The sequence below is a fragment of the Sturnira hondurensis genome, unplaced genomic scaffold, assembly GCF_014824575.4.
Source record: "Sturnira hondurensis isolate 20B ecotype Veracruz unplaced genomic scaffold, ASM1482457v3 Scaffold0016433, whole genome shotgun sequence".
Lineage (NCBI taxonomy): Eukaryota > Metazoa > Chordata > Mammalia > Chiroptera > Phyllostomidae > Sturnira > Sturnira hondurensis.
This window is the reverse complement of record NW_028089064.1, coordinates 3,028,239-3,172,417: the sequence shown is the minus strand read 5'-3', so window position 1 is coordinate 3,172,417 and position 144,179 is coordinate 3,028,239.

Below are 144,179 nucleotides of genomic sequence, written 5' to 3'. Positions count from 1 at the left end.
CTATGAAAAATAAATGTTCTTGAAATTGACTTTAGTGCAAACATCCAAATAATATGTTATATGCCACCAATCAAGTAAAAGCTGTTTTCAAAATTTACATTTTATATTTACTTATTTAGTTGGTAAAAATTATTATGCACCTTAGGTAGGTCTTTGCATTCTATTAACTGAAAAGCATTTTTCACATCTTATTCAACCTAATGAATCATATATTTGTGATTTTTTAAAAAGATTTTATTTATTTATCTTCAGAGGGGAAGGGAAGGAGAGAAATGTCAATGTATGGTTGCTTCTCATGTGTCCCCTGCTGGGGACTGGCCTGCAACCCAGGCATGTGCCCTGACTGGGAATCGAACCGCAATACTCTGGTTCACAGGCCCACGCTCAATCCACTGAGCTACACCAGCCAGGGCTTTTTGTGCTTTTATCTACATGCTTGCATATTACACTACTGAAGAAAACCTTCCTTTCATATGTATTTGGTGCAATTCTACAGCAGATAACTCGTTCTCCAAAAATAAAAATATTCTCAATTAAGAGTAAATACATTAATGTCAATTTTCTTTTACTTTGTAAAAGATTCCAGTAAAAGTCAAAACTGGATGCTGCTTAACACACAAAGAGAATGAGACTTCTGCCACAGTTTCAGTCAAACTTTTTTTAACTTTATTTTTTTGTTGACACTATTACAAATGTCCCTATTTTCTCCCTCTTTGCCCACCTCCACCCAGCCCCCACCCCCATCTTCTCTCTGGCCACCACCACACTGATTTTTGTGTCTATGGGTTTTGCATATATGGTCTTTGGCTCATCCCTTCACCTTCTTTCATTCAGCCTTCCTCTCCTCTCCTCTCTGACAGTTGTCAGTCTTTTCAGTTTCTATTTTGTTTGTCAGTTATTATGTTCACTAGATTCCACATATAAGTGAGATCAAATGGTGTTTATTTTTCTCTAACTGGCTTAATTTCACTTAGCATAAAACTCTCTAGGTTTATTCATATTATCACAAAAGGTGAGAATTACTTCTTTTTTACTCCTTCATAGTATTTCATTGTGCAAATGTACCACAGCCTTTTTATCCACTCAGCTACTTACTGGCACTTGGGCTGTTTCCAGATCTTGGCTATTGTAAATAATGCTACAATGAACATAGGGGTGCATACAGGCTCTCCAATTGGTGTTTTGAGATTCTTAGGATATATTTGCAGAAGTGAGGTTGCTGGGTCAAAAGACAGTTTCATTTTTACTTTTTTGAGAAAATGCCAAGTGTTTCCCAAAGTTGCTGCACCAGTCTGCATTCCCAACAGTGCACTAGGGTTTCCTTTTCTCCTCATCCTCACCAGCACTTGTAGTTTGTTGATTTACTGATGGTAGCCATCCTAGCATGTGTGAGGTGATATGTTATTGTGGCTTTAATTTGCATCTCTGTGATGATTAGTGATGCTGAGCACTTTTTCATATGTCTATTAACCATCTGTATTTTCTCTTTTGAGAAGTGTCTATTCAGGTCCTTTGCCAAATTTTTACTTGGATTGTTTGTCTTTCTGGTATTGATTGGTTTAAGTTCTTTATATATATTTTATAACTAACCCCTTATCAGATTGATCATTGGCAAATATGTTCTTCCATACACTGGGTTCTATTTTGATTTTGTTGATGGTTTCTTTGGCTGTGCAGAGCTTTTTAGTGTGATGCAGTCCCATTTGTTTACTTTTCATTTGTTCCCCTTGCCCCAGGAAATATACCACAAAAATATTGGTATGAGAGGTATCTGAGATTTTATGCCTATGTTTTCTTCTAGGATTTTTATGGTTGTGTGACTACATTTAAGTCTTTTATCAATTTTGAGTTTAACCTTATGTATGGCATAAGAATGATACAGCATTTGGGTTTATTTTTACTATGGTTTTCACATATGAAAGGTGGTATTGTACCATAATAAAGAACAGTCACATTCTTTATTTGCATAAGAGATTTAAATGTTGAACTCTAGCACAGGAACTATCTCTTGGGGCTTAGCAATATACAAATGTTGAGACAAAATTGCTTTAGGAAATATTTCACAACAGTTTGACTAAACATTTAAACACTTTTTAAGCAGTTATTTCCCAACTGTTTGATTAAACATTTTTAAACATTTTTAACAAGCTCTAGTATTGGAACTTATTTATGAAATAAAACCTAGCTGCTATCATCTGGCCCATGTTCTGAGACCTGATCCAAGGCCTCATTGATGAATCTTTCTGGTTTTGATTTTCTGATTCATTCCTAGAGCCTTGGCCAGAAGCACCATTATCAGATTCACTCTCCGAGCCTTGATCAGACTCCACACTCGGAGAAGCTGGAAGCGAGTGAATATCAGAAACTCATGACTGGCTCTTTTAATTGTATTTTTGCTTAAAACAAAATTCATTTAAAATGTTCAGCAAAATGAAGCACTAAAACCTTTAGTTTAGAGACTTTAGTGAATTACAGTTACTGAAAAGTCTTGCAAACTGGAAGAGCCTAGAACTTATTCATAAAACAGCAAAAAAAAAAATGCATTAAATTGTGCTAGTGCAAATGGATTGTAAAACTTAATTCTGAAAGTTTATATTATTATTTGCAATATCTTGACCTGTGGGGGAAATCTTTTGATGGAGTTTAAATTTTTTAATTGTATATATTTATATTTCTTGCTAAAGCGAAGCAAAATTGAAGTATATGATTTGCATTATTTAAATTTAGGAAAACAAAGTTTTCAGGGTAGAAACAACTTATTTTATGTGTATTTTACTGTAAAATGGTATGTAGCAAAGAAAAATATTTTAAATGGAGGGAGTGTCAATGTTTTGAAAAATATTTAGACTGAAATATTTATACATTTCAATATGAAAAATAGAAAAAATGTGAATATCTTCTTTTTGCTGAATTTTATTTGATCTTATTAGGCACCTCAGCATTTGTAGAGAGCATTTGTAGAGAGCATTTTCTTCATTAAAAGTATTTTAAAATACTATGGTCTAGAGAGAAGAATCATTTGGAGATGCAGACAATTTTAACTTTATTAGCATAAAATACAGCTTTGAAGATAACTTACAAAGAAGGTTTTAAAATTATGTTAAAAACAATTTTTTAACAAAAAGTGCTTAACATTGTAATAGAAAGAGACACATAAGTCACTATAACCTACATTTGTATAAAACCTAAATCTGTATAGAAATCACTCTGCTGATATATTTTTCAAATTTCAGAAAATCAAACCATAAATTTTTTTACTTAAAATACAGACATAATTTTAGAAATATTTTTGAAAATATAATAAAGCAATAAATATCTACTAATATTCTTAAAATGTAAATTACTTTTTAAAATATTCTGGCTTTACCTATTATTAAATTTCAGAACTCCTAGATGACTGTTTATCTGACAGTCATCCAGACCAAGCTTTTCCTCAGTAGATATTTGTAGAGATATATCAACATTTATTGAACTACCATCTATCTATTTAATCTATCTGTCACACTTTCTGGAAAACATCTGTAATTGTAGTCTGTGCTGCCAATTGAAAGGGAGAATATTTATTTGAGTTAGGGAGAGGCAAGCATATTGAGGGAACTGGTGAGAAAAATAAGGATAGATTTCTGAAGAGAATTTTCCAGTCTCTTCAGAATTAGAGGGAGAAAAAATATGTGGCTTTCCCCCCCTAATTTGAAAGGTGGGCATGAAGATACTTGTAGTACCAGGATCAGAGAATAAAGAAACCCTGAGTTTAACTTGAGCAAATCTCCATCTTTCCAATGCCCCTAATTTATCGAGTTAGTCCTCCAAGTGATTTACTGACCCATAGCTACATGTGAAAATGTGGAAATCACCCAGCCTAATTTTTAAAGCTAGGAATCAGGTCAAACACTCATTTTCAAAATGTCATGGTTGAGCTAAATTTCCCACTGAATTTCAGTTAAATTTCTTCTGGTGTATATTTCCCTTCTGGTGTCAGAAGCTCAAAGGCATGAGAGAGATGTTTAAAGAGGAAACTGTTATGTTGATTCTTGAGCATTAATACATACAGCCTTCATATGTATTATGCTTTATTTCTGATTGCGAAGGTAGTTAAACCAGTTTAGAGAAAATTACTTTTCACACTTACCTTGAAATTCATGCATATATTCAATAAATATTTACTGAACTGTTTTATGTTAAAAAGTATGTATTGATGATAGCCATTGATTATTGACAAACAAGAAGTGCTAGCAAAGATGTGGAGAAAGGGCAACACTTCTGCACTGTTGGTGGGAATGCAGACTGGTGCAGTCACTGTGGAAAACAGTATGCGGTTTCCTAAAAAAATTAAAAAAGAATTATTTTTTGACCCAGCTATTCCAATTCTGGGAATTTATCCAAAGAAACTGGAAACACTAATTTGAATGACTATATGCACACCTATGTTCATTGCAGTATTATTTACAATAGCCAAGATATGGAAGAAGTCCAAGTGTCCATCAGTAAATGAGTGAATAAAAAGATGTGGTACATTTACATGATGGATTACTACTCAGTCATAAAAGGAAGAAGATCTTAACTTTTGCAACAATGTATGGAACTGGAGAACATTATGCTAAGTGAAATAAGCCAGTCAGAGGGACATCTGGCCAAGATGGAGGCTTAGGTAGACATAGTGTGCCTCCTCACATGACCAAAATAAGGACAACAATTTAGAAACAAAATAACAACCAGAACTGACAGAAAATTGAACTGTATGTAAGTCCAACAACCAAGTAGTTAAAATAGACACATTTATCCAGTCCAGTAGGAGGTGCAGAGTTGGGTGTCCTGGTGGAGAGGGGTCCCAGCAAATAAAGGGGTGGCACCAGGTGTGCAAGGCAGCAGCTGACAAATCCTGGGTGTATAGGTGGTGGCTGGCACTGCCCAGGTGGAGGGTGGCAGTGGGCATACCCAGCGAGGTGGCGATTGTGAAGTGGGGCACAGCATGCAAGGCAAGGCAGTTCCACATTTGTGCACAGATAAACAAGGCGAAACTGGGGAGCAAGACAGACTGCGCAAACCAGGGTCCCAGCTCAGGGAAATAAAGCCTCAAAACACTGATTGAAAACACCTGTGGGGGTGGAGGTGCAGGAAGAGACTCCCAGCCTCACAGGAGAGTTCATTGGAGAGACCTACAACGTCCTAGAATGCACACAAACCCACCCATGTGGGAACCAGTACCAGAAAGGCCCAATTTGCTTTAAGAAGCAGAGGAAGTGACTGAAATCCCACAGGGAGTGGAGCAAGCGCCATTATTCCCTCTCGGGGGACACATACAACGTCACAACTCAGCAAATGGGCTGACCGGCCCTGGTGAACACCTAAGGCTCTGCCCCTCACTACATAACAGGCACAATAAGACAAAAAAAAAAAAAAATGGCCCAAATGGAAGAACATCAAAACTCCAGAGCAAATACAGCTAAGTGACAAAAAGATAGCCAACTTATCAGATAGCCACAGTTCAAAGCACTGGTGATCAGAATGCTCACAGAACTGGTTGAATGTGGTCACAAATTAGATGAAAAAAATGAAGGTTATGCTAAGTGAAACGAAGGAAAATGCACAGGGAACCAATAGTGATGGGAAGGAAACTGGGAGTGGAAACTCAAATCATTGGAGTGGACCAGAAGGAAGAAATAACCAAACAGAAAAGAATGAGGAAACAGCAATTTAAAAAAATTAGGAAAGGCTTAGGAACCTCCAGGACATCTTTAAACTTTCCAACCTCCAAATTATAGGGGTACCAGAAGGGGAAGAAGAAGAGCAACAAGTGGGAAACTTATCTGAACAAATAATGAAGGAAAACTTCCCAAATCTAGCAAAGGAAATAGACTTCCAGGAAGTCCAGGAGACTCAGAGAGTCCCAAAGAAGTTGGACCCAAGGAGGAACACACCAAGGCACATCATAATTACATTAGCCAAGATTAAAAATAAGAAGAGAATCCTAGAAACATCAAGAGATAAGGAGAGAGTAACCTACAAAGGAGTTCCCATCAGACTGTCAGCGGATTTCTCAAAAGAGACCTTACAGGCAAGAAAGGGCTGGAAAGAAGTATTCGAAGTCATGAAATCCAAAGACCTACATCCAAGATTGCTCTATCCAACAAAGCTTTCATTTAGATTGGAATGGATAGAGCAATTCCAAGGATAGTCCTTAGAGCAATTCCAAGTCATTGCTCTATCCAGAACTTGGCTATTGAGGAAAAGGTGAAGTGATTTGAGTGTTGCAAGGGTTCCATTATTAGATACCTCTGCCTTTAGATTCTAAAAACAATTTAGTGTGGATCATGTTCCTTTTATGATGCCACTAGACCTGCAAAGGAACATCAGATGGTAAAGATGCAAGAGCTGCAGGTGGGCTGGTGTTTTACCCTTTTGATCCCTTTGTCAGCTTATCTGCAGGATGGGAGATACATTATTTAAAGGTAACTCTGAACCTGAAAATTGTCCTCTTCCTGTTGAATTCATTATGTATATATAATTGCTTATCCTGAGACTGTAAATGGCAAAAAATAAGCCATTTCCTGATATTCTCAAAAGTAATGAATATTTTGAAGGATACACATTAGCAAAAATACCATCCTTAAAATGAAATATTTTGTACATTCATGCAGAAACAGAAAAAGAATGAATATTTTATGGCTTTAGAAACAACATTGACTATAAACTAAAGTCTTTAGTATAAGCAATTATAAATAGAGACTTTTTGGATGTTAGTTAATGGAGATTATAGGAAAATAAGTAAATGACAAGAAAATGAAAAGATTAACAACAGGAGGTAGCAACAAATAAGATCAAAGCCAGGGTAAAGATATTTCTGTATTGAGACACTTCCTTCCCTCTCATTAGGCATAGTGAGGGAGATAATACAAGAATCATATTTTATTTGATCTGTATCTATCTATTTCTCATCTATCATGAACTTGAATTATATTATTTCCCACTTAACATGTACAATTTAAAGGTTTTTAATATATATATGTATATATATGCTTGTGACACCATTGCTTCAATGAAACAACAAAACATATTCATCACCCTCAAGACGTCCTCTATGGTACCAGGCAATGACAATTTTCTTTTTGTCATTATTGATTAATTTGTACTTTCTGGGATGTGTGTGTGTATACACATATACATAGTGTGACTATTTTTCTATCTCTCTCTTTTGCTATCTATTATCTATTTATCTGCACAGTGGATGGAAAGATAGAATCGTACATTATGTACTCTTTGGGTATGGCTTCTGTCACTCTTCACAACTTTAGATTCATTTATTTTGCTGCATGTATCAGTAGTTTCAGTTTGTTGTCTAGTATTCACTGTGTGGGTATATATTATTTTATGCAGTAATATATATTATTTACTCGTTCCCCCATTGTTGAACATTTAAGTTGTTTAGCAATTTTTGGAGAGTGTGAATAAAACAGCTATGAGCATTCATGTACAATTCTCTATGTGGACATGTGACAATCTAATAAAAATGATTTGAGTGGACACTTCACAGAAGATACATGAATAAGAAGAATAAAGAAGCTCAATATAATTTATTAATAGGAGAATGCAAGTCAAAACTTCTGTTGGATTATAATATATACCAATTAGAGTGACCAAAGTGTTAATGACTAAAAATATCCAAGTTCTGACAAAATGTAGGGGTGCCAGAATACTCATAAACTGCTAGGGAGAATGTAAAATTGTGCAATCACTTGGAAAATTATGTGAGTTTCTAAAATAACTGAAAATACATCTATTATACAACTCATTTGGATCTCACCTAGGTATTTACTCAAAAGAAATAGTATTTTATGTTAAAAGCAGTATGTTGAGTAGAAATGTGAGCTTTGTTATTCCGACCATGTGACTTTGGCAGGTTGATTAAGCATCTTGAGTTTTCATTTTCTCCCTGTTAAATAATTGGGAATCAATAAGATATTTATAAAGAATTTTGCACTTAGGCCCTGGCTGGTGTAGCTTAATGGATTGAGCGTGGGTCTGTGAACCAAAGGGTCACTGGTTCAATTTCCAGTTAAAGCACATGCTTGGGTTGCAGGCCAGGCCCCCTGTAGGGGGTGCACAAGAGGCAACCACACACTGATGTTTCTCCTCCTCTCTTTCTCCTTCCCTTTCCCCGCTATCTAAATAAATAAAAGAAACCTTAAAAAATAAAAAGAATGTTGTACTAAGAATGCCAATACTCAATACATGCTAGCTACTTCCCTCCATATATTAATTGTTTATCCTTAAAACATTCAACTTGCAGTGTGGATTCATTCTAAATTATTTCATATACTTGTCTAAACTTTAAATTTCTAAAAAAGTTATTGAGCAGAAACATCTGAGCCAAGTGAACATAACCTTGGGAAATAATAAAAATTTATTAGAAATCAGATAAGGTGTTTATCGTGCTGAATGTTGTGCACCTACTACTGTCCTACAAAAACAAGACACAAGGTAGTGAGAGCACTTACAATCTTGCTCAACAGCACATACCATCAGTTGGGCTTAAATAGACTCTTTTTTAAAAGATTTTATTTATTTATTTTTTAGAGGGGAAGGAGAGAGGGAGAGAAACATTAATGTATGGTTGCCTTTCATGCATCCCCTGCTGGGAACTGGCCTGCAGGGAACCCAGGCATGTGACCTGACTGGGAATCAAACCTCGATCCTCTGGTTTGCAGGCCTGTGTTCAATTCACTGAGCTACACCAGCCAGGGTTTAAACTCTTATAACATAAAAGAAAAAGACACCTCGTATGCCCAGGGAGATGGCAAGGACTTCAGCAGGCAGTGGGCAAATGCAGAGGTACTTACCTCATGCTTCTTTCTGATGGACTCTCTTGTGATCTTTGTAAAGTATAACTTTAAAAACAATTGGAACATACTCTCTGCTTTACTTACATTATTCATACCTCAAAATATATATAACTATTCAGATTTTGGGAGAAATATTTCAGTAATTGTTTATTTAACCACTGGATGATTATTGAGTAACAGGGAAGTACTTACAAAGCCGGGCAGTAGGAACAGTAATTAGCTGTGGGACCTCACTCTAACATCAAGGAAATAGGTCAGGATGGTGTGAAACATATTATTAACTAAGAGCAGAGTGTTACGGAAGTTGAGGGTTCAAAGTTACTCTCATTGGGGAAGACATTAATGATAAGGAGGTGTATGAAGACACAGCTGGGCATATCTGACATATGTGTGATAGTGGTTTTATGAGCAAGTGTAGGAAAAAAGGAGTCCTTAAAGTCAGACTAAAACAAAATAGTGCAATCTGGCTGATGTGGAAACTTTACATATTTGAGGAGGGTTCGAGAAGTGTGGCAAGATAAGCAGTGGCCAGAGGGCTAAGGGGATAGCATTTATACTTCAGTTATAAGGAACTGTTGGACATTTTACTTGTAGCTACAGTATGAACAACAATGTGTTTAAGGAAGAATAATCTACAGCAGTTTGAGATAGGTTGAGCATCTGAGGATCTGGAAGGAACAGACACCAGGCAAATATTTAGGTGACTTTTGTGATCATCTGAGATAAATGTTAATCTTTTAACTCAATACTTTTTACTCTATTCCTGCTCTGTGGCCTTTTGTAGTCCCAGCTTTGGAATAATCTTTATTCCCCTGACTTTGCAATGCACTTGACTTACTGTGCAAAAGCTGAATTATCAGAAATGTGAGTTCATATCTGTTCACCTTAAAGAAACATCACAAAATGAAGGACTTGTAGTTTTTTAGAAGGGACGGAATGTGTGACTACAAAGAATTACCAGCAGCTGTCACTGTAGAAGGAAGATTTTCTCTTTGTTGTGTTGAATCCCCTGAGGAACAATGGAAAGCCATGTTATTTAAAGTAGTGATATGTTATAATATTTGTGTCAATTGTCATATCAAACGTTGTCTATTTTGCCTGACACTCTCTTCATTTCCTCTGTTTCTACTCTGTAAATATAGCAGAACATAAACAAACTAATCAATAATAATAAAAATACTGAAGTGTCAAAGACAGATTTGCCAAAATACTGCCATATAATCCTTTGTATGTTTGATTGCATGTGTTAATTTAAAGAGACATATTTATTAGACAATTTTACATCTGTGGTCATTTTATACTTATTTAAAGCAGTCAAGGAGAATAACTCTCATGTAATGTCTTCGTTCTGGAGTTGTTTTACCAAACTGGATTATTCCTGAGAATCATCTAGTTTCTCAAGTGCCCTATATACTTACAAACATTAAAGAAAAGAGTGATAAAGGGAAACTTTTCTTTTAAAAACTGTTCACAGAGATGAAATTGGTTTTCCAGAATAGTTATTCAGTTTAAAGTTTGTGCTGATAACTTACTCATGAGCAATATAGAATTTCCACATATTTAGCTCAGAATAAACTCTTGGAAACACTAGTCTGTCTGAGAGAGTCACACATACAACTACACAAGTGATAGTCACATTTTGAGGTTGCTAAGAACATATCAACGAAGTCTTATTGAGTACTACATTGCTGTGAACCCTCTGCTCTACCAAATTGTCTCAAAGTTTCACTACCACCACCAGCAAAAGTTTCCTAGAAAATTCATTTATAAACTGTGTAATTCCTTTCCTTTGAAGTCCCTAAACCTTTACCAACAATTTAATGGTGGTCTTCTCCTATGGAGTAGCTTTCCCACATAATCTTGACTAGCTTTCTGTCTTTTTCCAGAGAATTCAATCCTGAATAAAATAAACTAACACTGAAATCAAAATCATCCTATAGGGTGAAACCATAGACAATACTTCTATCAACATTTTCTGTTAATCCTTCTTCTTCTTCTTCCTTTCTTGAGGCAGACACTGGCCAGCGGAGTCTGCCTGTTGTGACTGAAGATGAGAATAAATGCACAGGCGACAGCAACCCTGTGGAGAAAAAGTGAGAGGCATAGCTAATTTCTCAAGGACAGAGTGCCTATGGATGCCTTGGCCACTCTCTCAAGAGGAGAGCATGCCAACCCTTGCCTAGACAGACTTTTATTGTTTTCCTTGGGTCTTACATCAGAGACAAATTTATTATCTATTACATAGAATATTATTGTCCATGTTTGAGGTACAATCAAGAAAATGAAAATAACATGCAGAGGGGAATGGCGATGAGCTGATTAGCTGTCCTTGGGAGAACTCATACAGGCTTTGGAAATTACCTTGAAGACAGATAATACACATGTGTTGTTTTAGACCAGGGTGATGGAGTTTTAGCAAGAGCAAGCCATAACAGTCTGTATGCATTTTCTAGGCCTGATTCCCATGGAAAAACTCTGTTTGAAAGTCTGGCTCCTGCCCACCACTTTGCTTCTGTAGGTTTTCCATACAGGGCTAAGTCACATTTGCCAGACAAAAACAAGCTTTTTCCCTCTGGATGGATTCAGCAGCATGCTGAGGAAAGCTATGGACAGGGACTTCCTTTCACTTGCTTCCTAACTGTGGGCTAATATTGACATAAGCCCTCCTATGTTTGATGACTGCTATCACATTAACTTTTGACTAGTGCTATTTCCCAAGAGTACCTGAGTGCCATTTAGCAAACAAATAAAGCAGGAATTTAAGCAAGAGTTTAAAGTTTTCTGGGTATAAAATGGATTTCTGGTTCTACACTTCCCCATCATCAATAATCCTATAAAACTGAGCTACATGCATATAATTTTCTTGAGTTGGACAAGACCATACTTGAGTGAATATATTGGCATGTATTTTCATCACTATGTATTTTCACACCCAAACCCACCTCCCATGCTGACTCTAAGCCCACTGCCTCCCACTTAAACTGGTGGAATTAGCTGATAATTTATAAACCTGGCTTGCTGTCATTATGAAACTGACCTAATTTTTTTTTAATGTAACACATGCCCTGGCTTATGTGGCTTAGTGTATTGAGTGCCAGCCTGCGAATGAAAGGGTCACCAGTTCAATTCCCAGTCAGGGCACATGCCTAGGTTGTGGGCCAGGTCCCCACTCAGGAGCACGTAAGAGGCAACCACACATTGATATTCCTCTCCCTCTCTTTCTAAAAATAAATAAATAAATAAACCTTTAAAAATTTAAAAAAAAATTAATCTAATGCAATTTTACAGTAGTTAAGGAGAAAGGGAAAATTGAATTGCCTCCAACAGGTCTCAGGTATTATCCATTACTGAAAACACAAATGATGTTTATATTGCAAGCATTTTAATTTAACATCTTCATATGTAGTCTAAAATGTTAGATAATAAAATATAAGCTAGTTAATGACAAGTCAGTTACCTAAAATATAAAATAATTCACAATGTTATTTGTTATAGAGAGTTATCACACAATTGTCTTACAGTTTAGAAACTCATACTTTTAAAATTAGTTTTTAAATTAAACCAAGCATAACAGCTGAGTTTCAAATTATAAGATTCACTATGTTAGATTATATTTCCAAAGTTCTTTTTTTGGTCTTTGTTTCAACTCATGCTTTTAATTTCATCAATTGTAATTCCAATTGCCCATTTAAAAGAGGATAAAAGCTTTTCAATAGAATTTACACAGTCTTTAAAAAGACTATTTCAAAATATTTTTATTGAATATTATTGGGCTGACATAGGTTTTACAAACAGGTTTTACAAACAGGCTGACATAGGTTATACACACAGGTTTCAAGTACACAACTCAATAAAACTTCATCTGCACGCTGGATTGTGCTTCTTGCACCCTCAGCAAAGTCTCTTTCTATGCCCATCCTCCCCCTTTGCCCACCTCTACCTACCACCCACCCCCTTTCCCTCTGGCTGTCACTATACTGTTGTCTGTGTCCATGTGTTATGGATAAATGTTTTTGGTTCATCCTTTCACTTTCTTTCATCCAGTCCCCTCAACCAACCTTCCTCCTGACAGCTTTCAGTCTATTTAATAAAATGAGAAAAAGTCTATGTTTCATAAGTGGGTAACTACATGAACAGCACAACCACAAATATATGTTAATTATATCTATATAGAACCTATGCACTCCTATGTTCATAGTGGCACTATTTACAACAGACAAGCACTAGAAACAGCCTATGTGCTCACCAGTAAGTGAGTGTATCAAAAAATTGTAGTACAATTACACAATAGAATACTACACAGCAGAAAGAAAGAAGGGACTACTACCTTTTGTGACAGCGTGGGTAGAAATGGAGAATATTATGCTAAGTGAAATAAGCCAATCAGTGAAAGACAAATACCATATGATCTCACCTATAAGGGGAATCTAATGAATACAGTAAGCTGATGAACAAAATAAAACCACAGGCACGGAAACATAGAGCAGACTGAAAGTGATCAGAGGGGAAGGGGAAGGGGATAATGGCAGAATGAAGTAGAAGGGACTAGACAAAAAACAAGTATGAATGACACACAGACATGGCCAATAGTGTGGAAATGGATTGACTGTGGGAGCAGGAGTTGGGACGGGCAGAGGAGGGCAAAGGAAGAAAAATTGGAACAACTGTAATAGAATAGTCTTAATTGTATATAGATATATTTTATATTATTTTTATTGAATCATAATAAAATGATTCAATAAAAATAATAAAATGATTCAATAAAAATAATAAAAGGATTCAATAAAAATAATATAAAATATACCTATATACAATTATACATCAAAATATTAATAATGGTTACATAAGAGTTGGGATGAAAATATTGGTTATTTTTGTTTTCTATTTTGTAAACTTTTTCATCCCAAAATTTCTACAGTGAGAAATTACTAATAAAGTACAAAGAAAATAACATCTTAATCTTAGGTGAAACCATGAATGTGTCATGTTATCACACAATCTCACACATGGTAGGTATTCAAAAAACAACACATCCCTTCCCTATTCAGAGAGTGTCAAGGAAATGGGTAAAGATATATTTTGTTATCAATCAAAATATATTTAAATTGCTTAGAAAGCAATTGTACTCGAGTATCTCACAGCCTTGGCTAAGAAGAACAGCATAAAACTTAGACACAGGGGTTAGCCCTGGGCATGAGGGCCTTCACAGGAGAAAGTTAAAATGAGTCATTGATGCACTAGAGTCTAATTAAGCAAGTGAAGCATGAGGGTGATATCATCCAAAATTGTTCTAATGGTAGGGAAGCGATTATGGGAACTACTGCAATGGTCAAGTTCACCTATAATGAACACATGAATAAGAAAGTGTACATTAGCCACTGAAAGCAAAGTTTTATCTGGATCATATTTTTTCAATATAATAAGCAAAGTTAATGCTTACTCCAATTTGCTTTGTGGAGAAAAGTGAAAGGTTAAGGTTTTAAATGACCATAAAACTCAAAAAAAATTATTTTGTGTCAGGCAAATACTGTGGTCAAGGCCATACAAACAAATTGAAAGTAAAAATTTTCCTTAGGTAATAATTTTGGCTTCACCTAGAATATATAGATAAACATAATTCTATTTAAGCAAAATAATAATTGCATAATTGTTTTTAACTCTTATACACCTCTCTTCACACATCTGACCTTTGGGGCTTTTCTATTTTCTGTTTAGTCAGGGTTCATCTCACTAAAAATTAATGGAATGCAATAATCAGCTGTAATACCTTTAGCAGAATATCTCTCCACTTACTCATGAGTTTGTTATTCATTTACTTATTAATATACATTTAAAGCATTTTTTTCAAAAAGTTTTTTGAAGTGCTTAGTAGCTGTAAGGTGGTATTCTAATTGATGGAGATAAACAGGAAATTAAGTTAGAAAAGTGTCCATACTCCTAAAACTGATATTCTAAAAGAGAAGAAATAGACAATAAATAGGTAATGCAGTTGGGCTGGGGTGTGCTAGTGCACACTGAACTTGCTCTGTGAGAAAAATGTGTAAGAAAAATACAGTGTGGCCCCTGCAAGGCCGCTTGCTACTCTTCCCCGGCTGCACTCAGTGCTGCTGCTGGGTGTGTGGTTTGTTCCTTGGCTTTAGGTAAGGCTTCTGGTAATTGTGTCATTTTCTCTCAGCTGCCTTAGACTCTCCTCAGGTCTCATTGGTTGTGGACACCAAGCCTCTTTTTCTCTTCTCTACTTCATTCAGGCACCTCGGGGTTACACCAGCCTCTTTATGGGCCAATTTCATTTTTCCACACAGCAGAGGTGTCCAACCCTCAGCCAGTGGGTTGCATGCAGAGTGGCTATGAATGTGGCTCAACACAAAATTGTAAAAAATTTACTCACAACCCTTTTTTTTTGCTCTTCAGTTTTTATTAGTGTTTGTGTATTTAATGTGTGGCCAAAGGCAACTCTTCTTCTTCCAGTGTGGCCCAGGGACAGCAAAAGTTTGGACACTTCCACCTGCAGAACTTCTAATAGACTGCCAGGTTCATACAGGTGCAGAGAGGGGCACAATCAGGATATACCTATGTATGAGTCTTCTTCATCAGACTAGACTATCAAGGTTATTTCGCTATGTCTCAGGGTGGATGGAGATATTGACAGAGAAAACATTAAGAAACCTTAGTTATATTATTGCTATTTGCAAACCAGGAGTCTCAATATAACAAGGCTGTAAAATTTTCTAACATAATCAATAAATTTAAGGGGATCTCAAATAAAAATAAGAGATTTTCTAATTACAAATCTGAATATAAACTTCATGTGAAAAAATAAGCAATCAAGGGTATCCATAATATTTCTGAGAATGAATAATGTTGAGAGACTAGCTTGACAATATTGTAACACATATTATGTAATTATGATTTTTAAAATCCTGTAATGTTGATGCATAGATTAAGATTGTTGTAGAGATAAAACCTATAATTATGTCCAAATATATTTAGAAATTTAATAAAAGATAAAGTTGAAGTTTCATTTTTGTAATAAACAACATTTCAACAATTCTATAGATCCATGAAAAACATAAATTTAAACTCTACTATTGCTCTGGGGGAATTCCATATAGATAAAATATTTAAATATAGAGATGAAAATCATGAAAAATCTAGGAGAAACCATGAAAGAATAATTTTTAAAAATACCTCAAAATGGAGTAGGGTTTTTCATTGAATCCATAAAAATTAAAACAAAGATATGTTTTTAATTTTCATTGTAAAATCATCATAAGCATAGTCAGACAAATATTAATTTGAAAAATATTTGCAACTCATATCACATGGGACTAACATCTTAACACATGAAAAGCTTCTCTAACTAATAAAGAATAAACACTTGGCAAAGTAAGAGCACATAATGAGACAATATTGGGCAAATGTCTTCACAGAAAGTTAATCACAAATATTTAATCCTATAAAAGATGTGCAAAATCCATTTTTAAAAACCATATACATTGTAACTGCCATTATATTTCACATATTTTATTGGTTATAAATATTGGCCAGAATATGGGGAATTATAAACTGTTGTATATTGCACAAAATTTAGCTATTTAAGTTGCATTAATTCTACAGGATTCTTCTGTTTAATCCTGGCACACTGGTTTAAAATGACCCATACTAGGTTTCTTGATTATTTGAGTTTCTTTCTCGTTTTTCTTGACCACTCTCCTTCATGTTAAATCTTTCCTTCTTTTGAACTCTATGAAACATGCATATTATATTCTATTTTTAGATTATATATGTGTCAAACTATACTGTAAACATTAAGAAGTTGAAATTGTATCTTATTTTTTTAGTAAACCCAGTGCCTGAACTTCATATTTGTTAATAATAGAATATTTAATGGTATTAGACACTAAAGTTTTCATAGGTTTCAAATCTTTTCTCACTTGGTACTGTAATTATCTCCAGGGCTGAGTATCTCTATTTATTCTACTAATAAATAATTGAATCAGAACCCACAGCATAGGAGTTTTGCGGTGGAGAGATAGATAACTAGATGGATAGATATCAATCTTGGTACTTCTACTTATTGGCAGGTAATTTAGTTAGGATCTTTACATTTAGTGATTGAGTTAATATCTTTAAGTAGGTATTCTTATCTGTCAATGGAAATATCAATAATACTTACCTCTGGGTTTTTAGATAGAATGAACAAGAAAGTGAAAACAATGCATTTGGGCACATGACTAATCACATAAAAATGCTCAGGTACTATGACTATTACCATTTTTTAACAACAGGGCTTTTGTTTATTTCTCTTTACAATGAGTCCCCTTGTAGGTAATTCAAAATGCTGGTAGTAGATCATTTTGGGTGACAGATTTTGGTGAATTCAATATTTGAAATATATTTAGTGCTTTACCAATGCACTTTTCTCATATGTAATTCAATCAAAGAATCAATAACAATCAGGTAAAATCAGAGTTGGCATTGAGTAACTTCATTATTCATTACTACGCTAACATCAGCTATTCACATATGTTCTTTGTTGCACGTACACAGTACCTGAATGATACTTTGTTTGATTAGCATCTATCCTTTTTTTCTAAGGCTTCATCAAAACATTTGTCCACTATCAATATGGATTTCTCTCTCTTTCTGTTTTTGTATAAAATTCAATCTTGCTCATTCACACAGTTTAATTTTTTTGAATTACCATATCTTTTTGTCAGAAGTCTTAAATCCAAAGAAATAATAGATCATCAATTCCTATTGTGGAGAGACTGGATGTATGAAGTCAGTTTCATTTAGATTTCTATTGACATGAAAGAGAAAGTTTTCCTATCCTTCCTAGCTACTGTGTTATGGTTGGTATATATATACAAATGCAGGCAAAAATATTAAATGTAAAAATTTTGAGGCAAGGATTTTTTATTTCATTAATATTTCCCTTTTAATTATGAATAATGAACACAAAAATATACTATAAACTCAATAATTTTGGCAATAATGTAGTTATAATTTACTATATAATCCTAGTGAAAATGTTTTTCATTTGCAGAATAATTTTCTTCCTAATCTGGAAATGAAAAACAGTAATGTCATGTTCACAATAGCTTATAAATTAGATAGCTTAAACCCCTCTAAGAGAAGAAAACTTAAAAGAAATCTATATTTTAGATAACATAGTGATATTTAACAAAGAGATAAATTTTGCATCTATCTTCCAACACTGATAAATAATTGAATTTCAGTAAGACCAGAAGAAATTAGAAATCTCTAATAGATGCATGTACATTAAAATACATCTTTATAGAAACAACTTCTCTAGGCCCAAAGATGAAGTCCTGAAAGTCTGAGGTATGATGGCAGAACCTGGTTTTTAGTTGTCACAGGACAATGAGATGTATTATTAAATTGAATTATCTGAATATATTTATTCCTTCAATAATTAAAAAAAAAATTTACTCTTCTGGACAGCACTGCCCTAGAAGTAAAGAATACTTTCGTAAAGTGAAGTACCATTTGGTTAAAAAATCTATTCAGATATAAAAAATAGCCAAAGTATTTTATAGCTATATCTTCATAGTTATACTGAATAAACTGTATGAAGTGCTTGATATATTTCAAGCTCTGAATTATGCACATTATTTACGTAAAAATGCCTTGCTGCCCTTAGGTGGGCAGAATTGCCTTACTGATTTAAATGAAAAAAGTGAGGTTTAGAGAGATTAGATAATATGCTCTATTTTAGCAACCCGAGGGAAAAAAAAACCTTACAGTTTGAATCCCAAGTCATTTCCATATGAAATTGTATAAATGCCTCCATTTGCAATAGTTAGTATATAGATGGATAAAGAGAATTGTTATTTGTTGTTATTTTCTGATGAGATGTGAAGTGGTTAGCAGGGCCCATGCTTGAGTACTGCTTTTAAGATTCTCTCCTTATCTTTAATCTTGGCTAATTTAATTATGGTGTTTCTTGATGTGTTTCTCCTTGGATCCAGCTTCTTTGTGGCTCTCTGATCTTCCTGGACTTGCATGTCTAATACTTTTTCCAGACTGGGGAAGTTTTCCTTCATTATTTTTTCAAATAAGGTTTCAATTTCTTGCTCTCCCTCTTCTCCTTGTGGTACCCCTATGATTTTGATGTTATAATGTTTAAAGTTGTCCCAGAGGTACCTAAGCCTCTCCTTATTTTTTTGAATTCTTATTTCTTCATTCTGTTCCCATTGAATATTTATGTATTTCTCTGTTCCAAATTGTTGATTTGAGTCCTGGTTTCCTTCCCTTCACTGTTGGTTCCCTGCATATTTTTCTCTACTTTACTTTGCATAGACTTCATTTCTTCCTTTATTTGCAACTATACTCAATCATTTCAGTGAGCATCCTGATTACCACTGTTTTGAACTCTGCATTTGACAGGCTGGCTATCTCCTCATTGCTTATTTCTTTTTCTGGGGTTTTGATCTGCTTTTTCATTTGAACCATATTTCTTTGTCTTGATGCACCTGTTATATTGTTAGGGGCAGAGCCTTAGGTGTTCGCCAGGGCAGAGCAGCTTGCTTTGATGCTTGTGGTACTGTATGTGGTGGAGGAGTCAGAGAGGGAACAATGCCAGTTGCTTGGCTCTCACCCTGATTTTGGTCACTTCCATGGATTGTGTCATTTCAGATGCTGATTGCTGGGTGAGTGGGTTTGTATGTATTCTAGAATCTTGTGGCACCTCCAACATACTCTCCCGTAAGACTGGGAGTTTCTCCCTCTGCCGGCTACTGCAGCCCCCACAGGTTTTTACAGAGGTTTTGAGGCCTTAGTTTCCCATGCTGGAAACCTGAGTTGTATGGTCTGTTCCTCCCAGTTTATCTGCACATGAATGTGGGATATCCCTGTATGTCAGCTGTCGCCTTGCCAACCAGTTCCACCAGCTACTTTGTGTGCATCCTCAGCTCCCTTTCTCTGCCCCTCCTACCAGTCTGAATGAATGTTTTTTTTAAACTCTTTTGTTGTCGGATTTCCGTACAATATGATTTTCTAGCAGTTCTGCTTGTTTTTTGCTTTTAAATTGGTTGTTATACTTCTTTTGGTTGTATGAGGAAGTGAAGCTTATTTACCTACTAATCCAAATGTCTTAAAGAAATTGAACCTAAGCATGTGTGAAAATTTTACTAACAAGGAACCAACAAGAAGACTAAATCGTGAAATGATTTAGTGGAAAAAGTTTGTGTGGAAAGAACTTAGGGAGCTGTGAAGTAAATTGTTTGCATAAGATTACAAGGATAGTTCCAGGCTGCAGAGTAAAAAAAAATTATCCTAGCCCTGGCCGGCGTGGCTCAGTGGACTGAGTAGCCAGATTGCGATGCAAAGGTTCGATGGTTTGATTCCTAGTCTGGGCACATGCCTGGGTTCCAGGCCAGGTCCCCAGTAGGGGGCGCCTGACAGGCAACCACCCACTGATGTTTCCCTCTCTTTATCCTTCTCTCCCCCTCTCTCTAAAAATAAATGAATAAAATCTTTTAAAAACTATCCTATCTGTACCATCATATGAGTTGACCTAGGTGGTAGGATCCATTGTCTGAGTATGCCAGGTGTGTATCATTAATCAGAAATAATAAACAATGAGCCTGTGGCTTTTCATCAGTTGTAATAAGCAATGAATAATAAGCAATGTAACTGGCTGTTGATCAGACATACTAAGGGAGAAAATTTCATTACTAATAGTCAGGGGCTAATTAGTAGAGATGCCAGTTACAAATTTCTTCCTTTTTTCCCCCAAAGCAATTTTCAAATATAATTAAAAATATTAATTCACATACTTTTGCTTTTTTCAGGTTTGGAAAGATCATTTTAATTTTACTAGTGGACACAAATACAAGTTGGAACATTGATTTCTCTAGGCATCCTGGAATTTACAGAAGTTGTACAATACTGAGCAAAGATGAATAGACAAATAAGGCCCGGTTCCACTTTGTTTGACTATACCCTTAGAGAGACTAAGGACTTAAGTTTTCAGGATGATACCTACATGCATGCTTCCTCACTTTTCATTTCTCCTTATTCCTTATCTTAAATTGAACTCTTTCCTATAAGGACTTGCCTATTTAGAGTTCTTGCTACCAGTTTCTCCAAAGGTCTCAAAAACTTTGTCCACTCTGTGTCTAGAAAATTTTATAAATTTCACAATTATCTCTCATCCACATGGTTTTTGTAGCTCTAGTTATGATGTGGAAAGGTAAACTTCATTTCTGAGGATAGTATCATAGAAAAATTCTGGGGAGGAAAGTATAATAATATCTAATAACATCTCAAACATTTAATTTGCCTCTTTTCTTTGAGCATAAAAAGCTCTTTATATTCTGGTTTTATCTCCAAATACTAGAAGAGCCTGACGACCAAATATACCATTTAATAATCAGATTCATGGGAAACAGATGTTCTGAGAGGTGCAAATAATGTAGATTTTGTTCTAAGCAAGCTGTTTACTAGAATAGAAAGAAAGAAGAAGATGGCTAATTTCTTTCAAGGTGTCTGCTCTTTATATTACTGGGAGCCAGGGGAAATAGAAGTGCATTTTAGCTCTAATCATTTCACTTTGTTGCAACTGAAAAATGTTTTACTCTTTTTCACAAGGCAAGTGTATAATAAATTATTAATTTAAATTATGTATTAACATGTACGGGACACTCTCGGGTTGAAATAGAGACACGGCAAATTTGAATAATTTCTTCAGTGAGGGCAAAAACCTGAGGAGATTTGAAAATTAAATAAAAATCCAAACTGCATAGGTACAATAATATGTGTATTGATATACAAGCTTTATAGTTCTTAGATTTTACTCATAATAAGTAAACTTGTTACAATATGACTTATAATACTGTTTTATTTTATAATAGTTATTGCTACAATGTTAATACTATAATTTAAATTTATAGCTAATATTAATTATAGAACTCATTTTTCTATAATAAATTCATGCTGAATATTTACTACGTGAAATTCAAGTAGATGCTTTGACCATGTGTTCAGAAAAAATAAGAATATTAGGTTTATTACACATTTTGAAATGTCTGTATCAACACATCATAGCACTTTATATCCTTGAAGCTGCCTTTCACACTAAATTTACTGAAGGAAGAATGTGTTAGGTAAGGCTCTTCAAGCAGCCTAGTGATTAAAACTCTGTACGCTGGTGTTAGCAGAGGGTCGAAATACCTGCTCTGTCATTAACTAGCTGTGAACTCTCCCATATGATGTTAACTCTTCTGAGCCTTTGTTTTTGCATATATAAAATGAGAATAATAGTAATATTGCATGTTAACTCTATACTATATCATAGAATTACATGTTCTTCAAATTCTATTTGAAAATAATTTTTATTTTTATTGTTCATTTCATCTTCATATTTTTTGTTTTTCATAGCAATTGGTGTCGTTTTCATAAGCCTCACTGATATAGACATTGTCTCTTAAAATGGTGGTGCCCAGTCGTGAGACTAGTCCCACTGAAATGTCCTGGAATATACAAGATGCCCTCAAAATGTTTCCTCCTCAGATTTCCTCCTTGAAACAATATCTCATATATTTGGAGGAAACTTTGAAAAGAAATATTGAGTGGTGGTGCTGAGTGCTACATACATTTAAGTAACAAGGAAAATGGTGAACAACTTTTAAAGGAGGGTTGTTCATTTTAACTACAGAACTAGAATTTTGGTAAGCAATATTAAGTTTCATACCAATGTTCAGTAGGTAGAAATTGTCAACCCTACTGAAGAAAATTTCAATACCCTTGGGAAAAGATGTTTAAAAAGCGATGAGTTCTGGGGTTAATGCCTGAGAAGGACAGTTGTGAAATAATGAAAGCAATAACAGTAGTAATAAAATAAGTTGTGCCTAATTATTATGACTTATAAAATGAATTTTTAATTATCAGAAAATGTATTTACATTAATTCAACACTACCCATTTCCTTCCCCCCAAATTAATTTTTAAACAATCAACTGTCACTTCATAATGCTCATTTATGTATTCGATTAAGTAGATTTCTGGGAATAAATCTCAAAAGTATATTGACTGGCATAAGGTGAAAACAAAGACAATTCATTAGGTATGGACACCTTTACAGTATTTAGTTTACAATCAAAGGCCACCTATGTCAAAAGAGCATGAAACTGAATTTATTTGGGGAGTAATTTATATTGGGTTGGCCAAAAAGTTCATTCAGTTTTTTCCATATGATGGCTCTGGTAGTGCTTAGTTGTCTTTACTTCTTTTAAAACAATATTGTTAGCTTTCTTTGTGACAGCTGTCATATCAACATGCATTAAAAACAAAAAATCAAAATGAATGATTTTCAGCCATTTTAATATTACATATGGATGAAAAGAAGCAACATTTCAGCATATTATTATTATATGCTGAAAGTATAATTATTATTATACTTTATTATTTCAAGAAAGGTTGAAACACTCAGAAAGATTTTTGCAGTGTATAAAGAAGGTGCTGCGACAATTGAATGTGTCAAAAGTGGTTTGCAAAGTTTCTTGGTACTATTAATATTTTAGCCAAACAACCTTTTTGCTGTGGGGCTGTCTTAAGCAGATTTTTAGTAGCAGAGTTGTGTGTATATTCTACACACAAGATGCTAGTAACAGGAGTCAGATGAAATACTCAAAATATCCAAATCAATAAAGGGATTGGTGAAAATGAAAAATCTATCTTTTATTTTATGGAAAAAAACCTAAATGGACTTTTTGGCCAACCCAATATATACGGTGTTGTAGTAAACATCTTTAATTGTCAAACATCCAGTTTTCTTTTTCCTTTGTAGCACAGACTGATTTTGTTTAGATGTTCTCCACTCTGTTATTAAAACTTAAGTGTAAGTAACCCTGTCTCCAGTTCCAGGGGCAAATCAGATGTGATCTAAGATCATTATGATCTAGTTCTACATGTTTGTAAGTTAAGGGTGAGCATTTGAGCTAGTTCTGATCTACTTGGTCTTTAGAGAAAAGATTCTTCTCCTCATCGAATGAGAAACTAAAGTGTATTTATTTGTTGGTTTTTAACAAATAAAGAATGCCTAGAAGTGCCTGAAGCTATGCCTGAAATCCCTCCAATCACCTTTACCTGAGAAGGGGTAGGGAAAAGCTCAAATGCTGAGGATGGAGGACAGAGAAAAGTGCTAGAAGTGACAGAAAGGAGCAGAGACCTTGGGAAAAACACTGGGCATTTATGGCACCTAGTCTGGAGCCAAGGTCTTACAGACTTTATTTTAGTTGAGATAATACATTTCCTTAGAGTTTAAGCCAGGGTGAGGTGGGTTTTCAATTACACATAACAGATTTCCTAATGGATTCTGATATCCACAGTTTGAAATTACAGTCACTTAATGTGGCTATCATTTAATTTTTTTCTATGACTGTTGTGAAATCATATTTCTGGAACACTGCTGGTAGCATAAATTACTTGAATAAACACACAAAGTGTATAATTTAAAACTTGTTTCAATTAAATCTCAATAGAAAAATAGTGCTGGTGACGGTAAAGCACACACTTTTAAGAAAGAAGACTATGTCCCAAAACTAGTTTTACTACTTTTAATGGATGACTGGCTTCAGTCAAGATTTCTAACTTGGGGGAACTCGGAACTATGTATCTATAAAACAGATGCACAATAATATCTAATTCTTGAGCCCATTAAAAAGGTGAAACAACAATTTATACTTTAATTTTCTAGCACATTGCCTGGCGTGCAGTTTTGCAACAAATGTATTTATATCTCTTATCTTCTTTTGTTCATTTGAATTTTGGTTATTCCATTTAATGCATTTAATCACTTTAGTCAGTTTAATTAGTTTTTAATTTAAAATTGTATTAGTTTGCTTTTATAATTTTAAAAGAATAAGGTAGAACTTGGTAAAAATATCTGAAGAACTTTCATCGTTACATATCTATTAACTGGTATTCTAATATTTTGCCTTCCAACAAATATTACCCTCTATTTTTTTAAGGATGTCACTGAAAGATCATTACTGAGGACAAACATAGCTTTGCTGAAATCAACAAAGTTTGTCTATAAAATTCATCTAATTTACCAGTCTAGCAACTCTATCAAAAAAGAAGTTATTCTTTGTGAGCCCATGCTGGCTCTTAATGATCATTGCTTTTCTCTCAAATTCTCTTTAAAGCATCTGTTTAATAACTTCTAAAATTTCACTAAGCCCTTTCATGCCATGCCAAGGAGTTTGGATTTTATCCTATGTACAAGAGGAGAATGTATGCATTTTTCCATTTTTATATGTTTAATTCTCTTATTAAAATAGGTTTCTTAAACTTAGTGGTTATGCTCATTTATATGGCAGTCTACGTAGAAATGCCTACATCTTAGTACTCAATAAAATATTAAATAAATGAATAAAAAAGTAATAAAAACAAGATTAATATTAACCACTTATTTACAAAAATATTATTTTGAACACATGGAAGATGCAGAATAAAAGGGGATGAAACTCTATTCAGGAAGACCTAGTAAGAGTTCATTAAGAACATTTAGATAAGAAAAGATGGAGACCTGTATTAAGTGATGGTAGAGATTTAAAGAGGGAAAACAGAATGGATAGATAGACCGATGTGTGAGGCACATGGACATGTGTGCCTATATCTATACCATTAATAAATCAGATAGAACTTGGTAAAAAGGTGCAGAGGTCCATAATGACATCCAAGTTTGGGCTTGACTATCTCTAATTTTTAAGGTATTCCAATTTATAGCATCCTTTAAATGATTAATGGTGTAACTAAATAGATTATTTCTTTCTTATAAAATGGAATTATGTGCATCAGCTCTTCAACATGGTCATTCAGGTCCTTCAACTGACAGATATTTTTCAAAGTTACAATTTATAGCAATCAAGTTTGTCTCAATGTTTCTCCCAGTGGAAAGAAAAAAATTGCATGAAGGAGCATTGAGTGGTGGACAAATTGAGGCATTTGTGTAAATAGAACACATTATATTTGTTGGAACTCAGCCCATGGCCACACCTCAAAGCAAGAGAGGCTTAAACATAAACATATATGTTTAACTGTGTTCCAATAATAAGGAGAAGAATATGAATTTAGGTACCTGCCATTAATATGACCATTAAAATGAAAGATGATTTTTACCCAAGAAGGTGTTATAGAGTTATGAATTCATTTTGAGGCAAAAACTTGAGATACTGAACATTATATGGAGAGATACCCATTAGGGGGACAGCAATGCAATGCCTGAGTTCTAGTGAGAGGCTTATTTAGAGTTGAAGATTCAGAAATAGGGTTCATCAGTAACTAAAATTGTGAATAACAGGAGCTCTTCCAATAAGCATATAAAAGACAAATATGTTCTGTAGAGTGCAAACCCTTTTTACTTGGTTGATAGTTTTTTTAGCTATGCAGAAGCTTTCTAGTTTGATGTAGTCCCGTTTGTTTATGTTTCCTTAGTTTCCCTTGCCTTAGGAGACATATTGGCAAAACTATTGCCACACAAGATATCTGAAATATTACTGCCTATGTTTTCTCCTAGGATTTTTACAGTTTTATAACTTACATTTACAGGTAAGTCTTTTACTCATTTTGAGTTCATTCTTTTGTATGGTGTAAGTTGGTGATCTAGATTCTTCTTTTTTGCATGTACCAGTCCAACTTTCCCAACACCATTTATCGAAAAGATTGCTTTCACTCCACTGCATGATCTTGTCTTTTTTGTCAAGTATGAACTGACAATAAGGGAAAGGTGTGGGTTTATTTTGGGGCTCTCTGATCTGCTCGATTGATCTATATGCCTTTTCTTATGCCAGTACCAAGCTGTTTTGAATAAATCCTAAAAATACTAAAACACCAATTCAAAAGAATATATATACCACTATGTTCACAGCAGCATTATTTACAACAGCCAAGATCTGAAAACAGTTCAAGTGCCCATCAGCAGATGAGTGGACAAAAAAGTGGTACACTTAAATAAGGGAATGAGTATAAAAAAAGAAGAAACCCTTACCTTTTGTATCATCGTGGATGGACATGGAGATTATTATTATGCCAAGTGAAACGTACCAGATAGTGGAAGACAAATACCATATGATCTCCTTTATATGTGAAATCTAGTGAACAAAATAACTTATGAATGAAATAGAAACAGAGGCATGGATACATGGAACAGAATGGCAACTGCCAGAGGAGAGGGGGGAGAGGGGATTGAATGAAAGAAGGCGAATGGATTAGCCAAAGAGTATATATGCATAACCCATAGACACAGACAACAGTGTGGTGATCGCCAGAGTCAAGGGGAGAGTTGGGGCTGGGTGGATGTGGGCAAAGTGGAGTGGGTGAAGGAGGAGCATAAATGGAATGACTGAATGAAAAGAGGAAATAAAACAAAGGAAAGAGGAGAAACTTAGACTAGAAACAAATTAAACATGTATAGTGAGACAAGACCTCTGGAAAGGGAAGGAAAATGACATTATGGAGTCAGGAAATGCAGATGATTAAAGTGCAAAAAATGAGAGTGAGCTTCCATCTCAAGTACCATTGGGATAAACATGCATCTCTTGCTTTGGCCATAAGACATTTATGTACTTCAGCAAGTCAATTCCAATGATGTTATGAAGAAAAAGTCAGACTAAAAGCTTAACTAGATAAAGGAAATAGATTGCAGCCAGAAGGATGAGAGAAGGCAAACACTTTTATTTTTAATGTTGTAGTTTAAAATAAAGCATCTTGAGCAACTTTACAAATTGGGGAAAAAAGTAATTGTTAGGGGTGAAATAATTTATACTCAGTGTATGAAATTTCAAGGATGAGTAGAGTTTTCTCATATAGGAAAGTAGGCCTCTCTTTAAATAGTAGGAAAGATTAGTGTGCTGAGATGTCACTTGTTTTTTTTTTTTATTTTTAGCTTGGATTGACTTAAAATAGCTTGAACTGTATTTAAAATCAGTTAGATTTTACAGTTTTACCAATTTTCTATTTTATTCATTTTTCTGCCAATAACCTCAGTCAATAATCATGTATGAAATGCTTGCATGTTAGTAAATAAGCTGTTTTTTCAAAAAGAATTAAAGTAAATAAAAAACACAGAAAATATTTCAATAAAAATTCTATAGGTTTACAGTTTTGAGATGTATACATTGAGCTGTGAGGTAAAGATGAAGTGTGGGAATGTCGTTACTAATGTGGGTTTCATTATTACATTTCACTTAATATTTTTATTTTTAACAAAGTATATATTTATGATGCTTACATTGAATTCAGGTTATTGAATTTTTCAGCCACTCCATACAGCCTGCTTTTATATTTATCCAGTTCATTCAAATCCAATTATACTCACAGTAGTAAAGATAGAAAAGTAGCTAATTGTTGGGTGTGAAACATAGAAGTTCCCACTTTTTATATTTACCTGGGATAAACAACATAATGAGCTTGATTCTCTCCACCCCAGGGTGCATGGACTTAATCCTGCAGAGATAAAAGAATTTTTAGAATCATAATAAGTTGGGTATCTTTATCATCATCTGAGGTTTAGTGACAGAGTTTAAGGTTAAAAAAAGCAAGCAGCTCAGTCTGTTTCTTGACTTCACATCAAGAAACAGAGGCAGGACGTCTTCCTGAGCACAGAGGAACTTTGGAAATGATGCTTTTTTCTCTGTCCCCTTTAGGCAGAATCTGATGGAGATGGAATTGCACTCCTTAAGAAGCCAGTCTCAAAACCTGTGCTCTGAAACTAAAGTGATTGTAAACAGCATGGGACACATAATAATGATCATCATTAAATGATATAATTTCTGCTTCTAGCTTTCTATATTTTAGTACCTTCCCTAAATATACTGACCTTTACTTTCTCTTCACGTATGTTAAAGAACATCACAGTTATACAGACTCTTAGATGCTGAAGCTCCTATAATTCAACTTCTTGCCCCAAACAAGAATTATATCTATAATATTCTTCCAATAAATGGCCATTCAAATGGAACAATGGCCAATCAAAGTTCTTTATTTACTGGCATGCCCTCTAAACACTGTGGCAAAGAACTTATACTGATAGCTAAGAAATATGAGTACCTCAAAAACCAGAAAGAAGAAGTAACTTTTCAAAAATTGTTTTAAAAACAAACAAAAAACAGAACACAGCACTACTAAAGGCAATTGTTCATCTGAGAGTTATGACTACTAAAATAGCTTAAAGTTCTAATGTTCCAGTAAATTTACTGGAATTTTAAGTAAATTTTGATTTCAGGGTTGGTATATTTCTAATATCTTAAGTATTACAATGATCCAAATGGCAGTTTCAATTTTACTAAACCAATTGTTTAGTTTGTAACTGTAAACTAGAATTTACTGACAGCTAAGACAATGCAAATATGCACCCCAGGCGAAGGCAGCAGAGCTCTTCCCTGCCACAGAAACCAATGGCCATGACAGGACAGCACTTATTTAATTATGTTTAAGTGATTCTAAACCTCCAGCCCAAAATGGGATTACCCAGTTTTAGTTATTCACAAAAATATTAATTTCTGATTATACTGAGAATGTTTTTTTTAAACAAAGTATGGTTTAATTTTAGACAATATCAGTATTGGAACTGGTAATTAAATATTAAATTTACTTTTTACAAATAAAATAAATAATCTACAAAGAAACTGCAAAATCTTTGAACTGATATGTGTTCAATAGTTGTGACTGATAGTAAAATAAGAAAATCTAAAATATACAAGCAAAACTATGCATATGGTATCATCATATGTTTAGATATTTTATTTATAATCCACTGATTTATATTCATAGTTAAAATGTGACACATAAAATATTTACTTGTGGATATAGTTATATATTTATGGATGAAATGAAAATAAGTTTCTAGAGTCTACCAAAACACTTTCTCTAATGACTTTAGAACACAGTACGATAAAAAATCTAATGCAAAACTTACAATGTGAGGGATGAATTGTTTTACCCACGTGTTTACTTGCATAAAAAGGAGCACTTTAATCATAATAAGAAAGCAATAGAAACATTGTTTTACTTATTAGCAGTTAATATTAAAAAAACACTGTCTTTGCTTAAAATGAATGTGAAAATGAGCAATTTAAATAGGAAAATAAGTTTTCTTCTTGGTTAATAAAGAAAAATGTATCAAGATATTTACTACACAGATACATAGAAAGTATAAATTTGCATCTATATATACATGTATGGATAGATATATCTATAACATGGTTTATTAATGTATATGTTAAAATATATAATTTTGTTTCTATCTGTATCTACAGATATATACACACATATACACACATATGTATGTATTTATCATATACTTTTTATAATTTGCATATTTCTATCAGACTCATAAAATTTATATTCCTTAAAGCTTCTGTTCCATTTCCCCTCAACCCTCATTGTCCCTTTCACTCTTTCAAGTCTGCCCTCCACCCCCACATTCCCTACTAAGAACTGAGTCTTGAGGAGTCAGAGCTCCTTAGGCTGTCTTACAGAACTAGACAATGCTCTCCGATGTAACCCCTTGCGCATAACTTAGCTTCAAAATATGACATTCTCTGTGCATGTGGAAATCAAGTATCAAAGACACAAAGTAGAAATTATCAATTGATAAAGGTTCCATAAGAGAGTTGTGAAGAAGAGCATAGAGCCAACATAGAATATAAGACAGAACCAGACTGAAGAAAATGTACCATGCCCTGGCTGGTGTAGCTCAGTGGATTGAGCGCGGGCCTGCGAACCAGAGGATCACAGTTCGATTCCCAGTCAGGGCACATGCTTGGGTTGCAGGCCAGTTTCCGGCATGAGCCAGTTCCCTGCAGGGGATGCAGGAGAAGCAACCATACATTGATGTTTCTTTCCTCTCTCCTTCCCTTCCCCTCTAAAAAGATCAATAAATATAATATTAAAGAAAGAAAGAAAGAAAATGTACCAAGATGGTGACGGTTCAAGGCTGTTAAGTTTTGCAAGGTATCCTGGGATAAAGCATATAATAAACTTAAGGAACTTTTAAATTATATCCATAAAAGAAAGAAGGCCTAGGTAGGCTTCCTGGAGTTAGTGACTAGATGATAACAAGTGACAGAGAAGACAAAACCACTCAACTTTCTTTCACTTGTTTTCTCTGTCATTGCGAATGTGTTAGGAACTACAAGAATAGAATGAATGTTGTTGAGAGGGATTTAAGTTCCATGTAGGTGAAAAATTCTAATAGTCTCTGAATAAGTTCAACTCTTCTGGCTCAGATAAAATGTCTCAAAACAATGAAGGAATTTACCCAAAAGACATTCAGACCACTGTAATTGATATTTGAAATTTTACAAAGCCAAAAATGAACTAAAATATTAGTAAATATTTCTCCAACTAATAATAATAATATAATAATAAACAATTTATAAAATAAGAAGAGGAGAGGAAAAGAAATAGGCTGTTTTATAATCAGTGAACTTAATGTTATCTCATGAAATCCAGAAAGAATTTTTATTTTATTCCTATTTATTAATTTGAGAGAGAGAGAGAGAGAGATTCATCCCACTTATTAATGCATTAACTGGTTGATTCTTGAACGTGCACTGACCTGAGATTGAACCTGAACTCTTGGCATATCAGAATGACACTCTAACCAACCTGGCCAGAGTCCAGAACCAATTTTTAAGGACTGTCTAATGGTAAGTAACAACTATGTGGAACCATAATAGTCACTGAGAATAAAATATGACAAAATGACTTTTGTGATCTTTTTTCAGGGCAATGAGTGAGTCTTGATTGAGTGTACCTGACAAAAAATAAGGTGTTTTCTTCTTTAAGTTTTCCCTTTGGTAATCTTGCAAAGCTAAAAATCAGGATGAATTTATGAATACTGTATACCTAAATTTCAGAGAAATTTTTTAGTGAATTTTCATGATGTCTGGGAATAAAAATGAAGCATAAAGTGAGGGATAATGTGGGAAGTGAATTGATTCAGTTGACAGATAATACAAATGGTTTCAGACATTGTTACAACTAATCAAGCCAGACTGTGGTTCGTTTTAAGCCATTCTCAACACACAGAAATGGGAGGAAGACAAGTCCTGAACATGAATGAAAAGCAGCAGAATAGTCTAGAGGCAGAGACCAAGATGCACACAGAACAGCAAATGCTGCCATTGTAGAGTGAGTGCACAGAAACAGAGTTGGTGGGTAAGCTTAGCATAGGGAGAGAATAAGGTTGGTTTACAGCTTGTCTTGAAAACCTCAGATTCTAGATCTAGTGTCTTTTTGTTTTTAGCTGGATTCTCATATGTTTTTAATAAGGTAGGTAAGTGTCTTAAAGGCTTGGTTTTCTAAGGACTCATGACTTCAGGTAGACAAGCAATATGTTACAGTGTCTAGAGACTGTGGCAACCTGTCAACCTGTCATAATATAAGAAACTGTTGATTCTCTCTCAGTCAGTGGGGCTTCTAAAACTAGTGCTGGAAATTACAATTAATGATAATTTTTTTGAATTCAGGAAGCAGCAAAATTTCAATTAATTCCCATAAGAATGTAGCCATTTGGTTGGGAACATGGGTATATCACTTACCAAAAAGGTGCAACCTTAAAGGTGACACTATCCTCAGTTGCACTCCTTATGTAAAAAAAAGAAATGATAGGACTTATTTAACTTTAATTATAAATAAGGTGAAATGTGTTAAAGCACTATAGGGAGCACAAAGAACACATGTTTTTTGCAGGTTAATCTCTAGTACATGATTAATAGCAATTAAAACACTCATCAAATTACAGAGCTCNGGTATATATTATTGAAATGGATGATAGAAAGAACCAAGAAGACTTTAATATTATTAAGTGAATAGTAGTAGCAGTAGCAGAAAAAGTGGGAGTCAAAGTAGGGGAGGCAGCAGGTTAATAGTATCACTACTAATAAGAACCTGGTCTTCTCTCAGGACTTTATACTCAAGAAGAATATTTAGAATCGTAATTAAAGTAACTCTAAAGAGGTGACTCAGGCCGGAAAACTAGTCTTTTGGACTGGGCTGACATGAAGAAAAGTATAATAGGATTTATTAGTTCACCATTTTGAGGTCATCCAGGAATCCAGCTCTCATCCTTACATGCTAGCTCTGAAGCCAGGAAGGAGCCATGGAGATTGTATTATGGACCAAGCAGCTAAGAACTGCATTGTGCTCTCTTGGCCTGTAGGTCTACTTAATTTTACAGTTAGTTAGATGAGAAGAAACTAGGAAAAGAACATAATTATGTACATTGTTTCCATCATTTAGGTTCAAATCATGGGACTGTCCTAAAACCACAGGTTGAGGGGCATCAGTGCTTCTGATGACAATGAAGCTTGGAAGGCTCAGGCAGTTGTAGAAAGGGTTGACTGAGCTCTATCACTTACCAAAAGGTGCAACCTTAAAGGTGACACTATCCTCAGTTGCACTCCTTATGTAAAAAAAAGAAATGATAGGACTTATTTAACTTTAATTATAAATAAGGTGAAATGTGTTAAAGCACTATAGGGAGCACAAAGAACACATGTTTTTTGCAGGTTAATCTCTAGTACATGATTAATAGCAATTAAAACACTCATCAAATTACAGAGCTCTCTCCAAAATTTCTAAAAAAATAGTCACATGATTTTAGAGAATTCATGTTTAAATGTGCAGATGATACATATTTAAGCACTACACTAGGGTTTTGGTGAGGTAGCATTGCATGGCAAGACTAATACTGTGTTTGAAGTGTAAGCAAACACAAAACTAGGTGCTGATCTTTGGGCAGTTTCTGTAACCTTGTGTAGTTTCAGGCCTTTACTTGAAGAGCTTCAAGATGGTTTGGGAGATATAACCTTACTACATCTCTTGATTCTGATATATATATATATATATATATATATATATATATATATATATATACACACACACACACACATACACAAACAAACACAATATTATAACATTATATGTCATACAATACAGTATATACAGTATAAAATTATAGTATATAGTATATATACTATTATAATAAATACTGTATATTGTACAATTATATATTATATTGTATAATATATATACTATGTGGTTTATATGATATATATAATATCTTACACAGTATTCAAATATCACCTACTTGTATTTGTTAATATAACTCAGAATTTGAGAGAAAAAATGTTTCAATGACTTTCTTATTACAATCAACTAAAATCCAATGCTAATTAATATTGATCATGCTAAATTAAACCCTTCTACATCCTATTTATTATGAATTTGCTTGGTTGTTTTGAGGCTTTTATCTACATAGCATCATCATGAATCAATATCTAACACTGAAGACCAATGTCAGTTCTTCCATTGATTTACAACAATGATTTCTGGCATGAAAAAGTCTATGTTTACATGACATTAAATATCATCACGTTGAAATCATCAAAAACACTGAGAAAATTCTGAAAATTTAGAANGTATTTGTTAATATAACTCAGAATTTGAGAGAAAAATGTTTCAATGACTTTCTTATTACAATCAACTAAAATCCAATGCTAATTAATATTGATCATGATAAATTAAACCCTTCTACATCCTATTTATTATGAACTTGCTTGGTTGTTTTGAGGCTTTTATCTACATAGCATCATCATGAATCAATATCTAACACTGAAGACCAATGTCAGTTCTTCCATTGATTTACAACAATGATTTCTGGCATGAAAAAGTCTATGTTTACATGACATTAAATATCATCACGTTGAAATAATCAAAAACACTGAGAAAATTCTGAAAATTTAGAAGCATACTTCTATCTTAATCAGGTAAATCTAAAATATTGATTGGGGAATGTTTCACTTGCCAATAGGTTTTGTTAATTATGTATATTGACTATATTAAATAATAATTAAAAACCCAGAAACATTAAAACTACATTAACGACAGGGCTTGAACTGACAAAGCTAGGTAATTTTAAGCTGACATGGGAATCAATTATTTATATTAGTTGCTAGCCATAAAGAATTCCCTTTGAAATCCTGGTGACATTTTCTGCTTTAAGCACTGTGGAATCGAGACATTCAACAAGTCCTGGTGCGTGTGGAACCTGCAAAGAGGGCAGGTGTTTTATGTCTCTCGTAGCAGTGGATTAATTGAAAGGTGATGTTTCATTATGAATTCAGAATTCTTTAAGCATTCCCACTTTTACAGGCCGTTGTTGGCATTTCTTTCTTTTTTTGTGTGTGTTTTTTTTCAGTACCATTTAGTCCTCTTATACCCCTGACCCCACCCTTGGAAATCACAATACTATTGTTCACGTCCATGAAGACTTCTGCCTTTTTACTGGATTCCTCCACTTCCTAGGCCCCCTTAACTGTCATCCTGTTCTCTCTCTATGAGTCTGTCTTTATTTTGCTTATTATTTGGTTTGTTCATTAGACTCCACATGTGAGTGAAATCATATGGTGTCTGTCTTTCTCTGCCTGGCTCATTTCACTCAGCATAATGTTCTCTAGGTCCATGCATACTATTGCAAAGGGGAAAACTTTCTTCTTTTTCGTGGCTGAGTAGTAGTCCATTGTGTAAATGTCCCACAGTTGTTTTATTACTCACTCATCTACTGATGCACACTTGGGCTGCTTTCATATCTTGGCTGCTATAAACAATGCTGCAATGAGCAAAAGGGTTCTTGTATTCTTTCAAGTAAGTGTTTGGGGTTTCTTCAAATATATTCCCAGAAGTAGGATTGCTGGGTCATAAGGAAGTTTCACTTTTACTTTTTCGAGGTATCTCCATACTGCTTTCCACAGCAGTTGCGCTTGTCTGGATTCCCACCAACAGTGCAAAATGGTTCCCATTTCTTCACATCCTCACCAGCACTTGTTTGGTGATTTATTGATGACAGTCATTCTGACAGGTGTAAGATGATATCTCATTGTGGTTTTGATTTGCATTTCTTTGATGATTAGTCAGTTTGAGCCTCTATTCATATGGCTATTGGCCATCTCTATGTCTTCTTTGGAGAAGTGTTTATTCAGGTCCTTGGCTCATTTTTAAGTGGGTTATTTGGGGTTTTTTTGGAGCTGAGTTTTACAAGTTCTTTATAAATTTTGGATATTAACACCTTATCAGCTATGCCAGCAAATATATTCTCCCATTCCATGGCTTGTCTTTTTATTTTGGATGGCTTTCTTTGCTGTGCAAAAACTTTTTAGTTTTATGTCCATTAGTTTATTTTTTTCTTTTGTTTTCCTTGCCTGGCGAGATATATCTGATAAACTATTGCTACAAGCTATGTCCAAGATTTTGCTGCCTAGTGTTCTTCTAGGATTTTATGGTTTTGGGTCTAATATTTATGTCTTAAATCCATTTTGAATTTGTTTTTTGTGCGTTATAAGAAGGTAGTCTAGTTTTCTTTTTTTTCATGTATCTGTTCAATTTTCCCAACACCATTTATTGAATAAAATCCAGCACCCATTTGTGATATAAACTCTCAGCAAAGTGGGAATTGGGTTTTCCTAAACCCAATAAAGGCCACATATGACAAACCGATGGTCAGCACCAAACTTGGCTGGTGAAAACTACAAATGTTTTCCTTAAGATTGGGAACAAGACAGCAATGCCTACTTTCATTTTCCATATTCAATATAGTACTGAAAGTCCTACTCATAGCAATAAGGGAAGAAGAAAAAATAAAAGGCATCCAATCTGAAAAGAAGAAAACTGTCTTCATTTGTAGATGCCACGGTACTGTGCATAGAGAATCCCAAAGATTCCACCAAGGAATTACTGGAACTGATAAATGAATTCAGCAAATTAGCAGGATACAAAATGAATATCAGAAATCAGTAGTATTTTATATGCCAATAACAAATTAACAGAAAAGGGAATTAAGAAAATGATGCTCTTTATAATTGCTTCAAAAAGAATAAAATACCTAGGGATAAACCTAACCAAGGATATAAAAGACCTGTATTCAGGAAATTATAAGACACTGAAGAAAGAAATTGAAGAAAATGTAAATTAGTCAAAGGGCAGTTCTGTTAGAGAGAAATTCACCTTTAAAAGTGAAGTCCTTCATAAACTGCTTGCCTACAGTCTCTGTCCTCCAGTCTGTCCCAACTCCCTCTACAACCCATCTCTTCCTTGACTCAGCCACTTTAAGGTTCCCATTGCAGTGAAGGTTGCAGTTAATCTTCATGAAATTATGTTAAGCAATTTTGAATATCTGATCAGAAAAAATAGTAACAATAACTCAAAAATAATTACTCTTGGAAAAGAAGTTTAGCTATAAAGATTTATTAATGTTTATAATAATTGTACACAAGTATTATAAACATTAGTAGTAACTTATATTGAGTGATTGCTTTGTTTGAAGCTTGTGGTTGAGTGGTTTGCAACCTTTCTCCTATTATATGAGGGATCCTATGTCAAATGTATACCATTGTAACTCACCTACAGCTTTCTTTTGCTGCATATTAAATTAATATAATTTTTTAAAGATTTTATTTATTTACCTTTACCTTTAGAGGGGAAGGGAAGGAAAGAGAACTATCAATGTATGGTTGCCTCTTGTGCATCCCCTGCTGGGAACTGGCCTGCAACCCAGGCATGTGCCCTGACTGGGAATCAAACCATGATCCTTTGGTTCACAGGCCCGTGCTCAATCCACTGAGCTACACAAGCCAGGGCTAAATTAATATAATTTTTTAAACACATGCATGGATATTTTATTATGGTATATATCAGGTACCTCTTCTAGTTTAGTAGATTGACTAGGTGCAGTATAAATGAGTTTACTAATTGGTTAGAAAAGATAAGCTAATTAAATAATTTAAAAAGTAGTTCCTAAATTAAAATGTAGTTGATGATTTTTTTGTTAAATGGAAAAATAGTGGTTGTTTTATGTCTAAAAAGTTAGAGAAGTAAATCTGAGATAAATCAGACTGCTTGGCTGACTATGCAGTGGTATACACTTCATACCTGAAACAAATTGTTTGGGAGAATTTTGATATATCTCTATTGTCTTTGCAGACCTGGATTAAAAATTCTTAGTAGCATTTATAGAGCCATCATATCTGCAGCTGATCATATTATTCATATTTAAGAATACCAATTTTCAGCACACTCATTTATGATGACAAATAAGTGATTCCCTGGCAGGAGATAGTTGGAACTCACAAAGAGTAAGGAAACAGAATCATTGTCAGACTTGCCAATGTAATCAAAATTATTTTAATTGGCATATGTGTGGAAGGAAGAAAAATATTTTATGTTCTCCTACTAAGCCACACATGCACATATACACACAGTTATTTACATTCATAGATAAAGAAATATAATATTGTAGGTATAACCAGTATTTCTTAGGAGTAAGTAAAAGATAAGAAGGTTTCAGCCCTGGTTGCATAGCTCAGTTGGTTAGAGCATGGTCCCAAAACACCAAGCCTGTGGGTTCATTCCCTGGTAGGACACATACAGGAATCAACCAGTAGCTCAGTGTGGCTGAGTTGGTTGGAGCACCATCCTGTAAACCAAAAGTTTGTGTATTCAATTCCTGGTCAGGGCATATGCCTAGGTTGTGGGTTTGGCTCCCATGTGTGGTGTGTATGGGAGGCAAGTAATTAATGTTTCACATTGATGTTTCTTTCTCCCTTTCTCTCTGGAATAAAAAAATGTATTAAAAAAGAATCAATCAATGAATGCAGAAGTACATGGAACAACAAATTGATGTTTCTCTCTTTCTCCTCTCTCTCTCTCTAAAATTAATGAATAAAAACATTTTGAAAAAGAGGGCTTCAAATTATATTATGACAACATACCTATATAGCATTTTAAAGTTCATATAACATTAAGTAAGCTCAAGATTTTAACACAGTTTACTTTCATAAACATTAACAAGACTTGACTGAGCAGATCAATGGAAAAAAGTAATGGATATTTTTACAGACCAAGTGTTTATGCCTTCCTAAAATGTATATGTTGAAAACCTAATCTCCAGTGTTTGGAGATGTGGCCTTGGAGAGAAAATGAGGTATAGATAATATCATGGGGGTGAGGGTCTAATAATAGAGTAAGTTCCCTTGTAGCAAGAGCCACCAGAGGCCTTGCTCCCTCTCAACCGTTATGAGGACACAGTGAGGAGATGGTTGTCTGCCAAGCAGGAAGGATGCTCTCATTCTTGCACCTTGATCTCAGACCAGATTTTCAGTCTCTCACACTGTAAGAAAATAAATATCTAGTGTCTAAGCCACCAGTCAGTGTTATTTTCTTCTGGCAGCTGAGATGACTACTATGATACTCAAAAGAAAAAACAACAGAGCATGGACATAGAAGAACATTTATGATTTTGTGCCTTGTTTTTATATACATTGTTAATGGAAAAAGACATTCTATGAGAAGTAATCTCACATAAATCCCTAACTTGGCAGGTCATGGTGTGTGGTCATGCCCCAAGCATATAACTTTTTAGTAAAAGGTTTTATCTTTTCCTTTAAGTCAGCTCGGCCCATTTGTCTTGTGCATCTAGGTTGACACATCTTTGAAACGCCATAAGTAATACCCCTGAAAGGGGGTATTAATCTGTAAGGGAGCAAATAAACTTGTTAACTATCTTGCAGTCAAATCCTCACCTTGTTTTCTCCCTCCTCTATGTAATCTTACTTACGTTCCCTCCTTAATTTCAAATGCATAAAGCAGATGCAAAACTGTTATTCTCCAGAGAATTTGAGATCTTCCTCCCTGGCATATATTTAGCTCAAATACTGTTATAAAAATTCTCTACATGTTTAGACATTTTTTACATCAACAACATAGTCTCTGAAGCAAAGTAGAGAGTCTATAAGTAAAGGTAAAATGAGGAAATATGCAATATTAATATAATTATGGCTTAATATCCTGCCAAAATCTGGCTTCTAGGAAGTACAACATAAATACAAAGTAAATTTGTTTTGAAAGAATAATTCGGATATATATATTCAAATTAAATGAATATTATGGAGAAAAATTCATCAGAGATTTCCAAATTAACACAAAACCATCTGTATGAAAATAATGAAAGACTTAAACTCTCAGTACATCTGCTAGAAATCTAATTCTACTAAAAGGATGCCATCTAATAAATTTGTTATTTACCTTACTGACAACCTCATCTTACATGAGAAAGTAAACAGGCAATTGTTGGATGTCATTCAGATGAGGCAAGAAAATTGGCTGGGGATGTGAGTGTGATGGAAACTTTTCAATTAAAGTGGCTGTGCCTATTTAGAATTTAGAATGGTGAAGAAGAGAATTGCTCAAGAGATTCAAAGATATACCCTTGAATTTAGGAAAGCTTAAAAAGGTAAATGCAAATCTGTGATCTTACCTGTAACTCTGAAGAGTACATATGTTGAGAGTGTTGAAATGCTCTGAAATAAATTCTAATGGTACATTTCTGCATAACAGTAATGTAGAAGAAAAGTAGGAAACGGCACACGGATCCTCTATGACAGTTTGGGAAAATCTGCAATAAGCTTAAGTCTACAAATATTTTTCAAAGATTAAAGTACACAAAACCTGCTAAAAAGCAAGAGGAAACCAAGAAATTCTAACAATGAAATTATAGTACTAAAATCAAGAAATAAGTTGAGTTATTGAGGAAGATGCCAGAATTAAAGTAGAAGTTAATGAGGTAGCTGTTGTTCTCTAGAGAAAGTTATGTTCTTTTTCCATGGGAGAAGAAAGGTTAACCACTCATTACCCAATACTTCCTTGTTCTCTAAAGGAGTCGGTCTTAACCAATTCTCTCCTAATAATCTTTTTTACACATGAATAATTTAAAATAAACATTATGAGTTGTTTAGATTTCCTTAAGTTATTTGAAGCAAACACTGCAAAGGATAGTCATATGCAAAACTGATTTTTAAAGAATGTTCCCAGTGGAGATAGGAGGGAATAGAAAGTGCTATAGAAAAGGGAGGTTTTACTTTCCAAGGGTAGCTATAACAAAGTACCACAGACTGGTGGCTTAAACACTAGAAATGTATTGTCTCACAGTTTTGGGGAGTAGATATCTGAAAGCGAAGTGTTATTAGGGTTGCTGCTTTCTGAGAACAATTAGAGAGAATGACTTTAATGGCTTTCTCCTAGTGTCTTGTTCTGTGATGGCAATCTTTGATTTTCCTTGTGATGAGTAGACAGCTAGGCATGCACAGAACAGGAATGATAGGCTAGGTATGGACTGTTACTGGGGGAAAGTGCCAGGAATGTAGTAATGAACAAAACTGGAAAAACAATTTTATAAGCTAAAACTCTACCCCCAAGGTGACCTTTCTTCCCCAGCATGTCTTCAGTCACTCGGTTTAGATCTCCTCAGGGGAGGAACAAGGGGCCAGAGAATAGCCTCCTGTGATTTCCAAATAAGCCCTTGCATGCCCATTCCCTAAAGCATTAAGCTCTCAGGACAATGAGCTTCTGATCAACCATCAAATAATCTTAGGAACAAAGCCTCAGGTCTGTTGACCACAGAGACAGAGTTTTGGTCAAACTAGAGGTGATAGTTGTATTTCAGCACCCAGCCCCCGCAAAACAACAAAATCAGACAAAATGACACCTTGGCCGACATCAAGACCAGACACAATGATTAATGACCCCCTGCCATAGTGACCAACAGTAGAGACCACAACTCTGAAAGGACACACCTGAAAACTGATGAATATTTTATTGAAATCCTCTTCTGAGACTCCTCTAAAATTCCTGCATTTAGAAAACAGACAAAATCCTTAAACCCTTAAGGCAAGGGACCTAGCACATTCTCTCTCTCTCTCTCTCTCATGCCTATACCTTTCCACAACTTCTTGCCCTCTGGCATGTTCCTTGGATCTTTTAACTCCTAAGATCCAAAGGCCCTTACTTTGCCTCTAACTTGCTTCCTGAGTCCACACAACCCAGCTGTCTCACTTCTACCTCTGTGACTTTCTAAATAAACTTGCATTAGAGTTCTTGGCTCTGAATTTTTCTTAATTAATCTCAAAAACTGAGGTCTGACTTTGCCGCCAGTACTTGGCTTACTGATGCATAACCTCATTTATGCCTTCATCTTCAAATTGCATTCTCTCTATATGTGTTCCTGTTTCTAAATTCCCTCTTCTTATTAGGGCACCAGTCATATTGGAATAAGGCCACACTAATGACCTAATTTTTAAAAAATCCTCACCTGAGGACATGTTTACTGATTTGAGAGAGAGAGAGAGAGAGAGAGAGAGAGAGAGAGAGAGAGAGAGAGATGTAAGAGAGAAACATTTATGGGTTGCCTCCCCAACTAGAATTGACCCCATAACCTAAGTTTGATCTGAAATCAAACCCACATCCTTTTGACATGTGGAATGACACTTCATCCAAATGATTCATCTGGCCAGGGACTTATTGGCTTCATTTTAACTTACCTTATAAAGAACTTATTTCAAAATAAGGTCACATTCTGAGGTAATGGGGGTCAGAAATTCAAAGGGTTTTTTTTGAAGGACACAAGTCAACTCATAACAGGTTAGGAGTTCAAGCAAGGATATGAAAACAGAAATGGTATTTATTCAAAAAATTAACCAAGTAAATGTGAAGATCTAACTGGCTTTAGTTAAATGATTCATGAATTAGACAGCATCCCATGTAGCAACCAGATGGACAGTCTGAGGAGTTGTACAATATGGAAAGTTTTTATAGGAAGAAAGAGGGTGACACTAAGTTAAAACTTTTGAATGAATTACTCAGACAATGTCACCTTACTTAGAGAAGGCAGGGAGTTTTATCAGGGAAGTTTTTATTTTTTAACAGTATGCCAGGTGGGACAAGGGAACTATGAGAGAAAGAAAAAAAGGGATCATTTTGGGGCCAGAGAGCAGAGTGCTTCTTCTTTTGGGAGAAGAAAACAGGAAAGGTTATTATCCTGCATTTGCTTTCTTTCTAATGGGGGATGGAAAGGACCCAAGTGATATATTACCTTGCTGGTGCTCGGGCAGCAAGTTCCAGGCTGGTTGATTATGCTTCTGTGACAGGCTGAAACTGCAATTACATCAGATATTAAATCTAGGTTTGGTATCATGGGTTTTCAACATGAATAAAGCCATGTGGGGCCTGTGGTTTTCTGTTTAACATGTTCTTGTAGTTGTCTACATTAATCTATATAAAGTATAGCCAACCACTGTTAAAGACCTTCCACATAAATTCAGTCATTTACCTATGAGGTTGACTCACAGAAGTAAATTAATTAAAATATAATTATAGAAAATATCCAATTCTGGAATATTAATTTAAAATGACAAAAATCACATTATTGTAGTTTTTGATAAAATTTATTTGTAAAACATAAATTATATACCTAAAATAATATAGCCAGCTAATGTTATCTTAAAGACATACAAAACACAATAGATCCAGAGTATGTCATACTGTAACCTCAGTAGAAAAAAATAGAAGAGCAAAAGTAGTCTTACCACAAATGGTGCTAAAACAATTAGATGTTCATCTACAAAAAAGTGTCTGGATACAGACTATATAGCTTCAGTAAAAAATAGCTCAAAATGCATCATTGACACAAATGTAAAACACCAACTATACAACTCTTAGAATAAAACATAAGAAAAAACTAAGAAGATCTTGGGTTTCATGATGAGTTTTTTAATAAAATGCTAAAAGTATGATAGATGAAAAAATAATAAATAATTAGTAAGATAAAGTTAAACAAAATTAAAAAGTTCTGTCCTACAGAAGACAATGTCAAGAGAATGAGAAGACAAGCCACAGATTGGGAGAAAATATCTGCAAAAAATAACATCTGATAAAGGACTATTATTCAAAGTACCAAAAATCTCTTAAAACTCAGTAATAAGAAGATAAACAACCCAATTAAAAATGAGCTAAAGACATAAGCAACTCACAAAAGAAGACTTACTGCTGGCAAATAAGCACATGAAAAGATGTTCCACATTATATGTCATCAAGGACATGCAAATTAAAACAGTGAAATACCACTTCACATCTGTTAGAATAGTCAAAATCCAGAATATTGACAATACCAAAGCATGGTGAAAATGTGGAGCTCATGGGACTCTCATACATTGCAGGTGGGTGCCCAAAATGGTACAGCAACTTTGGAACACAGCTTGGCATTTTCTTACAAAACAAAACACTCTTCCATACAATCTAGCAATTGTGCTCTTTGGTATGTACTCAAAAGGAATTGAAAACTTATATCCACACAAAAACCTGTGCACAGACATTTTTAGCAGCTTTAGTCATAATTGCCAAAATCTGACAAGCAAAGTGTCTTTCAGTAGGCAAATGAATAATTAAACCATGGTAAATCTAGATAATGGAATATTCAGTGCTAAAAGGAAAGAAGCCATCAAGCAACGTAAAGACTTGGAAGAAACTTAAATGCACATGACTAAGTGAAAGAAGCCAATATGAAAAGGCTATATACTGTATAATTCTAACTATGTGACATTTTTGAAAGGTCAAAATTACAGAGAAAGTAATTTTATAATACATACAAATATCAAATTATTATGTTGTATACCTGAAACTAATATAATATGCTAATTATACCTCAATAAAAAAAGAAAAATATATCAGTGACTGCCGAGGATTGGAGTTGGGTTTACGAATAAGTGGAGCTCAGAGAATTTTTAGGGCAGTGAAAATTCTCTATGATACATACATGTTACCTAACATTTGTGCAAATCTATAGACTATACAACATTAACATATAAACCCTACTGTAAAAAATGGACTTTGAGAGATTACAATGGGTCAATGTAGGTTCACCAATTGTCACAAGTGTACCACCGTGGTGGGGGATATTAATAATGGGGTAGACCCTGCATGTGTGGGGATAGGGGTGTATGGGAAATCTCTGTACCTTCCTCTCAATGTAGCTGTAGACCTAAAACTTATTAAATTCTTAATAATAAACAGACTCTAAATTTTAGACTTTAGGAATGAGATGGCATAAAGATGTAACAGCTGTTTTTGAAATTTGCTATATAATAAATATTTCTGTTTTTTACTAGCAAGAGCAAATGTATATGAGTATGTTTTCCCCTCTATAAAAAGGACAAAGCTGGATTTGTATCTTACTATAGCTTTAACTTTTTTGATTTTAGTACTCTGAGAAATCTCAGTGATCTATACCAAGATCCGCTGAGAGTAGAAGCTAAAAAAATAAGGAGTTAGTTATAAAAATTGTGTTATTCACACTGGGGTGTATGGGGACCAAACTTTAACGCCACAACACATGTCTCTCCACAATTCACTGTGCATGCTTGACTCTTCAAGTCACATTAATTCCTTATGCTACTTGCTCTTTTAACAGATCTTTAAACTAGTCTGTTTTATCTTCCACAATAACAACTGATGTCATTTAGTTGCATAGATCTTCGATCTGTGGATTTATCTGTTTCCTCTTATCCCATCCCTTCCGCAACATTCTTCATCTTTTCAGTAGTTTTAACCAATTATAATGGATACTGTAGTATGTCACTCAGAACCCCTTTTCAAAGCCAATGTGTACACTTATGCTCCAACTTTTGGAAATATTAACTGCCGATAGCGCACAAGCTCTGCCTTTCTAAGGCAGAGGTCTAACTTCATAGGAACCCCATTGTCCAAAAAACATCACAGCCAATGTCAAGTTGAGGCTGAGAAACAAAGATCTGGCTTCCAGGCCTCAGACTGCTAAAATTACAAAAGTTATTTTAGATGCAAGGCTCTGAATAGAAGAACTAAGTTTTTAGTTCAAGTGCATTGAAAATTGACTTCTCCTCCTGCCCAGTCCAATGATCCTCAATTTCTTAGAATTGTAACTACCAAGACCAGTCTTCACTGAATCTTCTGTGTTCTATATTGTCCTTGTTCATACCTAGGAGTATTCATGCCTTCATCAGATTTCTTATTAACAAATAGTTCTTGCTGACTGGCATATTTAAAGTAGAACTTTTCAATGTAAATGTTGAAATATCTGAGGCTGTTTTCTTTTAAAGTGATAGAATTATTTTTTTGAAAAAATAAATAGATATGTATGCTATTGTACAATAGGCATCTGAGTGCATCCATAAATAAGAAAGTGTTGAATGAATACAACAGATGTTTTAATTCCCCATTTTCTTTATGATCCTGTTGGTTAAAATATGCATGTCTAGAAACAACAGCACAACATCTATAAGAGAGTGAGAAAAAGGTGATCAACATGTTCAGAAAAATCTACAGATATGAATGTTAGATGTTCCAAAGCACCATTATTGCTAACAAATTCTAGAGATTTTGGTGTACCATTGATGTATATTTAGATGATTGAGATTTAAGACTATCAAAGGTATAATCATGTAATTTACAATCCTAAGAGTGCTGCTGAATTCCTATTCAAATTCTTTTAGTTAGGAACAAAATATATAAAATACTAGCATACTTGGTACAAAAGCATTTTAGGTGTAATCGGTGTCATTAAATTTGAAGTATTGCCAAATCTAATATGATAGCCACTGGAGTTAGTAGACATCAATTCAGAGAGATACACAAATAGCCTTCAAACACATAATTTCAGGCTTTGCAAAACCATGGTGGTAGTAAGACCTTAAGCCTGGGTATATAAAAAAATTATAATATGGTTGTGCATGTTTGTTTTTTAACCAATTAAAAAAAGACCAATAAATTTAAGACCAATATATTTACTTTATAAAAGAATTATCTGGTAAGTATTGATATGACATTTTACATAAGAAACACTGTTTTGACAAAGCAAAGTTTTCAGTATTATAACCATAAAATTAAATTGTTGGAACTCTGTGGGGCAATTGGACTTATAATGTCAACATTTACTACTTTTTTTCAATAATGAAGTGTGAGAGTAAGTTCATAGCCGACAACCTGAGGAAAATAATATGAAGAATCATATTCATTTCAGAAAGTGTCTGAACGCCCTGCTGCTATCTATAAATCTGATTCTCTTTGTCAATAATATAACTGATGGTAGTAAGTCCACAGGGTGACTGAGGGTTTCAATCCACAGCTGACTTTAATTTGCTGGCTGATTAATTGGTTTGGGTAAAGTTAGAAAATTCAATCTTTTCTACCTTTATTAGATTGCAGGAGCGGAGAGACCACTTCTAGTGTAGTGAGCAACTGTAGCAATGGACTGAACATGGGGAAACTGGGTCATTTTGTTCCTGTGCCTTTGAGTTGGTCCAACTACCTGAAAAAACTTGTTTTTCTTGATTGACATTAATTTTAAAACCTGGAACTGGGCTAGCTGGGCTTACCTTTCAGCACTGATACTGTATGTTATGTCCTCTTTTCTACAAGCACAAGGGTGATCAGAGGGAAGAAGTAGTTGAGGTGTTTAAAAACTGAAAGAGATTAGAATTGCTAAATTATAAAAAAATTATTGGGAAGCAATTCAAGTACTTTAAAATTAAGCATTGAAAGCCTTTTAAAAAATATCAGAGCAGTTTGATTTTAAAAGTTGGAGGAAGCTATGTCTGTAATGAGATTCCTGCCTGGGGAATGGAGTGGGGACTCACAGAGGCGAGCTGATTTGTGTTGGTAACTGTGTTGGAATTATTGTGTTTAAATTCAGGAAATCAAGTAGTGATTCCATAGTATACATACAGGGTCCAGCAGAAGTAATGCCAGCTTGAGTGTGGTTGGTAGGGTAAAACTATGAGTGTAATAATTAATAGTTTTAATTTGAATATTTCACCTAAATGTTATATGGTGTGCTTGAATGTAGTATTGTTATGTTACACAGTTACATGCTTATGATTTTGTAATAAAAGATTTTCTAATAAAACAGGGGCATTATTTGTGCCAGTCCTTGTATTTGTTCTGTGAGCTCAGAAAACAGAACAGGCCTACTACAAGAGTGACAGGAGAGTGAGGTCACCACACAGAAAGAGAGAGGAGGAAACTAGGTTGTGACTACTTCCTCGTGCCTGGCTCTAGGCCTTAGAAGAACATCAACAATTCCTGTCCTAGTATTCATTGATATCTTTGCATCATTCCAATAAATCACCACCACCTTCCAGAGAATCCTAAATTAAATCAATTGGATTTCATTTACATACATTACAGCTAAAGTTCTTCTGAAACTGGGTCAGAGGATAAATGGCATAATGGTCAAAGGGTAAGTGATCAAAAGCAAAGGGAGAGTCAGATGGAGGTCGGAGTCATAGAAACCCGGGCAGTGCACTGTCTCCACACTAATCACTCCATTGTTCCCAACTTATTTTCATATAAAAACTTACTTTTCAATATATGGGAAATTGTTAGCAAATCCAGCTATAATGTATATCTCCTAGCAGTATTTTTACAATCAATTTTCTGTTCCTAATCCCCCTATAGAGAACTACTTGAGCTATCACTACAGAAAAATGAAGGCAAAGAGTGTTTTTGTTTGAAAGAGAGCAAGTAACAACACTGTCAGGTATTGTTGAAAGATCAAAAAGAGAATATTCTTGAAAGCACCTCTTCTATTTGGCACCATGGAGGTGAGAGAAGTTTATATTGAGTGTTCAGGGAAGAAGAAAACAAGCTCAGGTTTGAAAAATTAGGGATCAGAAAGTAAATGATCAGAGGTTGGAAGGGAACAACACACGAAGTTTGTAAAGGAGAGAAGTAGAGAGGGCAATAAATAAGAAGGAAACTTCAGAAGAATAATTCTTTATTTTCAAGAGATAGAGCAAATCTAAACTCTAAAGAAGATGGTACAGGAAAAAAGTTTAGAGTACAAAGGGGGGGGGACTATGTCAGCGAAAGTAAGGTTCTGAGATGGTCAAAGGAATGGGATTTGGATCACTGTTGGGGGCTGGTAAATATACCAGTTTTCCAATTCAGAGTCAGAGGTCAAAATTCAAGTTGTCTGTATTTTTTAAAACTTTATTTATTTACTTATTTATAGAGAGAGGGGGAGGAAGGGAGAAAGACTTAGAGAAACATCAGTGTGAAAGAGAAACATTAATCAGTTGTCTCTTGCATGCACCCCAACTAGGACAGAACCCGCAACCTAGGCACATGCCCTGATAAGGAACATAACCTGCAACCTTTTGCTTTGCTAGATGAGGTCCAATCAACTGAGTTGCACCAGTCAGGGCCAAGTCGTCTGTTTTTAAATCTATTCCTTTTCATCTTGTATAATTCCCATTTGGCAAAGCTTTACCTGGCATCTCGAATTCCGGTCACCATTTTTGACATCACTTTTGTTATGAAAGTCTCCTTAATATTTCCCTGTATTATGCTCACATGAGCTATAAAACAGCTAAGCTGATGAGTGTTTTTATTAAGAAACATATTCTTAAACTGTGGTTTTATGGAAACTAAATATTTATTGATTACTTAAATGTTGCCACATTTTCATGTCCTGTCTGTGAGGTCCTTTAGATATATATTTTGGAGCATATTCCAAGGTTGCTTGGAGTACAGCTGTTCAAGTCTAAGTTAAGGGTAAACTCTTGGCGTAGTTTCTTCAGAGATCTTAATGCTATTTATTTCTAGAGTTTACTTATATAACAGTGAGATAGAACTTGAGAGATAATCTTAAGATATTTAAACTACTACTTGGGAATGAATTTATAACAATTACACATTTTTCTGGCTTTATCACCAGAATGTCACCAAATACATTCTTATTTTATTTGACAAGAATAAAAATTATGTTTCTGTGTCAACCAGGGTAGAATAATTTATGCTGCTTTAACAAGAAATTCTCGTATCTGAATGACATGTTATGATGAAAATGTTTCTTACTCAACTGACACGTTCACTGCAGTTCAACTCATGGTTCTCCTCCACGTCTCTTTCACCCATGACCTAGGGTTGACCTATCATGCGGCACCCTAAAAACATGGCTTCATCTTCAAAACTGCTGATTTCCTAGGCAGAGGGAAACAAAGCCCTGGAGGATGCCCCACTGGCTATGAGATGCTCTAGCCTCTTCACAACGCACTTAATGAAATAATATCCTACACCTCCCCTGGCTCCCTCACAATCCAACATCAAGAGACATGGGAAGTGCAACCCTACCTGGTACATGGAAAATTGAGAACTAAAAATATTTGACAAACAACATGAATGAATTTAACAGTGTTTTAACAATGTGAACACTATTATTAAAATACAAACTCAACCATTTTGAAAGATCTCATGTCTCAAGGTAAATCTATACATATAAATACATATATTCTTTGCATTTATATGCATCTTAAATATATGTCATTAAGTTTTTTTTACATTTTGGGGCACAAAGATAATTTAATATAGTTTGCTGTATAATGTTATTTAATGCTTTTAAATTTATTTTTGTTCTTATTTATAACTTCTAAAAATCCCATTTCCTCTGATAAAATATAAAACTATTAAACCTGATTATTGTTGAAGAAACATAACTGAACTCATTTATAAGTATTAAGCATTCCTAAATGTGTGGCACTATTTTCTCTACCAATTTGTTGATTGAGCTAGTATGAGGGAATAAGTTGTGACTAGATGCTGATGTTTCACGAATCTGTATGGTTGTTTCCTCCTCTTCTTCTCTTTACATTTGTCTATATATCTAGAGGTTAGCCTGTGTCATGTTTAAACTTTTGTTGTTGTTGCTATATAACTAGTAGATACAATTTTCTTTTTTTCTCTTTTATTCTGTCCTGTCAGTCACAATATAAGCTTTGGAATATATTTTTAAAAACTTTGAGTAAAATATTCCAGGAGATTTTAAGGAGATGAATGAATTAAAATATTTGCGTAAAGAAACCAAGAATACAAAATCCTCTCAGTGTTTATTAAGACTAAACTGAATATTTAAATTAGCTGAGGCATGCATTCTAACACCCGAATACATGTGTGCATACCACAGAGGTGCATACATGCACACTTACATATATTTCAATTTCATGTTCAATAAATCTAAATATTTAACAGGTTGAATGATATAGAATAGTATGCACAGCTTTTCTGTGGGTATTTAAGCACACACTGCAATATGTGAAACAATCATGCTAATATATGCAGTAATTTATTTTGAGTAATTAGATACTTTAGAACAGAAAGAAGACCACATACATTAATTCATTGGGTTTGCATTGATGTATAATTACAATCCCAGGTTTATTTTTTAGCACAGATATATGTGGTTTACATACAATTGAGGAAAGCATTTTAAAACAGAATTTGAAATATTTGGTTTGTAGTGTGCTGTTGTTAAAACCTAGAGTAAGGTATTAAATAGTTTATCCAAAATTTTCATTTCAGTTGGTGTCTATAAGAGAGTTATTTGGCACATACCATGATTATATTTTATTTATAACTACTTATTTGATTTCTTGCCAAAAGTGCACTGAACTTCCTAAAATTATCATTTATCCAAAACCCACTATTAACATAAATTTAAGATTATTGTTTTGTTTCATATTGTATTGGATAAGGTCCCAGGGTCAAACATACCTACAAACTAGTCCCACATTCTCCAATACTAGCAACTTGGCAGAAAATTACCTAACATTTTGAGGGCCAGTGCCTGTGTTTGGGGAGGAGGGATAACAGAGATGTTGGTAGGACTCAGTGTGACTAGTGAGATAATGTGTGTGAGCACAATGTCTCGTCCACTGTGCTAACGTAGGCTAATATAAAGCATTAACTCTGATTTTAACTATCAGAGAGAAATGATGAGCAGACTGACACAAAATACTGATTACAAATTCCTAAAATATCTAGAATTGTATATAATTTATATTTGTATTTATAGTGATTAGCCTGGAACTATGGAATATAGTATAGTACATTTTGAATCAACTGTAGGACAAATTTACATGCAACATGCTTAATACTTTCATGTACTCCTCTATGTTGTAATTCTCAGTAAACATGAAACAATTGATACCTATCAATGCCATATACCAAAGTGACTCCTATGATTTTGTCAAAGTAAGAAATCTTTAGCTGATGCTCAGCTAAAGACAATATCTCCACTATATTTTCTAAAAACTGAAGAAAATAAAACATGTTGCATTAGGCAGTATTTATTTTAGTTACAAATGACAGAATACCACCTGCAATCATCTTAAAGTAGTCTAGAAAAGATTTGGGGTAGCTAACTGAATCAAAGAAAAAGCTGTTGGAATGAGGAGTTATCTACCACCCCAAAGGAAAGACACCAAAGACACAAGACCACTTAAACTGTCTCCACCCATTTATCTCCTGTTGTTTCCCACTGTTTTTTTTTTTTTCTACATGGTGTCCTCCAAAACAAGAGAGGACTACAGGCAACACAAGGATTGCATCACTGACCCTGAGTAAGGTCATAACTCAGATCTCTCCCTATCAGGTGAGAAAACATACTCAAAGAACAATTCAGCCTAATCTGGGTTACAGCCCACTGCTGGGACAAATGCTGTATTTTTAAAGAGCTCGCACTTTCACCTGGTTTCCCCCAATATGGCCTGTAGAGGCTACAGCTCTAACAAACACAACAAAGCCCCACATAACTCCCTACCATGAGACATAAGCTCTGGTTTCCCCAGCAGCTGCTCCAATGGGCCAGGGAAATGAGAAGTACTGGACATGGTATTTCACCAGTACCACATCACCAACACCAATGGTCAGGGGGAGTGGTGAGAAACAGAAAACAGCAGAAGATAAACTGAAAATAGGCACACAATTTCCCCTCCCTTCTTGTCTCTGAATGACTGCTTCTAGTTTTGTTTTGTTTTGTTTTGCTTTTTACACCCTGTTCAGAGCTATCCCTCATAGCCAGATGACCATGACTGTGAAGCACTGGCCAACTGGATAGGAAATCACTGTGTATGTGCTCCCTTCGTCCCCTGACACACTAGACTTTGCACTGACTCTTGCCACCCTAGTTTAACTTTTCTCAGTGAATGCTTACATTTTATTCTCTGACAGAGACCCTGTTTTCTAGGTACCACAGGCTAAGATAAATAGTCACTATGCTATTTCTTTATTTATTTTTATTGCTTTCAATGCAATCTCTATATGATCAGGTTGTTGTTTGTTGGTTAATTTTTTAATATATTCTTCAGTATTACATCTCCAAGGCTAAAACTTCATGACATTTCAGCTTTCAAAAAATAATTATTAAATTCAAAATTAATAGGCTTGAGTTATGTTAAATGGCCCCCAGAAGGCTGTATTATAAAAAGAAGTACAAAGAAGACTCTTCTTGAGGTGCAAGTATAATGAAAGGCAGGAAGCAGATGCTAAATAATTCTTCAGTAATGGTGGGAAAATAGGGTTGATTTTACGTTGACTCAGCAATTTACTGAGCATCTACTTATTTCAGTTATGCAAATTGCTGAAAGTATAGACATAGCAAGACAGAATTTTTGCCTTCAAAAGCATATAGCACATGGACAATAACAAGTGGAGGTGGAAATGGGAGGGAGGTGGGGAGGGCTGGGTGGGTGGGCTGGGATAGGGAGAAAAGGCAGAAAACTGTACTTGAACAAGGATTAAAATAAAAAAATTAAAATTAAAATAAAAAAAACATATAGCACAGTGTGGGGGGTTCATAGTTATCTTAAGGTTTCACAGAAAAAAAGGAATACACTATAATTTCTTCTTTTTTCATAAGAAAAACAAAAAAAAAACCCCACAAAACTTTGTTGTTTATGTAGATGACTTTATTGTGCTGATGTCTCCGTTTCTGGGAGACAGATGGTCACTAAGAATGGAAAGTCCACTTCAAAACAAATCACTCTGCTTAGACCACTTTGTATGTTGAAATGTTGCTGCAAGCTAAGGTAGGGTAGAGACGCAATTCAGCAGCTTTGTTCTCTGTCCTAGTATTTATTTCTCCCTTCCCGTCTGGCAATAAGGGAAAATAAACAAAAGCAACAGCATCTGTTGCTCCTGCTGCTTTGAATTAAACTGACTTAGTTTAATCAATTTGCCCCTCCAACCCCGAATCCATTTTTGTACTGTTAGTGGGCAGGGAACTGGTCCTAAGTGGGTCTGCCCAGGGCCAGCCTGTAGTGTGTGGGTTCTTGATTTCATGTAGGTAAGTTTCCCAGCATGAGGCCAGGTGACTATTATGAGGATGTGTTTATTAAAGCTAGGGACAGTGAAATAAGGATAGGCCTAGTGTAAAAGAAGCAGCATGAGAGCATCAGAAAAGGGCCTTAGGGACAGGTAAAGGGGATTAGCCCAGGGCAAGCTGCCAGCTGCCCATTGCCTTAGAGTTTAGGAGACAGGTGCGTGTGAAGTAAGGAGTGTGCAAAGAAGAAGGGAAAGGGAAGGACATGCACGGGCACTATGTCCTTTGTCTTGAAGCTTTTATCTGTCTCTGACAGGCAAGGATTTTAGGGGAAGTCTCAGGGGAGGGTTTCAGTTGAATATTCATCAGTTCTCCCTTTCCAAGGTCACAATCAATCAGTGGCAGGGCAGGGGGTCTTTAGTCATCGCCTTTGGCTCTGTTACAGCCCACCACCTGGTTTTGCTGCTTTTCTGGGCCTGGAGCTAAAATACAACTAAGGCCTAGATGTTATCTCCAGGTGGGAAAGGTCAGGGGAGGAAAGGTTACCATGGGGTCCAGGTTCTTACTTTCCCAGTTTCACCCCCTGCCAGGCACTAGGGGTCTTCCACCCTGAAGATCATCTGCATCTAGCTGCACATTGTTCTGCCATTGCATCCATCTGTCTCATTGTCTCTATTCCACTTGTCAGGAAATATTCCTAGCTTCTTACTCTCCTGTCTCAGCCTTTCTAGGTATTAGTTTTACCTTTAATCTGACCCTCCTGTTGGTTTTTAGCAGATTTAAAAAAAAGACCTAACACAAAGAGACTGCAATTAAAAAGTCAACATGGTTTTTAAAATACAAATTTCCATACTCATATATACAGTAAAGCACAAGTAATAAGCTTCTGATGTTAAAAGCAAGGGATTGTCTGGAGATTTGTTATAAAGATAGGCTTTTCAAGCATTAGTGATGGGTGTGAGGTGTTTCTCCTTGATAAGGAGATGGGATGTAAGAGAGATTACTAAATGATTTTGAGTTTAAGGCAATGCACTGGTTTTTATGCAGGTCTTGATATGCTTGAGCACACAAATACATCTCATAAATCTGTCCGAGTTCCCTGGAACTCAAGGGTAAGGCATTTCCTCCTGAATTCCTGTACTGATCAGCAAAACATACACACACCTCTTACAATGCAGTCCCAACACAGAGAAAGAGGTATAATTCCTAATACATCAATCCCAAAAAGGAAGAGAGAATTAGAGTAATTTTTTTCCTCATAAAATTGTCTCTGGGTACTTGAAATCTGTTCTCGTGACTGTAACAACATTATAGCTGTAAAGTGTTTAGAAAGTTTGCCCTCTCTTTTGAAGTACTTAATTAGAAGTGAATTTGATAAGAGACATGCTGTGCAGTTAAACTTGCTGACCATATTAACATTTAAATGAGAATAAGACTCAGAGATGGAGAGCAGGATGACAGCTAGTGGGAGGCACTAAGGAGGTGGAGGGATTGAACAAAAATGAGAAAGGACTCATGGACACCGACAACATTGTGGTGATGGTTGTGGGGGAGGGGAGGTAAAAGGGGGCTAAGTAGTAATGGAAAAAATACAATAAAGATTCAATTAAAAAGAAACATCAAGATATTTAGAATCAGAAATTTTAAAAAATATTCTAACAAGGCTCTGACAAAGAAAGGACATTTAGGATCTATACTTACAAATTTCACATGCTAATCATCAGTTTTGATCATAAAAATACAGTTAATAAACATTTCTCAAAAAATGTTCTAAATCTTAACCCTTAATTCCAAGAACTTCAAACTCAAACAGTATGTTTTGATTGTTAATGAACATAAAGTTTAACAAGTTAAAGGTTAAAACATTCAATTGTTATAACTACCCATATTCAGTAAACAGGCAGTTATTATTTTCTTAAACCAACATTTTGTTACTTGCTACTGTTTTTTCATAGCAAGGAACAGTTGCATTTTGCTTAAACAACAGTTGTGAAATGTCTTGTGCTGATACTTGGTAAAAATGGAAATATCAACATTGTTTATGTAGGATTTTCAAGCCATAAATCAGTCAAAGGTACATTCCATTCTGCAGTCTACCTATTACATGTGAATGGGCTTTTCTGATTGGTGTGACATTTTACTTGGCATTGTCACATAACAAAGACAATAATACCCATTTACAAGTAAATCAGAATGAAATGCTCTTTGGTTTTTGTCAAACACAGAACAAATGATCCTTGTAAGAATAAAACATTTTGCTAGTCTCCAAATTGCCCAACATTCAACAGTGCATTTACCACAAGTCATTAAAGTAATTTTGTTAGGAGTGATTTTTTTGTGTGTGTACTAGTAATTTCTTAGACTTTTTTCGAGAATGTGAAGTATTTTATTCTTCAAACTGAAACTACCTTGCTTATAAATCAAAGTCATTGAATTTTCTTTAAAAATTAACTTGCCTTCAGAATTCTTTTCTTGGTTTTGAATCTTTTTTTATAGACTTATTGGAACAGAAAAGAACTAAACTTTCTTGAGTGCCTACTATGTGATGGATATTTCACTTCCGTTGTCTCATATAATCCTTCTAGCACTGATGCTATGTTATCTCATATTTAATAAGTAAAGAGATTGATTTAGAAACTTGAGATAAAGGACTTTGCAAATGCTGCATGACTTGCATGTTCCCTTATTCTGGGTGTGTAGAGAGCAAAGCTTGTACATTATTTATCTTTGCCTTGCGAGGAACAAACACTAGTTCTGCCACCTGGAAATGAAGGACCTAGTGGTGGCTGCAAGCTCAGGCTCCTATAAACTTGCGACTAAAGAGTGCTTTCTAACCATGTGTTTTTTGCCTGGCCAGGCAACCACTGTCAGCCACCATGAAATGGGGATAGTGAGGCCATTGTCAGGCATTGTTTTAAGGCGAACATGTTGTTCTCATGTCTGTCACAAATTAAACATGCCACAAACACTGTTTATTGTTCTCATGGGATTTGATATATATTTGCTGCATTATATTGAAAAAGGTAAAAAAACAACCCACTCCTGATGTCCAAAGGTTAGGGCAAATTAAAAATTCTCTTTTTTTGTTGAATCATCATTACATTTTATAGTGGGATAAAGAAATGAATCTTTAAACAGGTTCTTAAAGTCAATCCTACAATATACCTGGTAGCATACACAAGACAAGAAAAAAAAAACAGTGGGAGTGGAAAGGTCAAGCTCACATACATAGATCTACTGAAAATTTGGACTTTAAGTTAGAAGAAACAAATGTTAATTCATTTAGGCGAGAAAGTCAATAAAGCAGTCCTATGAAAACACAAGTCGAGATTCTTCTAGTTACATCAGAAATCCATCTAGAATAGACTTTAACAGCGTACATATTAGAAATCCAGTGTGTGGTTCAGGATATATTTGATTAGGGTTCAAGTTACATTTCTCTGCCAATGGGCTTTTTCCAAGTTTTTTAATTTTTACTTATTTTCTTTTTGATTATGAAATTCTCTGTTTTACTTTCTTAATAGCTCTAAGTTTCATCAAAATATCTCAATTACCAGTTACCCTTTTAATTTATTTTTTGATATTTTATTTATTTATTTTAATTTTTAAAATTGGTTTTCAATTACAGTTGTCCCCATTTCTACCTATTACTCTCCCCCCACCTTACCCACTCCCACCTCCCACATTTAATCTGCCCTGTTGTCTTGTCCATGGGTCCTTTATACATGTTCTTTCATGACCCTTCCCCTTCTTCCACCCATTATCCTTCTCCCCTCTTTCCTCTGGTTACTGTCAGTCTGTTCTTTATTTCAATGTATGGTTATATTTTGCTTGCTTATTTTTTTTTATTGATCAGGTTCCACTTATAGGTGAGATCATATGGTATTTGTCTTTCACTGCCTGGTTTATTTCACTTAGCATAATGTTCTCCAGATCCATCCATGCTGCTGTGAAGGGTAGGAGCTCCTTCTTTCTTTCTGCTGCATATTATTCCATTGTATAAATGTACCACCATTTTTTCATCCACTTATTCTTAATGACTCATAAAAGTATAATTTTCTAACTCCTAGATTAGTGAAGCTTTGTGCCATAGTTGACTACTGCAGATTTTTATAAATCCTTGAAGAAAACCTTCAAAGGTGGATTCTTTTATTCAGTTAGAGGGTATTCAATTTCACTTTTGAGTACCGGGTTCAACTAGGATAAAAAATAACATCAGGTGACCACATTCTTTTTTTCCTTATTATTGTATATAAAACACAATAAATTTTCTGATTTCTTCTAATAGATAATATTAATATCTAATACTTAAATCAGTGTGTTTGAATATGTGTGAATGATTTATCAGAAATAAGGAGAAATCTGACAAAAATGGGATTGTTTTCATATGCAAGTAATGTTTATAAGATACTGCTCCTGATGTGCTGCTGGGTTTGAGAGTTAATTAGTAGACATTTACTATTTAGACTAAGAATCATATTTTAGTCTAATTACCTACTGAATTTAATAATTAATTACATTTGTTCTGGGCTTTATTAATTCCTTAAAAATAAATCTGTTTTAGTATCTTTTGTATACTTAAATCTTGTAGTTTCATCTTCACTGAAAAGTAAATATTATATCTTTTGAAGAATGGCATATATTTCAAAAGTTTATTTTAAATAATGTCATCAAGTCTATTTAATATTTTTACATATTACAAAGATATATGAAATATGTTTATAAAGCATATAAGACAGACTGTTGCAGCCACTGTGAAAAACAGTATGGAATTTCCTCCGAAAACTAAAAATGGACCTGCCTTTTGACCCGGCAATTCCACAGCTGGGATTATACCATAGGAACCATGAAACACCAATTCAAAAGAACCTATGCACCCCAATGTTCATAGCAGCACAATTTACAATATCCAAGTGCTGGAAGCAACCTGAGTGCCCATCTGTAAATGAGTGGATCAAAAAACAATGGTACATTTACAAAGTGGAATACTACACGGCAAAAAGAAAGAAGGAGCTCCTACCCTTCATGACAGCATGGATGGATCTGGAGAGCATTATGCTAAGTGAAATAATGGCTCTGAAAAGACAAACACCATATGATCTCACCTTTGACAGGAACCTAATCAACAAAACAAGCAAGCAAGCAAAATGTAACCAGAGACATTGAAATAAAGAACAGGTTGACAGTGACCAGAGGGGAGGGAGGAGAGAATAACAGGGGAATGAAGGGGGAGGGTCATGAAAGAACATGTATAAAGGGCGCATAGGCAAAAAAAAGGGGGGGGCAGGATCAAGGATTTGGAGTAGAAAAAAAATAAAATAATTTATTAAAAATAAAATTTTGCTATTGTGTTAAAAAAGACAGAAGTATGAATAGCAATTCAATAAATGTTAACATATGCAGCAAAAGATACTGGTAAGAATGCTATGTCTCTTTATTAAGTAGATGAAAAATATATTTTCAGCAAAATTACCTTCATAAATTCTCTTTTGTAATCTTCCTATGCTCTACTTCATTTGGAAGATGGAGTGGAAACTATACAATGTGATTATCAGAAACTATATTTGATTGGATGAAACTCTATGTCATAATTAGTTTATGCTTATTCTAAATATCTTCCATATTCACAGTACTATACAAGGAGAAGTGATGTTACAGTATGAGAACTTTGAAGCAATGTACGTGTCATGCTAAGGTTATTTTTGTTGTTCAAAGTTTTGAAAATTGCTTATGATTTATATGGAAAAATCTAGAATCTCTAATTTACATCTATGTTTTATTTCACAAACCACTCAGCATGAATTATCAGGGATTTGATATAGTCTGAATAGGTTTCTGTATTACTTTTTGGTGAGAAGAATGGCATAATCTTCATAAAATGGGCTAACCAAATTGCTATGAAGCTACATTAATACTCCCTTTGCTGTTTTAAAATATAGATGGCTTGAGTAGCTTTCAGATAAATGCTAGAGTTGGTCTATTTCTATGATCTGAGGATCATGGAGAGTGACAGACTTAGATAGACCAAATAAGAATTAAGTGCAGAACAGTATTGAAGCCAGTTTAATGTAGAGGAGACAGAAATAATAACTTCTTTTTAGAATATTTTGATTTCCTAGTTTTAAAACTTTTATTGTGCAAAATATCAAACACTATGAAGAGTGTAATGACCTCCTAGATCCATCCCATAGATGAAATAGTTCTGCAAATTTTGCTGCTTCATCCTTGCCTCATCCATAACCAAATAATTTGCTTCAGTTACTCGTAGGAAGTCCTGTTTTCTGGTTTTAACTGTGATTTTTTTTATGGTGTCATTTAGCTTTTCTTCCCACATTGCCTGTAGAGAGAGTAACTCTAAAGACTTTTTAAAAAGTAGATTAAGTTTTGACATGCTTTGTTGGTGATGCTGAATATTTCTTGTTATATTACACCAGGCAATGTATACTATTTCATTGTCCCAGTTTTAGTGATGCTGAGAATAAATGTTAGCTCAGTCTCTTACATCCTGAGCCCTCATTGTAAAGTTCCCCATCAGTCTTTTATCTAATGATTTTATTCACTAATAAACTTGACGTGAAAGTTATTTCACATTTAAGCTGAAATTTTTCTTTCTATAAAGAGTAACTTTTCATATTGAGGTTCATCTATTGGTTATTATAAAATACAGTTTGCACGGAAAATGTAAGATAAATGCTGACTTCTTTGTCATTCCCCCACTATCTCTTTCATAAGTATTATTTTGCAGTTAGGGTTTTTGTATTTCAATGTATGTCATTCTGTTGTGGTTATTTTAGCAAATGGTTATTTTTTTCCATGTTTGGCCACCGGAAAGTAAGGTGGGTTCTTGAATCATTTTCAGTTTTACCTTACTGTTTTCTCAGGCATTTAGCTAATGGGACATATTTAAAGTATACAACTGGGTAATTTTCAACACGTGTATACATCCTTGAAGGTATCATCCCAGTCAAGTGAATGAATACAATAATCACTTCAAAAGCTTTTTTTTCCTCATGTAATTTCTGTCTCCAGAGTCTTGCCACCAGCCCATCACATAGACACCTCACTCCTTTTGCCATGCAAATCAATCCATTCTCTGTCTTAGAGGATTTCGTGTAAGTGGAATCATATAGTGCATAGTTTTTTTTGTGTGTTTTACTTCTACTTAGTATGATACCTTTGAAATTGATCTATGCTGTGTCTGTTGATATTTCATACTGCTGAATTGTATTCTATAGGAAGAACACATCACAATTCTTTATTCACCAGGGGTTCTTTGTAGTAGAATCTCACAAATGAGACTGATGACTCAACTGGTAGTGTAAATAGTGTTAATTAATACCAGCCATTTGGGTTTTTTTCATCTTATGGCTCCTACAAATAAAGCTGCTAAGAATATTTGCATTCAGTTTGGACAACATGATTTTATTTTCCTGGAGTAAATACTTAGAAGTGGAATTGCTTTTCAGAAACTGCCAAACTGTTTTTCAAAGTAATTGTAGTGTTAGGTTTCCACCATCACAGTGGGAGAGTTACAGTTACTCAACATCCTTGCAAACACTTGGTACAGTCATTTTTTAAAATTGTTGTTAAAGTACAGTTGTCTCCATTTTCCCACACTACTTTCCCCTGCCCCTCCCCACCTCCCGCCCTCAATCCTACCCCACTTTGGCTTTGTCCATGGGTCCTTTATACATGTTCTTTGATGACCCTTCTCCTTACTTTCCCCACTATCCCCTTCCCCAATCTCTTCTGGTTACTGTAAGTTTGTTAGACATTATAATAGGTATGTACTATGTTATTGTGGTTTTATTTGCATTTTTAAAATGTTTTTGAACATTTTTATGTGTTTTTTGTCATCTGTATGTCTTCTTTAATGAAGTGTTTATTCAAATCTTTAGATCATTTTTATTGTTTTTCTGACTTTCTCATTATTGTGTTTTGAGTGTTCTTTAATTTTTTAATACAAGAACTTTGTCAGATATATACATTGAAAAGATATTCTCCCAATATGTTGCTAGTCTTTTCATTCTATTAAAAACTGCTCTTTTAAGAACAGATTTAAAAATTTTTGATGAACTCTAATTATTAATTTGTTCTCTTACAGATCATGCTATCAGTACTACACCTAAGACATATTTCCTTCCCTGGTTGGATCTCTCAGTGGGTCAGAGTATTGTCCTGATATGCCAAGGCTATGGGTTTAACCTTGGTCAAGGAACATACAAGAATCAACCAATGAATACATAAAGAGTACATTTCTCTCTTTCTTTCTCTTACCCTCTTTTCCCTTAAAACAATAAAATAAAATAAAAATATTTCCTAACTCAAAATGAAAAACTTTTCTCTAATATTTTATTTGAAAATTACCTCCAAGTATTTCTTATTTTTGATGCAGTTGTATATAGTATTTTGTAGAAGACTGTTCTGCATGGCATGGGCCCAGCTCCCACTTGGAGATGCACAGGACCCATGCCCACAGATAAGTTCTCCCATGGGTAATCAGGCCTGCAATATGCCTAGGCTGCTTAGGGTCTTGCTTTTTGCTAAAAATCTCCCTCACCTGGATTTGTGGCAAACATTTACTGCAAAGTAACTTCCTAAAATCCATACTAAAACTTCCAAGGACCCTGTAACTGGGTCAACCATTTTTGCCCTTTTCATTTGCAAATATCCCTCTTCTGTGATGTGATTAGTGGCATCTTGCTCCTTTGCTTTCTGTAAAAAATAACCACCTAAAGCAACCTGTGCATAGTAAATGAGGACCATCATGTAATGTGCTCAGAAACCCAATAAAGGCCTGTCATGGCAAGGGCCAAAGCTGTTGCTCACCTGGAGAGAAAAGCCATGCTGCCCCTTTTCTTCCATCAGATTCAGTTGTCCCTGTGAATGTCTCATTTCATCCATAATTATGCGGACACTGTGGGCCAGTGTCCTCGTCAGTATTTCTACTTTAATTTCTTTTTTAAAATTTAATTATTTTTCAAGTACAGTTTTCTATTACTCCCATCCCAGCCCCGCACCCCATGCTCCCCACCTCCCTCCCATTTCCACCCCCCTTAGTTTTGACCATGTGTCCTTTGTACTAGTTCCTCTAGATCCCTCCCAATTTCCCCTGGAATTCCCTTCCCTCTCCCCTCTGGTCACTGTACCCTTGTTCTCTATTTCAGTGTCTTTGTTTTTATTTTGCTTGCTTGTTTGTTTTGTTGTTTAGCTTCCTGTTAAAGGTGAGATCATATGGTATTTGTCCTTCAACACCTGGCTTATTTCACTCAGCATGCTTTCCAGTTTCATCCATGCTGTTGCAAAGGATAGAAGCTCCTTCTTTCTTTCTGCTGCATAGAATTCCATTATGTATATGTACCATAATTTTTTGATCCATTCATTTACTGATGGGCACCTAGGTTGCTTCCACCTCTTGGCTATTGTAAATTGTGCTGCTATGAACATTGGAGTGCATATGTTCTTTGGAATTGGTGTTTTAGGGTTCTTAGGATATAATCCCAGCAGTGGAATTGCTGGGTCAAAAGGCAGGTCCATTTTTAGTTTTCTGAGAAAATTCCATAATGTTTTCCATAGTGGTTGTACCAGTCTGCAATCCCACCAACAGTGAACTAGGGTACCCTTTTCCCCACAACCTCTCCAACATTTGTTGTTTGTTAATTTCTGATAATTTGTTCTGATATGTAAAAATACAGCTTATTTCACCGTATTGAGTTTGTGTTCTATAAAATTGCTAAAATACTAGTTTTGGTAGCTTTTATAGATTTTTACCTGATTATTACATAGTTTTGTTTTCTTTTTCTTTCCATTACAGATGCCTTTTTCTCCCTTTTCTTGCCTTATTGAGTTGACTAGGCCCTTTAACACAATTTTGAGTATAGTGGTTAGATTGGACTTCCCTGTTCCAGATCTTTTGAAGAATTTATTGTTCAGTTTTTCACCATTAAGTACAATGTTAGCACTAAGTTTTTGTTGACACATTTAATCAAATTTAGAAGGGTCTCTTATATTGCTAGTTTGCTGAGAGTTTTTATTATTAATGAATACTAAATATTGTCCTGTGCCTTTTCTGCAAATATTGATGTTGTGTTTACAGTTGCACATAAAACAAGGTGTATATGTGTAAATATATTTCTTTGCATACTATTCTTTACCTTGCTGTTTTTATTTAACCATATATTTCTACATCTGAAAGAAGTCCCATTGTTTTTTCTAGCTGCATCTTGTCCATTATGTGTTTGTACTCATAAATCAATTTCCTACTGATAGATTTATGAATGTTGTCAATATTTGCTATCACTGACAATGCCATTATAAAATACATTTTTCATAATCATTTTATATTTTGTCAAGGTATGTTTGGAATAGATTTTCATGTGTGAAAACTGGTAGTGTAAATGTAATTTTTAAAATAATATTTTATATACACTCATAATGTACAAGAAGGCATGTTTATCCCTTTGTTTTATATATATCTCTATCTCTCTCTCTATCTATCTAAAATATGTTTCCTAGTTTATTATTCTTATTTTTTTAATTTTGGCTATGGTGTTTTTAGCCAAGCAATCTATTATATATTTTTTCATTGCCTTATGTTCTGAATGATAAGTAATAGGAATATTTTTCTTGATCTAAGTTAGAAAGAAATGCGTCCTCTTTTCCCCATAGGTTCTTGTACCATTAGTATTAGTAAGACTGTTAGCATTATCTTTACATTTATGCTTCTTATTTCTTCAGGATTTCCCCTAGTGTATATATAATATATTTTTTCTGGTCCATTTTTTGTCACTGGGGACTGAAAAGGAGATTCCTGAGTCTGTTAGTAGCAACTCATATACAACTCCTGTGAATAGAGCAGCCTGCAATACGGATTTACATTTCTGGCTTATTACAATGCTCATAAAGAAAAAAAAATACCTTTGCTGGGAAGAAATCTTCAAAACATTAAAACCAAAAACAAGCAAAACCTCTCTCCAATATAATTTGATAACTTTATAGGTCAAATACATTTGGAATCATTTGGTAGCTGTATAGAAAGTTTAAGAAATATCATGTTTTTGTCCAACAAATCTTATAGCTATTCAAGAAATATAAGGCCAAATTGAATTCCTTTACTATTTAAAATAAATCTTGTCCACATAACAAGAGACAGAGTTATGATTGATCAATATTATTTTTAACTCTTTATTAGACTGGTTATTCTGAACTAATTATGGTCACATTGAAAAAAAATCCTGCAATTCTGGTTTTGATGGTAGACTAGTGAACCTGGTTACCTGGCAAGCTGGTAAAACATTAGTTTCTTTAGGCTAACAAAATCGTGCAAAATTTTAAAATCAAAATGTTAAGCCTTCCACTTTGCTTTATTATCCCTTAAAAGCATTTCTGGCCTCCTCCATAGGTCAATTGTCAATAGACTAATTAAAACATAGTCACACATCCTATTTCCCAATGTTTATATTATAAAGGTCAACAAAATGGCACAAAGACTTTGCTGAATTTATTTTTAAATTGCTGAGAAATAATGATACTGTACTCTTTATTCCACCCAAGCGATTTAGCAATTCTCTAAGTAGCGCTCAGGCAGGGAGGGAGAAGGATGGTATCTTTTCTGGGAAGTTTTCCTTTTTTTATCTCAAATTCTATTGATTTAACCTCCATGGAACTTACTTGAAGGTAGTAATTAAGAAATAAATGTTAGTCATAGAATGGATATGCCCATCAGATTCTTTACCTCTTTCAAAATGAGATGGTTCTGTTGAAATAATAGTACTGACATACTGTTTAAGAGAATAAATTTTAGTTCCATCCATGATGTTGCAAAGCTAGGAGCTCATTCTTTTTGCTGCATAGAATTCCATTGTGTATATGTACCATAATTTTTTGATCCATTCATTTACTGACAGGCACCTAGGTTTCTTCCAACTCTTGGCTATTGTAAATTGTGCTGCTATGAACATTGGGGTGCATAGGTTCTTTGGAATTGGTGTTTTAGGGTTCTTAGGATACAATCCTAGCAGTGGAATTGCTGGGTCAAAAGGCAAGTCCAATTTTAGTTTTCTGAGAAAATTCCATACTGTTTTCCATAATGGTTGTACCAGTCTGCAATTGGAAAGCATTATGCTGAGTGAAATAAGCCAGGTATTGAAGGACAAATACCATATGATCTCACCTTTAACAAGAAGCTAAACAACAAAACAAACAAGCAAGCAAAACATAACCAAAGACACTGAAATAGAGAACAGGCTGACAGTGACCAGAGGGGAGAGGGGAGATGGGAGGGAATTTCAGGGGAAATAGGGGAGGGATTTAGAGGAACCTATATAAAGGACACATGGACAACAACTGAGAAGGGTGAAAATGGGAGGAAGGGGGGAGCATGGGAGTGGGATGGGATGGGAGTAATAGAAAACTGTACTTGAAAAATAATTAAATAAAAATTTGGAAAAAATATAAAATAAAAAAAGAGAATAAATTTTAGGTGAAGTAAAATAAAATACACAGAGGGGAAAATTATCTAAAAAAGTAAATTTGATTTTAGTTTATTCTTTTGGAACCCAATTGTTGGTGACTTTAAAAAAACTATGTGCTAATATTTGTATGATGTGAAGTTGTCTTATTTTTTATTATTGTTAATGTTTAAAAAAGTAAGCAGAAGCTTCAGAGTGCTGCATATACAAAAATATATTGATAGGCTTTGAAATGTTTTAAATTCATCTTTAAGTAATTTTTAAGCATAGATTTATGTGCAATTTTCTGTATGCACAAAACTAAATTTAAGTTTCAATTTGCTCTCTTATCAGACTGTATCTGTCTTAACAATGTACTATTCACATAATCTTATTTGTAAAGAAAATGTGAAAGAAAAACTTGACATTTTACTCTCTAATACCCACCATCTAATCAATACAGACCCTCTTATAAACATCACTTGATTCAACTTCTGGGCTACTTTAGGTATTTGTAATTTCTTACTCAGCCTTTTGAGGTTATCTATCTATTGTCATATCCAGACAACATATAGAAATAACTATCATCCATTGAAAAATTACTAACTTGTCCTATTTTTCTAAGTTAATAGTGAAATACTTGACAAATGAATTTGTATATAATTTAAGTATACAAAATGATGATTTGATATACATGTACATTGTGAAATAATTACTAAGATTGAGATAATTAACACACTTATCATCTCATATAGTTAAATCTTTTTATTTGCATGTATGATGGAAAAGCTTAACATCTATTCTCAGTAACTTTAGAGTTTATAATGTTGTATTATTAATTAGAGTTACCACACTATATATTAAATCCTCAGAACTTGTTATTCTTAAAACTGAAAGAATTTTACCCTTAGATCTAAATCTTCCCCTTTTCTCCATCCTCATACCCCAGTGACTACCATTCTGTTCTCTTTCTTTAAGGAATCAAGAATGATGGATTCCATACCATACTTGTCTTTCTCTGGTTTATTTCAATTAGCATAATGTCCCCTAGGTTCCTCCATGTTGTTCAAAATGGAAGAATGTCCTTTCTTTTTATGACAATAATATTTCATCGTATGTATTCACTAGCATATAATTGTTCATAGTAGTCTCTTAAAATTCTTTTTGTGTTATAATAGTTGTAATGTCTCCTTTTTCATTTATAATTGTATTGAATCATTCATCTTTTTTCTTAGTCTCGATGAAAGTTTGTTGATTTTATATCTTTTCAAAATCAACACTTAATTTTGTTGATCTTGATTTCTTATTAGTTTTTATATTATTTATTTCTGCTCTAATTTCTATTATCTCCCTTCTACTGAGTTTGAGCTTTGTTCTTTATTTTTTAATTAATTAATTTATTTGTTTATTTTTAGTTTCTTGAGGGGTAGGGTTAAGTTGCTTGTTTGAGATCTTTTTCTTTTTTTAAAAAAGTAGGTGTTCATCTTTCCTCTTGAGAACTGCCATTTCTGTAGCCCATAAGTTTAAGTTGTTATTTTCTTATTTTCACTTGTGTCAAGATATTTTTTTAAATTTCTCCTTTGATTTTTTTATTCAGCCCATTGGTTGTTCAGAAGTCTGTTATTTAATTTTTACATATATGTGAATTCTCCAATATTCTTTCTTTCATTCAATTTTAGTTTTATGCCATTGTAGTTGGAGAGGATACTTGATGAGTTTTAGATTTTCTTAAAAAATTTCAGACTTATCGTGTGACCTAACTACTAGGAGCCGCCGTGTTTGGTTTCAGGAGCTGTAACCCTTCCATGGCCAAGGCTGAGTGAGCAACCTTCCAACCATAAGCCACTAAGGAGATAAAGCTTACCTCCAAGGAGGAAATGACCTAAGACAGGCATGATCATGTGGAGGCCCCAGGAAAAGACTTGGGGGGCTATGGAGAAAGGGGGTGATGGACCCTCACTCCTTGGTTTTGATAAAGCCTGACTCCTCTGAGTCTGTGAGAAGTCTCCAAAAATTCCTTGGCTAACTGCCTCATCTGCCTGACTTAAGCCTGAAACAATGACAGAGGTGGTAGAGACTGGTGCTGGAAAGTGGGAGCTCCCCGGGTGATTAGGCCTGAGAAAGGATACATAAAATCCTATGAAGCCTGCTTTGCTAAGAATGCTCTTAGTTAAATGATAAAGGCCCAAGCAGGAAATGTGTTTGTTTCCCAAAGTTTTGTAGCCTTTTAGCTGATAGACCCTGACTCAGAAGTAGCCTTGATAGTTCTTTGTATGCTATCTACTGTTTGATTCCCACTACCTGACAATGATTAATGAGCTGTACCTGTATTCCTGCACAAATTAAACCCAATAAAAGCCTGTCTAGGCAAGAGTCAGCGTGCTCTCCCCTTGAGAGGGTGACCAAGCTGTTCTGAGGAGTTCCCCCCTTGAGGGACTAGCCATGCCATCCCTTTTCCTTCACAGGACTTGGTAGTCCATGTGAATTTGTCTCATACCTCATCCATGATGCTGCGAGCACTGTGGGCCGGTGTCCGTGTCACCTAACAAATGATCTATCCTGGATAATGTTTCACATACAAAAAATGTGTATTCTTCTGCTGTTGGATGGAACATTCTACACATATCTCTTGGAGTTATTTGGTTGGTAGCACAGTTCAAGTCCTTTATTTCCTTATTGATTTTCCATCAGTATGACCTATCATTAATAGCGGGGCATTGAAGTCCTCTTCCATTCTTACATTGCCTTTAGATCTTTTGAATATTATTTATTCCATTTATGTGTTCCAATATCAGGTAAGTATATATTTATGATTTTTGTATTTTCTTGATGAAATGACACTTTTATCATTATATAATTATATTCTTTTTTCATTTAATTTTTTATTTTTAAGTCACAGCTTACATTCAATATTATTTAGCATTAGTTCCTGTTGTACAGCACAGTGGTTAGAAAATCATGTACTTTGCAGAGTGGTTCCCCCTGGTAAAGGGGTTGAGAAGTACAAATTGGTAGCTGCAGAATAGTCACAGAGATGTAGGTTATAGTCCAGGGAATATAGTCAATAATGTAATAACCATGGGTCCAGTGAATACCTGAGATTTTTTTTTTTTTGCTGTTGTTAGAGTTTCTGCTTAAAGTCTATTTCACCTGATAGTATCCTTGATTTATAGGCAGAATGTAGTTGAGTCTTTTTTTAAATCAATGCAGGTACTCTATGTCTTTTAATTTGGGAATTTAGATAATTTATATTTAGTGAAATTCTTGATAGGGAAGGACTTCCTATCACCATTTTTTAACTGCTTTCTGCTTATTTTGTAGCTTTTAGCTCTTTTTTCTCTATATATTTCATTGTAAATTGATTGTTTCTCTACATGATTTGATTCTTTTCTTGTTATTATTTATATATCTATGTTTTTGCTTTGTGGTTATTATGAGACTTTTATGTCTTATAATTATAGCAGTCTATTTTATGCTGCAAATAGCTTAATTTCAACTTCAACTGCATAAAAAATGTCCTGTTTACTTCTCCAATATCTCAAGTTTTATAAGTGTCAGAATTTACAGTTTTTTACTATTGCATATACATTAACAAAGTATTATAAACATAGTAATTTTTAAAAACTTTTATCTTTTAACATATATAAAAGTTCAAAGTTAAAATGTGTTGTATATATGTATTCTTTTTCTCATTTTACTGCAACCACTTTTAACAAATATGATTGTCACACTCACAGAAATCTGTGTGCAAAAATAAAACTATTTCTCTGAAACTGAACTGAGAAATCTGGCAAAGCCCATTTTGGCTCTTGAATCCCATACATTTATTCTAATTTCTACTTGAAGTCCTAATGACTCATTAGTTTTTAAATTTTCCTCCTGTGCAATCATGTTATTTTTCCAAAGTACCTCCTGCACCCATTCCTGTTGGAGTTACTCTATCCTCCTGTTCTGATTGGGCCAAGAAAAACTAAGAATTTTATTACACATCCTCTCACAGTATGACTAATGAGTCTTTTAGACTTTAGACTTCCATATTTACAATTAAACTTTTAGCATTCATTTAAGAATCCTAAAGTTTTAGCATTCTTAAAATCAGGGACTATGCACAATTTACAATAGCCAAGAGTTGAAGCAAACTAGGTGCCCATCAGTAAATGAATGGATCAAAAAACTATGGTACATATACACAAGGGAATTCTATGCAATTTCTTTCTTTCAGAAAGAAAGAAGGAGCTCCTACCTTTTGCAACAGCATGGATGGAACTGGAAAGCATTATGCTGAGTGAAATAAGCCAGGTGTTGAAGGACAAATACCATATGATCTCACCTTTAACAGGAAGCTAAACAACAAAACAAACAAGCAAGCAAAATGTAACCAAAGACACTGAAATAGAGAACAGGCTGACAGTGATCAGATGGGAGAGGGGAGGGAATTTCAGGGGAAATAGGGGAGGGATTTAGAGGAACATATATAAAGGATACATGGACAACAATCGAGAAGGGTGGAAATGGGAGGGAGGGGGAGCTTGGGGGGTAGGATGGGATGGGAGTAATAGACAGAATACTGTACTTGAAAAATAATTAAATTAATTAAAATAAAATAAAATCAGGGACTATGTCAATTTGCCCTTTTTGCTACAGATTATAGATGTCTTCTGCAATATTGACCCTCCACACAATTTCTCTCATTAAGACAAGCAGCAATCTGTTTGCCAAATCCTATTCATACATTTAGTCATTACATTATGTAACCTCCCTGGCCTTTAGCACTTTTAATGACTGTACTTAAAATTGATTCCTCCCAGGATGTCTGTGGCAGTTCTCATTCTTGCACCCTCCTACCTCCATAGACCACTCATTATACCTTTCTTTCTAAACTGCACACTCCACATTGGTGTCCAAAAGGGGTCTGCCCTATGTTCTTTCCACCTCTACTTTAGATATGTTTGCTAAAATTCACCTGCCCTGTTATATGCTGAAAATATTGATATCCAGATTTCCAGCACACACTTACTTGACTTCTTATGTGGAATCAATCAATGGCTATTGCTGTTTGTTTGTTTGTTTGTTTGTTTATTATTTGCTTACCTGTTTCACTCAGGCATTAGCCATGCTGTGTCTGACATGATCTGGCTCTGCTACCTGTTCTGCCTCATACCCTGCTAAATTTCATTTCTATGTTGTGTTCAACCACACCAAAATACCTTAGTTCTCTGTAAATGCCATACTTTCTTGCTCTTTTATTTCTTTACTCAAACTGACTCTTTTGCTTGGAATGACTTTCCTACAACCACTTATTATCGTATATAATAGTATTTATTTTGTAATGCTTAATTCTGGTGTAATACTTAATTTGTAACACTTAATTCCTATACCTCCTCAGTAAAATTATTTCTTCACATAAGCTCCTTCTCTCTATCTTGCCTATCTTCTTTGGCATAGTAACCATGATGTTGAAAACTAATTGTTTTACATTTGTTTTTGTAACAGATTCTGATCCGCAATGTCTATTTTATTTGATATTTCTAAAATCAATCAAGTGAACTAAGTAGGGTACATGGATAATACATTTAGAAATGTATTTGGAATTTTAGCATTCATCCTAAATGGATGAATAGCATTTAGTTAATCAAGCTTTGTTTCAAATATCATACAAAACATGCATTAGCTTCCTCATACACATTGTACTTTCTTTTTTAAATTTTATTATTATTTTTTAAATGTATTTAATTATTTTTCAAGGGCAGTTTTCTGTCTATTACTCCCATCCCATCCCACCCCCCGTGCTCCCCCTCCCTCCCATTTCCACCCTTCTCAATTGTTGTCCATGTATCCTTTATATATGTTCCTTTAAATCCCTCCCCTATTTCCCCTGAAATTCCCTCCCTTCTGGTCACTGTCAGCCTGTTCTCTATTTCAGTGTCTTTGGTTATATTTTGCTTGCTCATTTGTTTGTTGTTTCGCTTCCTGTTAACGGTGATATCATATGGTATTTGTCCTTCAACACCTGGCTTATTTCACTCAGCATAATGCTTTCCAGTTTCATCCATGCTGTTGCAAAAGGTAGGTGCTCCTTTCTTTCTGCTGCATAGAATTCCATTGTATATATGTACCATAGTTTTTTTGATCCATTCATTTACTGACGGGCACCTAGGTTGCTTCCACCTCTTGGCTATTGTAAATTGTGCTGCTATGAACATTGGGGTGCATAGGTTCTTTGGGATTGGTTTTTTAGTGTTCTTAGGATACAATCCCAGCAGTGGAATTGCTGGGTCAAAAGGCAGGTCAAATTTTAGTTTTCTGAGAAAATTCCATACTCTTTTCCACAGTGGTTGTACCAGTCTGCAATTCCACCAACAGTGGACTAGAGTCCCCTTTTCCCCACACCCTCTCCAACATTTGTTGTTTATTGCTTTGTTTATGATAGCCATTCTGACTGGTGTAAAGTGGTATCTCATTGTGGTTTTAATTTGCATCTCTCTGATAGCAAGCGATATTGAGCATCTCTTCATGTGTCTCTGGATCCTCTGTATGTCCTCAAAGAAATGTCTGTTCAAGTCCTTTCCCCATTTTTTAATTGGTTTAGTTGTCTTCTTAGAGTGAAGTCATGTGAGTTCTTTGTATATTTTGGAGATTAAACCTTTGTCTGAGATATTATTGACAAATATGTTTTCCCAAACAGTTGGTTGTCTTTTTATTTTAATACTGTTTTCTTTAGCCACGCAGAAGCTTTTAATTTTGATGAGATCCCATTTGTTTATTCTTTCCTTTATATTTCTTGCTCTAGGGGACATATCAGTAAAAATGTTGCTGCCTAACACTGTATGTGTCATTCCTTGTGAAGAATAACTTAGTTTTTTTTAGATTTTTAAAAATTTATTTAATTATTTTTCAAGTACAGTTTTCTATTACTCCCATCCCATCCCACCCCGCAGTGCTCCCTCTCCCTCCCATTTCCACCCTTCTTAGTTGTTGTCCATGTATCCTTTGTATTTGTTCCTCTAAATCCCTCCACTATTTCAAAAATTCTTATTTTAATTTCAAACTCAGATACTGTTCATTAACATCAGAGAAAGCTGGCTATCCTGACAATTAATTTCTAAGTATGTAATAAACTATTATGCAAATGTATAACTTAAACGAACTACAGTGAGCCGTATGATTCTTCATACACTTTATGGGTTGATTTGTGTCAAATAGCACTTTTCAATCTCTGGGGTTCATATGTCTTTATTTCCTTTTCTTTTTTTAAATTTATTTAATTATTTTTGGAGTAAAGTTTTCTATGATTCCCATTCCATCCCACCTCCTATGCTCCCCCCTCCCTCCCATTTCCACCCTTCTCAGTTGTTTTTCATGTATCCTTTATATATGTTCCTCTAAATCCCTCCCCTATTTCCCCTGAAATTCCCTCCCCTCTCCCCTCTGGTCACTGTCATTTTTTTAAGATTTTTTAAAAAACAACATTGGGCATGCTATTGTCTCAGTCATTGATTATGGCTAGATAATGACTTATTTACGGAGTTTACTCGTAAAAGACTTTCCTGGTATTATTTAAGATTAGAGTTAAAACTTTCTCACTTTCAAGAAGGGAAGAATTAAAAGTTTGCATATAGAATGTTAGTTGACCTGCTTCTAATCTGATCTACCACATGTGAGCTTAACTAGAGAAAAAAATAACAAGGGGTATATATTGACTATTTTAATTCCTAAAGCTGTCATTTTTAAATTTACAAAATATTTATCTTGCTTAGTAAAACTATAAAATTCAGGAACTTGTTTTCTCTTATATAAGAAGGCATGAGTCTCTTTTAAAAGAACTTATTCAGAAACATTAGAATAACATAACATCTTAAAAATAATGCTGATTGTTTAATAAAATTTTTAAAACATATTGAGTGCATATATTAAATATATTTTGGAAATATACTTAATTCAAGTCATATATCTATAAATAAATATGAACCAGAAAATAAACATTTTATAAGTATGAAATAGATATAGACTTATATTGGTGGAAAAAAATTATTCTTAAGGACTCAGTTCAGAACTTCTAAATACACTAATAGTGCTCTGGTTAGCAAGGTTTTTAGTTGATTGTTTGTTTGTTGTTTATATAAAGAAAGAAAAAATCACTTTTTAAAAAGATTTTCTGTTATCTTATAGTAGTCCAGCTAATTGTTCTTATCTTTACCTCTACCTTTACCTCAGTTTTTATCCCTAGGGAAAAACAAAAACATATTTTATCCAGGAACTTTGACACTGGGGACACCTTTGGAATTGTATAGAAAGTATTGTGTTAGGTTAATTTAAATCTCTGTGCAACACAAACATATGCCCCCAAAATTGTCTCCCCTTTACCATTTGCTCAATAGATCTTTTAGTTTTAAAAACTTATATAGCATAAAATATATGACTACTTATGTTTGGTTTGATTTTGCCAATGTTAATGTAAGGATGAATTTTAATTGAGTCCAAAGATAGTACACAATGTGTGGGAAAAGTTGTTATCAAAACATTGATAGGGAAGAAGGTGGCATAGGTAGACATGGCTCACCTCATCACACAATCACTTCAAAATTACAACTAAAATATAGAACAACCATGGCTCAGAAACATCACAAATCGCATTGAATGGAAGTCGGACAACAATGAAATTAAAGAAACCACATCCATCCAGTCTGGTAAGAGGCTCAGAGACACAAAACGGGCTGGTCCCCCATCCACTTGTTGTGGACAAAAATTCAGGAGGGATATCTTTGACACAAGGAGTCCCAGCCCCACACAGAGTTCCAGTGCCAAGGAGATAAGTCCTTATAACTTCTGGCTGCAAAATCCAGCAAGGGGTTAGTTGGAATAAGCTTCTAGAGTCCCAAGTAGTTTCTCTTAAAAAAACCTGCAGATGGACTTACTCAGATTCACTCCCTCTGAGTTTTAGCACCAGGGTAGAAGCTTTACCAATGTCATACAGGGAGAAACTTAAATGTCTGGCATCTAGATGAGAACTGAGAGACAGCTTTCTCTCAGACAGAAAGATAGAAGAAGGCCATTGGCCCTTTTCTAAACCCTCCCTCACAGGGCCACAGAGTCAGTAAACAGAGGCCATATCTAAGACTCCATTATCCTGGCTAACACTGTTTGCTCCACCTTCGATATCCCCTGAAGCCCTGTTCAACTTGGCTTATGGACCCACTGAAGCTGTTAAGCTTTCTATGTGAATGCCTGGTTTTGTCTCATGCTTCCCAACTTCAGAAATCCTATCAAATAAGCTCCAGCCAGCATCAGTGATCCCCAGCTCCCCTACCACTTGCTAAGTGGCCACAGGCTTAGCACTAGCATCAGCCAGCTTACATTCACATGTAAGCCGTGTCTGGGAATCTCCAAGACCAACAAAGGCAGCAGCCACCTCAGACTGCTTTATGGGTCAGGAAGGGTGGCCCCAGGCAAAACACAGGTAAAATCTGACCTTAGCCTCCATTCAGGATATTCTAGGGCCAGTGCACCCAGTGAAGAGCTACAGACCACATCGGAGTACCACAACCCCGTCCTTGCACAGTTGATCAACTGTAGAGGGAAGAGGTTGGTAGTCAGTGGTCATAGCCAGTTGACTGACTTGGGTAAATCTCTCCTATTCACTGTCCAACATCAACCAAAGATCAACTACAAGAGGAAGGTATACAGAACCCACACAGAGTACTTTGTGTACCCAGATTGAGTGATAGGGCAGTCTGTGCCACTGTACTCTATAGGACACCTACTATATGAGGCCACACTATGACACATGGAGTCAAAGCAGCTCTACTTAGTACACAGAAACAAAGGTAGGTAGTCTGCCAAAATTAAGAGACAAAGAAAAATGGCTTAAATGGAAGGACTCCAGAAAACTCCAGAAAAAGAGCTAAATAAAATGGGGATGAGCAATCTGTCAGATACAGAATTCAAAATACTGGTTATCAGTAGGTTCAATGAACTAACTTAGTGAAGACCTCAACAGCATAAAAAAGATCCAGTCAGAAACAAAGGATACACTAATTAAAATAAAGAACAATTTACAGGGAAATAATAGTCCAGAGGATGAAGCTGAGAATCAAATCAATGATTTGGAATATAAAGAAGCAAAATACAACCAATTAGAAAAAGAAGAAAAAAGAATCTAAAAAACTGAAGATGGTATAAGGAGACTTTGGGACAACTTCAAGAATTTCAACAACTGCATCATAGGGGTGCCAGAAGGAGAAGAGAAAGAGCAAGAAATTGGAAATCTATTTGAAAATACAACAAAAAATTTCCCTAGTTTGGTGATAGACCTAGACATGCAAGTCCAGGAATTAGAGAGAATCCCAAACAAGATGGATGCAAATAGACCCACATCAAGACATGTCATAATTAAAATGCCAAAGGTTAAAGATAAAGAGAGAATTTTCCCACTGACAGTTGTTAAAAGGGAAGATGGTATGATATGAAAAAAACACACAAACAAACAAAAAGATAAAGAGAGAATTTTAAATGTAGCAAGAGAAAAGCAGCTAGTTATCTACAGAGAAGTTCCCATAAGATTGTCCACTGATTTCTCAAAAGAAACTGTTCAGGGTAGAAGAAATATTGGCAAGAAATATTCAAAGTCAAGAAAAACAGGGACCTACAGCCAAAATTGCTCTACCCAGCAAAGATATAATTTAGGATTAAAGAACTGATAAATAATTTCCAATACTAGAAAAAATAAAGAAATTCATTACGGGGGCAACTTTGCCCACAAAGTACCCCCATATGCCACAGATGAAAGTGAAACTACCAAGACATGATCTGCTTGGGGAGGAGAAGTGGCCAGTCCCTCAGAGGAGAAAGGCCAGGAGCTCCTTCCTCAACAGCTTTTATTGGGTTGTAATACACAGGAATACAGGTGGCAAGGATTGAACAGTAGATAACATTTCAAAGAAATCTGAGGGCTTAGTCTGAGTCAGTGTCTGTCACGTAAGGGGGTTGCAGAAACTTTGGGAGACATACTCAATTCCTGTTCAGACCCTTATATGAACGAAAGCACTCTTAGCAAAGCAGTCTTCAAGGGACTTTTAGGAACTCTTTCTTATGCCCTATCACCCCAGACCCTGCTGTAGCCACCAAGGGGCTGCACTGCCTCCCCCATCATAAGTTTTAGGCTTAAGTGGATTAGAGCCAGGAAGCACTTCTCCCAGAGGAATGGGAACTTGGGCTATGTCAGAATAGTGGCGGGGGGGTGAGGGTCCATCACTCCCTCTTTGTTGCTGCCCTCTGAGTCTTTCCACGATGGCCTCCCAAGTGATGATGTCTGGCTTAGGTTGCCCCACTTCTGAGGGGTTGTACCCATCATGGACTAATTGACCAAGCATTGGGGGAAGCGGATGAAGCAGAGACAAGCTTTGTCTCCTTAGTGGCTCGCATTCTGGAGGTAGTTCACTCAGCCTTAGCCATGGGGGGCAGTTACAACTCCTGAAACCAGGCAGAGCAGTTCCCAACAGTTCATCATCACCAAACCATTACTATATGAAACACTAAAGGGACTTATTAAGAAAAGGAAGATCAAAACTATGAATAGTAAAATGGCAATACATACATATCTATCAACAACTGAGCCTTAAAAACAAACTAACCAAACAAGAACAGAGACAGAATCATGGATATGGAGAACATTTTAATAGCTTCCCGGTGGGAGGAGGGTGTGGGGAAGTAGAGGAAGAGGTAAGGGTATTAAGAATTACAAATAGGTATTTATGGAATAGCCATGGGGATACAATGTACAATATAGAAAATGCAGTAGCCAAAGAATTTATATGCATGACCCATGGACATGAACAATGATGTGGATGGAGATTGCCTGAGGGAATGGGGGATGCTGGGTGCAGGGGGGCAAAGAGGGAAAATTGATGAACCATAATAGCATAATCAATAAAACATAATCAAAATAGATAAATAAAAATCACTAGGATATCAGATAATGCTTAGGTGCTTAGAAAAGTAAGGCGAATTGGCAAAACAAGAATGAGAAGATGCAATTATGAATATTATCCTTCCATTTAAACCTGAGACTGCCTGGTTTCCTCCAACATACTTTGTTGAAAATATGTGAAGTTAAGCAAAGGTCATTTTTTTTACCCTACCATAAATATTTCTTGTTCAAGATAACTTAGCATTAAAATAACAGGGAGTATCTTTTGGTTCTTCTGAATCTCATGGTTTGCCTGAAATTGCCCCTCTCTCATCCCTCAAATCCTCTGCCAAATCGCTTTTTCAGCCAGAAACAGAGAGTGTTGTAACCCTGTTGCCTCCCCCTTCCTCAACTTTCTCCAAGCACAGTTTTCTACCTCATTTGGCAATTAAGAAAAACTTTGATTTTGGAAGCTACTTTATTTTTTTACTACTAAGTTTTACTTGTATTTAAAATTAATTTATTGCTTTCTGATTGTTTTTCTGTGCTTTTAGCATAAATGTAATCTTAAGGTAAAAGCATGCAAATTATACATGCCACAACACAGAGAGAAATGCCTGTTAAATTATAGGTAGCTCAATGATCATAAAGTAATGCTTTAAACATTTAACATCACAGCATGATGATGTGTTATCTACATATGAGCATTGTACTCTATTTTAGTTACATTTTAGGACACTGGTTGGGTGTTTTGGTTGGGTGTGTAATTATAAATAATAATTTTTGCCATTAATATAACTAGAAAATATTCTTCGAGTAAACATTTTAATGTAGATTTTTCAACTTTTCAGGATGAGATTAGTAATGGATTAATAATAGGAAGCAGGAGATGCTTAATATCCATATTTTCTTATAATACGTGTATATTTTTATCTTGTTAGAAACAATGGACTCACAGTTTAAGGTAGGACAGTTGCAAGTTGGGGACATTGGCATAGATTTGCACATTTCGGACTAGGAGTCAAATTGAGACAAATGAGACACCCGTGTGTGCTGCATGGATTCTGCATATCTGAAGCAAGGTTGAGAAAGCCTTAAATAGCAGTTTAGTAATTTTTCTCTTATGGGGCCTGAAAAGCCCATTGGAGGCAGTGTTTTCCAATTCCCTGACTCTAGTAAGAATGAACCTAAATAATTGCAAACAGTTATTTCTGCTCCTAAAATATAGCCAGGAAATGAGAAGCTACCTTTGGTAACTATTTCCTCTGTTTCACAGTCATTATGCCAATGGGTTCTATTAAGAGGCCTAAATGTACACATTACTGACACAATGGGCTGTAATTGCACTTTTGGAGCTGCTATCTAATATCCAATCTATGATTATTTAGGGAGTTTACATCCACCCATTATTGAAGCAACAGTGCTTAACAGCACCTTCGTTGTCAGAGGGGGTTGTCTTGCTTAACATCCCCAGCTCTATTTGGCACAGTTTGGTAGAACACTACAAACAGAAAGATTTTAGATATTTATGTGCAAGTATTGTAATCTGCACTTAAAATTAAGTTTATATGTCATGTAGATAGATGAGAACTTCAGTATTTTGGAATGATTTTGAAGACTATTCCTATTCAACAGAAAGATTCAGTTTAATCGGGGCATGAAATAAATAAGAATTAATTCCACAATTTGAGGAACCATGGTTAGTTAGGGTACCTTTAAACATTACATATCAAGCATGTAAGAAGTGATAAAACAAAGAAAACAACATACTTAGTTTGTTTTATTATTTCTCAATTTTAGAGATATAGTTGACATGTGACTGTGTAAGTTTAAAGCATACAATATATATATAAGATATATAAAGAACTCAGTAAAGAACTTAATAAAAATAACAAAAAATGTGATTTAAAAAATTCAGTGGCCAATGGACACAATATGAAAAGATGCTTGCTATTTATAATCATTAGGGAAATGTAAATCAAAACCACAATGAGATACCACATCACACCTGTTGGAATGGCCAGCATCAAGAACACAGGAGACAACAGGTGCTGTTGACAATGTAGTAAAGAAGTATTTCCTATACACTGTTGTTAGAAATGGAAATTAATCCAACCACTAAGAAAACAATATGGAGGTTCCTTAAATAACTACTAAAAATAGATCTATTATATGATCTAGTAATTACATTTCTAGGTACGCAACCAAAGGAAATTAAAAACAGGCTTTTGACAAGATATCTGTACATTCATGTTTATCACAGCATCATTCACAATAGCCAAGACATGAAAACAACCCAAATGCCCATCAACAAATGAACTGCTAAGAAAAAAAGATGATACACATACACAATGGGATGTTATTCAACCCTAAAAAATGGAGGGTATCCTTCCATTTGCAACAACATCTATGGATCTGGAGCACATTATGCTAAGCAAAATAAGTTTTACAAAGAAAGAACTCTTTGATATGTATGTGTGGAATCTTAAAAAGTCAGACTTATGAAAAACAGAGATTAAAATGGTAGTCACAGGGGATAAGGAAGTGAATAAGAATGATGGTGTTGAAGGGTACAAACTTGCAACAGGTAGTAAATAAGCCACAGAGATCTAAGGAACAGTATAAATAATATAAACAACAATTCTTACTATAATTACATCATGTAATAAACGTTGCTACATTATTAATTGTATTAGCATGCAGAATAGTGTAAAAGTAGCATGCTATGTAACAAATTTACAAAATATTATATTTCAAATTTATTCAATTAAAAAAGATAAACTGTACAATGTGCTCATTTGAAACATTTTTCCTATAGTCTTTGGTCAACAAATTTAGCTAGAGAAAGCATGTTTATGTCAGTTTTTCACTCTACTTCATCAATGCCAAAATAGGGTAGATTAGGTGAGAAAAACCAGTACACAATTAGCTGCAATATGTTGTTTTTCATACAAAAAAGTTAACAGGTACATAAAGCAAAAGTAGTTGATAGCAGATATTTCAGAACCAATGTTGTTATGAAAATCTCTTTTTCCCCTTGAATATCATATTTAATGCATATGTTTTCTTTTGAATTTTCTCCTCTGAAAATTTATTTTCCAAGCACTAGCTAGTGGTCACTGATGCTTTTTGGTATGGCATACAAATACCCAGAATATAGTCGTAACTGACATGTAAGTAATAAAGGACAGAAAGTCTACCAAAAGAAGGAAAACAATAAAAGAAGAAAGAAAACGAGGGGGTGGGGGGAAGAGGAAGATACAGAGAAAGACAGAGAGAAAGAGTCAGAGAGACCAAACTGGTTTGGCAATTTAGAAAGACATTGGGGAAAAAACTTCTAAAATTAAAGTTCTATTTATAATTGCTTAATTTCGTAAGGATCTGAGACTTTCTGCCAACACATGCAACTTTTCTGTTTCCTGAGTAAATCTCAAAGATAAATATAGACTATACATATTTTTTCTTAGGTAAATTTTGTATAGCTTGGTTAAAATTTTACCTCCCATTTTTGTCAATACTTTTGAGATTTATTTTTTTTAGTTTTAAAAGACCAAATTTAATTAGTTTATTTCTTCTGTCTAAAATCTTCCACAGTTCAGAGACACATAAAACCACAAAGCAAGCTAGTAAGCAATAAGTGGAATAATTAATGCAGCACATTTGAAACTAATTTTAATTTCTATTTCTCCCCATTTCTCACTGGGGAGTGGAGAACTTGAAGTTTCCAGAGTTTGAAATGCTCCAGTTCTATTTATTTTAACTGCATCACAGAACTCAGTTTATTTAAACTGGAAGCTTTGCAAATTTAAGGTAAAAACTTCCTTTAAAAATATTTTTAATTATTGTTACAGTATATTGTAAGCTTTCACATCTGATAAGATGGCATAGATGTACTTTTCCAGTCTTTCTGGTAAGTACAAGCAAAAACACTGCCATTTTTTAAACAAACAAAAGAAGCCTGAAAGATGTAGGGAAGAAAGTCTAGCTATAGAATTTGGGACCCAAGGACAGCATAGAGGTGACTTCTCTGTTTTGTTTTGTTTTTTTCCTCATATGTACCAGATTTAGAGATAAAGCAGCCAGCAATCGAGAAATGCCAACAGATGTAGCCCAGAATAGCCAAATTCTGCTATCTTTAGCCAAAGAATCAGGAAGAATTATCCTATCAAGATAAGAATTTTTACACAATAACTTCTTTACCTACACATTATAGAAAAACCTCTAGTCTGTCCTCTACCCACACCAGCAAGGGCTAGTGGGCAGCATAGACTTCCACCCTCTCAGGCTATACAAGGCACTTTGAGTCCCCCAGTTGAGTCATGTTGGAGAAGGCCAAGTAGGGAGCCTGGGCTTGCATTCTCATGAACAGGTTAAGTTGCACATTCATCTCGCTCTCCCACCCTCCCCTGGTATGAATAGACACTGTGAGCAGAGGCTGGACTTCTACCCTCATGGCAGGAGAGAGTTGCCATCCTCATTCTCACTAGAGGAATGTGAATGAAAATCTCGTGGTGAATTAGGACTTTTAGCACTTGCCCTGGGTTACTCCACATAGTGTTAATGGAGGCCATGTGAGGAGAGTAGTGAGGAATTTCTACTCTTTCCAGCGGGCCAAGGAGGCATCACTGGTGACCTCCTCCCCTCCCTGTGCAGCAGTTAAGAGAAGTTTCACACCTTTGTAGTCAATGGAGAGCAACTGAGATCATTGAACTTCCAAAATCCATCTGGGAGTAATAAGGCAACATTCCTTCTCTTTCTCCTGCCTGAGTAGGGTCAAAGGAAGCCAGCTGGAATGGAAGATTTAAATAAGACCCGGAGTTCCGTGATACAATACCAACAATGTCCAGGTTTCATCTCTAGACCTCTTGTTCCACCAGAAAGATCTCAGACTGAATAAAAGGAAAATCAATGGATATCAACCTTGATATGCTAGAGAAGTTAGGATTTGACAAGAAATTAAAAAAGCTATAAAAAAAACTTTAATGAGCAATTTCAATCACACTTATATGGGAAAAAAAAGGCTCAGTAAAGAAATAAAAGTCTCAGAAAAGAAAAGGAGGGTGTGAATACAGACCAAATGGAAACTGTAAAATTGTCAAAATAACTAAAATAACAGAAAGGATGGGCTCAACAACATAATGAAGGAAAAAGAAGAAAGGGTCCTCTGAACTGGTAGGTAGAAAATGAAAAATTGCATAATTTGAACAATATAGAGGAAACAGACTGCATAAACCTGGACAGAGATCTGGGGAACAGTGGGACTTTATACCAAAATTTAAGATTCATGTTATCAGAGTTTAGGAAAGAAAGGAGAAAGAAAGTGTTGTTGGTGATTTTATCTTTACATGATCTGTAATTTCATATTATAAACCATCTTTAGAGGAATTTGTCTGTTTGTATGAATTCAGTTTGTGCATTTTGACACTATGACTCTACAGAAGTTTTTCATTTGATTCTACCAGGTATCCCAGAAGAATCACAGAAAATGTATTTTTAAAATATTTTTATATTTGTAAGTAATATACTCTAAACTCTCATGAAATGTAGTCAACAAGACTTTGTTTCATGAGAGTCTATTCCAACCCAACAAGAAGGAGTAAATTAGCTCCATGTGCTAGTATGTCCAATCCTTCACTCAATCAATATTTTTTAAAGAAAGCATGAATAAATGAATGAACATTTAGAAATATGAGATAATGTAATAATTAATGTAATTCTAATTGCAAATCAAATATGTTTTTTGAGAATCGAATTTAAAATTTTATTTATTATAATAAAATCTTGAGATAACCAATTAATTTTAAAATAATTTTTAAACTAATATGGGAATATTTGACTAACCATATAATTTATTATAAATCCATAACAATAAAGGCAAAAATAAAATTAACAGTATGTAATTACTATAAATCCATAACAATAACAACTATAGAACTGGCATAAAAAGAGTCAAATCAGTGAAATAAAAGTGAAACTGAGCAATGACATTTAATAATTATTATCATAAGATGAGAATGGAAGTTCAAATAAGCAGATAGAGTTGATTAGGCAATACATTGTGTTAAGATGACTAGATCACACATTTTAGAAATGTCTTAAACAAATTTTTTAAGTCAAATGAATAAACGATGAAAAGTATTCAATGGGAAGTTTAAAATAGTAATTTTAATGTATGTGTTCTTACAAATCAAATGATAATAGGCACTAATAAAATTTACAAAGCATTCAAATGAACAAATATCCCAAAACTAACAGGTGTTGTATTTTAAACTGTCATTTTTAATAATAAAGGAAATGCATATATAGATAATAATGCAGTGTGATTTTTAAAGATTTAGGAGTTTTTTAGAGAATAATTATTTTTTACAGTTTAATTAATTTATTTTTTAAAATTTATTTAATTATTTTTCAAGGACAGTTTTCTGTCTATTACTGCCATCCCCATCCCACCCCTACCCTGTGCTTCCCCCTTCCTCCCATTTCCACCCTTCTTAGTTGTTATCCATGTATCCTTTATATTTGTTCCTCCTAATCCCTCTCTTATTTCCCCTGAAATTCCCTCCCCTCTCCCCTTTGGTCAATGTTCCCCTGTTCTCTATTTCAGTGTCTTTGATTATATTTTGCTTGCTTGTTTGTTTTGTTGTTTAGATTCCTGTTAAAGGTGAGATCATATGGTATTTGTCCTTCAACACCTGGCTTATTTCACTCAGCATAATGCTTTCCAGTTTCATCCATGCTGTTGCAAAAGGTAGGAGCTCCTTCTTTCTCTCTGCTGCATAGAATTCCATTGTGTATATGTATCATAGTTTTTTGATCCATTCATTTACTGATGGGCACCTAGGTTGCTTCCAACTCTTGGCTATTGTAAATTGTGCTTTTATGAACATTGGGGTGCATATGTTCTTTTGGATTGGTATTTTAGGGTTCTTAGGATATAATCCCAGCAGTGGAACTTCTGGGGCAAAAGGCAGGTCCATTTTTAGTTTTCTGAGAAAATTCCATACTGTTTTCCATAATGGTTGTACCAGTCTGCAATTCCACCAACAGTGGACTAGAGTCCCCTTTTCCCCACACTCTCTCCAACATTTGTTGTTTATTGCTTTGTTTATAATAGCCAGAGAACAATTTAAAAAATATATTTTATTTATTCATTTTTAGAGAGAGGAGGAGAGGGAGAGAAATATCAATGTGTGGTTGCCTCTCGTGCGCCCCCTGCTGGGAACTGGCCCAGGTACATACCCTTACTGGGAATTGAACCACTGTTGTTTGGTTCACAGACCTGCGCTCAATCCATTGAGCTACACCAGCTAGGGCAAATATTTAGTTTTGAAAAAATTTTTAGCAATATAATAACCTGTGTTCAGATTTATGAAAGCAAATACTAGATGAAAATCATGGTGGAAGAATAAATTGGTACTGGTTTTGGAGAAAAACATGGTAATATGTATAAAAATCTTTAAATTATGCTATTATGTTTCTAGAAATATCTCCTCAAATAATAATAATAGGAGTATATAAAAGTTTGGCTAAAAATTATTTTATAGCCTTGGATTGTATATTACCAAATGTTAGAGAAAAGTAAAATATTTAATTAGATGATATTGAATATATATATCATAATGTAGCAACCCCAAAATACACAAATAGAGAAACACTACAACATTCTTAATTGTGGCTATGTGAGTACTAAAATTATGGGTGATTAATTTTCTTCTTTTTGCCTAACACTAGATTCTAAATTTGGTGAATGTTTCAGTTTTAATGAGGTAAAAACACGATGGCCCATAAAACTTACATTTGATAGATCAAAACATTTCTTTAATTTCTACTGCTTTTTCTGTGGAATAAAATAACGATAAAGATAAGGTTTACCTATGACACTAGATTGACATTTCCATAAAAAATTGCCTCCATATTATTGATGAAAATTATTGTCCAAGTAAACATAAGCATATACACATACATATGTATAATTTTTTAATGGAGGACCATCTCTTTTGGTGAGACACTGGTCTATCTATATGCTATGAGAAAAGTCTTTTGATTATGTGATGATTGTGGTACACATAAATTTATGCACCAATTTAAAGACTTTTGGCTGTTGAGTTGAAAGAAAACCATGTACAAAATCTTGTCTACTAATTATACTACAGTCTCATCTACTCCAAGAAATTACTCACTCGTCTTATAAGTCCACATTGCAATAACAATCAATGTCTGTAGCAGGCACTTGAGTGGGAGGTGGCAAAATTGTAAAAATAAGCTTCTATTCTCTTATGATTCTCTGTATTCAGGCTCTCACTTTCCTCCCTCATGCTCATGCTACAAACGTTATCTGTAATCAGGAGTGAAGGGATGGATGTGCACCCCAGGCTGCCACCTGAGTGATTGCACCATTTACATGGGATAATAATACCCAAAAGCATTCAGGATAAAAGAAATATCCTATGTTGTTTCTCTTTCAAAATACATGTATAATATTAAAAATTGGTAATGCATGTATTTTTGTTCACCTTTTGTCAAAATGTCCGCTTGTAAGGTCATCTCAGGTAAGCTATTTAATTCAGCTGAACTTCCAACCTTCCATTTCCAGTGGACCATGTGGCAATGTAATTCTCAAGACTGTCATGTTCAGCAATTGGACTGGATGGAGCCTTATTAGAGAAGGGCTTTTCCCTGATTAACCACAATCAGTTCCCATGTTCTGAAGAGCACTGAAAATCTGTGGAAATAGTTTTCAGACACTCTCCAGTCAGATGTTCTTATCAAAAGAGGTACTTTTTATACCCACAAATTTAGAACCTGAAATTCATTGCATTATTGTTCCATGAATCTTAGTTCTTGTGCTATCAGTTAAAAGGGCCATGAAACATGTATAGTTCTTATTTATATTTGCATTCAAAATTAAATATTCTATACCCTTAATTATATAGAGTTTATGTCTCTATAGTTTATACATTAGTGAAGTAGATTTTTTTAAACAAATCAATTATTTTCTTGGCTAATAAAACTATAAATTTTAAAATAAACTACTGTAGTGAAACTGAGTATAATTTAGAATTATTTAAGAGACCACAACATCACTGAATTTTTAATACTAAACTTTTAAATTTTATCTTGGAATGAATCTATGATAGAAATTTGATATAATGTCAGTCCAATCATTATAATGACCACTCAGTTTCATTCTAAAATACCACTCAATGTCAGTTGCAATATAGGTCTTTAGAAGTGATAATGAATTGGACAATTTACAACCACACTGATTTCTATACCAATTGTAGATGCAACTTAAAGTAGTGTTTATGACACCCACACACAGAAGATAGCATTTAAAATATTGATATCACTGTTTCCCATTGGCCAAATTAAAAATAACACTTGAGAATAAAAGATGTTTTTTACTTAATTGTTTTGTCAGTCTATATATTTTTATATTTGTGTTTTTATTAGATTGCAAAAACATATGGTTTGGATATCTGAAATTATAAATAGGTATATAAGTAAAAGTTTCCTCTTCCAATACTGTCCTCATACACCTAGTTTCTGCCTTTCCCCAATTTAACCATTTTTGCCGGCTTACTGGAGCTTCTTTGTGAATTCATTTATGAGCACATGTGTATTGAAATATTTTCACCTCTTTCATGCCATGATAAAGCACTTTCAAATATTCTTCTATACTTTCTGCCCCTTTGTTCACTGTCAGTATATCTTGAGAACTTTCATACATAAAGAGCTCTCTCAGTTTTTATGACTACATAATATCCTACTATATTAACAGACAGATGTGCACACATGTGTAAAATTAGGTATCTAAATTTCTTTGTTTAACAATTATCAATACTTGGGTGTCATGCTGGACATGTGTTGCTTCCCTGGGGTTTATAACTTGAACCAGGGAGGAAGCAAATCTAACCAGACTTGCAGAGACTCAGGAGTCAGCGCTCTGAAGTAACCTGCTTTATCAGGTAGTGCTGGTACTTTTCTCTTCCCTGACCTACCTCAGGGATGTGACACTCTCCCATTAGAAACAGTACTCTACTGATGATTCTCCAGTGTAGGATGACAAAACATTGCCTTCAACCCATATTACCTAAGGGTTGAATCAAAATTTTGGTGGAAGGAAGTGGAAAAGCATACAATTAGAAAATTCTTCACCAATAATTCTCATACTCTTCTTTACCTCTGAGGAAATGTAATTAGCTGGGTGAAGTGTTTCACAACTATTGCTCTCTGTGAAACTGTATTTTTAATAGCTATTTACCTATAGAAGCTTAGAACAAAGCTGGTGAGTATGAGCCTTAACATAGTGAGGAAGCTGAGAGAAATGTGTTAATAAAGTTACCAACACTGTGGACTGATCGGTCGGTCATATAGGAAAAAAAAAAGTGAATTTCTTGAAAATAAGACTTTCTCCACTGAGTCATCCTTATTGATTAGAATTGTACCTGCCATACAGAAGCTAATTCATCACAGTATTATTGAAGGAATGGCCTAACAATAATGTTATAATACAGTAAAAAAAAGATTTTTTACTATTACTGATCTGGGTTTTAATTCTGGGTCTGTGATTTTCTAGGTGCCTCTAAACAAAATATTTAAACTCTGTGTCTCAGATGCTCATCACTAAAGTATTATAAATGTTGATTATTATGCTAGAAATAAAATTTCATCCTGTAGGTTTCTGAGGTCTCAGGGTTATGAATCGGAGTAAGAACCTTAAACCAGCAATGGCCAGCTCAAGTGAATTTGCCAGAGTTCTTCAAATGGAGGATAAGTCACTTTGCCTGCTCTAGTGTTAAACAGCTCCATCGGTAATCCTATTAACACAGTCACGTAAAATTAACATCATTACCCCTCTTTTTTGTTTGTAAAATAACTGATTAGATTTATTATTCCCCAGGAAGGTTGGAGTGGCAGAGGCATCCCTGTTTTGGTAAAGCAGCCTTAACCTGCCCAGTCCAAGCTTCCCAAAGGTTTTCTCTATGTTTATCCTTCAGAAGTCTCCTTAAGTGTTTTCACACATTGTAAATAAGCCTCTGGTATGCTCAGACCCAGGAGTATGCTGAGTGAGGTTTATTTTAAGATAGAATCTTGATTTTCCTAGAAGTACTGAGATGGCTTTACAAAACCTTATCTTATCTTTTAGGTAAATACCATGCATTTTTAGCCTTATTCCCAATCTCCCAAGACTAAAGAAATTAAATATCAAAATTATATTTAACTGACATTAAGGCTTCAATACATATCAGGACATGGTAGTGCATTTATTTAACTGACTTACCTCTCATTTTCAAAAACTACATCCAAAGTTGTGAACAGAAAAACTTCAGCTATTTCTTTTCCTTAAACTTTATACACTTGGTATTATTTATAAACTTATAGTTGTGTATTATGTTCCTTCTATATGACTCTATATCATGTGTTCAATGAAGTTGTATAGAAATTGGTAGGAAGTCATGTGAAAAATAATATAAAAACTGGCTGAGGAATAGATTATGCCTGAAGTAAATACATATGATAAATAGGTATGCACACCTGGGAATCCTGAGCAGCAAGAAGAAGCAGAATTAGAATTGCTTTCAATTTTATAATTACCTTTATATCCAGATGCCTCTACTGTGAGCTAACAAGACAACCATAATGTAGTTATCAGTATGCTGGCATTGAAATAATCTCTAATATTTAGAGTATACAGAGAAAATGATCCAAGGCTTTGTGTTCCTATCTTGGTACACAAAAAAGCAGAATTTTCATTAAATTTTAAAAAATTTTTGTATTGTATTTTTTTTGCTACCATTTAATTAATCTTTTACATCTCCCTTCCCACCCCCCACTCCCCACTGATCTCCACACTGTTGTCCATGTCTCTAAGGTTTTTTTTTTCCTTTTTGCTCAGTCGTCCACACAAGTCTATCTCTGGTCCATGTTCTGTGTTTGAAATTCTCAGGGCCTTCAGAGCCCATCTCTAAGTCAATTGTGTGTATCACTAAGTGGTTCAATCAGTTCAAAAAAGGGTGTGTTCTCAGCCTGCCTGCCCCCAAAAAACTCCATGTATTTTTTTCTTTTTTTGTTCTTCTTGGCGTGCTCTTAGTCAAATCAATTCTAAATAGAAAAAGAGCAATATAGAGATCAATGGGAAATGTTTAGTTATAAATTACCTTCAAATCTCATGGGAAAATTCATCTCCTTTTAGATTAAATTTGAGAGTTTTGTTTCCTTGTACCATTTTGAATTTCCTCAGTATAATTTTCATAACATGTGAAGACATTATGGAAAAATACAGACAGGAGGCTATCTTCTTGTTGATCTTCTCTGGTGGTAGTCATTACTGAATTCAGAAGCTAAATGAGGCGTTATATCCAAGTTAGGGTTAAGTGCCTTGAGTTGTGAATCTATGCTGTCATTACATTTTCTTCCACTAGGTTACAAGAAAGCAGGATCCAGAATTTTAAGGCTGATAATTTGTGATTATTGATGGGTATTATCTTCTAGATATAAATTTATTAATTGGTGGCTTCTCAATATAACTACTAGAACTAGCAGTGTCAAAATTAACTTAGCACAACTTAATCCTCATCATAAAGGTGTACGAAGTTTGGAATCTTTTCTGGCATATGATTAAATGCCATTGTTATTAATTTACACAAAATATGCTAAAAACATGATCATTGTTCTCTTAAACACAGATTCCTAAGTAAGTGTGACAAATCGGCCCAAACTCCTATTGTTATGAACAGTTTCAAGAACCATACAGGTACCTGCTCTCCACAGACTTCACTCTCTAAGAAATTTTATCTTAAGACTGAATTACTGCAGATAGAAGAATTTCTCTTACCTTCCTTTCTATCTGAAAGGCACGTTGGTGAGCTTCAAATTTAAACTGAGGACAAAGGAATGATGCAAATTGCCAATAGTGGCAAACAGAGTTTTGGTGCCATATGTGAATCCTTTAAGTCTCTTTGTTTCTAGTTATTGGTTTTTCTTCATTTTAAGAATGTTTTTAAAAACTATGTTTTTTAATCTGTCCTATCAAATAGGAGTAATAATGATCAAGATAGGTGTCAGAGATGGAACTGGAAAGCATTATGCTGAGTGAAATAAGCCAGGTGTTGAAGGACAAATACCATATGATCTCACCTTTAACAGGAAGCTAAACAACAAAACAAACAAGCAAGCAAAATATAACCAAAGACACTGAAATAGAGAACAGGCTGACAGTGACCAGAGGGGAGAGGGGAGGGACTTTCAGGGGAAATAGCGGAGGGATTTAGAGGAACATATATAAAGGATACATGGACAACAACTGAGAAGGGTGGAAATGGGAGCGGGGGGGCCCAGGGGTGGGATGGGATGGGAGTAATAGACAGAAAACTGTACTTGAAAAATAATTAAATAAAAATAATTAGAAAAAAGAAATACAAATAATAAATATAGATATAGGAAAAGAAAAAAGAGGTAGGTGTCAGAGAAAAAGCAAATCTAGTAATCTCTAGGGCTGGTCCTTGAAATTTGTGTTTTTTTCACTTTCTTGTCACAGTAAGAAACAAGATAGGAATTAAGAACAAAACCCTAATCTGTAGCATTTGAATTCCGCTCTAGCCACTTCAAGCTGTATGACCCGGGGCAGGTAATTTAACTCTTCCAAGGGCTTACGTCCGTAATTTGTATAATAGAGATAATGCTACCTCACGATTTTTTTATGAAAACACAAAATATGCAGAGAATAATACCTATCACACAGGAATTGATTAATATGTTGCAGCCAACATCTCCAGTTACAGGGAATAACAGGAAGAATACAGGGTCCAGTAGAGGTAAAACCACTGAGTGTGGTTGGTAGGGTATGTGAATGTCTCACATGAGATGGACAGCGATTGTACATTTCACCTAAAATGCCATGTGGTGTTCTTGAGTGTGATATTGTTATGTTACAGAATTATATGCTTATGATTTTGTAATAAAGTATTTTTATGTAAAAAATGGGGTCATTATTTGTCTGGACCCTGTATGTCTGTTACAACATTTTTCCACTCATTATCTCATAGCTCACAATACTTAACTGTGATGTCTGCAAGGTGCCTTGGAAATAGAAAAGCCAACCTCATTCCCTAGTGCTCACAAGAAATGGGGAACTGTAAAAACAATACTTTAGAAATATGTAATTTGTGCACCTCCATATCCACAAATTAAAATTTAAAAATAAGAATAATCATAAATCTTAATCTGAGAGTGCACTAATAGATTCACATACTTGATGTCATTTTAATCAATTTTCACCAGTTAAATATAACGTAGAACTCAAGTACTATTAAGATATAGGTTTTGTTTTTCTATGCCTCATAAATATAATAAAGACCAAATTTGTTGCTTTCTCTCTTCATGTAAATATGTATATATTACTTCTATTTTTATATATTACTTATTTAGCTTAAGCTATGACAACGGCATGTACCTTATTCTTTAAGACCTCTTGATTTCTTCAAATATAGTATTGTACTTGAATTAGAAGAATTGAATTGGAAGAATAAAAATTTGCATTCTAATTATTTTAAGTTACTAAAGCTTTTATATATATAGCACAATTTTCAACAAATATTGTATATTTGACCCAAGTAAAAATAAATCTGACATAGTCTATATTACTTGAAAAAAGAGTCAAGAGAGAGTATTACAAAAATAAGAACTAAGGACTAATAATTGGTAGACAACTGGAAGATTAGGCAGATTTTATATGGGAATTATTTTACATATGGTTTGTTTGCTTTCTGTATAATTTTTTTAAATTCCAAAAGTTCTTAATCTGTTTAAAATAAAAAGAACTTGGAACTTTATGCCTTTACTTAAGTGATTATTCAAGAATTACACCCCCAAAGTATAACACGATTATCAGTAAAGTTGTTTTAAAGACAAATATGTGTATATATACATATAATACATATATGTAATATATACATATGTTTTGATGAATTTAAATGTGCTGAAATCTAATTAATGTTTAAAAACTTATTCTAAAATAGTTTTTACTCATATTTTCTTAAATTTTTGAAAAACATTTCACTTATTTATTTTAGACAAAGGGGAAGGGAAGAAGAAAGAGAGGGAAACGTTAATATGTGGTTGCCTCTCCAAGGCTCCCTACTGGGGACTTGACCTTGGCCTACAACGCAGGCATGTGCCCTGCCTGGGAATTGAACCAGTGACCTTTCATTTCACAGGCCAGCACTCAGTCCACTGAGCCACACCAGCCAGGCCCTTAAGTGGTTTTTAATGTATACTTACTTATGTCATTTAATAATGGTGACAATTTATATGTTGACATAATGAAATTGTCAATAAATCTTATTAGCATTTTTACTAATTATACATTGTACTGGTGACTCTGTTTTTTAAAAAAGGACCAAGAAAACAAAAAGTAAGTAGACAAGTACAAACTGGCCAATTATTGAAATAGAGACACAAGAAATAAGTTGATGAGTTTTTGCTACTAACAAATAATTTGTGACTTAGAATAATAGACCTATCACTTTTTCAAAATGGCTTAGACCTTAACTCATGATTCCTATATATTTCATATGCTAACAATCAGGAACTGATGAGTATTAGTACAGGCACCTCAAAATATTTGATTGACAAAGATGTGTTTCCAAAAAGGTTGGTATTAATTTAATTATAAATAACTGGAAAATCATTTAATGTCATTTAAATTTTGGTAGTTCTACTCCTACAATCTGCTTGTGTAGTATATTTATAGCTTACCAAAATCGCCTCATATTTATTAGAATTTTTTTTCAAATTTCAGGAATGATATCTGGGGAAAATACAAAAGAAAACAAATATATTTCATATGTAACTTTGTTTTTAAATATATCCTATTAGGATAAGTGATCTCTCTAAACATCAAAATCAGTATTACCTGTTTTAATCTAAGGTTGCTTATTTTATGTTTTTATATTATTTCATGTATTAGCAAATAAAATGATATTAAATGATTTATAAAGAGGGAGAATAAACCTTTCAATGTGTGGATTTTTTAGTTGACTGGAAAAGCAAATGGGAAAAAAATTGTTCTGAGCTAAGAACTACACCTTGAGCTTTTCCATACTGGCAATATGTAATCAAGTTTCACAATTTTTCCCTTGAATAACTTACTGATAATATCAGTTGAAAATATCCTATTAACCACAGGACTATAGCTTATTTTCTTTTTCAGGGATACTTGGGAAATAAATAGATAACTACTCAAAAGTAAATCTTCTGGTAAATACACTCATATAAATATTTACTAAAAAAAGATAATGGGAAGTTCTTACCTTTAAAACACTCTTATTAAGATATCCTGATCTCGGTATGATGTAAAGGAGCCTACAGTTTGTAGACTTATGAAGCAGGGCCCACTGGAAAGTGTCACATAAATTATGACATTAATAGGGTAGCAAAAAAATATTCTGTAACTGAATAAGACTGTCTCCTCCAGCAACAACCCACACGCATTGCTTGTCCCATGTGAAATCTGTACTACAACACTTGCAAATGCGGGAGAGAAGTTACATCTGGGGAATCACACTGACAGTGCCAGATCTCTCTGGAGAATGTTTGGCCTAAGTCTTGTCACTGCTTCTGCCTTTGAATTATTAATAAACTTGATTATGTATAAGACCTATCATTTGTGTTAGGGGTGATTTGACAATTTGTTCTTTTTTATAATTTTATCAGGCCATATTCTCTCTCCTCTTCCTACCAATCTGCAACATTTATTTTGTACACATATATTCTACTCTCTATTTTACTGAATGTGTTCTAATATATTGGCTATTTTATATTGCCTTCCTGTTGGTGAATATGTAGATTTTGCCATCTACATTGATACCTTTCTAGCTTGAAAATATATATAGTAGGTGCTCAGATATCACACAGGTTATTAATTACTGAATTAAATGTTAAGAAGGTGGATAAGGCCACCTATGAAAATCTTTTTTCAAAATTAACTTACATAGCATGAATTGGCATAAGCACACAGTAGTGAGAAAAGTAATGAGGTAGATATCTGTAGCAAACTTCATGTTCTTAAATCTAGGAGGAAGGAAATGCTGACAATGTAGATCAAACAGATTCTCTTCTTTATAATAGGGATAAAGGTCAGCTCAGTAGCAAAACTTGGCTAATTGATTTCCTCTTCCAGTCATTAATTTTGCTGTGAGCAACACACTGGAAGCATTGGTCAGGATTTATACACAGGCAACCCAGTAAAACCAAAAAGCAAAGCAAGTTGACAGAAGGAAGCAAATGACCAAACAGTAACTAGAAGAATCTACCTGGTGCCGTTAAATATAGCTGTGAACAGTTCTAAATCTTTTTAAAAATCCTTTAAGAATGTGACATCATTATACTGAGTTAAATTCAAGATTGCAATAACATGTAATCTAAGTTCAAATTTATTCTAGTAAGTATAAATAGAAAGGCTTTACAATACTAACCTAAAAATACATGTTTAAGGAAAAATAATCAAAGAAAGTTATTTTTTCAATTATTACACTATGTGAAAGATTTTGAGAATAAGTAGATGAACACAAGGCATTTAACATATGCAGCCAAGCCCATTTTAGAGTACTGCCTGATGAATGAATAACACTGTGCAGAATTTTAAGTTAGAAAGTAGAAAATATAAAACAATTGACATATTTTTAGATCACTGTTTCTAAATTCTTGTTCCATGGCTTATTTGATGTCAATTGTAAAAAATATTTTGCGCATGAGTAAGTATAACAAATTCAAATGTTTGTTTTTATTGCAATATTGTAGAACAGTAAACGTGATAATATATTGAGAATGATGGAGGACTTAATATAAATTAATTTATAACTTTATCTTAGAAAATCCCTAAAAGTCTTGTTTAGCACACAATTTTGGAAACTCTAGTTCAGCAACAGTGGTCTAAGCACAATAAAAACAATTTTTAATGCTTCCTTTCCTGAACAGCATGTGGCATGATCATCTCTCACCGTTGGCAGCAGAATTTATAAACAGTTGCGATTCTAAGGGTGGGACTCAAGGTTTCATGATGGTGATGAGAAAACATTAAAGTAGGAATCCAATTAAACTGATCACTGTAAGGACAATTTATTATAAGAAAATATCATTTCTTTTGGATCTCTAAGAATCTGTTGCTTACCAAGTAATTATCAGTTATTCTAAAATTTATTAAATTCACAGTCTAAGGTTAAAATATGTTGCTATTCAAGTTGAGAGCTTATTGTTGAATTTCCATCAATCATTTTACATAATTTTCCAATCTCCCTATAAACCTGGGGCTTTGTTTTTTTCAACCCCATGCTTTTTATTTTAATCTCCTACAACATGAGGTTTTTAGAATTTAACATCATTGATTTGACATTTTTTTTAAATTCACTACAAAACAAATATTATTTTACCATATGATCCAGCAAATGATATTCCTTGGTAGTCACTCAAAGTAGCCGAAAACATCCCCTGAACACGCATGTTTAGAGAAGATTTATTAATTGCCAAAACTTCTGAAGATTGGCAATTGCCAAATTGCCAAATTGCCAAAACTACTGAAGATTTCCTTCAGTAGGTAAATGCACAGATAAAGTATGATATATCCAAACCATGTACTGTAATTCAGGGGTAAAACAAGATGAGCTATCAAGCCATGACAAGACATGGAGAAAACACCACTGCACATTAAGGGAAGGAAGCCAAATTAAAAAGGCTGCATACTCTGTGATTCCAAGTATATGACACTCCGAAGAAAACAAAGCAACAACCTCCACCACCACCTATGAGGGCAGTAAAAAGACCAGTGATTGCCAGGGGTTGAAGTGGAAGGTTGAATAGGCAGAACACAAAGGGATTTTAGGGCCACGAAACTATTCTGCATGATACTGTCATGTTGTATACATGTCATTATATGTTTGCCTAAATCCATAGACTATACAACACCAAGACTGAGCCTTGTTGTAAACTATGGGTTCTAGGTGATTATGATGTGTCAATGGAGGTTCATAAATTAACACATGTACCACTCTGGTGGAGGATTTTGACCATAGAGGAGGTGATGTGTATGTGAGAGCATGTAATATATAGGAAGTCTTTGCCCTTTTCACTCAGTTTTGCTGTGAACCTAGAACTTCTTTAAGAAGTAAAATGTATTTTTTAAAAGGTCAGTAAAAAAGGCATCATACTCAAAGTGTTCTTTCTTGGGATCCAGATTAATAGGTAACTTGAGAGAAAAAAGACATTTGTAGAGCAGAGCAAGAGGCAAAAAATAACAATGATTTCTTTATTTTACACATTTTCTTGGGCTATTCTCCTTCCTGCTTCAAGCCAGATGTAAATGGACACTAGATTTTGAATGTGAGCTAGCATAACACAGTCTACTCTCTTAAAAGTATAAGAAAAATGGTCAAACTTTTAACATGAAAAACAGTGCCTTATCGGAGACACTGCTTAGTTATAGAAAGGAAGGAAGGCCTAAGACATTGCTAATTTTGGCAGTTCTTTTGTACTATATTACTACGATTATATTCACTGAGAGTCAAGATGGCAGGAGCTGTGTAGCAGATAAGATGTAACAAGATCTCCACAATGTGAGTGCAGAGTTTAAATTGTATAGTAAATGGTAGAATCTAAACATGATTTAAAATATGTGCTAAGCAAAAGATAGTTTTTAGTTAAACAAGTGATTTTGCATAGAGTGACTTGTTAAATCTCCACTTTCCTTTTAATTATGTCCCATTTTTTGAAAAAAACTTAAAATCTAGGGGACATGGTATATATCTGTGTGTAAATGTTCACATCGGTTATACAGAACTGATACATTATTATTCAAAAACGTATCAACACCTAATACTGAGCCTAGTAGTTGAAGATACTTAAATGAATGGAGAGTGTTTGCTGAGTGCTGGTTTTGTACTGGGAGCTGTCCTCCAGATACTTAGAATCTGGTTGTCAAACTGACCCATTATAGAGCAATAATAAATAAAATATTATATAGTACAGGACATTCAAAAAGAGTATATACCTCTTAAAAATAGTAATTTGAAAAGAATCATAGAAAATTACAATAAGATGCTCCCGCCAGTGTGGCTTAGTTGGTTGGAGCATTGTCCATTACACCAAAATGTTGCAGGTTTGATTCCCAGTCAGGGCACATATCTAGGTTCCAGGTTCTATTTCTGGTCGGGGCATGTACAGGAGGTAACCAATTGATGTTTCTCTCTCACATTGATATTTCTCTCTTTCTTTCCTTTTCACTCTCACTAAAAGCAATGAAAAGGTGTCCTCATGTGAATATAATAATAATTATAAATAAAACTTGTTGCGTTAAAAAAAGAAAACTTTGTAAGAAGTAGTATTGGGACAACACTGTCTAAATCATTGTGTCAAGAGAAAAAAGCTGAGACTGTTATTGGTCTTTCTGCATGTCGTACTTATTTATAACTACATAGGTTTATCACAAAAATTTTAGGTTACTAATTCCTGAAAAAACTGATCCATACCATCACATTCATAATTATCGACACATTAATTTAGCTTCCACTATTTGTCATATAGTCAATTAAATATTTTATAACAAAATTATATTTAAAAATGGGTCAAGTTTTGTGGTGCTCAGGATGTTCTTCCAAGTGAATTTAATACAATTAGAAACCAATTTGGAAAGTCAGGGAAAGGACAAATGCTTTGAGAAATGAGCTTGCCTTTGCTAAGTGAAAATTCTCATGAGGTTGTCTGGGGTTTCTGGGTCCTGTATTCATGATGATACTCTCTGAAACTTGCTTTGTTTCAAACTGCCAAGTTATTCATTTTTTTCTTCTGATTGTCCCATTGGGTCTACTTTTCCTTCAGGAGGAGCTCCTCCACTAGGCACTAATCTTTCTTTTAACAACCCTTCAGTTCAAGAAACTGTCTCTGTGCGGGGAAAAAAAGATACTCAGGGGAGAAGGTTCTTGGATTAGTAACTTACAAATGAAGCATGAGAAAGCAAGTAGGAGAAAGTAATCAAGTTAAGAGAAGAGTTTTTTAAGTGCATGCTTGGAATCAGTACCACAGTCACTGACAGCTTATCTTTTTATTGATGTATTTATCAAAAGCTGTTCAGAAGTACAGGACCTGAAATTTTGGTCAAATATATCTTAAAATTTCAAACTGATGATTAGATAGCTCTTTGCAATTCCCATCTTATGAACTGATTCTGTCAGCTCTGACATACTAACAATGTCAATAATACTGACCCTTTGTGTTTTCTTATTTAGAGGACTTTACAGAAAGAATATGAAAGAATATTCTTTAGAAAGAATATGAAAACAATTGTTTCCTTGTATGGTCACAGAAATCTTTTAGAACTAATTATTTTGTAGATAAAAATTATTCATCAGAGAGAGATTGTCACAGAACCTAGAGAGTTTTAAAATTAGGACCAGAAATCAGATGTTTTGACTCTGAATATTGTGATTTTCAATATATGTACAATAGAACATAGGTTAAATGCTCCATAAAGTTGCAGTTGACATTGAGACATCACTTCAGTTCTCATGAGCTTGCCTGATTTCCCTAGTCTATGTTCCATCTTTGACTTACAAGTTCTCTTAAAGACAGGAGCACTCCTGTTTCATTGTATGGGGGAAGTTTTATGATGAAGCTCAAATTAGAATTGAAATTTTACATTTTGGTTTGGAGATAATTTTAAGAAATGGACACAAGAAACCCTGATCAGTTTTAAAAATCCAAATTGGCTTTGAATGACAAATGGGTGGATACTGGATTGGTTGATTCAATCGTGTCCAGAATTCCTGTATTCAGTGGCAGAGACCCTACTGAAACTCACAGAGTAAACCCAATCAATGTATTTCATGATCCACTATTCTTGGGCCTAAATCAGACACATTAGGACTAATATGATTCAATTCCTAACTTTTGAGTGAGCTCTTGTTGAGAGAGAAGCTTTTATCTTTTTGCAGGATTTGAATTTAGAAGCATGTTTCAATGCTTCAAACTTTTCAGTTATATGATGTAATAATTTTCTTTAATCTTTAATGTATATTGCTTTTTTTTACATTATAACCGGAGGCACCCCATTTGATGTCAGGGTATAGCAAAAACATTTATAGCAACAACATTTGGTTGTCTTCTCTTAAAGCCAAAAGAAGCTCCCTAATCTTGACAGAGCAGTAACCTCTTTCTTCTCTTCCTGAGTCCTTTCGTTATATCACAATGATTCAACTAACTCCCATCATTATTCACTTCTATTTATTTTAATCTTGCTGACTAAAAAAAGTGGAAAGCTAATACAATTAAGTTTTTATCTTTTTTTAAAGAAAGGGATTACTGACACAATGACATTCCCCAAAGAAGAAACATTCATACATTCATTTGATTTAGCCTACTAGTCAGAAGAGGTTGGCATTTTTGTTAGGTGAGGATAAAATTATTGTATTTGCTTGAAATGTGTACGCTCTATACTCTAAAATCGAAAAATTACTTCTGAAAAATTTACAGTGAATCTATCCTTTCTGGATTAAAATTTCTTTCACTTATGCTATACTAGTCATTTTCTAGTGCTTCAAATACTTTTTTCCTCACTGGAGTAAGCATTAGGGTAAAAAATTTGAGGTTATAATCAAATATTTCAATGTGGGCAGCATAATTCAAGTAAAAGTTTACTTGGGTGACTGAAAACCTATGTATGGGAACAGAAACTAGGATGGTAACTTTACTGGGCTGATTTAAAAATAGTCAACTGTTCTTCTTTTAACTGTAATCTTAGCTACTGTAATATTTTCCTAAAGGGAGACTCTGCTGTGTTCACCATTACCTTCACTGGAGGTGTATTGTGAGACATACTCTCCATTTCATGACCTGGGCTAGAGAGGCATAACATTTAAATATCAAGGGGATAATTGGATCAATCGCTGGAAAACTAGGAATATGAATAGGGATTGAGAGATGATGTGAAGCTTTTCTGGGAGTGTTCTGAGAGGTTTTGCGGAGTTGCATCTCAGTTGACCTGTGTAACATTGCAGAATTATCTGGAACTTGGGCCAGCAACAAATAAATTGGCATTATTATGCTAACAATATCCTAGAACTTTTTCTGACTTAGAAAATAGCAATTGTGGTGTGTTACACAATTTTGGTTACCCAGGACAATGTGTGTATGTTGTGTATGTCTGTGTTTGTGAATTCCTGTGTGTATTTTCTTTTCATTTCTTTTATTTTATAGTTGTTCAGGTACAGTTGTCTGATTCTTTCCCCCTCACCCTAGCCATCCCCACCGTCCTCTCCCGATTCCACCCTCCGCGCCTTGGTTTTGTCCATGTGCCCTTTATAGTTGTTGCTGAAAACTCTTCACCTGCTCCCCCGTCCCCCCGCCATTATCCCCTTCTACCTCCCCTCTGGTTGCTGTCAGACTGTTTTTAATGTCAGTGTCTCCGGTTCTATTTTGCTTGCTTGTTTGTTTTGTTAATTAAGTTCCTATTATAGGTGAGATAATATGGTATTTGTCTTTCACTGCCTGGCTTATTTCAGTTAGCATAATGCTTTCCAGTTCCATCCATGCTGTCAGAAAGAATAGGAGCTTCTTTTATCTTTCTGCTGCATAGTATTCTGTTGTGTAAATGTGCCATATTTTTTGATCAATTCATTTAGTGATGAGCACTTAGGTTGCTTCCAACACTTGGCTATTGTAAATTGTGTTGCTATGAACAAAGGGAACCCTAGTGCACTGTGGGTGGGATTGCAGACTGACACAACGACTATGGAAAACAGTATGAAATTTCCTCAGAAAACTAAAAATGGAACTGCCTTTTGACTTAGTGATTCTACTGTTGGGATTATACCCTGAGAACCCTGAAACACCAATCCAAAAGAACCTATGCACCCCTACGTGTGTGTATTTTCTTATTGCATATAAAGTTATGTTCTTACATTATTCTACCTGCAGTTGTATAAACTTCATTTTTATATTAATTTATATGGCACAACATTTACTTAAATGTCCAATAAATATAATAAAAATTCTCTGCAATTTTCTTCTGTCCTATGGATACAAAACTATTTACTAAAAGAATATCCTGTTGTTGATATTTAGGGAATTTTAAATGTCATCATACCATAAATAATACATTAGTTATATCTTGATAATTATTTAATGTGTATATATTTTTCAACATTCCTACTTATATCCTTAGGATGTTTCTAGACATGATGTCCTGATTAAAAGTGTAACTGTTTTTTATAATTCTCAGTACAAATTGTCAAATAGCCTCCAAAGTGTTTGAATTAATTCATACTCATCGCAATTGCGTTGTAGTGTGTCTTTTCTTTTGCCTCTGTAAACAATGACTCAGCTAACAACCATGCTGACTTGTATAAAATATATCCTTTTAATTTGTACCTACTTGACTCATCATTGTGTTGAATATTTTTAATTTTTTAAGTGAAGATATTATTCCCCAGCCCCTCCCTCTTCAAAACTAGAGGAAGTATTCCCTTCCTCCATACCATTCCGGGCCATTGTGATGACAAAACTCTTGGCATTTTTGTTAGGGAAAGCTTAGGAATGGCAAGGACATTTTTCACAATAGGGAGAACTAATTGAGCAAAACATAGTTTCTAAATAAGGGGTGGACCTCCATGATGTGTTTGTTATCTATGGTGAATTGAAAGCTAAAATGGAGGACAACATGAGATAAACAATGATCTTGATTTTAACACCACAGCATCTTCAGTCCTTCCTTTCCTGGCAACTATGGTCTGTTAATTTGGATCCAGCTTTCATGTCAGTAGGGCACTGGCTGTGAAGTGTGCACAGTAGTCTTCTGATTTGTTCCCACTTTTCTCCACACAGCAGCCCCTTGGTCACTTTCTTCTGTCTACCACAGTCAGACCTTATCTAAGTTTGTGCTCTTGATCCTAACCCCTAGCACAGATGACTCATCTCTATTAGGATCGAACAATTCTGTAGCTTGCATTCTTAAATCCATTTTTCATGTAAAACAAAAGAAAATAATGAACAGCATTGACTTTCTTCTCTTTTTAGTTGACTGTAATAATCTTGGAAATAATCTATCTCTGACTAACCAGAAAATATTATCAAAAATGAAATGAATAAAAGAGATTAACATAAGTATATTCACTGTTTATCTCATTATAATTTTAGTTATTATTTATGAATCTTCTTTTGAAGTATCTATTTCTCTTGTACATTTTTTATATTGGAGAGAACTAAGCTAGTTTTAAAAAGTCATTATTAAATTTTGACTTAGATCTCTTATTTTTTTTCTTTCTTGGCTAGAGTATCTACTCTTCAAAGAAGAGAAATTTTGCAGTAAGTTCAAAAGCTCCTTTGCTTAGGACTTCCCCGCAGCCCCATATTTATTACAGCTGTTATCAGTCAAGACAGAATCCCTTTAGGGGCTTCTGACAGTGTCATTCATTTATTTAAAGATGTTTCAAACACAAACGTAAAAAACAAACAGGTTGGTAAATGTAATTTTTTTTGGTCAGTATAGCGTATCTTCTGCAATGATCCCCAGCTTTAAGTTACAGTTCACTTGATAAACATGGAATTTTACATTTCTATAGAAATAATAAATCATCAGATTGCCTTTTCAATTTCAAAAATGCAAATGTTTCAAGGTTCTTTTGGAAGCATTTAGAAGGCATCTAAGACTTGGGATTTGTTTTTCCTTAAGAGGACTCCAGGTTTGTCATCTGAAATAGGGATAGGAAATAGCTGAGGTAGAAATCTTAATTTCTTTGTTATTTTAGTAATTTATGAATGGATTAGCACTATGGTGTGCTAATTTCCTCACTATATTAGGGGGAAAAAACAGAAATAGAAAACCTTATTAATGAAACTCTAAGTATAAAAATGCAGTCCCAGTACACAAGAAAATATTATGAGAAAAAACAAAAATATATTTCTACTAAACTTTGAATTTATGAGCCTAGGCCATTTCCCAATCAATAGAAATCTTAAGTCAGAAAAGTAACAAACAAATAGTCTCCTTAGATAAAATTGATTGAATTGAATTGATTGTTTTAATTATCCAAAAATTTTCTGGGCAAAGTTGATAGGGATCTAATATCAAGCTATAACTTAGTATGATTATGAGAACAACTCATCCAAGTTGATTCCACTTTTTTTTACTTTGTAGGCGCATGTCTGCAAGAATGTTGACAAACTTCTGATTTCCTTAGGAAGTATAAATATTCCAGGAAAATTATGAGGAAATAAATGAAATATGTATTATGATTATCATTTTAATCAATGGTTTTATTCTGTTTCTATTGTGCATTATTCCATAAATCCATAAGAAAAGAGATATAAAAGAAAGCTTGTCTTTGTTTTGTCTATTTTAAGGGAATAAAAACTGATGCAGGTCAGAAAGAGTATCTTATTCCATACTGTACATTTGCTAGTAGCATCATTTTAAATATACAAAAGATGCTAAATCAGTTTGTGGTGTTGAATAAGTCATCATTTTTTTTTGGTCAACCAATTTAGGGAAAAAGAGTTTAGTTAGACTAAATTAATATTTTAATTTGATCAAATATTTGTCCAAGTAATTCATGCACACCAAATATTCAAAACTGTAGTCATATTTTAAAATACTTTAGTAATAATATTGCCAAGTCGTATTTTAATTAATTGTAGTGATAGAGTAACTTCATCTCTACAAAAGAAAATAAATGTCATATTTGATGGTTCTTACAACAGGCTTTCTTAATACCCAAAGACAATCACTGTAATACATTTCCCCCCCCAAAATTTTCCATCTGACTTCATTTTGACTAGTTTCCCATCACTCAGCCTGTTCTTTCTCAGGCATCAAAACTGAGTGCCTTGCTGCTTAACTGCACTGGACTGATCACGTAATGAGAATGGATGGTATGACTATGGCCCAGCAATTACCTTATGGAAATCTGAAGAAGGCAAATCATGCACTAGACACACATAGAAGAAATGTTTCTAAGACATACCATGAGAACAATTTAAAGAGTATTAATGCTAAGTACTGAAGTAGCTACTGCAGCCATATACTACTTTCGTTCATTTTAAGCAGCTACGGCATCACACTGCCTGTGGAACCCAAGGCATGAACTGACTGCTAATAATTGCCTGCTTAGCAGGAAGCAACTTCTATTATAATTCAAAATTATGCATGATCTTAAAAATGACTTATTGTTAATAATAATTGACTTTAAGCCATATAAATAATAAGGTAATAAAGCATAAATGTGGACTACTGTTATATATATGAAAGAAGATACTTGCTAATAATTTAGGCTTTTTATTAGAATCTTAGTATTAACATTTTCTAAACATGTCCAACATCTAGAGGCATATAATATAAAGCATACAAAATAAATATATAATAGAAATACAAAATTCCATCATATAAAACTTGTAAAAGTGCTGTCATTTTCTGTGTGTGGTGAGAACATTTAACATGAGATCTACTTTTTCAGTAAATTTTGGTGTGCATGACACCATGTTATTGATGAGGCACTATTGACTAGGCACTATGATGTAAGTACATCTTTAGAACTTATTCATCTAGCGTCTAGCATAACTGAAAGTTTATACCCATAGAATACAATTTTCCCTTTACCCACTGTTGACAGTATCAGATGTGTTTGCATATGGCCAAACTCATCAAATTATAGACAATAAATATATGCAATTCTTCATATTTCAATTATACCTAATAAAGCTGTTAAATATAGATAATGTAATTTATGTAAATACTTTTAATAGTTTATATTTAAATATGTAAATTTGTAATCATGCATCTTGTCCAGTTAATTTAATATTAGGCAAAGAGAATGTCAATAGGGTGAAGTCCAAATGGCCCAGAAAAATATTGATGTTCATTTTACAATTAGGGAAACTTATTTTGTTGTTTTGTTTTAATGTGATCAAGTCTTGTTTGAATAATGGCAATGCTGAAATCAGAACAAGGAAAATTTCAAAGGGCCAAGAAACAGGTTAACATTGGGGAACAAGGGACTATAATGGGCAGATTAAATTTCCAAGAGGAGTGAAGAAAATGGAATAGGAACTGAATAACTTTCAGTATGTGGAGTGAGGTCCTCAAGGTATCTTTCCAACAGAAGCAGCTAGTGCCTTTCATCATAGTCATTTCTGATAGTTCTTTTCAGTTTTGTGTTAGAGGGTGTTTCTCATACCAAGACCCAAGCCAGCAGTGCTCTCGACTCTTTTATATGCTATCTAAATCTTTCTCGACCATCAGACAACTTCCTAGAAAAATTTTTCTCAGGTTGCCTCAGGCAAAATAAATGCATCTTAATTTACCATTCTTGCAGTATGTTTCTTGTACTTCTACTAGGGCTTCTATAATTCTGTGTAATATTTGAGTTAACTTTGTTTGGTTTCTTCAATTAAATGTTCGATTCCTTAAGACAAGACAGATTTTAAGAGAATTTTTATTCCTAAGGCAGGGGTGTCAAACTCATTTTCACCAGAGGCCACATCAGCCTTGCAGTTGCATTTGAAGGGCCAAATGTAATTTCAACTCCTTAACAGTTGAGGAGAAGTTACGTTTATACAGTCCTAAAATTATTTCTACCCTTTGAAGGCAACCTCAAGGCTGATGTGGCCCCCAGTGAAAGTGAGTTTGACACCCCTGCTGCAAGGCCAAGAAGAGTGAATCACGCACAAAAAGATATTAAAGAGTTCATTGAAAAACAGACGATAAATGGAACCAAAATAAAATAGTACAGTGAAGGAATTTTTCAAAAGAGAATAAGGATACTGATTCATAATGTAATGACTCTAGAAAATAAAAATAAAAATAAAAATTTATGCAACAATGTAAATGAATCTTATACGCATAATATCAAGGGGAAAAGAGAAAGAGAAGATAAGAAAGGAAGAAAGAAAGAAAAGGAAGAAGAAATCCAGGCACAGTAGCAGTTCAAACAATACGATCCCATTTACATGAATTACAACTATATGTAAAAGTTATCTATGTGGTTACGATTCATCATATGAGCACCTATCGGGAACTTGTGATTAAAGGAAAGCACCAGGGGGCTTCTGGCATGCGAGAATATTCTGCTTGTCCATTTGATGATGATTAAACAGAATTGTTCTAATTGTGAAGTTCATTGAAAAGTAGACTTTGATTTGTGTGATTTTCTGTGTTCGTGCTATTCTTTGATACAAAGTTTTGCATCAAAGTGTAGGTTAGCCCAAAGCTCCGGTAGGTAATCACACATGAAAGCAGTGAAGTGCTATGACATGGTTCTGAGAAGAATCTTGATGAAAACTTCAATGCAAGATGCAACAGCCATAAGGATGGTGAAAGACATAGAACTGGAAAATCCTCTTTATCTTTTTTGTATTTGTTTCCTGGTGTTGGAGATTTCGGAATTCATAAACTATGGATTTCTTAGGCCTTGTAAGAGGTAGCCTTCACCCTATTTTGCAATTAAAGCGATGGATTCTCTTTGAAAAACATCACAAAATAACAGAATCCAGGTGCTAAAGACACATTGGCCAACTTTCTAGTCATGATTTGAAATAAGCCAGGTGTTGAAGGACAAATACCATATGATCTCACCTTTAACAGGAAGCTAAACAACAAAACAAACAAGCAAGCAAAATATAACCAAAGACACTGAAATAGAGAACAGGCTGACAGCGACCTGAGGAAAGAGGGGAGGGAATTTCAGGGGAAATAGGGGAGGCATTTAGAGGAACCTATATAAAGGATACATGGACAACAACTGAGAAGGGTGGAAATGGGAGGGAGGGGGGAGCACGGGGGGGTGGGATGGGATGGGAGTAATAGACAGAAAACTGTACTTGAAAAATAATTAAATAAATTTAAAAAAAGAAAAAAATAAAATAGCCTTAAAATTTGTTAAATTTGCATAGCTAGAAATTAAAAATTATACAAAAAAGAGAGCTTATCATAAAACATGGAACTTATGGCTACATGTAGACAGGATCTATGAGTCACTGGTAACATTTATCAGATTCTGTCCTTCAGATCAAGTAGCACCCCGCATGGCAGGCAAACACAGTGCTTACGCTTGTTTGTAATGTACCAGGAATTCAATTTTATTTTCTCCATATGTGGTTATTTTTTTATTTCTGCTTCACAGTTTACGATTAAACTTATTACCATTGCATGTATTTTCTAAGTAACCAATAAAATAATATGTGTTAAAATCCCAATGTTTGGCAGAGAAGAGAGTAAGTCCAATTGCCCTTATTTTAACTTTTGTTCTATTTAAAAAAAATATTGGAGCTTTTTATGCTTCACTCTAAATTCACAACTCATCTCTGAATGCTTATGCTTGAAGTAAAATGATATTTTTGAAGGACTGAATCCTTCTTTAGCTAACTCCCCAGTGCATAGTTATCCAGCTTCTATTTTCCTGAAATAAGGAGCTACTATTGTGTGATGCATCTGGAGGTCATTAACATGAAAGTTGGTAATTTCTGAGCATGGTGTTGGTAATAAGATTTACTTTGTTTTATGTATAAGTTTTTATATAATTGCCTAGTTATTTTAGATGAATTTTCCAAAATCTAAGTATAAATGTTGGCCTTTGACAGCCAGCCTAATGTGTCATTTATAAAAGAGGTATACAGGCAGGCTTAGTAGCATCACTTCTAAACATTCTATAAATAAGGGAAGTAGTGACTTTTTAAATTCACAAGTCGTACGGATACTGTGGACTATTGAAGAACATCTTAGATTTTATTCATGTGGAAATGCTTACTTCCTAGGCACACAGTGCTGACTGCTCTTTAGAGCTTTTGGTGACATTCCAGGGATTGGTAGATGGGACCAATAATAATGATTTTCTAATCTGAAATTTGGAGGCCAACTTGGAAAATATCTTTACGTATTTTGGTATAAAACAAGATGGAAAAATGTAATCATCCCAGTTACTTAGTAATGTAAAGGGTATAAGAGTTGAAGAATACAATTAAACATTTTTCAACTTGTCTTTACATCTAGTCCATTATACTACTGTTACAGAAACAAACCCCACTCCCCAGGGTCTTTTTTTACTATGGTTCTTATTTGCCTGCCGCTGTGTTAGGTAAAAAGGAAAGGAACTATTTATTCAAAAGTAATACTGGTTTAAAGTAGCAGTGGAACGTCACCGTTAAATCCCAAAGTCCCTTTAAAACACCCACGAACACACAGACAGTCCTGACTCCCCTTGCCAAACCAGGCTGGTCAGAGGTACCATATCTCAAGAAAGAAAATAAAAGTCTGTACCTTGGCTAGAATCCTATCCTTAATTCAAAACCTCATCCTCATGGTGGGTTAGTGGGAGTCCTTCATTATTTCAAACCACTAGGAGAGAGCTCCGCATGGCTACTATATCTTGCTTTCCTGCTTCCTAAGCCATGTGGTCAACAGAACTTCCTCCCCACTTCCCCAAATGACGTGGTTAAGCCCCCACAAGGCTGCTGAGCTTGGGTTTAAATCCTGGTGCAGATCTTCCTCTGTAAATCCATTTCCAGCTCCTCCCACAGTTGGCTACACCTGCCAGTAGTCTGGTTCCTTCTGCCTTTCTAGGCAGCCATTGTTAGTCTAGACAGTGTGGCCCCATGGAGTGAATCATCTCCTATCTCTTGCACAGGTGTTGTAACAGGGGTAGCGGTATTTGGGGGGAAGCTGCTCCCTGCTACATCATGGGGCAAAGTCATGCATATCTCCCTGGCTCTGCCCAGGCTGGTGAAGCTAGCCAGTATTGATGTGCAAAATAACCCTTAATCCCTGTGCTGCTCCATTTCCCAACCCCCAAGCTAGGCTTGTGCCCCCCCATGAGGTCCCTCAGCCTACACCCCATTAAGCCTACACCCCATTACACAACTCCAGGGATTCACAGACTTTTCTGTAAAAAACGACAGAGTGAATATGTTAGGCTTTGTGGGCCTTTTAGTCTCTCACAACTACTCACCTCTGCTGTGTTCGTATAAAATCAACCATGAACCATCCACGAACAAATGAACCTGACTATTTCCAGTAAAACTTTATTTATTTAAACAAGTAAACAAGTGGTGGGCTTCATTTAGTCCATGTTCCCATTATCACACAAATAAAACTATTAGTCTTAAAAGTATTAAATTTTCTAACCTTTGGCTTAGCTACTCATCTCTGATACTTTCCTTCTTTCTTTTTTTTATCCAAGGGTTTTGCTTTTGTTTTAAATGTTTTATATCCAGGGCTCATTCTTAAAGGGTAGGTTACCCCTGCTGTCACACAGTACACCACACCGGCAAGCATCCCATACTTGGTTTAATGACTGACACTGTCATCTTGAAATTTCAAGCATTATTTGAATAAAGAATCCAGCAAGTTCATTTTGTACTGGGCCGCACAAATTGTGTGGCTGGTTCTCCCATGTACTGCTTCACGTTTTCTTTGCATGCCCTTTGTCACATGATCTCAACAACTAAGGTTCTTATGGAACTTTCCCCTGGAAAATAAGACTTTATGTTCTAGGGAACTTTACCTTCCTCGTCTGCCATGTAGCATCAAGTGCCTTTAACCTACTCTGAACTTTTGACCTTTGTCCAACATCGCTGCATTTTCCTCCAAATAAATGCCCCATGTTGTTTTCAAGTCGATAAGTGTCTTTGAACGTGGAAATATTAGTTACATGACTCATAATATAGTAGGTCGAGTGGGGAAAATTGAAGCCATGTAGCCATTTTTGTTATAAAAATTGGTAGCCATTTTTATAACAAATTTAATACATAAAATTGATCACACAGATTTTGGAAGGCTGAAATAGCAAAACAACATTAAAAAGTGCAGGATCCAGCTACCAGCTGAAGGGGCTGGGGAACAAAAGGCAAGCTGGTATGTATTAGACCATGGGACTTGTGCTGAGCTGCTGGTGCTGAAGTCTTTACCAGGCAGCAGCTGTACCATGGGAGCTCCTGCCAGCCAGGGCTGGCACTAGTACCTGCGAGGGGAACAAGGCAAGAGATAATAGGAATGGTGAAATAAGTGATAGCTGGCACTGTACCTGTCCTCTGCTACTGGATGGAAGAGACAGGAACTAGAGGGAAAATGGAAATCCCTTCCCTCCTTGTTGCCTTCCGAACTCCCTCCAGGCTTCTGAAGAGTGTGGAAAATGCAGTTTGTAACTATTAGTCCCAGTGACACAAAGCAGAATACACAAGGTTAAATTTAGGGTTGGACGTCAATAACCAAATGAAGTATGTAAAATAGTATAAAAATAAACTGATTGCTTAAGAGGAATGCCAAGAAAATGTCTCTCGTGTCTTCTGTACTGTAATACATGCCATACTTAATATCATCTATAGAGTAAATGTAATTTTGCATTTTATGTCTTCTTATGACTATAGTCCATGATTTAGAATGGTGGAATTTATCTGAAAGCACAAGCCAGGTGAACCTTTTCTATAGGGAACAAAGACAGTGTAGCTACCTAAATCCAGAGAGATTTGAGAATATTTATACCAAGGGTTATTAACCATTTTACTTCACCATCTCCTTTTATAATTTGATTGATAACTACAGACTGTCTTAGCAGAAACACATACACGCACATACTCATACATGGATTTGCATTTGCTTTAGTGGGCCAATTTATCCTCTTAAGTTCATTAATAGCTCTATTTTTCAGAACCCTAGATAGAAATAAATGGCTTCATTTTAAAGATTCTTCAGCAGAGTTTCAGTTAAGCATTGAGTAGCCTTCCATTCAAGCTGGTCAGTTCCCTGACCAGCAATTAGGCTCTGTTGCAAGTTATATGACATCAACTCCTTTTCAGGCTCTGCTTTAGCTAGAAAAAAAACCAAACAAACAAAAATCTTAATAAGCTAATAAATTACTTTTTAAAAACCTTTTAAAGAATTGAAGTGTTGTTAGAAGTAGGTAATTGGAAAATCAGTATAATACATCTCTACCTGGGAAGAAATCCTCCACGCGATACTAGATATCAGTGTTTTACAGGTGTAAGCAAATATGGTGACATTTATAAGATGCTATTATATTGTGTTAAATAAATGATGGATATGGCCTATGAATGTACAGCAGAGTATTCAATTCCCTAATCAAAACAAATAATTCTTTTGATGGCTAAAAAAATCAATAATTAGAGAAGAAAGCCTCCTTTGAAGACTTTGCAGCAGTGGCTTTAAAGGTAATATTCAGACTTGTATAGACAGCCCCAAGAGTGGCAGGACCTGAGTTCATACACATGCATTTCAAAGCATGTTATAGATTCAGGTGAGTATAAAGCTGAAAGTTTGGTTTGAATGCTATTCTACTAAAGGTCAATAAACATTGGCTTAACTGTTAATCTTTATGAGTTTTAGGACTAGCTATTTTTCATATTCAGCCCTTTTAAGGAAAAGAAGAGATAGTTTGCAGTTTTTTTCTTAGGGTAGCCCAGAAGAAATTTCCACTATTAGTAGCTGTACTTCACACTAGATCAGTAGCTTTTAATCTTGGATGCACACTAGAATCACCTGCACAACTTTTTAAAACACCAAGATCCAAGCTTTATTCTCAGAAATTCTTATTTAGTTGGTCTGAGATGTGCAGTGTATGAGAGTGTTTTTTAACTGCCATCTAGCTGGTTCTCACATGAGTACAAGTTTGAAAAAAGTCACTGTAACTAATTCATTCCTAAGGGGCCCCATGCAGGCAACAAGAAGATCTCAAGACTTTTGTACTGCTTTAGTCCAATGTCAACTACACCTTTAGGTGATCTGCTCTTAGAATTGTTGTATTATATTCATTCTCTAGTCTATTATACCTATCACTATTTTCTTACAGTAGCAGCATGTGACAAATAATTTGAATTTTCAGAAGAAAACGTGAGGCTTGGGATTGTAAGGGGTATGACACATGAGCAATTACTGAACCAGTGAGGTGAAAGTCCCTGCTTTAGCAATCTGGTTTCAGGAGACCATGGTCTATGCAAGGAGTCCAAGTACTTGGGTGTGTTGTTATATCATCACATTATTACTTGCACACCTGCCAGGTTCTTTGGGAAGATGAGTGGTGATTTCCTCACAAAGGGAGAATTGCCAAACCATGGTTTCTCATGCCTCTTAGTCAGTTCCTGTAAATGTGGTCCAGCCAGCTTTGCAAAAATGCCTTTTGCCCTTTAATTTCTAGCATTTTCATAAGTGAGAATTTGAATTTCTGACCAGTATTCGGATGTCTCAGGCCTTGAGTTTTAAACCTGGGTTGTTAACCACTTTTACTGTTCCTTTATAACAGTTTACAGAAGGAGAATGTTTTCCCTTCTATTTTCAAGGTGAATTAAATGAAGCCCAGATATTCCAAGAATCATTTGGTGTTATTTAATAGTCAGCAACAGAGCCAAGAATTTAAGATTCCAGGCTTTCTGGCTTCTGGTGTAATGCGCTATACACCAGACCATTGCTGATTTTCTCTAGTAACAGAACACTGAAATCAGGCATCTGTTAAATATTGTATGTGACAATTTTTTGTGTAAGTACTCTGGCTTATGAGAAAAAATTTTAATGCTAACATATTTCATGATGCAATGTGAAAGAAATACAATAAAATATACATTTTTATTATATAAATTTTCAATTATTTTTTATTATTTTCACTCAAGATAATGAATAGACAGACTATATTGCCCGTAAAGCATGGAGAACACAGTCTATTCAGACACAGAAAAATAACACCAGAGGTTTAGTAATTCCTTTTACACTGACTCTTCCATAAAGTTATGTATATGTTTATACACATAAATACATAGTTACATAAATACTTACATATATATATACATATATATATATATGTGTGTGTGCGTGTGTATTCATCCCTATACACTGAGGTCTCTGTGGAAAAAGTCCAGTCATTGTCAATATACCAAGAATAGTTATGAGATATCAACGTAACCTGGAAGCCAAGGAGAGAGGATTGGAATGCACATGTGTAAACAATGAAGACTTAGCTATATTAGTCAGTGGGGGCTGTAGATGCCGTGGAGTGAGTATGTATGATGTGGGGAGTTTGCATTCAAAATGACTGAGTAGAGCAATGAGTCTGCATCAAATTTTGTATTAGGCTTAAACATTCCTCAAAGGAAACAATTCAGATGATTCAGAAGGCTTTCGGGGATGATGCAATGAGTGCAGTGCAAACAAAAGTGTGGCACCAGGGCTTGAAAGATGGCCGAGAATCTGTTGAAAGTGACCCACATTCTAGAAGGCCTGCAACAAGCAGGACACCAGAGAATGTCGGAAATGTATGGACTGCGATCAACAAAGATTGGTGACTGACAATGAGAGAACTAGAAGCTGGTCTGGGGAGTCCAAAAACTACTATTTCTGACACTTTGATGCAGGATCTTGGCATGAAGCATGTTATGGGAAAATTCATTCGATGGCTTCCGCTACCAGAGCAGAAGGAACATCATTCAGCAGTGGCTAATGACTTGATTCAAACCACTACCAATGAACCAGATTTCCTCAAGAAAGGCATAACCAGAGAGGAATCATAGGTCTATGGTTATAATACAGAAATGAAGACTCGGTCATCCCAATGGAAATAGCCTTGTTCTCCACTCCCAAAGAAGGTGTGGCAAAGTCACAGCAAGATCAAGACCACAGTAACAGTGATTTTTGATTGGGAAACTGTTGTATATCACAAGTACCCCCCTCCAGGTCAAATAATTAATAAGGAGTACTACCTCATTGTTCTACATTGGTTGAGAGATGCAATATGACAGAAACAACCACAGCTATGGGCAATTGGTGTTTGGTAGCTTTTTCGCAACACACCAGCTCATGCATCACATATTGTGCACAGTTTTTTGGCATAATATCAAATCACCTGGGTTACTCAGACACTCTACAGCCCAGATTTGACACCCTGTGACTTCTGCCTTTTCCTAAAACTAAAATCACCTTTGAAAGGAAAAAGATTTCAGATCATCTATGACATTGAAGAAAATACAACAGGGGAGCTGATGGCAATTCCAAAAAAAAGGTTTTTCAGAGTGTTTTGAACAGTGGAAGAGATGCTGGGAGAACTTTGTAAGTTCCAAGGGTGCCTACTTTGAGGGAGACTGAGGTGTCATTGTCCTGTGTATAATGTTTCTTGCATCTTGTATTTTATGTCTCTATTTCTCATAGTGCATGGCTGGATACTTTCTGGACAGAACTTGTATAATTAATTTGGTATTTTGAAAGGCTATCTTAACTACTTTTAGAAGTCAGGAGACTGAAATTTAAGGAGAAAAACTTCTGCTCATTAAGGATCACCCAAAGAGAATTCCTATTCATTAGTGTTGCATTGTAGAGCATATTTTAGAGCTTACAGACTACATTCAACCAACTTAGACTTTCAATGAGCACCTCATTCTGTGAGAACAAAGGTGACCAATATCAGCCACACACACTCTGTGTGAAGAAATGCTTTGATATTCTGACTTCTGCCTTTCTTTAGCAATGACCATCTCAACAATAGATCCAATTGACTGAATGAAGATTATTTTACAAAACTGTCACTTGTGTTTATGGTGCATATTACATAAGGGAAATAGTCTCTTCTCTTTGAAAAGAGGTGAACCCAGGGGTTGCATGGTATTTTTATAGAGTTGTTTCTTCCTATCTCCTTCCCAGAATATCACAAGACCAGTCACAGCAACATTATTTTTAAATACTGTAAAAATAAAATCATATAATAAAAGATTCTATCCTTGCATATGCTTAGAATGCCTCAGTTTTCTCATGAAAATGTACAGAGAAGGGCAAAAAGTTTCTTAAGTACATAATTGCTCAAGAAAAATAAAAGTATCTCCTCCTTTTTATAATCTATTAGGAAATTTTATTCTATCTTTTGGGAATAGCTGTGCTCCAGTCCCATGGGCCTTCATTTCCTCCCATAGACCTAGAAATATGACCTCATTTGACCACAATAATGCAGTTCAGAGATGGAGCTGCAAGAAGTCATCTTCAAAACATTAGCTGGAGCAATCTGAAGCAAGTGTACTCTTTATTTCAGGATTTCCCCATCAAGACTTTTGTAAACCTGAAGCTGCCACTGTCATTCTACAGAGAAAAGGAAGTAGAGGTAAAGAATAGAGAGAAAATATAGCTTGACTAATGTACAATCTGCAAACACAATTCTATGAATATTGTGAGTATTTTCCTTTGTATGCTAATTTTATTACTTTTGGGTTTCAAGTATAGAAAAGCAAATCTAAATAACTAAGGGGTTGGATTTTTGAAAAAATATTTTATTTATTTGTTTAAGATAGTGGAAGGGAGGGAGAAAGAGAGGGAGAGAAACACCAATGCACAGTTGCCGCTTGTGTGCCATCCACCGGGCACCTGGCCCACAATCCAGGCCTGTGCCCTGACTGGCAATTGAACCAGCAACTGTTTGATTTGCAGGCTGGCACTCAACCCACTGAGGCATACCCTATAAGGCCTAAGTGGTTGGATCTTAACAGAGCTAAGGTTGATATTATTAACACCTTTGGGGGCAATAGCAATGTATACAGGATTATACATTAAGCGTTCTTTGTAATTTATTTCCTTAAACTACAAAAATACTTGAGCATACCACAGTACTTCCTGTTGGGAGCATGAATTGATTTAATCAGAAGTGTGTTTGAAAACATATTTGCCAATGATACCTCAGACAAAGGTTTAATCTCCAAAATATACAAAGAACTCACACGACTTCACTCTAAGACAACTAACCCAATTAAAAAATGGGGAAAGGACTTGAACAGACACTTCTGCAAGGAGGACATACAGAGGATCCAGAGACACATGAAAAGATGCTCAATATCGCTAGCTATCAGAGAGATGCAAATTAAAACTACAATGAGATACCACTTTACACCGGTGAGAATGGCTATCATAAACAAAGCAATAAACAACAAATGTTGGAGAGGGTGTGGGGAAAAGGGGACTCTGGTCCACTGTTGGTGGGATTGCAGACTGGTACAACCATTATGGAAAACAGTATGGAATTTTCTCAGAAAACTAAAATTGGACTTGCCTTTTGACCCAGCAATTCCACTGCTAGGATTGTATCCTAAGAACCCTAAAACACCAATCCCAAAGAACCTATGCACCCCAATGTTCATAGCAGCACAATTTACAATAGCCAAGAGTTGGAAGCAACCTAGGTGCCCGTCAGTAAATGAATGGATCAAAAAACTATGGTACATATACACAATGGAATTTTATGCTGCAGAAAGAAAGAAGGAGCTCCTACCTTTTGCAACAACATGGATGGAACTGGAAAGCATTATGCTGAGTGAAATAAGCCAGGTGTTGAAGGACAAATACCATATGATCTCACCTTTAACAGGAAGCTAAACAACAAAACAAACAAGCAAGCAAAATATAACCAAAGACACTGAAATAGAGAACAGGCTGACAGTGACCAGAGAAGAGAGGGGAGGGAATTTCAGGCGAAATAAGGGAGGGATTTAGCGGAACCTATATAAAGGATACATGGACAACTGAGAAGGGTGGAAATGGGAGGGAGGGGGGCGGATGGGGGGTGGGATGGGATGGGAGTAATAGACAGAAAACTGTACTTGAAAAATAATTAAATAAAAAAAAGAAGTGTGTTTGAAGAAAACATCACCAAATAATGTCCAGAAACCAGAACTGATTGAAGTGTTCAGTTCAATAAATGTGATTTTCTTTTTATAAATTAGTATCACAAAAGAAAGAAAAGCCCTGGCCAGTGTAGCTCAGTGGATTGAGTGCCAGCCTGCAAACCAAAGGGCTGCTGTCTCAATTCCCAGTCAAGGCACATGCCTGGGTTGCTGGCCAGGTCCCCAGTAGGGGGCACATGAGAAGTGACCACACATTGATGTTTCTCTGCCTCTTTCTCTAAAAAGTGACCACACATTGATGTTTCTCTGCCTCTTTCTCTTTCCCATCCGCTCTCTAAAAATAAATAAAAAAATCTTAAAAAAAGAAAGAAAGAAAAAATAGAGCAGCTCGTACCTATATACTGCTTCCTCTCTTGCAGATTGTTTAGATAAAATAGGCTCTATTAATAGGGTGTCCAACATTAGGCTTCTCTACATATATATTTAACATTAAAATAATAAAAGGTAATCAGTGCCACAGTGCACTCACTAATGTGGTAGATATTGGGGTCGGAACAGAAACACTAAACAGACCCTTGCCCCAATTCAATGAGAAAGACAGACAGTAATAAAAGAATCATATACTGTGATAATTGAGGAAGTGCTGTGATAGCCTATGCTTGGGTTCTGGATTTTAACTAGGGAGAGGAATGGCAAGGAAAGATCCTTTATATAATTCTTAGGAGGTTTTATCTTTTTAAATTTGAATCTTAATGTTTCTTTTTTCTTCTTTCACTTTGCTTATGCCATTATGCCATATTATGTGCAGCTATGAATCACAGGCAGCAGTTATGGAAAGCTCTAAATAAAGAGAAAGGACTCTGTTCTTCCTAAATGCCATAGCCAACAGAGCTGGGTGTTGGTACACCTATGTTCACAAAATTATTCTATTATATGTAGAGACAAAAACAACAGAAATTTATATTTTATTTCAATAATAGCATCAAATCTATTTGCTGATCAACTATGTGAAAATAATGAATGAAGAAGGCAAAAGTATTGGATGTGGTGAATGAAATATGCACTATCAATTAAGTAATTTTTAAAATATTCAAAACAAAATACAAAGAAGCCTACAAACATGATAATAATTAAATATCTTTGCATATATAGCAAATTGCATTTTTTAAAGCCTGAAATTGTTTAGTTTACTTTCCCATGTTTGGAAAGGAGAGTTCCAAGAGCAAAGCAGTCATAACTTTAACTGATTCGCAGGTATGAGAGTTTTTACTAGAATCCAGAGGTCCTAAAAAGTTTAGTATCTTTTTTATTAATGCATAATATTTCAAAAGTTACAGTTATGCAAAATTAGGAATCCATTTAATTTCTTTGAATACAGTTATCTGGAAGCTAAAAATGCAGGTTTTATTTATATTTTGAAGTTTTGATCAGTAAAACTTACGTATTTTAAAGGGAATTTCACCTTTATTAGTAATTTAGTAACTATTAATGCTTCCAAATTTGCTGCAATGATTTGGTTAGGTTTATACCTTTATATAAAATGTGATTTCATATCTAGACCTAGAAAGTAGAAATTAAGTCAATTTCAGAGCTAGTGAAGCTTGGGATAAAAGAGATAATTCTATTTCAGTTACATTTGCACCTATTAGAGTCTGTTCCAAATACACTAAAGAGCCCCTAACAATATAGTTGAACTAATTTTGTGAAATACTTGCTTAATTGGAAAATTACAGTCACATTCTCCATCATATAGTTAATGCCCAATTTGTGACACACTCTTCTAAAATAGTTTTATTTTTGACAATACCAAATAGCATATTTTTTCTATTCTTCATTTTTCCTGCTTGAAATCTTTTTCCATCATTTAATTTATTACCTCTTTTGATAGAGTGACTTCTGTTATCAAAAAAACAACAAAAAAACAAATGCAGCCCTAGATGGTGTGGCTCAGTGGATTGAGTGCCGGCCAGCAAATCAACGGGTTGCTAGTTCAATTCCCAGTCAGGCCACATGCCTGAGTTGTGGGCCAGTTCCCAGTAGGGGGTGCTTGAGAAGCAACCACACATTGATGGTTTTTTTCCTCTCTTTCTCTCTCCTTTCCCCTCTCTAAAAAAAGTAAATAAATAAATCTTAAGAAAAACAAATACAAAGAACTTTTCTGTTACCTGAGAAAATTAGTGCCACTCTACCTCCGGTTTATGAAGAGATTCTCTTCCTTTTGAGACAGAAATAAATATTTACTTGTTTAGTCTTTTTTGGAACAAGCAGTATGACATTGTGATAATGACATTGGTGTTGGGGTCCTGCAAGTTTTTGTTCCCACTAGCTGTGCGTGTCACAGATACTTTCTCCTGCCATGGATCATCCCTTGGAACCATGCCCACCTTGCTTGATTGCCTTGGAGACATTTGCTTTTATGTGAAAGTTCCTAGCTTAGTGGCAGACGTGCACAACAAAGCAGGTTTCATTGAACATTTATAATAATCACTTCTGAAAATCTAAAAGCATCTCTATGAGTTTTTATATTGTCAAGCAGTTTAATGTATCAAAGATTGAGGATTTATTTTAAAAGATCATGCAAAGGAATGTGTCATTCCCTAAGTTGGAATTTGACACATTAAATGGTGCACATTAAATGTTGCATCAAAAAGTATGAACTTATGTACCCCTATGTTCATAGCAGTAATTTTACAATAGTAGTAATTGTTTACAATAGCCAGGTACTGGAAACACCTAAGTGCCCATCAGTAAATGAGTGGATCAAAAAACTGTGGTATACTTATACAATGGAATACTACACAGCAGAAAGAGAGAAGGAACTTCTACCCTTCATGACAGCATAGATAGAACTACAGAATATTGTGCTAAGTGATGTAAGCCAAGCAGTGAAAGACTAAAACCATACCATCTCACCTATAAGTGGAACTTCATCAACAAAACAACCAAACAAGCAAACAAAAAACAGACATGGAAATAAAAAAAAATAGATAGAAACCAGAGCAGAGGGGAAGGAGGATAATGGAGGAAAGAAGGGAAACATGTACAAAGGACCAATGGACAAAGACAATGGGGAGGGGATTGTCTTTGGGAATGAGAGTGATGGGGCAGGGGAAAGCAATGGGAGAGGGGAAATGGGGACAACTATAGCTAAACAGCAATAAAACAAAATACCTTTATAATTGTTATCCATTAAATTATTAATCCTTATTTAATTAAAAAGAGAGTAATTGAATGATTTTGATAACATAAAAGACAAAAATTGTTCAGGTATCACTTGGCCCTTTTAGTGATACTCCTAATGGTCTACATATTTGCATGTTAACTTTTATACCTGTAAATCTTTAAAAACATACTTCCCTATCCATAAGATTAGACAATGTAATATGGGACCAATCCTGATAATTTTCATAATAGCTGTTTAAAAAGATTTCTAGAAAAAATTGTTATATTTTAATTTACTTAAAAAACAATTGTGCCTGTTGCTCTGAGGATTTCATGATGATAGTCCTATTTACATACCACACACAACTATAAAATATTCTAGATGAGTAGAGGGGCAATTAAGCAGGTGCATTTACTCTTCCTGGATCAAATAAGCACTATGTCCTGCAAGGGTGAGTGGAATGGTGAGTTCCTGCCAGAGAGTAAATTAAGCACTTGAAGACTCTTCATTTAGTGCTCTCATGAGTCCTCATAGTATTCCTTATGATATAGTCGACAAGTTGTGTTAGCCTCATTTATATTACAAGAAAAATGAGGCCTAAGTTCATTGCAAAATGTAAGTATATAGATTGAGAAATGTATTTTAACCATAACCTGGTCCACAGTATTATATTATTGCACATGTGTCGTAATTGCTTTGTGCGTGTGTAATCACATTCGAGGCTTCTTCAAATTGAATTTATATCCTTTTGCTTTGTGATTTATATATTTTTATATATCAGTAAGTGCCATGTCCCCAATGCCTTTTCCAAGACTCACACTTTGCATTTGTCTGAGGGCATAGACTTTCCCATTCATAAAAATGGCCATGTTAAAATCTCTCGGGAGACAGTACAATCCTAATTGAAGATCCAATATTTTAGTCTTGAGAAATACTCAGTCCTATTTTAAAACATTGATGTTCCAAAGGGTAATGAAAGTAGAAGTACTCTCCTTTCCACAACTCTCTAGTACTCTCCAGAAGTACTAGACTGTTGTAGGAAGAATTTTCTTTACCTAATCCTTTAGCCGAGAAACAAGGAACATAAAGAGTCTTCACTATGGGAAGGTAGTTTACATAGTTCTATTCAGCAAAACACTGGAAAAGAGAGAAAGAATGCTGTGATTTAGTGGGAAATATTGAACAGAAGCTACTTTATTTTGAATTGCCATACTATTTGCTTTTGGGTGATACTGTTCCTTTAGGCATCCCAACAGTGGAGACACAAAGACAAACTTCACTTTGCTATAGCAGAGATGCCACAAATTGCTGCATATTATTACTATTATTATTATTATTTCATTATTCTCACTTCTTTTATATTTTAAGAGTATCTTTGTATTCCTCCTCATTCTGTATAGGCTTCTTAGTCTTGGCTGGTTATATTGTATCACTTGACAGGTTTCCTCTGTTCTCTCCTCCACAGTGTATTGCTAATTTTCTATACTTCACACCACTTGATTTCCTTTAGCATATTACCCAAAGTTCTATACCCTCTATTCAGACAGATCACATAGAGTCTGTCATATGATTGTTGCTCTAATATTATTGTAATTAATAGCTGTTATACACAACTGTAAACACTTCATAACACATCTCCCGGATCTTAGCCCACTTTATAGTTCCTGAAGTCTATTACTGTAGTGATTAACTCTATTTACTCACACACTACACCTATTTATTATTCTTTACTCTCACTTTACCTCAAAATCTGACTGCCCGCAAACGCACTGCTTTCCAGATCCAACTCGCAAGCCTTCGCTCCCCAAGAAGAGACTTATCTTTTGTCCATCCTTTCTTAAAAGTGGAAAGTTGGGTTGAAGATTATAGTTAACACTATATCTAGCCTAAATCTAGCCTTTATATCTTCTCTACTGGCTATGACTGTAAATACCATAAAATCCTCTTCTGCTATCATAAACCATTTTGCCTCCCCCTCCAACTGATCACACACACACCATAAAAGGAGTAGGTGGAAGTGAAGAACATCAAGATACCTGAAAGAGACTGCACCACTGAATTTCACAGGGATTCTACCACAGAAGTTCATGCCATAAACCCAGGGAGTCAAAACAGATCAATTTAAGAAGCTGAGGCAAACAAAAAGAGTCTCACAAACAATGAGAAGACAAGGAAGCAATCCCCAAATGAAAAGAAAGGAAGAAGCCTCAGAAAAAATGTTAGAAAAAATAGGGACACGTCAACTATCAGATATTGAATTCAAAGCACTGGTTATCAGGAAATTCAAAGAGCTCACAATGACCTTCCAGAAACTATAGGGGAGCTACAATGGACTCACCACAAACTATATCAACATGAAAAAGAAAATAGAAACTATCAGCCCTGGCTGGTGTAGCTCAATGGATTGAGCACAGGCCTGCGAACCACACGATTGTTGTTCGATTCCCAGTCAGGGCACATGCGTGGGTTGCAGGCCAGTTCCCAGCAGGGGACTCACAAGAGGCAGCCATACATTGATATTTCTCTCCTTCTCTCCTTCCCTTTCGCTCTAAAGATAAATAAATAAAATCTTTTAAAAAAGAAACTATCAGCAAAGGCCAAGAGGAAATGAAGAATACAATTTCTAAACTGAATAACACAGTAGAAGGAATGAAAAGCAGGGTCGATGAAGAAGATCACATCAGCAAGTTGGAGGACAAAGTAGAAAAAAACTTCCAGAAAGAGTGAGAAAAGAAAAAGAGGCTCAGAAAGAATGAAGAGGGATTAAAAGAAATGCAAGACAATATGAAACATAATCATATTCAAATAATAGGGATACCAGAAAGAGAAAAAGAAGAGAAAGAAATACAAAACCTATTTCAAAAAGTCATGATGGAAAACTTCCCTAATTTTATGAGAGAAAAAGTCACACAAATCCAGGAATCACAAAGAGATCCAATCAAGGAGAACACAAAGAGGCCCAGTTCAAGGCACATCATCATTAAAATGGCAAAACTCCAAGACAAAGAGAGAATCTTAAAGGCAAAAAGGGGGAAAAAGGTAGTAACATACAAGGGGGGCCCCATAAAATTAACTACTGAGTTCTCAATGGAAACACTCCAAGCAAGAAGAGAATGGCAAGAAATGTTCCAAGTAATGAGAAACAGAGGCCTACAACCAAGGCTACTGTACCCAGAAAGGCTCTCAATCAAGATAGAAGGCCAAATAAAGAGCTTCCAAGACAAAAGAAGTCTAAAAGAATATGCCTCCACCAAACCAGCTCTACAACAAATACTAAAACAACTGCTTTAAGGAAAGGAAGGGAAAGAGAGAGACAGAGAGGAACACGGGTAAAAATGGAAATGAATAAGTACCTATCAATGATATACTAAAACATAAATGGATTAAATGCTCCAATCAAAAAACATAGAATAGCTGAATGGGTAAGAAAGCATGACCCACACATATACTGCCTACAAGAGACCCACCTCAAGACAAGAGACAATCACAGACTAAAAGTGAAAGGCTAGAAACAAATTTTCCAAGCAAACGGACAAAAAAAAAGTCGGGGTGGCAATTCTCATATCAACAAAATAGTCTTCAAAAAACAGGCCATAAAGAGAGACCCAAAAGGTCACTTCATAATACTCAAGGGAAGAATCCACCAAGACATTGACATGGTAAATATATATGAACCCAACAAAGAAGCACCCAAATATATAAAGAAAATCTTACAGGACTTCAAGAAAGATATTGACAGCAACACAATTATAGTAGGGGATTTTAACACCCCACTGTCCAAAATGGACAGATCTTCTAAACAAAATATCAAAAAAGATATTGTGGCATGAAATAACGCCATAAATGAAATGGATTTAATTGATATATATAGAGAGAGCCCTTCATCCCAAAGAAGCTAAATACACATTCTTTTCAAATGCACATGGACCATTTTCAAGGATAGATCACATGACAGGACACAAAACTAGCCTCAACAAATTCAAGAAAATTGAAATCATACCAAGCATTTTCTCTGACAACAAGGGACTGAAATTGAAAACCAACCCCAAAGAAAAAAAAACAAAAACACCCCAAATCATGGAGACTGAATGGCATAGTATTAAACGACAAATGCAACAAAAATGAAATTAGGAAAAAAACCAAGAAGCTAAACAATGAAACAAACAAGCAAGCAAAATATAACCAAAGACACTGAAATACAGAACAGGCTGACAATGACCAGAGGGGAAAGGGGAGGGAATTTCAGGGGAAATAGGGCAGGGATTTAGAGGAACATATATAAAGGATAGATGGACAACAACTGAGAAGTGTGGAAATTGGAGGGGGAGCACGGGGGTGGGAGGGGGGAGCATGGGGGTGGGGATCCCACCATGGGGGTGGGATGGGATGGGAGTAATAGACGGAAAACTGTACTTGAAAAATAATTAAATAAAAAATTTTGGAAAAAAACACAGTTAAAAAAAAAGAAGTTTCTGGAAACAAAAGAAAATGAACTCACAACAACCTAAAACTTATGGGACACAGTGAAAGCAGTCCTGATAGGGAAGTTCATAGCAATACAGGCTTACCTAAAAAAGATATAAACATTTCGAACAAATAACCTAACCCGACGCCTACAAGAACTCAAAGAACAACAACAAAGACAGCCCAGAGCAAGCAGAAGGAAGGAAATAACCAAGATCAGAGCAGAATTAAATGACATGGAGACTAAAATCACAATTCTAAGGATCAATGAATCCAGGAGTCGGTTTTTGAAAAGATAAACTAAATAAACAAGCCTTTAAGTAGGCTCATCAAGAAAAGAAGAGACAGGACACCAATAAACACAATCAGAAATGAAAGAGGAGAGATTACAACTGACACCACAGAAATAAAAGGGATTGTAAGAAATTACAATGCAGAACTATATGCCAAGAAATTTGAAAACCTAGGTGAAATGGACAAATTTCTAGAAAAATATAACCTTTCAAAACTCAATGAAGAAAAAGCAGAAAGCCTGAACAGGCCAATAACAGCAGAAGAAATTGAATCAGTAATCAAAAAATTTCTGTCACACAAAAGCCCTGGACCAGATGGTTTCACAGGAGAATTCTACAAAGCATTTAAGGAAGAGCTAACTTCTATTCTTCACAGACTATTCCAAAAAATCCAAAAGGTTGGAAGACTCCCAAACTCTTTATATGAAGCAAGCATCATTCTAATTCCAAAATCAGATTAAGACACAACAAAGAATGAAAACTTCAGGTCATTATCGCTGATGAACATAGATGCTAAATAGTCAACAAAATATTGGCAAATCGCATCCAACAATACATTAAAAAGATCATACACTATGACCAAGTGAGATTTATTCCAGGGATGCAAGGATGGTTCAATATTTGCAAATCAGTAAAGGTAATACATCACATAAACAAAAGCAAAGACAAAAATCACAGGATCGTATCAATCAATGCAGAAAAAGCTTCTGATAAGGTACAACACCCATTTATGATAAAAACACTCAGCAAAGTAGGAATAGAGGGAGCATTACTCAATATAATATACTCCATATATGAGAGACCTATAGCCAACATCATACTCAATGGGCAAAAGCTAAAATATTTTCCACAAAGATCAGTAACAAGAAAAAGCTGTCCACTTTCACCACTTCTATTCAATATAGTATTGGTAGTTCTAATTAGCCACAGTGATCAGACAAGAAAAGGAAATAAAAGGCATCCAAATTGGAAAGGGGGAAACAAAACTGTCATTGTTTGCAGATGACATGATAGTGCACATGGAAAATCCTATACGCTCTTCCTAAAAACTGCTTGAGCTAATAAGTGAATTTGGCAAATCAGCAGGATACAAAGTCAATATCCAGAAATCAAAGGCATTTTTGTATACTAACAATGAAACAGCAGAAGCTGAAATCAAGACAAAATCTCATTCAATATAGCAAAAACAAAAATAAAATATCTGGGAATAAACCTAACCAAGGAGGTAAAAGACCTGTATGCAGAAAACCACACAACACTGAAGAAAGAAATCAAGGAAGACACAAACAAATGGAAACATATACTGTGTTCATGGACTGGAAGAATTACAATCATCAAAATGTCCATAGTACCCAAAGAAATTTACAGATTCAATGCAATACCTATTAAAGTACCAATGGCATATTTCACAGACATAGAACAAACACTTCAAAAATTTATATGGAACCATAAAAGACCCCGAATAGCTGCTGCAATTTTGAGAAAGAAGAACAAAGTAGGAGGGATCACAATACCTGATACCAAACTATATTACAAGGCCACTGTAATCAAAACAGCCTGGTACTAGCATAAAAACAGGCACATAGGCCAATGGAATAGAACAGAGAGCCCAGAAATAAACTGAAGTCTCTGTGGGCAACTAATATTCAACAAAAGTGGCAGTAACATAAAATGGAGTGAAAGTAGCGTCTTCAATAAATAATGTTGGGACAGCTAGACAGCTAGGTGGAAAAAAAAAAGAAACTTGAGCACCAATTTACACCATACACAAAAATAAATTCAAGGTGAATAAAAAACTTAAATATAAGCCATGACACCATTAAAATTCTAGTGGAGAACATTGGCAGGAATTTCTCAGATATTTCATGCAGCAACATTTTTACTGATATTTCCCCTAGAGCAAGGGATATAAAGGAAAGAATAAACAAATAGGATCTCATCAAACTTAAAAGATTCTGCATGGCTAAGGAAAACAGTATTAAAATAAAAAGACAACCAACTGCATGGGAAAACATATTTGCCAATGATACCTCAGACAAAGGTTTAATCTTCAAAATATACAAAGAACTTATGTGACTCCACTCTAAGAAGACAAGCAACCCAATTAAAAAATGGGCAAAAGACTTGAACAGATACTTCTCCAAGGAGGACATATAGAAGATCCAGAGACACATGAAAAGATGCTTGATATCGCTAGCTATCAGAGAGATGCAAATTAAAACCACAGTGAGATACCACTTTACACCAGTCAGAATGGCTATCATAAACAAAGAAACAAACAACAAATGCTGGAGAGGTTGTGGGGAAAGGGGGACCCTAGTTCACTGTTGGTGGGATTGCAGGCTGGTGCAACCACTATGGAAAACAGTATGGAATTTTCTAAGAAAACTAAAAGCAAACATGCCTTTTGACCCAGCAATTCCACTGTTGGATTATATCTGAAAACCCTAAAACACCAATCCAAAAGAATGTGTGCACACCAATGTTCATAGCAGCACAATTTACAATAGCTAAGATTTGGAAGCAACCTAGATGCCCATTGGTAAATGACTGGATCAAAAAACTATGGTACATTTACACAATGGAATTTTATGCAGCAGAAAGAAAGGAGGAACTACTACCCTTTGCAACAGCATGGATGGAACTGGTGTTATGCTGAGTGAAATAAGATAGGTGGTCAAAGACAAATAGCATATGATCTTACCTTTGAGAGAAACCTACACAACAAAACTAACAAGCAAGCAAAACATGACAGAAGATTCTCAAATAAACAACAGGCTGGCAGGGACCAAGGGGTGAGGAGAGAGAATTTCAGGGGAAAAGGGTAAGGATTCACAGGAATAAGTATAAAGGACACATGAACAAAAACTAAGGTGGGGGAGGAGTATGGAAGGGAGGTGTGGAGCACTGAGCGGGGTGGGCTGGGATGGGAGTAGAAGACAAAACTGTACTTGAAGAATAATGAAATAAATTTTAAAAAAGAAGCATTGAGTTTGTGCTCTGTGAATAATAAATCATCATAATAAGCAAGATGCCTAGATTTCTTGCTGAGTCACTGCATTATGGTTTCAATATTATTAGAGGCTGTGTACACATTATTCTATATGTTATTGCCACTACTTAAGGAGACCACAATTTTTTCTAGAGAAAAATGTTGTGTTTTAAGTAAATGTGTGAATCCTGATAAATACAACTTAAGTTGTGTCCTTCTTTTTTTTTACTTTTATAAATATAACCTCAATGTACTCCATCCATTTTTACTTCTTTGAGAAATTTGTATTTTTGTTTTTTTTCTTTATTTACTAAATCCATTGATTTTAAATTTGGACCTTGTTTTTGTTCTTCTTACCCAATCCTGTTACCAGAAGGAACAGGATTGAGTCCCATCCTAACTCTTGTGATCCCATCTCACAACCATATGACTCTTTATATCCCATATCAATTTTACTGGTGAATATAAAGTGAAGGTGGAAATAATAAGTCGTTGCCATATTGTTTTGCTTCTTATGACAACAAAATAAAGAGCAAACATTTCTCAAATTACCATACTTTATTAGCTTGCTATTTTCGGAATTGTGAACAAAAATATGTTCATATATTATTTCAGAGAGTTTCTCTATGTTTTTGATTGTCAATCATATCAGATACAACAATAATTTTATTAGCAAATGTAACGTGAGGTAAAGAATCTCAGGTATAAAAATAATGAAAAATAAAATTTACTTACGCATTTAATTTTACAAAATTAATACAATGTCTCAAAAGAACGAATGGAGAAGTAAGAAGAAATAAATGTAAAAGAAAATAGTAGATATTTCAGTATGCAAATAGACAAGTATGAACTCACTACAACATATGATAAAAGAGTAAGTTATGCACACCATATTTCTTTTTTTTAATTTAAATAATTTATTTAATTCTTGTTTAAGTACAGTTCTGTGTCCTATATTCCCAGCCCTACCCCCCCACCCAGTGCTCCCCACCTCCCTCCCACCTCCGCCCCCCACCTTTAGTTATTGTCCATGAGTCCTTTATACTTGTTCATGTGAGTCCATCCCTTTTTCCCCTATGATTCTCTCCCCTCTGGACCCTGTCAGCCTGTTCCGTATTTGAGTGTCATTGGTCATATTTTCCTTGCTTGTTTGTTTTGTTGTTTAGCTTCCTGTTAAAGGTGATATCATATGGTATTTCTCTTTCCCCCCTTTCTTATTTCGCTCAGCATAATGCTTTCCAGTTCCATCCATGATGTTGCAAAGGGTTGGAGTTCCTTCTTCCTTTCTGCAGCATAGAATTCCATTGTGTAAATGTACCATAGCTTTTTGATCCAGTCATTTACCGATGCCCATCTAGGTTGTTTCCAACTCTTGGCTATCGTGAATTGTGCTGCTATGAACATGGGGTGCATAGGTTCTTTTGGATTGGAGTTTCAGAGTTCTTAGGATATACTCCTAATATTGGAATTTCTGGGTCAAAAGGTACGTTCATTTTTAGTTTTCTTAGAAAATTCCATACTGTTTTCCATAGTGTTTATACCAGTGTGCAATCCCACCAACAGTGAACTAGGGTCCCCTTTTCCCACAACTTCTCCAGCATTGTTGTTTGTTTCTTTGTTTATGATAGCCATTCTGACTGGTGTTAAGTGGTATCTCATTGTGGCTTTAATTTGCATCTCTCTGATAGCTAGCGATATCGAGCATCTTTTCATGTGTCTCTGGATGCTCTGTAAGACTTCCTTGGAAAAGTGTCTGTTCAAGTGCTTTGCCCATTTTTTAATTGAGTTGCTCATCTTCTTTGAGTGGAGTTGAGTGAGTTCTTTGTATATTTTGGAGATTAAACCTTTGTCTGAGGTATCATTGGCAAATGTGTTTTCCCAAGCTGTTTCTTCTCTTTTTATCTTGATACCTTTTTCCTTAGCCATGCAGAAGCTTTTAATATTGATGAGATCCCATTTGTTTATTCTTTCCTTATGTCCCTTGCTCTAGGGGACGTATCAGTAAAAATGTTGCTGCCTGGAATATCTGAGATTTTCCTGTCAATGTTCTCCTCTAGGGCTTTAATGGTTTCACAGCTTATATTTAAGTCTTTTATCCACCTTGAATTTATTTTTGTGTATGGTGTAAGTTGGTGCTCAAGTTTCATTTTTTTTGCCATGGAGCTGTCCAGTTCTCCCAACACCATTTATTGAAAAGGCTGTCTTTACTCCATTTTATATTATTGCCCCCTTTGTTGAATATTGACTGTAGAGAGTTGGGTTTATTTCTGGGCTCTCTGTTCTATTCCATTGGTCTATATGCCTTTTTAATGCCAGTACCAGGCTGTTTTGGTTACAGTGGCCTTGTAATATAGTTTGATATCAGGTATTGTGATCCCTCCTACTTTGTTCTTCTTTCTCAACATTGCAGCTGCTATTCGAGGTCTTTTATGGTCCCATATAAATCTTTGAAGTGTTTGTTCTATGTCTGTGAAATATGCCATTGGCACTTTAATAGGTATTGCATTGAATCTGTAAATTGCTTTGGGTACTATGGACATTTTGATGATTGTAATTCTTCCAGTCCATGAACACGGTATATGTTTCCATTTGTTTGTGTCTTCCTTGATTTCTTTCTTCAGTGTTGTGTGGTTTTCTGCATACAGGTCTTTTACCTCCTTGGTTAGGTTTATTCCCAGATATTTTATTTTTGTTTTTGCTATATTGAATGAGATTTTGTCTTGATTTCAGCTTCTGCTGTTTCATTGTTAGTATACAAAAATGCCTTTGATTTCTGGATATTGACTTTGTATCCCGCTTTTTCCCCAAATTCATTTATAAGTGCGAGCCGTTTTTTCGTAGAGTCTATAGGATTTTCCATGTGCACTATCATGTCATCTGCAAACAATGACAATTTTGTTTCCCGATTTGGATGCCTTTTATTTCCTTTTCTTGTCTGATTGCTGTGACTAGAACTTCTAATACTATATTGAATAGAAGTGGTGAAAGTGGGCAATCTTGTCTTGTTCCTGATCTTATTATAAAAGGTTTTACTTTTTGCCCATTGAGTATGATGTTGGCTGTAGGTCTTTAATATATGACCTTTAGTATATTAACGAATGCTCCCTATATTCCCATTTTTCTGAGTACCTTTATCATAAATGGGTGTCGTACCTTATCAAAAGCTTTTTCCATGTCTATTGATATGATCATGTGGTTTTTGCCATTGCTTTTGTTTATGTGGTGTATTATATTTATTGATTTGCAAACATTGAATCATCCTTGCATCCCTGGAATGAATCCCACTTGGTCGTGGTTTATGATCTTTTTGACGTATTGCTGGATGAGATTTAGTAATATTTTATTGAGGGTTTTAGCGTCTATGTTCATCAGCGATAATGACCTGAAGTTTTCTTTCTTTGTTGTGTCTCTATCTGGCTTTGGAATTAGCATGATGCTGGCTTCATAAAAAGAGTTGGGAAGTTTTCCCTCCTTTTGGATTTTTTGGAATGGTCTGTGAAGAATAGGTGTTAGCTCTTCCTTAAAAGCTTTGAAGAATTCTCCTGTGAAACCACCTGGTCCAGGGCTTTTGTTTAATGGGAGTTTTTTGATTTCTCCTTCAGTTTCATTTGCTGTTATTGGCCTATTCAGGTTTTCTGCTTCTTTTTCATTGAGTTTTGAAAGATTATATTTTTCTAGAAATTTGTCCATTTCACCTAGGTTTTCAAATTTCTTGGCATACAATTCTGCATAGTAATTTCTTATAATCCTTTCTATTTCTGTGGTATCGGTTGTAATCTCTCCTCTTTCATTTCTGGTTGTGTTTATTTGGGTCCCCTCTCTTCTTTTCTTCATGAGCCAAGTTAACGGTTTGTCTATTTTGTTTATTTTTTCGAAAAACCCACTCCTGGATTCATTGAGCCTTAGAATTGTACTCTTAGTCTCTATGTCATTTAATTCTGCTCTGATCTTGCTTATTTCCTTCCTTCTGCTTGCTCTGGGCTGTCTTTGTTGTTGTTCCTCGGGTTCCTGTAGGCATAGGGTCAGGTTGTTTGTTTTAAATGTTTCTATCTTCTTTAGGTAAGCCTGTATTGCTATGAACTTTTATCTCAGGATTGCCTTCACTGTGTCCCATAAGTTTTGGGTTGTTGTTAGTTCATTTTGACTTGTTTCCAGAAGCTTTCTGATTTTTTTCCTAATTTCAATCTTGACCCATTCATTGTTTAATAGCCTACCATTCAGTCTCCATGCTTTTGGGTGTTTTGGGTTTTTTCCAGTGGGATTGGTTTCCAATTTCATTCCCTTGTGATCAGAGAAAATGCTTGGTATGATTTCTATTTTCCTAATTTTTTTTTGAGACTCGTTTTGTGTCCTATCATGTGGTCTATCTTTGAAAATGTTCCATGTGCATTTGAAAAGAATGTGTAGTTTTCTTCTTTGGGATGGAGGGCTCCATATATATAAAGTAAGTCCATTTCATCTAGGGTGTTGTTTAATTCTGCTATATCTTTGTTGATATATTGTTTGGAAGATCTGTCCATTTTTGACAATGGGGTGTTAAAATCCCCTACTATAATTGTGTTGCTGTCAATATCTTTCTTGAAGTCCTCTCGGATTTTCTTTATACATTTGGGTGCTCCTATGTTGGGTGTATATATGTTTACGATATTAATGTCTTTTTGGTGGGTTCTTCCCTTGAGTATTATAAAGTGACCTTCTGGGTCTCTCTTTATTGCTTCCTATTTTTGAAGTCTGTTTTGTCTGATATGAGAATTGCTGCCTCGGATTTTTTTTCTTGTCCATTTGCTTGGAAAATTTGTTTCCATCCTTTCACTTTTAGTCTCTGGTGGTCTTTTGACCTGAGGTGGGTCTCTTGTAGGCTGCATATGTGTGGGTCATGCTTTCTTATATTCAGCTATTCTGTGTCTTTTAATTGGTGCATTTAATGCATTTATGTCTAAGGTTATTATTGAAAGGTACTTATTCATTGCCATTTATGTACCTGTGTTCCTCTCTGTCTCTCTCTTTCCCTTCCTTTCCTTAAAGCAGCCCTTTTAGTAATTCTTGTAGAGCTGGTTTGGTGGAAGCGTATTCTTTTAGACTTCTTTTGTCTTGGAAGCTCTTTATTTGGCCTTCTATCTTTGAAAGCCTTGCTGGGTACTGTAGCCTTGGTTGTAGGCCTCTGTTTCTCATTACTTAGAATATTTCTTGCCATTGTCTTCTTGCTTGGAATGTTTCCATTGAGAAGTCAGTATCCAACCTTATTGGGTCCCCCTTGTATGTTACTTCCTTTTTCTCCCTTGCTATCTTTAGGATTTTCTCCTTGTCTTGGAGGTTTGTCATTTTAATCATGATGTGTCTTGCAGTAGGCCTCTTTGGGTTCTGCCTGATTGGGACTCTCTATGATTCTTGGATTCATTTGACTTTATCTCTTCTCAACTTAGGAAAATTTTCTGTTATTACTCTTTCAAGTAGGTTTTCTATCCCTTGTTCTTCTTCCTCTCGTTCTGGTATTCCTATTATTCGGATATTATTACATTTTGTATTGTCTTGCTTTTCTCTTAAATTTTCCTCCTTTTTTCTGAGTCTCTTTTCCATTATTTGATCCATCTGGGAGATTCTTTCTACCCTGTCTTCAATCTCACTTATGCGATCTTCCGCCTCATCGATTTTATCTTCATAACTTCTACTGTGTTCTTCAATTCAGAAATTGTATTCTTCATTTCCTCTTGGCCTTTGCTGATGGTTTCTATTCCCTTTTTCATGTTGGTATAGTTTGCAGAGAGTTCACTGTAGGTCCCCTGTAGTTTCTGGTAGCTCGTTATAAGCTCTTTGAATTTCCTGATCACCAGTGCTTTTAGTTCAATATCTGATAGTTGGCTTGCCTCTATTTCATCTAACATTCTTTCTGAGACTTCCTCCTTTTCTTTCATTTGGAGATTGTTTCTTTGTCTTCCCATTTTTTGTGCTGCTCTCTTTGTTTGCCTCAGCTTCTTAAATTGATCTGTCTGGTTCCCTGGGTTTATGGTGTGAACTTCTGTGGTAGGATACCTGTGAAATTCAGTGGTGCAGTCTCCTGTAGGTATCTTGGTGTTCTCTGCTTCACCTACTCTTCTGGTTGGTTTCCAGCTGGTCAAACCTTTTCTTCTGGTCTCACAAGCTGCAGCAGCCGGAGGGTTATTAGTGTGGCCTTTCTCTCATCTTGGTGAACTCAGCTTGTCTCTCCAGTGCTCTCCCAAGATCCAGACTGGCGGCGCTCTCTGGCGCCCCACTGAGAGCAGGTTTTTCCCCAAGCTTCCCAGCCCTGGCCTGGAGTGAGGTCATGGGTTCCCAGCCAGGCTTTCCTGGCCTTGCAGGCTTGGGCTTGGACCTTTCCCAGTGCTGTTGCTGAACACACAGGGCAACTCACAATTCTTTCAAGCCAGCAGCCACAGCGTGACTCCTGGTGCTTCTCAGTCTGCACTGGCTGGGTGGGGAGGGAGCTGGCAGCTGGTGCTCGTCCAGGGGCCCTGCCAGTAGTCCGCAGCTCCCCGAGACTGTGGGAGCTCAGGCTCAAGTCCCACACTACCGAGAATGCAAGGATACTGTCAGTTCCCCAAGCGGGCAGCCACAGCCTGACTCCTCGTGCTTCTCAGTCTGCGCCCAGCTAGGTAGGGATGGGTAGAGCTGGCGACTGGCACTCTTCCAGGGGCCCTGCCAATAGACCACAGCTCCCCGAGATTGTGGGAGTGCAGGCTCAAGTCCCGTGCTGCCAGGTACACGAGCTATCAGGAATGCATGGTAACTCTCAGATCCCCAAGCCGGTAACCACAGCCTGACTCCTAGTGCTTCTCAGTCTGCGCTGGCTGGGTAAGGAGGGAGCTGGTGACTGGCCCTCTTCCAGGGGCCCTTCCAGTATCCCGCAGCTCCCTGAGACTGTGGGAGCTCCGACTCAGGCTACCGGGAATGCAGGGGTGACTCAGTTCCCCAAGCCGGCCACCACAGCCTGACTCCACGGGTTATCAGAGCTATCTGGTTTGCTTCCCAATGCCCACTCCTCTCTCTGCCACTACAGGCAAACTGATCTCTCCTGGTGTTTTCCAATATGTGCCCTGCTGGTTAGGGAGGGTGCTGGTGACTAGTTCTCTCCCAGGGTTGTTGTTGTCTGTCCTTGGCTCTCAAAGACAGGGGTGACCTGGCCAGGGCCCTGGTGCGGTTCCTTTGTACCTTGATGATCTTCGGTCGTCTCCTCTCCTCAACCTCTAGTCATTCAGTGTCTGCTACACTTTCTGGAATCCTGTCTTTCTATATGCTGGGTCCCTGTTGAGTATCGCTGCGCTCCTCTGCAGATCAGCCCGGTTTTTCTCTGGCGCGTGGAGGGAAGCGAAATCCTTTGTCCTACTCTGCCACCATCTTCCACCTTCTCAATTCACTTGTATTATATGGACTAGAATATCCTTTTGTGTTTGCCTATATAGGACACTTCATTTTGCATTCTCTAGCATAGCATGGGGACTTCAGTAACATGGATGATCATCCCAGATACAATTGCATGTAGTGAAGTTGTGCTTCAAATTTATCACTTTTTTCTAATCCAACATAGATAACATTTCAGGACAACTAACTGCTCCAACACCTAAGAAAAAGGAGAAGATCAAAACTATGAAGAGTGAAATGACAACAAACTCACAACTATCAACAACTAAACCCGTTCTTAGCCTGGCAACTTCGCTCCACGGCGCCAATGACCACAAGAGGGAGAATCAGCTTTAGGGAAGCTGAGTGAGGGTGGGAGGCTGTCTGACCAGCCCGACCCCGCTCAAAACTTTCAGTGCCAGCCACTCTCTTAGCGCCCCAGAAACCACAGAGCCTCTGTGGCCCCCGCCGGGCTGTGGCCAGGTCTGGGCGGTGCGTCTGCATACCATATTTCTGACTGCAACAAATACACACTAGTATAAGCAAACTATTAATGACTCAGATATCACAAGTGGCATTGCCATTGGGGATGCAATTTTTTGAAGTCACAAACAACTTTTGAAGAAATTTCAAATAAAATGTGAATAGTCCTTTCTGAATTCACACATTTCTTGAATTATTGTAAAACCCAATGCATATAAAATTTAAAACATTTTGTGCTTATAGATAAATTATTATTATAAACAAGTTTTGTCCTAAATAAATAATGTGTGACATTAAAGCATTGTGTTGGTGGTAGAAAATTTTTTTTATTATGTAAGATGGCCTCACTCAAATCACTCTCTAAGTGCCAATAGTGTCCCTTAATCTTTTGGACAACAAAAATTTTTTATTTGAGTGTCTCCTGAGGGCCAATCTTGTTAGAAAGAGAATATTAGTGTGTTTTTTCAAAACTGCATTCCCCCAGGGTTTTATCCCTCAGATTTGCCTATACTAACCCTCCAGCAATTTATTACTTAAGGAGACTGTGTCTCTACCTCAGCACTGGTCTCTACAGATGTCTTGCTCTGAGATCCAAGATGGCAGAGGAGTAATTTCCACAATATGTGAAGTTACACTAACCTCCTCCCCGGGCCAATCTGAAATTACAACTAAATTGTAGATAAATCATCTTGAATAACCAACTGAACACCAGCTGGAGAGAAGCCTTGTAACCACAGACAGACAGAAGGAACTACTTCAGCACAATGTGACTGGTAGAGAGTTCAAAGGAGACATGACAGGGCTGGCTTGGTTCCCATGGGCAGCAGCAGAAGTGCCAGAGGGATATTTCAGGGGCTGGGGGTTCACCCTGAGAAGTGTGGGGTCTAAAACCCCAACCTGAGTTCTCCAGCCTAAAGCACCAGAGCTGGAAAGAAACCCAGAAAATATCCAGTTGTGAAAACAGCAGGGTTTCTGTCTGACAGGGAGAGATGGCTAGAGAGAAAGAGAGCCTTTTAAAAGGCCAACACACCAAATTTCATTTGCAGCCACTTACCATGGACACTGGCAGAGGGAAGGCAGAGTGGACTGGAGATGCTTGAGGAGAGTCTGGATTGGTGACTCTGGGGAGAGAAGTGAAGGAACAGTTGCCAGGAGCCCTGTGCTGAGCCATTCCCATACTACGAGAACCATCTTTTTTTCACGCAGAGGACTCCACTCCAAGTGGCATCAGCCTGAGGGGAAGCAATAGTCCTGCCCACAGGAATTACTGTCCCCAACCCTGTAATCCCCGGTGCTTAAGCCAGGCTGATGATTATAGCTTAAGGCTACATCACTCATTAGTTTAACTACTAAGGCAGAAAATGCCAAGGAGGTGCCAAAATGCAAAGACAAAGAAACAGACCCCAAAAGGAAGAACAAGATAATTCTACTGAAGAAAAATTAGATAAAATGGAGGCAAGCAATTTTTCAAAGAGAGTTTAGAGTAATGATTATAAAAATACTCAACAGCATAAAAAAACCACAGAAACCATAAAAAGGGAGTAATCAGACATAAAAAATGTAATTTCTAAAATAAATAATACACTTGGAGGAATAAATCGTAGGTTATATGGAGCAGAGGATAGAATCAGTATTTTGGAAGACAAAATAGGAAAAAACTCCCAGGAAAAGCAGTAAAGAGAAAAAGAATTTAAAATACTAAGGAGAGCTTAAGAAACATTTTAGAAAATATGAAGCATAACAACATCCCCATCATGGAAGAACCAGAAGAAGAAGAGCGTTAGCAAGGGATTGAGAAACTCTTTGAAGAAATAATGACTGAAAACTTCTTTATCTGATGAAGAAAAACGTCACAGAAGTCCAGGAAGCTCAGAAAGTCCCAAACAGTTTGGACCCAAAGAAACCTATACCAAGACACATCATAATTAAATGACAAAGCTTAAAGACAAAGAGAGAATCCCCAAAACAAGAGAAAAGCAGATAGTCACCCAAAAGGGAACACCGATTATACTGTTATTGGATCTCTCAACTGAAATATTCAGGCTAGAAGAGAGTGGCATGACTTATTCAAAGTCATGAAAAGCGAGGACCTACAACCAAGGCTACCTTACCCACTAAGACTATCATTTAAAATTAAAGGAGAAATAAGAAGCTTCCAAGACAGGAAAAAAGCTAATGGAATTTTTTTAACACCAAACCAGTACTGCAACAAATATTAAAGGTCCTGCTTGAAGAAGAAGGAGAAGAAGAAAAAGGAGAAGGAGAAGAGGAAGGGGAAGAGGAAGGAGAAGGAGAAGGAGAAGGAGAAGGAGAAGAAGAAGAAGAAGAAGAAGAAGAAGAAGAAGAAGAAGAAGAAGAAGAAGAAGAAGAAGAAGAAGAAGAAGAGGAGGAGGAGAGAAAAATAGTCGAAGAATAAAATGTCACTGCATATGTCTCTATCAAATAATCACCTTGAATGTAAATAAATGGCTTAAATGCTCTAACCAAAAGATATAGGGTAGCTGAATGGATAAGAAAACAAGACCCATGTATATGTTGTCTCCAAGAGGCCCATCTCAGATCAAAAGATACACACAGACTAAAAGTAAAGCAATGGAAAAAGAGGTTTGATGCAAATGAAAAGGAAAAAAAANATAGTCACCCAAAAGGGAACACCGATTATACTGTTATTGGATCTCTCAACTGAAATATTCAGGCTAGAAGAGAGTGGCATGACTTATTCAAAGTCATGAAAAGCGAGGACCTACAACCAAGGCTACCTTACCCACTAAGACTATCATTTAAAATTAAAGGAGAAATAAGAAGCTTCCAAGACAGGAAAAAAGCTAATGGAATTTTGTTAACACCAAACCAGTACTGCAACAAATATTAAAGGTCCTGCTTGAAGAAGAAGGAGAAGAATAAAAAGGAGAAGGAGAAGAGGAAGGGGAAGAGGAAGGAGAAGGAGAAGGAAAAGGAAAAGGAGAAGGAGAAGAAGAAGAAGAAGAAGAAGAAGAAGAAGAAGAAGAAGAAGAAGAAGAGAGAAAAATAGTCGAAGAATAAAATGTCACTGCATATGTGTCTATCAAATAATCACCTTGAATGTAAATAAATGGCTTAAATGCTTTAACCAAAAGATATAGGGTAGCTGAATGGATAAGAAAACAAGACCCATATATATGTTGTCTCCAAGAGGCCCATCTCAGATCAAAAGATACACACAGATTAAAAGTAAAGCAATGGAAAAAGAGGTTTGATGCAAATGAAAAGGAAAAAAAAAAGCTGATGTAGCAGTACTTATATCCCACCAAATAGACTTTAAAACCAAAACTATCATAAGAGACAAAGATGGACACTGCATAATGATAAAGGGAACAATACTACAAGAGGATATAGTAACTCTAGGAAACATTTACGTTCCAACATAGGAACACCTAAATACGTGAAGTAACTCTTGATGGACATAAAGGGAGAGAGCAAAAGAAATGCAATCATAGTTAGGAATTTCAATATCCCATTGGCTTCAATGGATAGATCTTTCAGACAGAAAATCAAAAAGGAGAGTGTCCTTGAATTCACACTAAATCAAATGGATTTAACTGATGTCTTCAGAGCATTTCACCCCAAAGCAGCAGAATACAAATATTTTTCAAATGCACATGGAACATTTTATAGGATGGGTCACATGCTAGGACACAAAACAAGTCTCAAAATACTTAAGAAGATATAAATTATGTCAAGCAACTTCTCTGACCACAATGTTATGAAACTAAAAATCAATCACAAGAATACTGAAAAACATTCAAAAGCATGGGAGCTAAACGACATTTATTAAACAATGACTGGGTAAACAACAAGGTTAAGGAAGAAATCAAATGATACCTTGAAAAAAATGAAAATGAAGACACAATCATCCGAAATGTGTGGGGCACTGTGATAACAATCTAAGAAGGAAATTCATAGTATTACAAGCCTATCTCAAAAACCAAGATAAAGCTCAAATAAATAATCTAAGTTTACACTTAAACTTGAAAAAGACCAACAAACAAATTCTGAAATGAGGAGAAGGAAGGAAAAAAAAGATCAAAGCAGAAATAAATGAAGTAGAGTCTAAAAAATTATACAAAACATCAATGAGTCCAAGAGTGGATTCTATGAAAAGATAAACAAGATTAACTAACCCTTAATCAGACTCACTAGGAAAAAAGAGAAAGTATCCAAATAAATAAAATCAGAAAGAGGAGAACTAACAACTGACTCCAAAGAAATGAAAAGGATTGAAAGAAAATATGAATAAATATATGTCAATAACCTGGACAACCTTGACAAAATAGATCAATTCTGAGAAACATACAATCTCCCAAAACTAAATCAGGAAGAGTCAGAGAATATGAATAGACTGATTACAACTAGTGAAATTGAAGTAGTAATAAAAAAATTCCCAACAAACAAAAGTCCTGGAACAGATAGCTTTGCAGGAGAATTTTACCCAACATTCTGAGAGAATTAACACCTTTCCTTTACAAATGATTTCATAAAGTTTAAAAGGAAGGAAGTTCCCAAACTCATTTTAAAAGGACAGCATTATCCAAATTCTAAAATGAGATAAATGTACTACAAAAAAGAAAACCGTAGGCCAATATCCCTGATGAAATTAGATGCTAAAATCCTCAACAAAATTAGCTAACTGAATACAGCAATGCATCAAAAAGATCATATACCATGATCAAGTGGAATTTATTCTAGGAATGCAAAGTTGGAACAACATTCACAAATCAAAATATGATATACCATATAAACAAAATTAAGGACAAAAACTACACAATCATATCAGTATATGCAGAAAAAGCATTTGATGAAATTGAGTAACCATTTATGATAAAAACTCACAGCAAGGTGGGAACAGAGAGATCATATCTTAACACAATAAAGGACATATACAATAAAAGCATTGCTAGCAACATACTCAATGGGTAAAAACTAAAAGTGTTTCACTTAAGATTGGTAACAAGATAGGGCTGTCTACTCTCAACTCTCTTATTCAATATAATACTGGAAGACCTAGGCATAGCAATCAGACAAGAAAAAAAAAATAAAAAGCATCCAAATTGGAAAGGAAGAAATAAAGCTGTATTTATTTGTAGATTTCACAATACTGTATGCAGAGAACCCTAAAGATTCTATCAAAAAATTACTAGAACTAATAAATAAATTCAACAAAGTAGTAGGACACAAATTAATATTCAGAATTCAGGTGCATTTTTGTGTATGCCATTAACAAACTAACAGAAAAGCATATTAAAAAAAAAACAACCCCATTCACAAATGCTACAAAATACCTAGGAATAAACCTAATCAAGGATGTAGAAGACCTGAACTCAGAACATTATAAGACACTGAAGAAAGAAAGAGAAGAAGGTACAAATAAGTGGAAGCACACACCATATTCATGGATAGGAGGAACTAACACCATTAAAATGGTCATACTACTCAAAGGAATCTATAAATTGAATGCAATTTCAATCAAGATTCCAATGATGTATTTCACAGAACTAGAACAAATGTTTCAAAAACTTATATGGAACCATAAAAGGCCCCATATAACAACAGCAATCTTGAGAAAGAACAAAGTTGGAGCAATCATGCTACCTAATACCATGGTGATCAAACCAGCATGGTTTTGATATAAAAACAGACACATAGGTAAATGAAACAGAACAGAGAACTCAGAAACAAACCCACACCTTTATATCAGTTTATATTGGACAGAGAAAGCTAGCACATATAATGAGTTAAAGATAGACTATTCAATAAATGGTGTTGTGAAAACTGGAGAGGTATATGCAGAAAAGTGAAACTAGACCACCATTACCAAACACACAAGAATAACTCAAAATGAATCAAACACTTAAATGTTAGACTCGAAACCATAAAAATCCTAGAAGAAAACATAGGCCAGAAAATCTCAGACATTACTTGTAGCCAGATTTTATTGGATACATCTCCCCAAGCAAGGGAAACGAAAGACAAAAAAATAAACAAATCAAACTTTATCAAGATACAAAGTTTTTGCACAACAAAAGAAATCACCATCAAAATTAAAAGACAGCCCAATGGAATAGGATAACATATTCACTGATATAGCTGATAAGGAGTAAATATCCAAAATTTATAAAGAAATTACAAAACTCAACACCAAAAAACAAACAATTCAATTAAAAAATGGGCAAAGGACCTGAATGGACACTTTTCTAAGGAGGACACACAGATGGCCAATAAATATATGAAAAGATGCTCAGTCACTAATCATTAGAGAAATTCAAATTAAAATCACACTGAGATATCATCTTACACTCGTCAGAATGACTATCATCAATAAACCAACAAACAATAAGTGCTGCTGAGGACATGGAAAAAGGGGGACTCTTTTGCACTGTTCGTGGGAATGTATATGGGTGCAGTCACTGTGAAAAGCAGTGTGGGGAGACTTCAAAAATTTGAAAATAGATCTGCCTTTTGAGCTAGCAATTCCAGTTCTAGGAATGTATCCAAAGGAAATCTAAACAGAAAACTGTAATTGAAATATAATTAAATAAATTTAAAAAAAAGAAAAGAAAAGAAAGTCATATAAACACCCCTATGTTTATTGCAGCATTGTTTACAAACACCAAGATATGGAAGTAGTTTAAGTGTCCATCAGTAGGTGGGTGGATAAAACAACAATGGGGCATTTACACAGTGGAATGCTTCTCAGCCATAAATATGTTTTGCCCTTGGATACAGAAATGGTGGACCTGTAGAACATTACCCTAAGTGCAATAAGCCAGTCAGAGAAAGACAAATACCATGTGATTTCACTCTTATGGGGAATATACTAAAGTGAACTAACAAAAAAAAAAACAGGGTCAGACTCTCAGATGAACAGATGACAGAGAGTGGAGGGTAGAAGTTAGGGGGTGGAGGGATTGAGCAGAAAGGAGAAAAGACTCATGGACGTGGACAACAGTGCAGTGATTGCTAGTGCAAGGGAGGTATAAGGGGACTAAATGTTAGTGGAAAAATACAATAAAGATTAAATTTTTAAAAAGTACTCAAATAATGTCTATAACTCTTTGAAAGGTAATTCTCAAGGGAATAAGTAAACTAAAGAATCATCAATGTTTAAATATCCTAACAGGTTTATTAGAAAATATTTACACTTTCTATTGGTATTTGTAGAAAGCTATCATAATTTCATTAATCTCCCTTTCTTCCCATATTTTCATAAAATAAACGGTCATACTTAGGAGGTAGGATATGTTTTGCACAAATGAATAGCTGTAACAATGAGAACAACATCTCTTCTCATGAAGTTTGCTTAATATTTTTTAAAATATCAGGTTTTTTGCAACAAAAGATGCAAGTTGGAATTTCAGTGTCTACCTTTTGTTTTTAATCATAGCTCCTTTAATCTTAGGAACATTATTTTTCTATATATCTTTCCCATTTTTACAGGTAGTAGCTTTTATTATGTGCTCCTTTTGGGGCTACATAGTTAACGATACCCTCATACTTACCACAATGAGCCACAAATTACAATCTGCTCCGTATATTCTATTACCATTGCCAGTATGGGA